The 144179-nt window shown below is 38.3% G+C and overlaps 2 protein-coding genes across 2 annotated transcripts; both read right to left on the minus strand.

Moving 5' to 3' along the window:
* Positions 1 to 8742: 8742 nt before the first annotated feature.
* Positions 8743 to 40223, minus strand: ADAMDEC1 (ADAM like decysin 1; the record flags this gene model as incomplete). Its single annotated transcript, XM_080710209.1, has 16 exons — positions 8743 to 8864; positions 11897 to 11981; positions 14199 to 14376; positions 15358 to 15485; positions 16326 to 16407; positions 16733 to 16902; positions 17426 to 17497; positions 18868 to 18930; positions 19146 to 19332; positions 21190 to 21266; positions 22367 to 22445; positions 23201 to 23277; positions 24120 to 24310; positions 27833 to 27963; positions 30317 to 30393; positions 40038 to 40223. 16 exons carry the CDS (start codon positions 40221 to 40223, stop codon positions 8743 to 8745), a joined length of 1905 nt encoding a protein of 634 aa, XP_080566335.1.
* Positions 40224 to 44112: 3889 nt separating this feature from the next.
* Positions 44113 to 91533, minus strand: ADAM28 (ADAM metallopeptidase domain 28; the record flags this gene model as incomplete). Its single annotated transcript, XM_080710210.1, has 21 exons — positions 44113 to 44232; positions 44943 to 45012; positions 46136 to 46244; positions 51185 to 51263; positions 51570 to 51650; positions 57010 to 57169; positions 58478 to 58580; positions 62646 to 62841; positions 64134 to 64223; positions 66468 to 66645; positions 67654 to 67784; positions 71029 to 71113; positions 72953 to 73122; positions 76656 to 76727; positions 78108 to 78179; positions 81243 to 81435; positions 83579 to 83655; positions 84989 to 85067; positions 86150 to 86226; positions 89241 to 89344; positions 91518 to 91533. The coding sequence occupies 21 exons, from the start codon at positions 91531 to 91533 to the stop codon at positions 44113 to 44115; spliced, it is 2262 nt and encodes a 753-aa protein (XP_080566336.1).
* Between the last annotated feature and the right edge of the window lie 52646 nt (positions 91534 to 144179).

Raw genomic sequence — 144179 nt, forward strand, 5'->3', positions numbered from 1 at the left:
CAAACACTGGACTCAGGTTTACATTAACCCTTCCAGCTAATGATGAAATAGAACCGGTACTCCAAGCATGCTCTCTGTGAAGAGCGTATAATAATTATTAGTTCTTGTTCAGGCATTTTGCAAACACAAGTCCTGGTGCTCAAGATAGAACTCCAAAGGCGCCCAACCAATGGCAGAGCTTCGTGCAAGCCCACGTGTCTCAGACAATTCGTTTATGAGGTTTTTACTATTCCATTCTGCCTCTCAGTTCTCAGGGTCACAGAAAAATCCACTCTCAGAGATCACTTAAAAAGATTATTTTGCCTTTCAAGGTAATGAGAACCTACCAAGGATTGAAACCAAAGAGGGTACCCCTTTTCAATTTCAGTAGCTGGAGCCCGTGTCTTCCTGGGTGCTCTCCCATGACCAGCTGCCTGCCAAGGACAGGAGTTTTCCTCAGGTAGAAATTCAAGTATTTAAATGTTTTCTCCATCAAAGCCTCTTCCTTCAAGAAGCATGATCATTTATACCTAATTATATGGAATAATTCACAGGACAACTGTTTGCCCTCGCTTTTCCTCTAGAGAGTCAGGACGCAGGCCTCGGTCATCTCTGTTCACTTTTATTTCTTCTGTTCAAGAATACTACATTGACTCTATTAAAGGTAAATAATTTTAATTCCAAGCATCTTTCACCTGCCAAGACTTATGATTCAAAGCAGTTAGAAATTTTATTCAAGTATGAGGAAAAATAGAAGGGTAATTGGAAATATATATCTCAGAAGAAACACAAGGCATCGATCTGTGCCTTAGACACGACTTTGTCTAAAATTAGCTCCAAATCCATTAAGGTTGTTAGACACTGAAGGTTTCTTCTGGCTCTGAAACGTTCTGCTCCTAATAAAGAATTCTGAATTCAACCACATACCCCAGGAAAAGCACTTTAAAAGAATAAAATGACTGAAAGAGCATTTTAAAGTCAACCTAATGAGGTTTTCTCCCTACTCTACAACAAAATATGTTGTTTCTCTAATTCTGTAAAGCTAATTTATTTCTTTTTTAAAAGTGTATTTTTATTGATGCATTGTAAGTATTCATCAGAGTGAGTTTATTTTAGTTTCCCAAATGGAAGAAAAACAGAAACAAAAGCAAAAATCAAGGAGTCACTTTTTTTAAGTAAAAATAATAGATTTGCTTTTCCCATTTGCTTTCTGTGTGTGTGTGTGTGTGTGTGTGTGTGTGTGTGTGTACCCTCAGATCTTTATGTAAATATGCTTTATCCTAAAGAGAGATTCAGTTGACTTTACATTAGTTGATTTCTGGGATTAAACAAGAGAATTTCGAAATCTTTACCAGAACTACTTTAGTTTACATTTCTTGTTAATATTCATTTTGCCGTCTCATCATTCAATCCCTGTAGAATGAAGAAAAAAAATGTTTTACTGTTTCTGAAGATTTGGGGCTTTCTGAGTAAAATTTACAGCTATTTCACACCCTGGACTCAGAGCAAGGCTTGGGATGTTAATTTTTTCACAGTATAGTTAGTGGGAGGAATCAGGAGAAATGCATCTAACTCTAAAGTTGTGAGTTTACATTTGAAGGGAAACTGAGTCCCGAGATCTTGGAGTTACATCTAGGTTGTGGAAGTTCCAGACTCAGGGGAGGGAGGCACGCCTGGCTTTCAGAGTGTGTGTTTACATTCCAAAAGCTTAGAGTGAAAACCCAAGGCCTTTTCCAGCCATCTCTATGGAGCAACGGGTTTTCCCCCTTCTTTGGGGAGATGTAAAAGAAACATTGCTGTCTCTCCTAGATAAAAGCAGAAAAAGTCTATATTTTTTTTCATTCTTTGCTTATGGAATGTCTGGCCACGCAAATAGGAGATGTTCCCATCGCCTGCCATTGGGTTGTCCTAGGTAAGGGCTGGAGCCACGGGGAGAGTGGTTATTATCGTGGAAATACTGATGCCTAATCTGAACTTTTAATCGAAAGATTTCTCAGTTTCTCCTAAAAATCTCCATGTTCTAACAATATTTCTGCCTTTTCCTTAAGAAGAGCCTGACTGGAGGAAAAGTTCTTTATTTCTGACACCAGGTGTCACAATTGCCTAATGAAAGAGAAGCATAAGCCATGTTTTCTTAAGGCATTAAAGAAAGGAGCTGATCACTTTAAAATGTGGTTTGAAAATATATTCTGTTGATGGCAGGTATGGTGGTGCACGCCTGCAGTCCAAGTATTTGGGAGGCCGAGACAGAAGAATTGCAGGTCACAGCCAGCCTCAACAACGCAGTGAGATCCTATTTCAAAGTTAAAAATAATAAAACAGGACTGGGGGTGTAGCTCAGAGGTAGGATGGCCCTTGAGTTCCATCCTCAGTAACACACACACACACACACACACACACACACACACACACACACACATCACACCACATACCACACTACATTCTGTTAGAGGAAAATGGATGGAATCAGAATATATTATGCTAAGTGAAGAGAGGCAGTCTCAGAAAGTCAGGGTCATATGTTTTCTCTCGTACGTGTATGGAATCTAGAGACAGCATAGGAAACAAAAGGTACTTCAGACAGAACAGGAGGGAGATCAGTAGAAGGGGACTGGGGGAGGTAGGTGGGGAGGGGTAAAAGAGACTTGGGGAAGAAAGACACTCAAGTAAGATGGTGTCCATATGTGAAGGTACCACCACCAATCATGCTTACATGACTGGGGAGGAAGGATGGGAGAGAACGTGGGATGTGGGGGGAAATTTACCAAGTGCCCTGTGCATGTTAAAATGTACCACCTAGACTCTCGCCATGATGCATGACTACAAAGCACTTTAAATAAAAGCATTTAAACACTACATTCTTTGGGTACCCCTAACAGGTTAGGGTTGCCATGGTAACGCGCACATCTTTTTCCTCCATGCACAGGTAACATGCTGGCCAGCTGTGGCATCAATTTAATAGTTCTTGAAGGTAAAAAAAATGGACATTTCCTGCTTTCTGATGTGGGTTCTATAGTACTGCAAGTAGTACCCCAACTTCATAACGCTAAAAAGCAAAGGAATGAACGATTCTCCCATCAAATAAATGTGGTAACTAACCACCTGCTTTTTGAAAGGTTCTCAGTGAGTCCCACAGGACCTCCTGTGGCTTCCTGGTTTGCCACCATCTCTGTGCCCTGTTCTGCTTTCCTGGCCCCTGCTGGTCGACGCTGTGTGACAGTGAAGCATTGTTTTGAGGCACCAGCCTGCCATGTTGAGGATGGCGTTGAGCAGGTGCTATCTGCTGACGGAGACGGAGTTGGCACTCTTCCTTTAACTTGCAATTTGGGATGGTTTGGAGGAAAATAGGAATTCTCCCTGCTCTCTATCTCAGTGCCTGCTATCCCATAATAGAAAATTAATGAATGCAGGGGAAGCAAGCCAGGTAACAACTTCTGGGTGATGATGATCATTATCCAGCAGGCATGAGAAACTTCACCTCCCAAAGGCTATCTTTACTATTAAATAATGCTTTGCATGGAATTTTCTCTTTTGAAAAGGGTAAATTAGTACTCGGGTTTGCATACACTGTATCTTTGCACTTAATCCTGGGTTTTCTGTTTTAGCTAGACCTATGGAATCTTACTGGTAAATGTTCTTTTGTAGAACAGGAGCTCTATAGTGTGTTGAAAAAGATGTCCTCAGGGTGTCTGAAGTGAGAAAAATGCCTGGGTACACTCCAGACACAAGACTGTCTTCTTCAAATGTAGCCAGGTGCTGTGAAACGCACCTGTAATCCCAGTACTGGGGAGGCTGAGACAGGAGGATTATAAATTCAAGACCAGCCTCAGCAACTTAGTGAGACCTTGTTTCAAAATAAATAAAATAGGGCTGGAGGTATAGCCCAGAGGTAGAATGTCCCTAGGCTCAACCATTAGTAACACACACACACACACACACACACACACACACACACACACACACAATTTCTTCTATTTATCATATGAGGAGAAGAAATATTATGCTAAACAAACAAAAAATAATAAAAATAAAGCAAAAGCATTGATCCTTTAACTTATCAATTACCAATAAATATGGGATATTTCCCCTCAATGAATACAGCTCCCTGGCTCCCAAGTCAAAGTTGAAAGACCCCTTCTCTAAATTTAAATACTGGGCTAAAACAACTGCCTAAGCAACAATATAGATGATGCCACTGACTTGGGGGATGGGCAAGAGAGAAAATGCTCACATCCATCTGTTGCCGGGTAGCAGGTATCATGTGTGGTCCAGAGGGTCGTCGCATAGCAAGGCATGGGTTGTGGGCCAAGCTCAAGGAAAGAAGTTTGGTGGTACCTGAATTGAAGACAAGAGCTGCCTGAGGAATAGTCACTGGTGCCTAAGTAATGCGACAAGTCACTGAAGCCGAACAAGCTAGTAGAACTAATGAGCTAATTTAAGGAGGTCGCGGGATGGGATCTAAGTCAATGGCACAGAATGAAGAAGCCAGGAACTGATCCTTAAACATTTGCTCACTGATTTTGTTTTGTTTTGACAAATGTATCAAGGACACTCGCTACAAACAGAATACTGTTTTTCAACAGATACTTCTAGAACTATATGAAAAAAGTGAACATCTGACTGTACCATTGCTATACTTGAAATATACTTATATATTCACTTGAAATGCACCATGCATCTATGTGTGGAGCTAAAGGAATAGAAGTTCTGGAAGAAAACATGATTTTAAAAATCCTAGCAACTTAATAGGGTGGGTATTGTGTTAGTTCAGAGCCAAAAAAGAAGTATAAATGGGAAAAGATGATAAATAAAATTTTATCAAAATTAAAAAAACATTTAACCTTGGAAAGGAAACATTAAGAAAATAAAAAAGCAAGTCCTGGCCTGAGGTAAAATAGTTATATACATGTAACTGGTTTATCTGATATATTTATAATACATATATGAAAAAAGAGACGTGTGTCTGAAATACTAGTCCTACCCATGACGGCAGGTAGGTAGGCAGTCGGTCTGATTCAAGAAATTGGTTCACGGTGAGAAATGAGACAGGGCTTCAGTTTCCAGAAAAAAATATTAAAGACAAGCAAACCAAGAAGCCGTTCTACATCTTTTGGTTTGAAGCTAAGGTTAATAAAATATGAGGCTGAGAATATATTATGACACTTTTCCCTTTTACGATAAGGAGAAAAAAATGTTAAATGAATTTTAAAGTAGAAAATACTATAGTTAGGTTATTTCAATTCCCAGGAAGAACAGATAATGTGCCATTTAGGCTTCCCTCATATTAAGGGCAGTTCCTGCCTTAATGACTAAACTCAGGAAAGCCTAGTTAGTGAAAGTCCCCGTGTCAGAGCTGAGCAGACGTCTGTCTGTCTAGCTGGGCTGAAGAAAGCTCCAGGCCTAGCTCTTCTGGAAGGGAGTCTAGTTATCCCCATGCTGTGGCAATCTGAAGCAAGAAAACTGCCCCTCCAAATCTCCAACACTTCGGACTCTTTAAAACCTTTGGTTTAAGACCTCTGCTTCTTGCAATTTGCATTCTTCTTCTTTTATACTTGGGCTTTTCTTTCCATGTTCCTCTCCAAGGACAGAAAGCCTTCTCCCTTGTGTGTGTCTTCTGGACAGGGCTCATTCTCCCTTCATCTTGTTGATCCACCACAACAGCTCCTGGGAGAGGGATTTCTTCCCTCTTAAAAACCACCCTAAATCGTGAAAAATAAAAGTTCCTTTCTTGGTTTCCCTTAGCAAAGCGAAGTAAAGAACTTTTTTAGCTAGGCATGATGGCACATGCCTGTACTTTAGAAGCTGAGACAGAGAGATTGCAGGTTTGAGGCCAGCCTCAACAACTTAGTGAGCCCCTCAGCAATCAGCAACATAGACCCCGTTTCAAAAAAAAAAAAAAGAAAGAAAAAAGAAAAAACAGGGCTGAGGATGCAGTTCAGAGGTAGAATGCCCCTGGGTTCAATCTCCAGCACCCAAATCAATCAATCAATCAATTAAAAATAAACAACTATTTCAGAAAATATCTTTACTGTATTACTGAATAACAAAAAGAAATAAATAGTATTATACAACTCAAACAGCATCCTGTATAGATCCTGGGGTGATGGCTCTATGATCACCTGGAGAAGCTATTGGTAACTATTTGAGACAATTCAGGGGACACGGCTTGGTGTGTGTGTGTGTGTGTGTGTGTGTGTGTGTGTGTGTGTGTGTGTGTTAGCAGTGCCTGAAGAATACTATTTCCAGAGAATGCACACTCCTCTTTCTTCTTCCTTTCTTCTTCCTATTTTCAAGACTTTTCTTAAGTGCAAAAACTGGCCAGATCTGAAACAAATACAGGAGAATTTTGCAAACTCTGAGCCTTGAATTCCATTTCCTATTAAGCGTGCAACCAGCACTTTCACTGTATGTTGAAGGCAGATGTTGACTATCTATGCATTCAACCATTAACAAGAGAACTGGGTAAGGCTTGGCCATTGGTACAGCTTTCCACCTAAGAGGACCAACTTTTATTAGGACAACTTGAAGGAAATGCAGATGTGATTGTGGGACAGATCACTCTCTGTGGAACTGGGCTCTTGTCCCTGGCTCCGTCCAGTGCTTGCAGACAGCTTGACCAGCAACACAGATCTCATTCAAGTCATTCTCTGTGGGCTCTAGTATCAGGGAGGATCCAGTGAAGGGTGGAGTCACGGACTCTGCTGCTGTAAACACTGTGGCCACAAGAGGGCGCGCAAACACCTAGATTTTGTCCACAAAGGCCTGCGTTGGATTAGAACCACAAGAGACCATATCTGGCCCCCTAAACTTCCAGGTTTAATAATTAAGACATGCCCACCCCTGGATTCTGGAGTCTTCTATGTTGTTCAATAATGGTGCATTGATTACAGCCCTTCTAATGCTAAAGAAAAGTAGAATGTGTGTGAAAGGAGTGAAACACAAAGTTCTTACCATTCCTGTAGCTGAGCCAGATCAGCCTAGAAAAGCCCTCCCAGCCTGCTCTGCGGGCTGAGGAAACCTGCTTTGCCTGCCCAGTCACTGGCCACTGTGGTTCCTGGTCCAAAGCTTCGGAAGAGACCTGCCTGAAGGGAAGTTGGTAATTTTCCTGCAAACTATGGGGTAGTTTATAAATAGGATTTTTAGAAATGAAAGTGGATCACAGATTGAGGATGAAGAATTGGGGTGTCAGGAGTAAGATGGAATCCCCTGCTTAAAAATGAAGAAGAGAAGAAACAAAGCCAGGCACTGTACCTTAGGACTTACTTAGTCCTTCAGGGGTAAAGTCTGCCCTGAGAGCCGAGAACTGTGCCTTGCAAAGATTTTATTACACTACTGATTTTCATGAAACTTAGAGGAATTCTTTTTCTAGAAAGTCTTTGATTTGACTTGATTTTAGTTTTCATTACTTAAGATGTGTCTGTACGAGGGGAGCATTACCTGTCTCAGGGATCGGCATATTAGAAGCACAGATAGAAAGAGAATGAGCCGTGTCAGTCCACAGAGCCATGCTGGTAAAGACGCTGGAGTGGAGCATGTGTCAGCATGCAGCCAGGCCCCGCTCAACAACCGGGCGCCCTGTGTGCAATGTGTTTGTGGAGTTTTGTCATAGCCAAACATGGTGGAGGGTACTTACTGCCAAGACAGCTGCAAGGTTAATAGTCAGCCTGGTCTTACAGGGCCCCGTCGTCACATGGATGAAAATGTCACCCTGTAGCACATGGCTTTATCTCAAGACTTGTGCATTTTTCTTCCAGCTGTCTTTTTCTCGTGAAATGAATTACTACTGAATTCGAATATTTCGCTTCTCCTTCTCAGCTCTTTTCTGTCTGTTGGTGAACCTTATCACCTACGCTTTGGCTTGATTTCTTCTTCTTTTATTATTTTTTTTAATGGTACTGCAGATTGAACCCAGAGACATTCTGTCTCTAAGTTTATACCCTCAGCGTGATTTTAATTCCTATTTGGAAACAGGGTCTTACTAGGCTGCTGAGAGCCTCGCTGCGTTTCCGAGGGGCTTTTTGAGCCTGCGAGCCTCCTGTCTCACCCTCCCAAGCACTGGGATTACAGGTGTGCACCACCTTGTCTGGCTTGGTCTGATTTCCCATCACATGTCTGTGTGCTATGCTCCTCCCCAAATTGGAATAACAGCAGATTTTTTTCTTTTAACCCTCAGGATGGGTGGGGGACTCTTCTTCCTGAAGCTTCATCTTTTCTTGCTTTTTTTTATCCTATGCCCATGAAGATACCCAAATCCAGATTAATGTGATTTCAGATTGAAAAGTTCTGCCAATTTGGGGTTGCTACCAGGTGGGGGGAAAGATAAAAGCTAAAAAGTTGTAACTTTTCAGTATGATGATATTTTTATGTTCAGTGTTCAAAATGAAGAATGATTTTCTCGTCATCAGGAGCAGAGTGGTAGCTACCTAGAATCTTTTCTGCTTCGTCAGCGGAGGGGAGCAAGTTTCTTTTATTCCTCCCCCCTTTTCTTTCCGGTTGCTTACACTTACTTCCTTTTGTCTAGGGAGCTTTTCCAGACTCTCCGTCTCTGCTTCTCTCTTAGAATGTGTTGACCAAGTGTGTGGTCATAAATAAAAGAGGGTCACGTGAAGGCTGGTTCCGATGTCTCAAAGCTTCCCCAAATATGTACATGTATATCTATAAAGGGCAATCTTTGAGAGAAAAAGTAATAAGACCTAGACTTCCACAGTGAGTTCGAAACGAAAACCAGGCAGCTGGATGGAGATGTCTAAGAGCTTCCTCGCATCACAGAAGAAGGGCTGATTCTGTGAAGGATCTACAAGAGTTCCCAGTGGGGGGAGCGAGGAAAGCAAGACTGGCGGGGTCCTTGGCTCGCAGGGCAGAAAGAATTTCAGCATACACTAACGCTAATAAAAGAAAAATATTTAGGAAAGCAAGAAACACATATTCAAGAGAAAATGTGGCCCATTTCTAGAGAGACACATTTGGAAGACTATGTCTTTTGTGAGAGGTGACTAGAACAAGGTGTATGAGGATGACATGTGTCCGGTAGTCAGAGGATAATTTAGCGTGTTTTGGTCTACAGGGTCCTACCAGGACTTCAGTGTCTTATCCGTAGGTATCTTCTGTTCAGACTATTCACAGATGGGTAACAGTATCCAAGAAGACTGTTCTTTGGTTGACACTGTTCACAGGTGGGATGGCTAATAGGGCCCAAAGAGATTGCTTGCTTATTTATTTACTCATTTATTTATCTATCATCTATTTATTTATGGTACTGGGGATTGAACCCAGGGGTACTTTTCCTCTGAGCTAGACTCCCAGCCCTATTTTACTTTTTAATTTTAAACAGAGTTTCATCTCATTGCTGAGGGTTTCACCAAGTGTCTGAGGCTGGCCTGGAACCTGCAATCCTCCCGTCTCAGCCTCCCACGTACTAGGATTACAGGCACGTGCCACCACGGCCGGCTTCATGTGTACTTTTGAACACCATCCCAGGTTCTCTTAGGAGGCATGACGCAATGGATAAAGTGCTTTCCGAGTGTGTGCAGTATGCGGAGTCGATCCATCTAGAATATGACCCTATCGGGCCCCATGGAAATACATTTAAGATTATGTCTAAATGCACAGATGACTTCTCTAAGTACATCTATCTACCCCTGTTGACAGGACTGGCAAAAAATATACAAAGTAGAATAACAAATGAAAATCAAGCACAGTCATCTTTTGGTATATTTTTGGGGCTGGTTCCAGAACCCCCCAGATAACAAAATCTGCCTGTGCTCAAGTCTCTTATGTAAAATGGCATAGAGTTTGTATATAACCTACACAAATATTCCCATATACTTTAAGTCATCTCTAGATTACATAGTAAATGCTATGTGAGTAGTTATTCTACCGTATTATATAGGAACCAGTGACAAGAAAACAAGTCTATATGTTTACTGTAGATGCAAATATTCTCCAAATATTGGCTGTCGTCGACTGAATTCATGGCGGCAGAACCCAGAATACAGAAAGCTGGCTGTATATCTCAGTGCAAAGAGAGAAATAAAGAAGATTCCTTGAATAGCAGAATTCTTGATTCTTGTCCTGGACAACTAGCTCCTCAATGAAGTGGGGTCCTTGATTCATTCTCTGGTTAAAAGAAAAAAAAGTTTAAAAGCCATTGTTATTATGAATTACAAAACATCATATAACATTAAAATGAAAATTTATAGATAAAGTATAAATATAGATAAATTATATAAATATAAATATTATATATTATATAAATATAAAATATAAATATAGATAAAATTAAATAAAACTCAAATTTTACTGAGACAATATTATTAATGCTATTTAATGGGTAAGAAAAAACTAAGTAAATTGTCTGATAGTTCCAGTTAGTTTTTGACAGAATTAAGGCTTAGATTTAGAATTTAAGTGTCTTGAGTCCAAGTTCAATTTTCCTTCCACAATTCTAAACTGACTGTCGTACAATATGAGGGGTATGCCAACCCATCATTCCAAGTCACTAAAAAGTTGAAAGGATTTTCATTTCTTTTTTTTTTTTCTCTTGTTTCTTTGTTTGTTTCCTTGTTTGATATGCTATACTCCTGGCCTAGAATTCTTTGCAGAGTGAATTCACACCAAGTTTACACAGGCTGTGTTAAATGGCGGTGGGCAAATAAATGCCCTAGTTGTTTCTTTCCTGAGACAGTCATTGTTAACGGTATCCGAGTCAATTATCTTTATATGCTCCCTTCAGCTTTACATATAGATGTCAGCCAGTAAGCCAAGCATGGGAAGGAGGGATGGGGAAGGAATGGGGGAGACTGAGTAAGGGCTAACTGGGCGATGTGTGCATGTATGTCTACACAAGTTTTTGTTTTTGTTTTTGTTTTTTACCCCATTATGATGTATGAGTACAATGCACCAATAAAACAAATTTTAAAAAATATTAATGGATTGATACTAAAAATGCCTTAACACGTTAAGATGAAAACCAAATTAAAAATGTATAAAATGCATAAAACCTAAAAAAAAAAGATTAAGGGCCAGGGGAGGGGCATAAGGAATGTCTCTTTTCATACAACGTGTCCTGAATCTTTCCCAGTTTTAAGATTTTTATTGTTATTGCCATTTTTTATATTCAGAGACCATTTTTCTCTGAAACAAATATCAAGTACCAAATTCCAAACAATTGTCACTCAGGCCTGTGAAGCACAAATATAATGCCTAGATTATGGCTTACTGAAATACTTTAAAAGGAATAAAATTGAGCTGGGCGTGGTGGTGCATGCTTGGAATCCCAGTACTTGGAAGGCAAAGACAAGAGGATCATAGGTTTGAATACAGCCTCTCTACTCAGTGAAACTCTCAGCAACCTTGTGAGACTCTGTTTCCAAACAAAACTAATGAAAGAGCTGTGAGTATAACTTGGAAGTAGAATGATTCTGAGTTCGATCCTTAGTACCACTGAATAAGTAAATACATAAATGGCTTATTTATTTATTACTCATTGCCAAATCTTATACCATGTTCTTATATGCTATGGATTTTCTGACTACCTTACAAATTACAACTGTCATTTCCTAATCGAGAATAAAATGTGCTTACCCATCATCTTTTTTAAAAAAATCTATACTTTTCTTCTCATTTTAGTTTGCATTTAACTTGTCCTCATCTAATAGAAAATAACACAATTTTTAGTGCAGATTTAGTAGCCCTAACGTCACAGATACCAAAGCAGCCCCTTTTCTCATCCCCAACCTAAGCTATTTATGCTTATAATGTTGCTTTACCCCCCTTTCTCTTTCTCTCCAAAATTGAGCCACTTTAACATATTTTAAAAATTGTGCTTTAGTGCACTGTAGAACTCAATGGGACACCTTTCTCAAGTCTAAAATGGAAGTGAGAAAATATATGGGCAGAAAGAAAAAGAAGGTCTCACGTGCTGCAGCAGAGACGTCTTCCCCACACTCAGCGCTGGGTTTCAGTTTACAGGTCGTGGCCTCACAGCAGAGATTGGCGCAGGCCTTCAAACACACAAAACAGGGAGAGAAGGCTCAGAGTTTTCTTCCTACAGACCAGGTGCACAGAATTTAGGTTCAAAATCGCAATGAAATGGAATTTTCCTTTTTATTTTTATTTTTTTTTCAGTACTGGGAATGGAACCCAGGGGCATTCTACCTTTGAGCTAAAATTTTAATTTTTAAGCTAACTTGCTTTGTTGGACAATGAAAACTACCTTTTCAAAGACAAAAAATAGCTAAGAGTTTCTCCCAAATAAATTTGGTCTAGGTGGTATTGCAGGTAAGTTAATTAAATTCTTCAGTGGAGATTATTGTTTACACTATTCAAATGGTATGAAAATAGAGATAAAATGATTGTAAATCTCAAATTAATTTTATCAAACCTTCATAATTTCGACAGACCGATAATGATCACACATGCTGTCTCACTGATGAATCTAAAAATGTTGGATATGATATTAGCAAAACCCCAGTTTATTAGTATTATAACTCTTTATTATAACAATGTGGTTTTTCTTCACCAAAAATGCACGGTGGCTAGATTGTTCGGAATAAAGTAACATAATCCATCATTTTAAGAGACCGAGAGGAGAGAACAACAGACATTGTTGTGATCAAGGGTAAAATTAGTTTATAAGCTTCAGCAGCCATTATTGAGTTAGGTAAGCATTATTTGTCATATATGTAAACTATGAACAGAATCATGCATCTTCATAAAGAAATTCTAAATAAAAAATTGTAAAAAAGAATCCAATAGAATGAAGGATAATAAGGTAGAAATTACTTATGTATGTAAACTATGAACAGAATCATGCATCTTCATAAAGAAATTCTAAATAAAAAATTGTAAAAAAGAATCCAATAGAATGAAGGATAATAAGGTAGAAATTACTTATGTTCTATATTTTGTGGAAATTCTAACAAATTACCATGAGACATGGTAAAGAATAATAATTGAAAATTATATACATCATCTTTTCATTGTGTTTATGGGGTATAATTCTCTATCTGGGAACAAACAGAGGATCAACTCCTAAAAATATTTGATGAGTCACTAAGATAACGGTTTAATAGTAAAATGACACCAAAATTAGTAGTGATGAGCCAAGTGTGGTGGCACAGGTTCGTAACCCCAGCAACTCGGGAGGCTGAAGCAGGAAGTTCATAAGTTTCAGGCCAGCCTGAGAAATTAACCTTATCTCAAGATAAAAAGAAGTAGAGGATGGAGCTAAGTGGTAGTAGAGCACTCCCTGAGCACCATTCTCAGTACTACACACACACACACACACACACACACACACACACACACACACGGAAATTAATTAGAACCTAAATACAAAAGAAAATATTATACATATTCATGGAAAATTGGAAAATGTTTAGAATAAACTTTCAAAATGTACAAACACTATATGAAGAATGTTTTAACTTCCCTGAGAAACTTTAAAGGCAGCCTGTCTTTTAAGACTATACTTAGTATTGTGGAAATATACCTAGATATTAAACTGGTTGTAACAAAGGAGATGGTATATATAAAAACATTTTGTAGATAATCTAATGTATATAAATAGCTTCAAACATTAACTATTATAATTATTAGTGCATATTAATTATACAAAATAATGGGTGGATGTGTGATGTTTTCATACATATATATAATGTATTTTAACTTTTTTTTGTCTTAGAAGTAAGATTACTAAGAAAGCAGAATTCTTTCTCAGAAACCTAGTAAGAGATTGCTAGCGAGCAAACATGCTACGAGGGCTTCATTGGGTTACAGAGAGACCTTGAGATTTCTAATGTCAGCAGAATCGTAGTCCTTATCTTAGATGCTGTAAGTGGGTCTATTAGCATGACAACCCACTCTCTACAAGTATATGTTGTTTTTCTTTTGTTTCTCCTTTGTATTATTTAATTCCTGGTTTGCATGTTGCGTTGACAAGATGCCTGTGACTGTCCAGAAAGATCATAGATGACAAGTTATGGCTAATGGTCTACTTCACATTCAACCTTATGACACCAGAGCATCATTCTTCCTGGGTATTGAAGGGTAACTAAAGCTGAGAGTAAACACAAATGCAGATTTATCTTTTACTGTGATATCCAGTTCATCATTAGAATTTCCAAAAGCACATTAAAAAAAATAGAAGGAAGAAAATTGCATAATCCTTATACCCCAGTGAATCTCTAAAACCTGTTAGCTCACATGTATTTTCATACCTTCGGAGAACCACAGTCACAGTCTTCTCCTACTTCCAGAAGCTGGTTCCCACACACTGGGTTTGTTATTATATTTTTAGGAAGAGGTGCTTGCAGCAGGCATTTTGGTTTCTGAGATAGAAGGTATTTTTGAAAATTTGAGAGGCAAGATGTACTGAAATCCTTAGGGAACTTTGAACTGTAACCGGAAAAGTACAGAGAAATGATGTGATATACAATGTGATGGTATTTTTGTGATAGATAAATAAAAAATCTAACTTTTCTAACTATATTAGCCAGTGAAATGGAAATTCTAAATTCAGTAGCTGTTAAGGACCACACGATGTTATACGTGGTGGGCCGCAGAGCGTGCACATTTTGCTACTGAAAATTGTTTTTTCCTCGAGACCCAGAGGTGGAGATGGAAGAATCTAAATTCCCATGGATCTCAGTGCTGTCCTAAATAACAACGGGGATGAATGTCGTTGTGTTACATCCACTCGCCTCACACAGTGGGACAGACATAAAAGATAATAATAATGACCAGTAAAGGGAAATAGTGCTTCGAGAGTTTCTGGATATATTTCTCTTCCTTTTTGTGAACACCTCAAGGACAAGATATGTTTTATTCATCTTTTTAAACTTATGTTTGTATTTATTTACTTCCAATAAGTAGGATCTTTCTGGGCAAGAGACAAGATCATATAGTTAACAGTAGACTAAAATATTTCCAGGGCAAGGATCCCCTGTTTTATTCATTTTTGTATTCCAAGTCCTTGCAAAGTGACTGACATTAGCAGACAATTAGCAAATATATAAAAATGGATTGATTGCTTAATTGATGATGGGGGATATATAAAGGTATAGATATCTTTTTAGCTATGCTAGCATTTTTAGAAGCCATGATGTCACTTTAAGTTAAAGTAATTTTAAGTTTAAATGATATATGGTCACCATAATTTGGAACTCTATCTTGGCATATTTGAAAATCTTTATGATTAAACCTTGATATTTGGTAAAGCCTCTGCGTTAAGAGCCTACCTGGAGGCTGAAGGATGGGATATATAGCCTTTGTGTGTGTATAAGGGGTAGGGATATCCATCCACCATGTACAGAGTACATCTAACTTCTATAATATTTGGAAAATATTGTTTTTAACTCTCGGGAGACACACTCTTACCTTAGATATTGATTCATCACACAACTTCCCGAGGGGCACTTGGTGGTGTACGGGACATCAGGCATTCCGAGAGCATGGCCCAGCTCATGTGATATCACCCCGACAAGAGCCACATTATTTTTATTGGCCTGTAAAAAATGTTACTCCTTATTTTACTCAACTAGTTCTCTATTGTTGCTATGCATTATTTAAAAGAGAATAACTGAGAGACCAAAACTGAGTCATGGAGCTGCTTGCCTGCTGTGGCTGATGCCTGAGCGAACATTTGAAAGAGTTGGATCAGTGCTCAATAAATGTTTGCTGAACTGGTCGACACAACGCTCTTAGGAAGCAATGGGTGAATTGATTACATTCCTCATAGAAAGTGTTGATAGGCGTCATAACAGGGACTCAAGTCTCTAGAACTATGGCGATGATGCCTATGACATTTTTCACACCCCTTTCTTTCTTGTCTGGCCTCTTTGGCCACAGATGCCAAATTTAAATCAGATGACTGCCGGGCGTGGTGGTGCACGCTTGTAATCCCCGCGCTTGGGAGGCGGAAACAGGAGGATCACGCAGGTTTGAAGCCAGCCTCGCTGGCTTAAGAGACCCTGTTTCCAAATTAAAAAAAAAAAAATAGGTCTGGGAGTGTACCCCGGAGGTAGAAGAGTTTCCAGGAACCCCAGTAACATAAAAAAAAATTAGATGACTAATTTAAAGCTATTGCAGGCAACTGAGGACCCCTGGGCCCTGTTTCTGCCTCAATATTTCTGCTTTATTCTGTAACACCAACAAAATCTTGGGCCCTTTTGGCAGGGCTGATGTTTCCTAAACCAAGGAATCTCTAGCACATGATCTACCAGTAATTTCATTTCTATTTTTATTCATGGATTCAGCAAGTGTTCACTGTGCTTACTCTGAACAAAGCACATACTCCTCGTCCTAGAGATACAGAAATGCGGAAGCCGTGGTATAAGTCTACAGACCTCAATAACAGAAACCGAAGACGGGGAACACAAGGAGTTGGAGGCCGCCATTCCCACACGTCCACTTCCGAAGCCGACCCCACTGCGCGAGAGGGACAGAGACGCTGTCACAGGCTGAGTCTTTGGAACCATTAGATTTTGTTAATGATTTTATAGCCACGCTGCCTAGCCTCTTCATTTGCACTTGACCCCAGAAGAGCTTCTACTATCCCTCAGCTTAATGATGACCAGAGATGGCCACCCCACATCCAAGAGCCCATTTTATTGATCTTACAGGGACCTCCAGAAACCTCACTGGTGAATTGCTAATGGTAGAATATCAGAGCTCTGACTACTGATTTGGGAAATAGGGAATGTCTCTCTAGTCCGCCTACATACCCACCCACCCCCGGCCAGCACATGCTCACCTGAGGAGCTGAGCGTGGTCATGAGCCATCTTTTGCCCCCGCTGAGACCAATGCCATCTCAGGAAGTTGTTAAATGTCGTGCCTATGTTGGGTTCCACCTGTATCTTGTCGGCATCTGACCAGATTTCCATGCCTACCAAGGCTACGTGAATGTCGATGGTGTTGTAAATCTGTGGAAAGAACATTTTTTCTTTGTTTAATGCTTCAGAGCTTTTGGTAACCACAAGTGACAGAAACAGGGATAAACCATAGCTGCGAAATTTCCCTTTTGAAAATAGAAATACTAGGAGTTGCTTTTGCTATGGTGAGTGCTTTTGTTTTTGTTGCTTGTGGTTTGGCACTGGGAATTACACCCAGGGGCATTTTATTTTTCCTCTGAGCTACACCCCAAGCCCTTTTATTTTTTAATTTTAAAAAAGGGTCTTGCTAAGTTACCGAGGGTTTCATTAACTTGCTGAGATTGGCCTCCAATCTTTGATCCTCTTGTCCCAGCTGAAGAATTATAAGTGTGTGCCACCACAGTGGGCTCACTGTATGTGCCTTGATGAGCATCCTTGTTCTGCTAACATTTCCCTGGATGGCTGCCCGGATGGCTGCCCTTCCAACACTGGGGCTCCCTTGGCCCCTTGTATGAAGTCACATGAGCCCCGTGCTCCTATGTGAAAATACACACTTGCGTGGCAAACGTCTTACCACATTGAGGAGATTCATCACATCAAACACAAAGCTTCTAATACGAGTGACATTCTCCTTATGAGCCTTATACTGTAAAATACAAAACACAAAGTATCATTAAAAAAGGAAATTGATGGGGTTCAAGATCTCACATTAGATTAAAAAAACTACCCTTTTAATACCAGTAACACTCATTCCTTCCATGGCTACCTTATGTAAGACTGTTTCAACAAATTCTATGTCATATGCATGAGTTTTTTGATAATATAAACATTAGGCACTCATAAAATTTCAATGTTATTCATCCCTAAGTTGAACTAGTAGAATTAATAATTTAAATATTTTAAACCAATTCAATATCAACTAAAGTTTGATTATGAAGAAATATTGACTAGGTAAGAGCATCAATTTTAGTATTTTTAGTACATAGAAATAAAATTTATAAGTTATGTATAATTATGTCTAATTTATAGAATATTTGTATTAAATATATAATTTATGCTGAAATATAAAAATAACTCATGCTTTAATAACCTATCCTTTTATCTTACTTTTTATTTTCATGGTTGATTGGCTCCAGCTATATGGTATTAAATATATTGCCAATAGCTAAGCAGTTGATGACAGATGGTTATTAAAGGGGAATTTTACTCAGCCATAAAGAAAAACACAATTACATCATTTACAGAGAAATGGATGGTACTGGAGGACATTATGATAAGTGAGATTAGTCAGTCACAAAATAAAAAGAAAACAGATGCTTTCCCTATATGCGAAAGCTAGGGAGAAATGGATAACAGGAGGAACTCCAGATGAAGAAGGAGATTCTATAGATGAGCAAATAAGGTGACCTGAGGGGATAAGAGGGGGGAAGAGGGAAATTCTCTAAAACACATGATGTACTTAAACAAACATATCAAAGCCAATTACTAAGCCAAGCATGGGGAGGAGGAATGGGGAGGGAATGGGGCGGGAATTGGGTAAGGGCTAACTGGGTGATGTGTGCATGTGTGTCTCCACCATCTTTTATCCCATTAAGATGTATGAGTAAAATGCGCCAATAAAAATATTTTTTAAAAAGAGGATGGGGGCTGGGCGTGGTGGCACATGTTTGTAATCCCCACGCTTGGGAGGCTGAGACAGGAGAATCGCACAGGTTCAAAGCCAGCCTCAGCTACTTAGTGAGGCTCTCAGCAACTTAGTGAGACCCTGTTTCCAAATAAAATAGAAAATAGGTCTGGGAGTATAGCCTAGAGGTAGAAAGCCTCTGGGTTCCATCCCCAGTACCACCAAAAAAAAAAAAAGAGGATGGGGATTGAAGACTATTGCTGACAACATAGAGCAGCCAAGAAAAGCAGGTGGACAAAATTTATTATTAACAGAAGGTTACTGCTTTTGCTTGGTATGCAAACTTCAAAGCTGAGTAAACTGTCCAAGGGACACGTGTACTTCATACTTACAAAGGCATTATCCAGGACCAAATAGAGATCAATGTATTTCTGCACCCGAAAAAGGTCTTCTTGCTTTACAAATAATAAAACGAGCATTGTTAATGATTATCTTTATCTGAAGGGATTCAAAATTTACACAATGACTTTTTCCAGTAAGAAATTAAATTGAAGAATAAGTAAATACATTGCAGGCTTTGTACAGGACAGTCACTGCTGAGCAGATCCACAGATCCTGCGTCACTGCTGAGACGGTTGGGATAGATGACGATGTGGAATGCCACGCTCACCTCCTGGCTTTTGAGGGACCTAGAAGTCCGAGGATGGCCTCGTTTCCTGCCAACTGCTCTCACACCACACGCGTGACTTGCAGTGTTTGTTTCCTCCTGGTCACACATGAGGATCGCATGTTCTCTCTGGTCTGTGCTTTCCAGAGGCTTTATCAGGTATCTTTGCTGATGATGTGTGAAGTATCCTCTGTAAGGCAGAGGGCTTAGATTTCAGTATTCCCCGACACGCAGGCCATGCCTGCTGCCCAGGATGGAGCAATGACTCTCGCTCCATCCCGATTCCACACGAGTTTCTGTTCATTTAATTTGTAATCAGTACTTGCCAATATTAAGAGGAAGTCTCTGCTATTTACCTAGAGAATTCTGAAGAATCACTAAAATAAAGCAATCCCAAAGGAATGTGGACTGGACACCATGAGCTTGATAAGTTTTCCCAAGGTTTATTTATCTAACAAATATTTCTTGGCAGAAGCTAGGAATACGGTGGTAAAGTAATGTTTAGATAGTAGAACCCCAGATGAGAGAAAGAAGGGTTAGCAAGTCAACCAGAATACAGATTGGGTCTAATAGTGGCTTAAGGAATCTAGTAGTGGCTTAAGATAATAGTTAAGAAATAAAAAGTGCATCTATGTGATGTAATATTACAAACCTGATGTAAAAGCCACTAAAAACTATGTCTGTGAAGATATTTTATGATATGGAAAAACATATGGTATCTTATTAAGTATAAACTATGTCAGAAGAGAAAGTATGTATTTATTTCATATTTCAGTCATGTATACCAACAAGCATAATAAATGTGAATACTAGTGATCATTCAGAGGTAAAATTTTATGGCATCATTATTCTTTAATTGTCTTTTTTTCTTACTCTGAATTTCCCCTGATTGATAAGAATTATCTGCATGAACATAAATATGCACAGTTGTACTTTAAAAATTAAGTTTAAAAGACAGTTGCAGGTTAGAATTCCTTTCTGATACTGTTACTCTTATGTTTATAGGTTGAGTTTATTTTAGTTGTTAGTTAAGAATGTCTACAACATTAGGGTGAAGTAAAATGTCAACATCACTTAGTAAGTGAAATCTGTATCCTGATTAAGAATATGTGTTCCAAGCAGGGCATGCTGGTACACAATTATAGTACTAATACTTGAAAGGCTGAGACGGGAAGATTGCAGGTCCTCAGCCAACCTTTTCTACATCTACTTAGTGAGGCCTTCTGTAACATAGCAAGACCCTGTTTTAAAATAAAGAATAAATAACGCCAGGCGTGGTGGCGCACGCTTGTTAATCCCCGCGCTTGGGAGGCAGAGACAGGAGGATCGCGCAGGTTCGAAGCCAGCCGCGCTGGCATAAGAGACCCTGTTTCAAAAATATAAAATAGGTCTGGGAGTGTAACCCAGAGGTAGAAGGGCTTCCAGAAACCCCAGTACCACCAAAAAAAAAAAAAAGAATAAATAAAAATAACTCTGGGGTGTAGCTTGGAGGTAGAATGCTCCTGGATTTAATCCCCAGTACCAAGAAAGAAAGGAGATGAAAGAAAGAAAGAGAGAAAGAAAGAAAGAAAGAAAGGAAGGAAGAAAGAAAGGATAAAGAAAGAAAAAGAAAGAGAAAAAAGAAGAAAAAGTTTTATAAAAAAGAATATGTGTTCTGAGTTGCTTTTTTAAGCCAAATGCTCTGGAATCTATCAACATAATGTGGATTACTATGACCTACGATTACTTTGGATGAATGAACAACTCAGCAGTTCAGAAAATCTTTAAAAAATCAGACAGGATGCCTCCAGAAAGTGAGAAAGAAAGATGAACTTGGAAACAGACCCAAATATCTCCACGGTCTCTCACTGAAACTGAGCTGGGCCTGACTTCTAAGGTAGTAGATGAGGAAATGTTTGTAACTAATTCTCCACTTTAGCCATATATATTCAGCAATTTCTGAAGAAGAAAAAATTACCCACATAGTAAGAAGACATAATACTCAGGAAGATAATTGTGGATAGCCAAATGTTGCTTGATATTGAATATTGTTGGTATCAATTCTCACCTCAGTCCGTCACAGGTACTAATTCTGGCAACAGAGTCCTTTTCATTTAGGACATGACCTTCATAGTAACAGTGTTTCTGGAGTAGAAAAACATATATACATATATACCTTAGATACATGTTTATATAGACATACACTGTGAGAGTAAGGGACTCACAATAGTGGGGAAGCCACTATCTTAAATATGGAGGGCAGGTAGAAGGAGTGATCATGCCCCCAACAGTTCCCAGAAGCTAAAGCAGCAAGAACTTCAGAGGTCTGTTGACTTGTACCACGATCGACCTTGGACACCCTCCATGTTCAGCATGTGCAGTGTTTTTCTGTACTGAGGTAAAATCGAGGAGGTTGTACTTAAGTGGGCTCATGTGAACGCAGATGCTTTCTCTGAGGAGCAGCAAACCCCTCAGGTTGTGGGGCTGATCTGCAAGAGTTCAGCTCCCTGTGTTGAGTGCCACAGGCACTGAGCCTCCTCTTCCATGATCATCTATGCCATGATTCATTCTTATTCATAGTCTCTCTCCCTCCCCCCCTCTCTCTCATAAGTGGGGACTGAATCGAGGCGTCACATCCCTAGCTCCTTTCTTCCTTCCATCCTTCCTTCTCTCTTCCTTTCTTATTTTATTTGGAAGTAGGCTCTCACTAAATTGTTGAGCATCTTTCTAAGTTGCTGGGGCTGGCCTTGGACCTGCAATCCTCCTGTCTCAGCCTATCAAATACTGGGATTACAGGCATGTTCTACTGGCTTATCCCATGCTTCTCTAGTCTAAAAACTAGTTCCTAGCATTGCCGTATAGGATGACGATTTTACCAGGTACAAATATATTAATTCAATAATTGATATTCCATTGTTAGCTATAGAATAAATGCATCTATCTTCATCAGTAAATAAGGGCATGGGGTTTCAAATAACCTTAGGAGAGAGTATTTCTAACCTATGAATAAATTGGTCTAGACACAAGTAGGCTTCTTGTAATTTCTAAGAACTCAACACAGATGCCTCCTCTTGCTCCTCCTTCTAAAAGCTGGTTGTGATTTTTTTCCACCTGTTATCTCAGCAGTCACAAATGAATGTTATGGTTTCAGGTCATGTGATTGTTTTCAAAGTTATCTGTGGACCTATGCATTTTACCAAGCAAGGGCAGATCCCAGGAAGAGTTCGGAGAAGCATCGCCCTTACCATGCTCTGAGAGCTTTTGCGGACTTCCTCTCCTCCCGGTGAGTAATATGTTTCAGTGTAGTCTGGTCCCAGGATATGCCTTTAGGGAGCAGAAAACTGCATGATACATTCAGCATGGTGACAAAGGCTGATGTACCTGACATAATCTCCAGCACTAAAGGAATAATAATGTCTAGAATGAGGAAATAGTTGACATTGGGACCATTCATTCTTCTCCAACATGGGAACCCTGCTGCTGGAGTAAATCAAAGCATTAGTCATGCCCAGTAAATCCAAAGGGAGAAATGTCTTCATCTACTTTTGTCTGCAGATTCTTTGCCTTCAAATGTGTCACTTAAGGATTCTTTGCACCAATTATATGACCTTCAGAACTGGGTCACAAGTGTGCACAAGGAACCAGTGCCCTCTGAGGAGGTGGACCGAGTCCTCTAGAGCTCAGAGGAGCCCCATCCCCTCGGATCAGCCCTGGACACACAGTCCTATAAAAATAGTGGAAAGTCACATCTAAGGTTGGAGTTTACCCAAGAAGAAACAGTTTTCAGTACATTATAAACAGTTCAAGGAAGAAAGCTATTTATATAACCAGCTCTTTTACATTTTGCATATAATTTCCTAGGAAAGTATCAACCTTCTTAGGTAACATTAACACAAATTAATATAATCTAAAGCTCAATGTGCTTTGTGTCCTCTATTTTCAACCACACTAGACTGAATATAGTGCCAGGAAGATTCCCCCCACACACACACATTCACACACCACACACACACACACACACACACACACACACACACACACACACTATAATGATTCAGCTTTCAGAAAGAACAACTTACTTGGTTTTTTGTAATTGAAGGATGATCTCTTCTCCATTTAATATAATCTGGTACTGAACTTCAGGTGCGTATCTTTCCTAAAAATAATTAATAATGTAATTGTATCGTATAATTTATATTTGGAGTCCATATAATTATAGTGTAATGATAATATACATGATATATATTAGGAAAACACTTACAAATGCATATAGGCCAAATGCAGTTCTTTTGTGCTTTTAATAAGACAGACATTTTTACTTTTAAATCAATCCAAATGTACTAAGGAAAACCAATAATAATGTACAGCATTAAATAAAATAAAACTAAGCCAGGCGAAGTGACTCATGCTTGTAATCCCAGTACTTGGGAGGCTGAGACAGGAGGCGTGCAAGTTCCGAGCCAGCCTCAACAGCTTAGTAAGGCTCTCAGCAACTTAGTGAGATCCTGTTTTCAAACAAAAATATAAAACAGGTCTGGGGGTGTAGCCCAGAGATAAAAGGCCACTGGGTTCTATCCTCAGTACCGCAACATAGAATTATAAAATAAGGGAGATATTTGTAACAATGTAGAGAGTTAATAACTTTAATAAATGAAAACATTTTAAGCAATTGAAATAAAGTTAAATTCTCCAACATAGACAAAATGGCTAAGAGAAAGGAAGTCGACTAGAGAAAGGTGGGATGTGGGGAAGACTGAGAAGGTTAGTAGTAGGAACAGCTCCTGCTAAGGGTGGCTACCCTTCCTGGAATCTTCTGTTCCCCCTCAAAATGTGTAGAAATCTCAGGCATTTTTACCTTTTCCAAATTATGGAAGCAGTTATTTCCCTGCTACTAAACTGGAAAGGCGTTCTGAGAAATCAGATGCTGTCTTTTGGATGAAGAAGATCTGTGTAAAGAGGCGTCAAGACAAAGCCGTTGGATGCTAACTGTGCCATCACTTCTCTTGGTGGAAGAGACTTGGTCTCTTGAGATTGTAGAATCCGCCACACACTGTCCTCGCCATCGCTTACCTCTTTGCCTCGCCTCCTGGTTTGGTTGCTGTCCATCTCTCCTTTATGTGTAATGTGTAGTTGTTTAGGATAAACGATTCCACGGAGCTTTAATTCAGGAGTTTGCTTCATTGCCATTGCTAGAGAAAGAGAGATACTGTTGATATAAAAGACTTAAAGGTTTTTGCTTTGTTTTGTTTTGGCTTGGTTAGCTGGTTTGTTGAAAGGATGTTTAGAATCTAGAGCATGACATTAATAGATCCAGTTGAAGCTGGACATGGTGGCACACGCTTGTGATCCCAGTGCTTGTAATCCCAGTACTTGAGAGGCTGAGAGAGGGGGATCGCAGGTTCACCATCAGGCTCTGCAATTTAGTGAGACACTCTTTCAAAGTAAAAGAATAAATAGGGCTGTGGTTTTAGCCCAAATGTAGAACGCCCCTGTGTTCTATCCCCAGTAACACACACACACACACACACACACACACACACACACACACACTCACACACACATACACACAACTTGTATTTCCGACATTATCTTTGATTACAATTTCTTTTCTATCTCAGCTCATTCTACAAATACATGCTAAGGATGAAAGAGTTCTTTAGATGATCCACTGTGTATACAAACCCTGGACCACTGAGAGCAGAAATGTTTAGTCTTGATCTAGAAATTGGTGGGCTAGGAAGTCTGGCTGACCTAATCCAGTCCCTTCTTTCCCTACAGTCCCCTTCAAAACTGTGATTTTCCTCTTTTCTCTCAATACTCCCAGGGCCCTCTGCTTTTCCTTTTCTCTGTATCTTTCTCACTGTGGCAAGACACCTGTCTACCCACCCCAAAAGTCAAATTTTTTCTATGAAGCCAAGGATTCATTCTTAGGAGAAACTCTACTCGCAGTGGTTCTATACTCCCCTGTGTGCCAATAGACCACGATGCTCTTTCTCCTACTGATAGTTCCTTCAGGGCTACAGATTCCTCAGGGAATAAAGTTTTTGTTGCCCTCTCTTGGGGAAATTTTAAAGCAACTGAGAGAACGAAAAAACGTTTCTAAATGTGCTTCTTGCTGTACATGAATTTACATCATATAGACAGTTTTTGTTGCTTATAAATAGTAGGAAAAAATACTGGCCAAAGATGTGGTCTTATACCCTAAATGACCTTACAGAAGTCACTTTGTCATCTCATCATTCATTGTCCAAGACAGAGATTTATGTAAAACTTGAGTGAGATAAAATATCTAAAATTATCTTGCACCATTCTAGGAAAAATGGAAGCATGCTTTTTTTTTAAATCCAATTGTTCGTAGAAGGGCGATCTTATTTTTGAAAGCTCACACTTTCACCCATAAATGTCTGGGATTAAAGCCAGTTTCCCATTCACTGTGACAATCTGAGTGATTTGGAGACACCAAGTGATTCTACACTTGCCTGCTATAAGAAACTGAAGTTGTTTTGATGCACTATCCCGTGGTACTTTAATTCAGGAGTTGGTTTTATGGCCATTACTAGAGAAAAAAAGATCATATTGACATGAAACGTTTAAGAGCTGGGCGTGGTGGCACATGCTTGTAATCCCAGCATTTGGGAGGCTGAGTCAGGAGGATCAGAGTTCACAGACAGCCTCAGCTACTTAGGCCCTTTGCAACTCAGTGAGACCCTGTTTCAAAATAAATAATAAAAATAGGGCTGGGTATGTATCTCGGAGGTAGAATGCTCCTAGGTTCCATCCCCAGTACAAAAAAAAAAAAATGATTTAAGGAGACGCGAACTGAAGAGAAACAACAAAAGAAGAATTCTCGGGACTGATTTGTCATGTACTAAAACAAAATCTAAAACTGCATTATTAATGTTCTTTTTGCAAAAGAGAGTATGAATCCATTAATGAGAAAAGCCATGGGCTTGAAATAAAAAATTAGAGTAAAATGAAATTGGTGTGAATTTAATAACATCTAGTCCCAATTCTAGGGCTGACCATCAAATTTTAGGAAAGCCCTCCAAGTATCTGGTTTCGTACCTTATTATTTTCTCTTAACATTATTTGGATTTGGGAGAATTTTATAAGAACAGATTGCAATCTGATTTAGCCAAAGGCCTTTGCAAAACTTGTAAAGTAAAAACTAAATCCAATAGTGTCTTGTTTAATGAATACAAAAATCAATTCACAGTAGAATGGAAAAAGACTATATATTTTATTTCCTTCTCTTTCTTTGCTTACCTGCCTGCCTTCCTCCCTAGTTTCTCTTTCTTTCTTTCTTTCTTTCTTTCTTTCTTTCTTTCTTTCTTTCTTCTAATCTATCCATCCATTATCTACCTACCTACCTACCTACCTACCTACCTACCTACCTACATATCCATCCATCTATATATCATTATCTATACAGAAAGATACATAGATATAATATATTATATATGTTAAATATTTAACTATTTGCATATTGGAACATGATTAATACTACAGAGATGCAACACAGCATAACAAAGTGGATTGTGAGTGAGGAGTGAAGGGGGTATTGTACTTTTAAAAAAGATAATGTCGGTATTTTGAACTGTGTGTTTTAGAAAATACAATGATAAGGGCTGGAGGTGGAGCTCAGTGATGGAGAATGCATGCTCATGCAAGACCCTGGATTCAATCACCAGCAACAACCAACACAACAACCAAAGAATGATAGAATTAGTAGGGTTATTTAATGAAAGATACAATTTCAGAGACATCCTTACTAAATTGCTAGGCAAATCCAGTCCTGACCATGAGAAGACTTTATGGGAATTGAGTCAATGGATTTGAAAAGCCTTCATTGAGCTATCTGTATGCACAGCATAATGATGAGTTTAATAATTATCTTATTTTATCCTTTCTTTTTGTACTGTATTAGGGCACAACAATGCGAGAAACATAAGAAATATAAAGTCTAGCACCATCCCTAAATATACAACTTTTCTTCAGTATCATTAAGCTAGTGATAATTTTGTAATGAGTTTAGGTAAATTCTTAGTTATGTATTTTACCTGACACTAAATGGAATTTACTGAAAATGTGTTTATGCATGGAAATGTGCAGGTTTGCAGCATTTGATGTCTAACATGACTATCATGTGACCAGTAGTAAAATAATCAGCATTCGCATTAATGGGATAGAAAGAGCATATATAAAATTGTTTTATCTATCAATATTTAACCAAAAAAAGAAGTTATATTTCTAGCACTGGTCCTTATGACCTTGTCATTTTACCTTTGAGAATATTACTCAGGGAAATTTCCAAAAATGTAGATTTTTCAAACAGGTCTTGATTCATGAACATATTAATAAAAATTTGTTCCTAATAAAAATATAAATAAAGCAATAAATAAATTTATTTCATCTACTTTGGGAAATATTGTGAAAATGTGAATTTTATATATTAAAATATATAATAAATTTAAAAATTATGACAAACTTAGAATAGATGTTTTATATAAAGTAATTTAAAATATCTTCACTCAAAAAGTGTAGATACGGATATACTGATAGTGTTTTTTAGAGAAAAAGGTAGGAATACTAAAATGTACAGAGTATTGATCTTTGGATCATAGAAGCATATGTCATTTTCTTAAAGTGTACTTTAAATAGCCATCAAGTAACTTGAGTTTTATATAAGATGCTGATATAGATGTGCTTACCTTGAGTTTGAACCATGAGCCAGAGTACAGGAAGCAGGACCCAAGACATGGCTGCTGCAGGTAGCTGGGAAGAGCCAGGCAGCAGGCAGATGTGGTCTCCCCACTGCCTGTTTTTATCTTCCCCTACTTCTCTTTAGAAATTGGAAGAAAAAAAAAAGACCTCAAACTTTTCTTTTGAGATTGGGGAACCTTTCCTAATGGTGTTGGGAAATTGCCAAGAAATTGCAGCGTGGAGGTCATGAGAATGTTCCTCTTTTATGAAAGGTATTTATTTATGTTTGAGTTTCCTGCTCATTAAAATCTTACATCTGGAGAGCTGCCTGTCTTGAGTTCTCCCAGAGTAATAGGAATATACAAATTGAAACTGAGTTGCTTGTATGAATAATTACACATGTATTTGCATATCTACAAATTTAAAAATATACCAGAATTCTGTGCATATTAGAGAAATCAGCACAGAGAACACAGACTCTAAGTAAATGAGAACCAAGCAGTATCTTACAAACCAGGACATTTATTGTAAAACTCTCCGATTCTTATTTTCCTTATGTGTAAAATGGAGATGTTGGCAATATCAACTAGCTTCAGCTCCTTACAAAATTTATCTGATGTTACACCTACACACAAACATAGGTGCCCACAGAGAGAACTGTAGAGAAATGTGCAAAGATAAATTATCCTGAGAACATTAGCCTCCACCAAACTATACTACCTATGAAGTAGTCTGAGGTATACTATGAGTTCTATTTTAAAAAAATTCTTTTCCCGATTAACAAAGGATACGTTTTCATAGACATAAATATTAATCAAGTATATTGAGAGAAAAATATTGGCTACTCAATGGCCCAACATCAATAAATGACTTCTGTTTCTATTTTGAAAATTTATTTTCAACACTTTTTATGCAATAAAAAGAAGGAAAGAAATGGAAGAAATTAATCTTTTTGTACAAAGGGTTTGGAAACATAGTATTTTTGCATAGCACTATAAAATAATAATCTTGAGCCGGGCGTGGTGGCACACGCTTGTAATCCCAGAGCTTGGGAGGCTGAGACAGGAGGATCGAAGCCAGCCTCAGCTACTTAGTGAGGCTCCCAGCAACTTAGTGAGACCCTATTTCCAAATAAAGTATAAAATAGGTCTGGGAATATAGCCCGGAGGTAGAAAGCCTCTGGGTTCCACCCCCAGAACCACCAAAAATAAATAAATAAAATAAAATAATACTATTAATTAATGAATGTTGATGTATTTTAATGACATAAGATATTGTTAAGTGTGGTTATGTATATTTCTTTGATTGATTTTTTTGGATAGATTCCTAGAAGTGGTGTTATGTAATAAAAATGGTAAATCAATTTGAGGTTCTCAGAATACATTGAACCAGTACTTTTTTTAAATGAAATTTGGGATTGAACCCAGGTGATTTCTAGAAACCTTTGAGCTACACACCCCAGCCCTATTTTAATTTTGAAACAATGTCTCACTAGACTGATAAGAGTATTAATACTTGCTGAGGCTGTCCTTGAATCCTCCTGTTTCAGCCTCCCAAGTACTGAAATTGCAGGCTGCCCTACCATTCCTGATTTAAGATACACAGTGAAAGAAGTTTGAAATAACTCTCTCTCTGTGATATTGATGCTGTTTATAAGATAGCTGTATATTAGTCTATAAATTAGAACTGTGGAAATAATAGTGAACAAATTGTTTACTCAGTGCATCTGGAGGAAATAAGAAATGGCACATGTGCAAATCCTTATGAACACAATATTCAAGGATTGACTAAACAGGACTTAAGTTGTGATCATAAAACTAAAAAATTATGACCAACATCCTGATTACAGAGAATTTTGTTCCCATAAAACTTGTAAAATTTTGGCATGTTTCAGAATAATAAAAATAATAAATATTTTTGAAGATCTGGGAAAGTTGTTTAATATTATTGAGCTAGAAATGAAAGTAGGATAGTGGAATCTACAAAAATGTCAACAAGCCCTTCTGCATTCAAAGGCCTTCGCCTGTATTATTTTTATTTGGTCATCATAACAGCAGGTATAGATAGTTAAAAGATACAATTCTCACTTTTTAGATAATCCAGAGAAATTAGATGGTTTACATTGAATTATCTAGACGATCTTTAATGCCTGTCTTCCACATCACTAACGTAGAAGCATTTCTTGTTATCTGCACCAACTAGCTTACGAAGGAAGCTTATTGCAAGACTGAGTCAGTGGGTTGGTGTGAGATGTGACATGGAGAGAAATGTGTTAGTCTTTGCTCTGAAATGCATCAATCAAAATATCCACATAAAACATTATATGTGGTACACTATAAATAAGCACGAATATTATGCTTAAATAAAAACAAATAAAAAATTAAAAGAAAAAAAATACTCTGCTGCCCAGAAAAAACCTGTTGCTTGTGACCAGTGTTGGAGTGGCAGTCATGCTCACAGCACTGTTTAGTATATGAGTACATTGGAATTACCTAACCAGCTTTTTTCCCAGTCTGAGCTTTTCCCGATCCTCTGGAACTCCCTCATGTAGTGAGCTGTGTTTCTGGTGCTATTACCACACAGTGATATAGCCTTATCTGGGCTACAGTGCTGCAATATACATGAACACACAGGTAGTATTTTCATGTGTGTGTATTTGTGGGTCATTTTATTTCTTCTCTGTCAAGTGTCCCTTCAGTTCATTTTTCCATTCTTTAATTGTATTATTATTATTATTATTATGTTAAACTCTTTTGAATTCCTTACATATCCTGGAAACATTTTCATTGTCTCATCCTGAGGTCCTAGAAGGCCTACCTTTTACTTTACACCTTCTAGAATATTTTTGTGTTTATTTAATGTATGAAGATTTTTGTGGGAAAAAATATGTATAGGACATAAGTTCCATTTTCTGGTTACATTTCTAAAGAAACTTTTCTATTTTATCTAAGTCATTACATTTGTTATCATGACATTTTCATATTTCTAGGTTATTATCCTCTCAGTGTCTAAGAATCTGTTGTAATACACTGATTCATTCTTATTTCTGATGTTGGTAACTTCTGCTTTCTCTCCGTAGTCGATGTGTTTGTGTAAAGGCTTGTCAGTTTAACCCTTCAAGTAATCAACTTATGACTTGTTAATTTATTTTATTATTTTATTATACACTAGTTTATTTTACTTAAAAAATTTTTAATTTTCTTTTATTTATTTTAATTTTTATTATTTAAATTACTCTAAACCTCTCATATAGCATAAGCATTAGAATATATATTCCCCAGTACTACCCAACAAAATTATATTTCTTTTATTTTCATTATCATTAATTTAAAAATATCTCCAATTTTTTTTTCATCAACTCATGGGATTTTGGTGTGTTGTTAATTTCTAAATATTTGGGTATTTCCAAGATCCTAGGATGAAGTGGATAAGTTACCTTGTGGGTGAAGAATCCTCTTTACAGGGTTTGAAACTCAGACAACTAGTCAACCACTTCCCACCCTCCTGCAGACAGATCTCAAGCCAGAACTCACCATTTGTCCTCAGAGAAGCTGCATGAGGCGTGTGAGTGCTTAGAGGTCATTTTCACCAATAATGTAGAGGAGCTGGTGGCAGGACAACTTCCAGGAGTTCCTTGGACTCCATTTCCCCAGCTTCACATGCACAAATATCTCTATCATCCTAATTTTATTCCTGAGTCTGCCAGGATCTGTCCTAGATACTGCAGAGATGCACTCAGCCCTATGTTCAAGCCAAAGTTGGGAAGCAGACAGAAGAGCATCACCATCATCACCACCATCATCATCACCATCACCACCACCACCATCATCATCATCATCATCACCATCACCACCACCATCATCGCCATCACCACCACCATCATCACCATCACCACCACCATCATCATCATCATCACCATCATCACCATCACCACCACCATCATCACCATCACCACCACCACCATCATCATCATCACCACCACCATCATCATCATCATCATCACCATCATCATCTGTCAAGCTACCTTTTGCTTCAAACCAAAGCTGCATATGTAGGTCCCATATGAGCCCATATCCATTCCCACATTCTCCAGAAGAATTTTCCAGTTCCTTTAGTTCTTCTGAGGGATAAACAGAGGGGGGTGGGGACCGTGCCTCTTGAAATCTTGACGTTTTAAAAAATGAAGGTGAAGATATACATGTTTTCTTTTCCCATGACATTTACTTAGAACTAGATTGTTCAGTTGAGGGGATCCTTAAAGGCTCCTGTTTCCTATAAAATCTAATTATATCAGCCTAGCTATATTTCTTCCTTTTAACCTCTCTGTGTGTGTGTCTTAAGAAGAAAGCAGAAGTATAAACCAAATAGTTAGTGGTTTCTGTGCTAAGATGCTATTGCACCAAACCCTGTGAACTGTGCGGGTAGGGGCCAAGGTCACTTGAGTCAGCTCAAGGAGATGTAAGGCCTGAGGAGCAATCACAGGACTCCAATACAATTCCTATCTGCAGCGCCATCTCCAGCTGCAGAAGAATAAAAGTGCCTGGATCAACCCAAAGGCTGAGTCTGGCAAAAAGCATATGAAAACTGCTGTACATTATATATTACTAAGAATTTCAAATTGAAACAACAATGAGATACCACCACACAACTCTGAGATAATAGAGAAGAGAGATCTGTGAACTGGTAGAAAGAGATAGGGGAGGAAAGTTGGGAGAGGAAAAGAAAGGACTGATGGAAGAGACAGTTCAAATTATGCTGGGTTCACGTATAAAAGCATCACTGCCATTCTCACTATTTGTACAGGAAGGGTGGGTAGCCAGGAGGAGGCTGATAAGAAACACGCCATGACCTATTGTGTGTGTTTGCTTTTAAGACTTTGCCTACACTATGACCTATAATTATAATGTATCAAAAGGAGTATCTTAAAATTCCAGAATGCTATTCCAATAATAACAATGGATCATATTAGGTGTTGTTCCTCTTAAAATATTGATAATTTCTTATTTTTCATGTCTCATTATTTTATTTTATTTTTTTAATTTTTTTATTGAACATAAATAGTATACATTTAAACTATATTTGGTGCCCTCTCCCCCCCACCCCCGTTTTCCCTTCCCCCCTCCCACCAATGGTTGTCCAAGTTAACCATGTCTTATTCATAATTTTACACATGTTCAGGTGTAGACCCTCATTAATCAAGATCGGCCTTCCTTATTGTTATTATTGGAATAGAAGTAAACACTTCAAAGAAAAAATTGCATGGAAATTGTAGTGCTAACATTTTTAATAACTGAAATGAAAATTCACTTTATGACAGCAATTAGAAGCAGAATAATGTGTGCAAGTGATATTGGTAGAGAAAAAATGAACAAAACTTAATTTATCTATAAGGCAATATCAAATTATAAGTGGTACCTCCCTTTAAAACTTAAGAAAGAATTAAGTAAAAATATTTTAAATTAAAGAGGGCACCAAGCATAGCTTAAATGTAAACCAAATATGTTCAATAAAAAATTTGTAAAAAAAAAATTCCAGAATGCTAACAACACCAAATGTTGGTGTGGGCAAAGTTACACTGTGGATTTTGGAACCATTATTATGGGAAGAACACTTTCAACTTTGATGTCTATTATATGAAGACAATTGTCTATTACTTTACTATTATTTTTTTACTCCAAGGATTATAGATACAACAATTGCAAGGGTAACAGTGCAAATATAACATTCTAAACATACTTAGTAAAAAAAAGCTAATAAGTCTAGAAATTAGTCTATAAAAATAAAAAGATTCAGATTTTTGCAAGTATTTCTTTATATTCATTATTTTTAAATCGACTCTTCTAAATATTTCTATTTTCTGGATTTTAGTAGTTCTGCTGTCCTCCATAACTTTTGGGTATAATCAAATTATTAGCTGAGTTTAAAAAAACATTGTTAATAATGGTTGCGTAGTAATGCAAAATGTAATTAATGTATCTAAAGCTTTTGTGTTTTCAGATATGAATTCCTTGGGTAGAAAATGTATGTACTCCAATATATATTTTTTTAAAACAAGAGAAAATATTTTTTCAGGGTTAATAAGAATAGCCAAGGTATTCCTTTTTTGAAAAAAAAAAAAAAACTTCATGGTGTACAGGTTGGAAGGATGCTCTCATTTGAGGACAGCCTATACCTTGTTCTTTGTCGGGGTTATTCTCTGAATGGGTGTGATCAGAGTGTAAAGTTGGGGCACATAGACAACTTTGTGCATATATTAAGTATATCCAGGGGCTACCGGGGTGAGGAGCAAAGAAAAAGGTTCAAAAATAAGTTCTCTAATTTGATCCAGTAGAAATATCATCCTGAAAATTCTTTCAGGTTCCAGAGTGAGAAGGACTATGCTTCCTCTGGTAAATTGATTTAAATTTTTTGGCTGGTTTGTTTTGTTTGTTTGTGTGGTCTTACTGTCCTTGGTCATGGTATTTTTTTTATGGACACTGTGAATCTGTGTCAATTTTGTTTACTTCTCTCATCTGTTTACTTTTTGTTTTTAAGTAGTTTGGGCATAGAGCTCATACTTTAAACACAAAGGGTTGTATGTTTTCTGACATGTGCTACATCTGGCCCAAGGCTTTATGACTTTTATTATTTTTTAATTTTTCTTAACTGCTTATTTTCTTTTTGCATTACACTTTTATAAAATTACTATATTTTATATACATAAATGTGTTTATGTTTAATTAGGAGTGATATATATGTATAAAAGTATTAAAAATAAATAAAACTTTTTGGTTCATTATAGTCTTATTGGTTTACTTATAGTGCCTTAAGCATGCTGAATCTTTTCTGGAATTATGACTATCTCCACTTTCTCTCTAGAGTGTACTTTTCTTCTTTGTCTTTTATAAGTCTAATAAACCTTCTATAATTTGAGACTTAAATGAAATCTCTCTGACAAACTTTTCATGCCTTATCTTGATAAACATTTTCTCTGTGCCTCTGTATTTTATTTCTATATTTATTTAGTCAGTCTTTAGAACTAGGTCTCAAGCAGAGGAAGAGGTTAAGCTTTTTATCCCCAGTATCAAAAATAAATAGAAAGTTTGTAAATATTTGTATTTAAAAAGAAGAAAACACGGGGAGTGGTGGCGCACGCTTGTAATCCCCGTGCTTGGGAGGCTGAGACAGGAGGATCGCACAGGTTCAAAGCCAGCCTCAGCTACTTAGTGAGGCTCTCGGCAACTTAGTGAGACCCTGTTTCCAAATAAATTATTAAATAGGTCTGGGAGTGTAGCCTAGAGGTAGAAAGCCTCTGGGTTCCACTCCCAGTACCACACACACACAAAAAAAAAAAAAAAACCAGGTATGCATAACATGAACAGTATATGCCCAGAATCTTGATGTAAAATTTTTCATTAAGGGATTTATGGAATATTTATCACTTTCAGGCTGCTGGGATAATCATAAATAACAAAATGGGAGGATATGAAAACAAGGTTTTAAGAGTGGGTGGTCACAGCATCATGAGATGTGACTGCTACATGATATAAACTCTTCTAGTGCATTCTATATAAACAAAATTATTCTTGCAGATAAAATAATTTATTTTATAATTTTATTTTAATACTTTTCATAGTTAATGCTATAGAAATAGCATGTGATCTCAAGGGAAAAAAACACCTATTTTATTATTTATCTCAATTTTCTCAATTTTTTAAAATGGTGACAATGGTTTTTTGTATAGAACTATTAAAAGAAATAAATTTATATCAAATATAAATTATGATATATTTTTTCTTGCTTATACTTTATGTTTTTCATTACCCTATGCTCTTCTGTTTTTTTTTTATCATCAAATTTACAATTCACTGTGATTTCTTTTTCTGTAAGATATTTGTGACTTCAGTGTTTGCTGGTTTTTCCAAAATATAAATTCAGAGTCACTGCATGATGCAGACTCAAATCTAGAACAGCTTTGATTTGACCCAGAAGTTTTAACAGATTTAAGCTTAATGTAAGAGAAAGAAACTATCTAGGGATAGAAATAAAAATTCTAAAAGCTCACCAAAGGTGTAAGAAAGGGTCAAGAAAATAAAAGCTCACCAATAAAATATGTGCAAAAAATAAGTAAGCCTTTCCCAACATCTACTTCCTGTTCAAAGATGCGTGACCCGTGACCCAGGAGCCTGTACAGACAGGTCCTTGTCAATAACAAACTCAACCACAGTTACCCTCCAGATAGGTCACTGGCAAATGCACGTTATCTGCCTTTCTAGACCAACTGCAGGCATGTCCCTTTCTCCTCTTTTTAGCTTTGTATTTTTATACTACTTTATATGTTTCTTAGAAAACCCCCATGTGCTAGTCATTTTTCTGTTACAAAAACAAATATCTGAAATAATCAACTAATAAAAAGAAAAGGATAATTTTGTCTCAGTGTTTTGGAGGTATCAAGTCCATGCTAAGTTGTCCCTGTTGTTTGGGACTGTGGTGAAACAGCACAGGGCAAAGACCACGTGGCAGAGCAAAGCAGCTCGCCTTGTGACTGTGGTACAAAAGACAGAACAAGAGGACCAGGGTCCCACTATCACCTATAAGGGCATCTGACATGAAGGGCTTCCACTGGCTCCTCCTCTCAAAGGTTCCATCACTTCCCAAGCACCATGCTGGGATCAAACCAAACCTTGATTATTGCATTGGCTTTATTGATTGGGACATTCAACATTCATACCAAAGCACCCTCTTTGGAAGTTGAAAAACTCATGAACTCTTAATTCCATTTTATAGACGAAAAATGTAAAAATGTTCAAAGAATAAAAATTTTTTTTGCATAAGATGACAAGAGTCATTATTGGCAGAGCCAGGAAGAGGGCCTACAATTTTATTCCTGTGTATGGTGTATTGTCTTGGAAAACATTCTCATTGCCATTATCCAAAACAACTGACCACATAACCTAGAAGAAGAAAAACTAGTTGCTCACAGTTTTTGGAGATTTAGAGTTTCAGTCCATGTGAGGCCAGGTGTGCGAAGCCAGGCATGGCCGCTTTAAATAAAATGACTAAAAGGTCTGCTCTTCACATTATGGAGGAAAAAAGCAAAAAGAGAGAGCAGGGGAGGAAGAAGAATATATGATCCCCAAGGCTGTACCTCCGGGGACCTGTCCTTAGCAACCAAGCCACTTCCAACATTGCTAATTTTTTTCTCATGAGGGCTAGGGGGATATTCTAAATCTAAACCACTTCCTGTATCCTCTCATAGCCCAAATTAATTTTTCTATGTCTTCTTACATTTTTTATTTTATTTTTGGTGCATTGTAATTAAACATTACAGTGACACTCAGAGTGATGGAACACACAGCATTCATTGTGTGTTTCTCCCACATCCCATCCAACCTCCTCCCCTCTCTTTATATAATATGAACATTGATTCTCATAACTTGATATATGAATATAAGGATTATTTGAACAGTTTCCATCATTCTTCCTTTTACTTCCCTCCCTCCTCCCAACCCTCTCTACTATTCTACTAATATCTCCCCTCATTTATCTGAGGTCCTGTTTCCCTACTAATTTTTTAAAATACTTTTATTAGTGCATTGCAATTAGACATCATAGTGAGGTTCATTGTCACGCAAACATTCATATGTAAGTATCCACAAATCTTTTTGTACGAATACAATGCACCAATAAAAAAATTTAAAAACAACATTGATGCACACAGCTCTTGGTGTATTCCATCTGCATCTCTTCTGCTCCACGTACTCGTTAGTGACATTGATAGTAACACCTTCATATGTCGCCACAGTACTAGTTGAACTGTTTCTCTCTTTCAGTCCTCCTTTTTCTTCTTTCCAACTTCCACCCCCAACCCCCTTCCACTACTCTCTAGGCCTCTTTCCACATTATTTAAAGTTCTTTATGTTTCCTATTTTTTTTTCTCTAGCTTTAACATATGGAAAAAAAACATACAACCCTTGCCTTTCTGAGACTGGCTTAATTTTTCTTCCCATTTTTTCCTTGTTTCTTATCTGAGACTTCAGTGTTTGTGTTAACATGAAAGACTAAAGGGTTTGCCTGGATTATAACCTGAAGACTCTTCATGTCAGTTATAGTTACAGGTCCCAAAGACACACAAGTCTCAGCGAGCTTTATCAGGACAGTTAGAGAGTCCAGAAAGCCAGTTTGGTGACATGCATGGCTTCTATGGAGAAAATGCTGAGACATAAAACTTGGTCTATGAATTGAGGCTTTCTCTATAAAAAATGTGACCAATTTTGTAGTTAAGTGCCTAATATCTTCTTTCTTGAAAATCACTGGACATCAGGAAGAGACTACTAAGTAGTTACATTTTGTTGTCACTTTAGTTTGCATTTAGATAATTTTCTGAACTTCCTTAAACTGTCTTTCTCATCTGAGTTGCACAGCAAAGCTTTCAGCATGGAATTGACACAGCATCTAAGTCAGTTTCTACAAAAGCAACCTTGGGTATGGTTCTCATTCAGAAGAGGTGGAACTGGCTGTGGCGTCACACACCTGTCACCCCAGTACTTGGGAGCCTGAGAGGGGGATCACAGGATCACAGTCAGCCTCATCAACTTAGCAGTGCCCTCCACAACTTAGTCAAAACCTGTTTCACAATAAAAAAGAAAATAAAACAGGACAGGAGGTACATCTCAGAGGCAGAATGTCTCTGCTTAACATTCAGTCCCTAATAACATACGCCACACACACACACACACACACACACACACACACACACACCCCAATGGAAATAATTCTGATTGTGAATGAAGCTTTAAAATACTAGGAATAGAGTAGGTAAAATTATCCACTTAAAAATAGGTTTGTTTAATTTGCAAGAAATGCAAATTAAAATAAAAACTCTATCAAATTATATTATGTGCATGTATAAATATGCCACAGTGAAACCCACTATTCTGTGTAGCTATTATATGCTAATAAAATTTTTAAATAAAAGTGGTAGCATTAATTTGGCCAGAAAGTAAACAAGAATTTAAAACAATACTAATGTATGTAAGGTTGTAGGGCCATAGAAATTGTCTTCAGCTGTCTCAAGCAGAATATATATATATAGTAACTAGGTTATTTTTCTTCAAAAAATAGAGAAAGAATGAAATTCTGCGAGGCATGATGTCGCACACCTGTAATCCCAGTACTTGAGAGGCTGAGACAGGGGGACTGCTTGTTTTAGGCCAGGCTCAGCAATTTACTAAGACCCTTAGCAACTTATTAAGACCCTACTTCAGAATAAAGAGCAAAGAGGTATATATTCAATGTAGAATTTCCCTGGGAAACAGACAAATAAAATCAAGATCATAATAAATAATAAGAGTGGCTTTCAGAGGTCTCAAGCAGACAATTGATTCTCCTCAAAAAAAGAAATTCCATCAAGAGATAAATAGTAAAGTTTTGCAATAGTGGAAGTCTTTTAAATGTAATAGTTAATATTACCTAAACCTAACTGGAGCATTTGAGACATTTGATGTCTCCTGCTTTCTGTCAGTAATCTATTGCTACATGACAAATTTCTCCCAAACCATAGCAACTTAAAAGAACATAGATCTCAGTTTTTGTGGGTGCAGAATCTGGGAAAAATTTTGCTGAAATTTTCTATTTTAAAGTTTTTTTTTTATAGAAATATAGTCTAGATTCCACTAGGAAGGGATCTGCTATTCAGTGATTGGGGGGCAGAATTTATTTTTTCTAGGCTGTTGAACTGAGTAGCTTAGTTTTTTTTTATAGTTGATCCAAGGTAAACTTCAGTTCTTTACCATATCAAGTCATTATTAACAATATAAATATCATTTTAATAATAATAAAAACTCTTTCCATGGTTTCTGGTTGCAACCAACTAAAATTTGTTTTCTTTTTTACATGTACTTCTTTATTTTGTGTAAAGGTAGAAGCATTCCCCAAACTCATAAAAAAAAAAAAAGGAATTATTTGGTAAGCTGCCAAAAAAGTGTTCAGAGAAACCCTATGGTGCCTCAGTTACAGAATACCTGGATAAGATAATGATTTAACCTGTTACAGAAAACAGATGGAGATGGTAAAATAACTGAGGGAACAGGTGTGGTGCAACACTTGAGTTGGTCCAGTGTGAACTGAGCAGAATTTCTACAAAACGAGTCGGTTGCAGATCTAGCTCTAGAAAGAAGATTGTGAAATCGGCACTTGCTCTAAACTGTTTGGACTGCTCATCCTCTAGCTCACAAGAGGGCTGTGCAGAGCAAGCTTATGACAAGAAAATGGCTTTCCTGTTGTCATCTTCAGGTGATTCGTCTCCATAAGGGCCATAGAATGCTCCTGCATCAGGCACACAGTGGCATCCTCAAGGAACCTACAGGAACGTCCAAACACCATCTCCTGTGAATATGTCTTATTTCTAGCTCTGGCCATGGTGGGTGGTCAGGTGAGAAGTCATAATTCAAGATTTTCATTTCATCAGTTTTGAAAGGGATAAAGTTAATCTATGGCTGTATTAAAATAAAGAATCAGCCGGGCATGGTGACGCACGCTTGTAATCCCTGCGCTTGGGAGGCTGAGACAGGAGGATCACACAGGTTCAAAGCCAGCTTCAGCTACTTAGTGAGGCTCTCAGCAACTTAGTGAGACCCTGTTTCCAAAAAAAGTATAAAATAGGTCTGGGAGTATAGTCCGGAGGTAGAAAGCCCCTGGGTTCCACCCCAAGGACAAGAAAGAAAGAAAGAAAGAACAAAAGAAAGAAAGAAAGAATCACTACCACCACCACCACCAAAAACCCAGCAGTGATTTAGAGGTTTCTCACAAATAGGTTATGGCCTCAAAGGAAATAAGGATTTATTTATGGGTTAAGACAGGGTGTTCTGAAACTACTTCACACTGAAGACTGAGCTATGCATCGTAAGCTGTTTTTGTGTTAACTCCCACCTGGAAAGAGAGGCTCCATCAGTAAGAGTCATCTGGCTGGTGGGCTCTGTACTTGCTGGGGATTGAGCTTTAGTCTCAAGGACAGAGTAAGTTTATCTAGATTCCCACATTGCAGGAGTGTAGGGACTTCAGGGACAGAGGTTCTCATGATAGGAGGCAGGTAGGTGATACATGAGTGAGATAGGACAAGTGTAAGAGAAACTTCAGGGTAGTGAAATGGGAAGCAGACCCCATGGTAACGGGAAAGGGACATTATTAATTAGTTAAGGTGACTTCTAGTGCATGTGAGACAAAACCCAACTGAAATGGTTTCGACTATAAGGAACATTTATTGGTCCTATAACAAGAAGCCCCAATAAAGTGTGAGGTGACTCCAGGGGTTATTAATCTGCCAATGTAATGACATCATTAGGAAGGCCAGGTTTTGTTCTTTTAATTGTTCTGCTCTGTCCCATGCAGCGTATCCTTCCTGTCTTCACGTCACAGGATGGCTGCAGCAGCACTGGATGCCAATATCCAGAAAAGAAGATGAGGAAATACTTCCCCAAATATCCTGACCGATCTTCACTCTCATCTCACAGGGAAAAACCAAAGTATTATATTGACTCCCCAATCAAACCGTAGCCAGCAGAATAAAACTATTATGATTGAGTTAGGGTGAGAAGGATTTATCCATGTAAGAGGATTAGGATGATCTTTCCTAAAAATGGACCGCTGGACAAAACTGGGGTTCTGAGAGCAAAAAAGAAATGAGATATCTGGTATTTAACTAACAGAACTTGTTCTACCATCTGGTGACTAAGCTGTGGTTGTTACGGGCAGCGCAATTCCAGCGTTGACAAACTATCTGAGTACGGGAAATCTGGATGTTTATGCAAGCTCTCCCAATTTAAAAAATACTGGCATAAATTTAAAACATTTATAAAAACATGATGTGGCCAGCATCTTTTAGGCCAAATAAAATACATCTATAGACCAAACATGTCCCATAGGTCACCAGTGTGCAACCTCTAGTCTATACTATTAGTTTATTTAACTAAAACTTTCTGTATTTAGAAACAAAGGTTCATTTTAGCCATGCATTTAATTGAGTTATACAAATATCTATAACATTTTTTAATTGAAAAAGCTTCACTGAAATAAAACCTCAAATGACATAGCTAATAAAGATTTCAGAAGACAGTGTCAGGAGGAGATACCTTTACAAAACAATGTTCACATAATTTTATTCTTATCTGAGGGTTTTAATTTGATAAAATAATGACTAAAACAATCAGATTGTCACAATTCATATCATAATGACTATACATTTTTGCTCCCAACCCTTAATTTCCTGTGGAATATTTTTGTTTTATTTTCACTAGAAAGTGCATTAATCCCATCAAGTAAACAAATCAAGCTGCTCAAAATATTTGAGCAATTAGTCTCCATCAGAGAAGAAAAGAAGGTCTAGGGGGGAAAGGCGACTAGTTCAAGATTCAAGGGTCATAGTTATCTCTTTAAAAATCATCTTCCCAGAAATGTGGAGAAAATAAATGTTGAATCAATACAAAGTTTCTCAAGATTAAGTCTCTCCTGAAAAGTTTTGTTTAATCTCCTCAGAGTCTAAAACGAGTCAGGAAATGTTAACCCTTTCGAATTCCAAGAGCCCACAGTAGTGGGAAGTGAGCGCATTCCTTTGCCATCCAGATTGTTAAATTTCCAAGTGTTCACTCGCCCATCAATCTTTGCTTAGCTGTTGCTTCAGGCTTTTGGATTTGAGACCTAAAAAAGACAAAACTCTTAAGTGATCAATGGTTCCTTAAAAATTAAATATAAAAACTTGGAGCTACTACAATATTAAAGCGCTCTTCTGAGGTCTTTCTATTTTTACATATAATTTGATACATGAATAATGATAAAGTGTAAACCCAGGGGGGAAGAAACCGAATGAGAAAATCTCCCCTCGGGGTCCAAATATCCATCTGGGTAATTAACATAAACAAATAGGATGGGGGACCAGAAGAATTATGAAACATGGTTGAGTATTCTCCAGTAGGTCGAATCCATTCCTGCTGCTGTTTTTAAGGGACTATTTCTGAGAAAACAGGGTGTTGGGTAGTGTTGGGGTGGGGAGGAGGGAGTTGACCATAGCTTTCTAGCTGAGACACGCACCTCTCTCTTCTTGATTATTGGCCAAACTCAGAAGCAAGACTTTCATGTTAGCACCCATGCACCTTCTAAGGAGACATGGTTGCAAAACTTGCCCGGTATACACAATTGTAATAATTTGACTCTAGATCTCTTATGTTAGGTGTAGAAATTACAAACAGTAGAGGGAAGTGCTTTTTTGTTTTTATGCTAAATTACATTTAAATATATTGGTAGAAATACTATGCTTTTCAGATCTTGGCAAAATGTATTTGATTCACAAAATCATTCCATACCTCATCTTTACTCATTTAAGTTCTATGCAAATTCAGGGACCAATTTAAATTCCAACTACCCAGTCACTGGATCTTCCTCCCATTTTTACTACTCCACACCCATTTTCTCCTCACTGTATTTTCTCATGAGTATTGATCACTTTGGCACACACACACACACACACACACACACACACACACACGAGGAACTGAGTTCCATGTGTAAGTGACTTGTTCTCTAATTAGAAATATAAGATTTCTTGAAAAAGAAAACCACAAAATTTAGACCTTTTTCATTTATCCAGAGCAGAGTAAAAGAGGATATGCTCAGAAAATATCTAATGAGTGAATACATTATTTTTATTTAAGAAGAACCTTTATTTCAAGTTTGCCTACTTGTGGTTTATTTTTCATATTAATAATTAACTAATCATTCTATGGCTATGGAATTATTCTATAAAAACTAAATAGTAACTAATATTTGTCAATAATTATAGTTATTAATTACTAACTAGAGTAATAACTAATAACTAGAGTGATTGTTATTAATTTTATAGCTAATTTTTCTATCTATAGTGATATTTATTTTTTATTTTGAAACAGGGTCTCACTAAGTTGTGGAGGGCTTCACTAAATAGCTGAGACACAGTATTCTTCTGAATTCAAAGGACACTCAAAAAACCACCTATGAGTATTTCATACTTACAGGGAAAGTAGAGGATACAGAAGTAGGAATCGGTGGTGGTGGAAAATCTGGCTTTGTAGTTAGCTAGCAAGAAGACAAAAGACAAAATTAATCCCAAAATGAGGACCTGAAAACAAACACGCTTAATGAAAAAATTGGAGTTACTTTTCAGGAATGAAGAATTTGCAACCCTGCCCATGAGAATATTCTCATTCGACTGCTTTCATTTAAGTGAACACTTTAATGCAGATAAAGTCCAGTGTCAACAGATATGAGATTGAAATCGTCACTATGGGCTGAATGCTTGTCTCCCCACAAATTCATATGCTGTTGCCCCAATCTCCAGTGTGACGGTAACTGCAGTTGGGGTCTTCTGAAGATTCAGAGCTTTCAGGGTGGAGCTCATCTCCTTGTAACAAGAAAAGACACCATGAGATGATCTCCCTCTTTCTACCATCCAAGAAGACAGTGAGAAGACAGATGTCTACAAACCAGGCAACTGGCCCTGACTGTACACCAGACTTCTTAGCACCTGAATCTTGCACTTCCCACAACAGCAAGAAATGAATATTTGTTGTTTAAGCCCCACAACCAATGCTACTTTTGTTATAGCAGCCCAAACTGACTAAGAATAGAATTCTATGAAGCAGGTCAGCACTCTTTTTGTCGTGAGTGACCGACTTCCCAGCCCCTGGGTTCAGGTGTGGCAGTTCAATTCAGGAGTCCGGTGGAGAGGCATACGTTTTCACACTTTATATTTTTGGAAAGTTTTTCAAAAGAACTTATATTTTATATTATATTCCACATATTTCAACCTTTTCATGAAGAAACAATTGGGCACTGTGGGTTGTATCTTTACTAATATTTCCTTGAAGCGGAACTGGATGATGAGTCACCATGGATCTTTGAGTCCAGCTGTCTTCTGAAGGCAGTTCAGACACAAGGAAGTTCATTGGAATATGTAGTTATAAAGCCCCAAATCCTTGAAATACACTAACTGGCTGGTTAGATTTGTAAAACACTGCTGGACAAAAATGCTAAGTGCATGGTCAGGATACGAGACTGGAAAAATAAGCCACAAGTGGGGCCATAGCAAGCACAGTTCCAACTACAATTCACCTCCTGGGGTTGAGCAGCCTTCACCACCGGGGGTTTATTCTTCTGCATGGTGTCCGCGGTAGATAGTGGCCTGTAAGGGAAAATACATCATATAAATTGACAGCTCTTTCTTCAGCATGCTGGGAAAACTCAATAGAAGATCACACACTTCCTTTTCCCAACAGTGGCATGCTTGGTTATTAACTGAGCTACTATCTGCTCCCCAAAACATTCTTCAGCTTTTAGTTTCCCGTTAGCTACCATCACTGTCCTGTAATTCGTTATCACCATTCAGATTTTTAAAATTCTCTACAGATCTCTAAATACTAATAGTAATGGTGTTAAAGCTAATTTTATCTAAATTAAGGTATTTGCATTTGTTTTTGTTCGTTAAATATTTATTAAAATTTATTAGAGGGGCATTCTAACTTCGAGCTATAACCCAGCCCTATTTTTTATTTATTTTTTAACAGGATCTCAATGAGTTGCAAAGGGCCTTACTAAGTAGCTGAAGCTGTCCTCAAACAGCGATTCTCCTGTCTCAGCCTCCCAAATGCTGGGATTACAAGCATGTGCCACCATGCCTGGCTAGAGATGAATAAATCCATTGTTAAGTATGCTAAAAATATACTGCTTGATCAAGACAATGTTTGTAAGGTGAACAGATCTAGACATAAGTCAAAATTTCATCATTTACTTTGCAAGACTGTAAATTTGTTTGGTAACTTCTCTGAACTTGTCTCCAGATTAGTCAAAAGGAAAGTCCCTAATCTAGAGGGACTGATGTAAAGATGAATAGAAATCACCTCTTCATGTATGAAATGGAAACAATAGCAAAAGCTTTATGAAGTTTTGTGAGGATTAACTGAGATCATGAACATAAAAGTGCTCAGCAAAGTTTGTCCAGTAACTATAGCATTTACTTATTAAATAATCATCAGTGATCAATAATCACTGTGCTTTTAAAAATTATTGCAACAACTTTCAATAATGGGAATTAATATTTCTCATCATTATTGATGTGGTGACTAACAGAAGAAAACGTATCTCTTGTTGTGAAGGATTTCCCACTAAAAGGCATACTCAGCTCCTTAATGAAAAAGAATATCCTTGTTTCTGAATATTTCTAGCAAAAAAATTAAAGTTCAGAATTGAGATCATACCCTTAGAGTAAAGTGGGAGTTAAAGACTCCCACAGCCAGATGAAGGCTTACCTCTGAACCTTCTTTCCTTTTTTCCTCGCACCTTTGTGCCGGATCAATATAGCAACCACCACAAATATGACTGCCACTGGGAAGAGCACTCCCACCACGATGGAGAAATCTGTAACAGAGAGAACGGGAGGCTGCCCAAGATACAAGGACTTGCATCTACACAAGAGGTGATAATAAAGATACACACAATCATTTTATAATAACAAATTTGTTAATTCACCAGGTATTTATGACCAGCATTACAGAGGAACCTTAAGGGAATTCTACACTCAAAAGAGAAAGAGAAACACAATTATGATAACACATTGGAGAATAAAGAGTACACACCCAAATGAGAAATAAGAAAGAATAAAATATTATCATAACAGTAAGACAACAAACTTCAAGATGAATATGACAGGAAAAAATACATAGAATATTCAAACAACCAGAAAAATGATAAAAAAATCACATACCTTTCAATAGTAATTCTGAATGTAAATGATCTTACTTCTCCAGTTTAAAAAAAAAAGACTGGCTGAATGAATTAAAAACAAAACTCAACAATATGCTGTATACCAAAGACTCATCTCACCTATAAAGACTGGAAGTGAAGAATGGAGACAACTTCCAGCATGTGTAATTTGAAAGCAAGACTGAGAAGTTATATTAAAATCAACAATGTATACTTGAAGACCTATCAGTTATAAGCAACAAAGATATTCACCAGTAATAAGGGAACAGCATATCAAGAAGAGATAACAATTATAATTATGTATTCACTAGATTTTTTTTTTTTTTGGTGGTACTGGGGTTCCTGGAAGCCCTTCTACCTCCGGGCTACACTCGCAGACCTATTTTTATACTTTTTATTTGGAAACAAGGTCTCTTAAGCCAGAGAGGCCGGCTTCGAACCTGCGCGATTCTCCTGTCTCCGCCTCCCAAGCGCAGGGATTACAAGCGTGCGCCACCACGCCCGGCTTGTATTTTGAGGCACATGATTTTGTAAAATAAACACAACTGTATATAAAGGGAGAGATAGGTTCCAATACAGTAATAGTGAGTGACTTTAATACTTAACCTTACCAATAGATACTTCACTCATACAAAAAGAAATCAGACAAGAAACATTAGAGTTAAAGCACACTATCAATCAAATGGACATAAAAAATATCTACAGAACTGTCCACATATTTTTTCATCAGCAGATGAAAAAATTTTAAGACCATATATTAGTCCACAAAGCAAATCTTCAAAATTCAAAACAAGTGAAATAATTTCATGCATCTTACCTCATCACAGTGGAATGAAACTTTAAATACACAGCAAGAGAAACGTGCAGAAAATACACAGACACATTGTTGAGTGAGCAGTAGGTTATTGAAAAATTCAGAGGAAAAATTATAATTTTTCTTTTCTGAAAAGCTCAGGAAACAAAAGAATTTAAAACTACAACTATAAAATTAATTTAAATTCAAAAGCTTCTGCACAACAAAGGAAACAATCAATAGAGTGAGGCAACAAGCTATGGAATGGGAGAAATCTTGGCCAGCTATTCACCTATCAGAGGATTAATATCCAGAATATAAAAAGAACTCAACAAACTTAACAAAAGGCATAATAACCCAATGAATAAATTTAAAAAGTATCTGAATAGATGCTTCATATAGAGAAAGTACAAATGGCTAATAAATACATGAACGTGCTCAATATCTTTAGCTCTCAGGAAAGTGAAAATCAAAATTATATTGAGAGTCTAAATCATCCCAGTTACAATGACTGTTACAAAAAATAAATAATAAATAAATAAATTCCAGTGAGGGTGTGGAGAAAAAGAAACCCTGAAATATTACTGGTAAGAGTGTAAATCAGTACAGCCACAATGGAAAACAGTTTGGAGGTTCCTGTAACAGCTAAAATAGAACTACCATATGACTCAGATAAGCTTTCCTTGGTATCTATCTCAAGAAAATTGAGCCAGCATGCAAAAAAATTTTGCATATCCATGTTTATTGTGGCACTATTCACAAAAGTCAAGATATGGACTCAGTCTGCCTCCAACAGATGAATGGATAAAAAGTGTAATCACACACACACACACACACACACACACACACACACATACTCTCTCTCTCTCTCTCTCTCTCTCTCTCTCTCTCTCTCTCTCTCATTATTTCACCATAAAAAAAGAATGAAAGAATGAAATTCGGCCATTTGCAGGACCATACATGAAACTAGAAGATATCATGTGAAGCAAAATAAGCCAGACACAGGAAGAAAAAATCACTACATGTTCTCTTTCATATGTGAAAACTAGAAACAAAGAAACAAATAAAAAGACCATACCATATGATCCAGCAACTTTTGGGTATCTACCCAAAAGAATGGAAACCAAAATACCAAACTAATGCGTGCATATGTATGCTCACTGCTGCCCAATTCACAACTGCCAAACTGAAGGAGTTACAGAACTATGGCCTATGTACACAAGGGAATTTTACTCAGACATAAAGAAGAAAAACATCATATAATTTACAAGGAAATGGATGGAACTGGAGAACACCATGCTAAATGAGATTAGTCAGTCACAAAAAGTAAAAAAATTGGATGATTTCCCTAATGTGTGAAAGCTAGGGCGAAAAAGGGTCATAGGAGGAACTCTAGACAAAGAAAGAGAAAGCACAGATTGGTAAATAAGGCCACCTAACTAAGGGAGATATGAGGGGGGAAGAGAAAAATTCCCTAATGCACATGATGTACATTCATAAACATCACAGTCAATCACTAAGCCAAACATGAGAAGAGGGAAGGGGGAGGGAATGGGGTGGGAATGGGGGAGGGCTAAATGAGTGATGTGTGCATGTGTGCCTCCACCATCTTGTACCCCGTTAAGATATATGACTACAATGCATTAATAAAAAAGAAAAGAAAAAGAAAAAGAACAAGAATAACCTAAGAGTAAAAGAAAGAGAACTATTAGTGACTGGAAAGGAGTTTGTTGGGGATGCAGGAGAAAGGAGGATGGAGATGATTTAAACCCAACTGACACACATATGAGAACACCGTAGCGAAACCCATTAATTTATTCAACTAATATGTGTTAATAATTATACAATTAAAAGAAAACTTTCTTGCTATGGTGGTGCATAACTGTAATTCCAGTACATGAAAGTGAGACAGGAGAAAGGTCATGGGTTTAGGGCCAGACTCAGTAATTTAGCAAGGTCTCCGTAATTTAGTGAGACTCTATTTAAAAAAAAAATAGAAAGGGCTAAAAAAAAAAAAATAGATGTAGCTTGAACTTAGAATGTTCTTGAGTTTAATCCCCAATATCAAGGAAGAGATAAAGGGAAGAAAAAAGGAGGAAGGAAGGGAGGGGGAAGGCAGGCAGGCAGGCTCTCCCCAGCTCTATTTCACTTTTATTTTGAGACAGGGTTTTACCAAGGTGGTGAGGCTGGCCTTGAACCTGTCTTGTCTCAGCTTCCCAAGTACTGGGATTCTAAGTGTATGCCACCGTACCTGGCTGCAAATGCTATTCTTATAGAGACAGAAAATTCCCATCCATATCCCCATTCCCATCCTCTGTGTACATAGAACAAGGCTGGTTCATGTTCCTTAGTCAAAGCCACCGGAATTGCTCCCTAGAGACAGAGTGGAATATATAAACTTGGGTTGCAGGGCAGAGGCTGGCTCTGGACACCCATCCTGGATCAGGTGTAGAGAAATCAAGGAGAAAATGATGAGAATAAAAACAAAACAAAACAACAACAACAACAAAAATAACAACCTTCCCCACAGGAAAACACGCTGATGAGCTCTTTCCTCCAGCTAAAGCCTCCTCGGCATGGCAATAGGGACGGAGTGTCCACCCCAGCTTTTTCCCAGCAGCATGGTGGTCACTCTAGGGTGACCTGTCTACTTACTAACAGAACTCACAACCGTATCTCTTGTCCAGAGTGTCATTTGAAGTTAAAATAAGCACACCAAGATACAGAGATGCCTCACTGGAGAACATTCAAATCAATTCAGCCTCTCACCCAGCAACAGCAAGGATCCGGAAGAGAAAGAACACGATGAAATTCACGTGGCATGGCGGCCTAACGGGACAGCCAGCCTCCAAAGAGCTCGAGGGGATTCAGAGCACAGAACCCGAACCTACGGAAACAACTTAAACTACGTATATTATATCCTGAGAATACGGACCTAGGGAAACAACTTAAACTACGTATATTATATCCTGAGAATACGGACCTACGGAAACAACTTAAACTATGTATATTGTATCCTGAGAATACGGACCTACGGAAACAACTTAAACTACGTATATTATATCCTGAGAATACGGACCTACGAAAACAACTTAAACTATGCATATCATATTCTGAGAATCCCATGGGTTGTTTTGCCATTTAGTAAATCAAGGCTACTGTGGAAATTAAACAAGCAAGACACAAAACACTGGGGAAATGAAAACATGACCAGTGTAGAATCCGAGGCTCTCTTTTTGTGTACGGAACACAAACACAGAGACAGGAAAAATACGATTAAGAAGTTATTCCAGAGACTTCGGAGATTAATGTTGTGGATTCATTAGTGAGATGAGCTAGTCACAGAAAGTGAAGGGTCATGTGTTTTCTCTCATATGTAGAAGCTAGAGAATAATTGGGACATGAGAGGAAATTTAGACAAAGGAGGAGAAACCCCTGTGGCGTGATCTAAAGAGACCTAGGGAAGGGTGGTGGTGGGGAGGGAGAGGCCATGAAGGAAACACTTCCACTGATGTTGTGTGAATATGTAAAATGATCAGTATCGTGTACAGGAAAAGGGGGGGGGTGTTGGGGAAGCTCCCCAAGTGCTGTGTGCATGGACGCCACTATCTCTAAACCAAATTACCATGGGGGATTACAACGCCTTAATAAATATATTAAAAATAAATAGATGAATAACAAAAAAACCAATAGCTACAGAAAAGGAACCCCAAAGGGAAAGAAAAGAGGCAACGAAACTGTACATAATATAAAGTAAAAGTGTGGAAGAAGGCAATGGTTGTCCCAAACTAATGTCACCTACGGAAGATGGCGGAGGAGTCACCGCAGTCCGGAGGGGCCCATCCTTCTTTACACTGACATTGCAGCTCATGGTCACACACCTAGGGGCAAGGATCCAGTGAGTGTCACCCCTGAAATCATAACACACCCCTAGGCCCGACCATCCACAGTGAAGTCCAACCCGAAAGAGAAACAACCCCCTGCTCGGGGGCTCCCGTCCACCTCTTCAAGGCATTTCAGTAACCAGTTTTTAGAAGACACTTCTCATACTCCATGCAACCAAGTGGGGGCTGAATAAACATAATACTTATAAAACGTTGAATGTTGGAAATATCACTTCAACTTCATCGCAGCTGATCTAAAACAACATTGGATCCAGCCTAGGGACACAGGTGTTTTAAACTTACAGCGTGTCCTTTGCACTTGGAGGAGCAATTGGTTGACTTGTAGGTCCTCTCCTTGTCCACGCATTCTGCATTGATGCACACCTGAAAACCGTGTGAAAGACAGAGTGGCAGCAGCTCTGCAAGTGATTTTAGCTTTATATTGTCAGCCAAGACTATTGTTATCAAGCTTATGGTCTTAATAGGAAAATCACAATTTTTTTTTTTGAGAATATAAGATAGGCCCTGACAAATTTTATAATAAAATATTTAGAAAGCATTTTTTTTAAGAAAAAAGACTGTGCAAGCCAGGCACGGTGGTATACACTTGGATTTTGGTTCTCAGACAGCCTCAGCTACTTAGTGAAGTTTTCTGCAGCTTCGTGAGAACTTGTTTCAAAATAATAGAAAAAGTAGGCTACTAAGTGAGATTAGTCAATCTCAAAAAGTAAGAAATCGGATGCTCTTCCTGATATTCAGAAGCTAGGGATAAAAAATGTCATAGAAGAACTCTGGATGAAGGAGGAGAAACCATAGATGAGCAAAGAGGGAGGCCTACGTGAGGGTGGTGGGAAGGGGAGAGAGAAATCCCCTAATGTACATGGTGCCCTTCACAAACGTATCAAAGTCAATCACTAAGCCAAACCAAGAGGGACAGGGGTGGGAACTGAGGAAGGGCTGAATGAGCTGTATGTATGCCTCTACCATCATGTACTCCATTGAGATTTATGACCACAATGCACCAATAAAAAATAATAATAAATAAGGCAGGGAGAGTAGCTTGGAGGTAGAATGCCTCTGTATCCCATTCCCAATACCAGAAGAAAACAATCTATGAAGTCGGGCACAGTGGTGCATGTCTATAATACCAGTACTTGGGATGCTGAGATAGATAGATCACAGGTTCAAGGACAGCCTCAGCCAGCAGTGAGACTCTCATCAACCAAGCAAGACCTTGTTTCAAAATAAAAAGATAAAATAATAATATGTGAAAGCTAGGGCGAAAGGGTTCATAGGAGGAACTCCAGGTGAAAAAGGAGATCCTAGAGAGGAGCAAATAAGGCAACATAACTGTGAGGATGGGGCGGGGGAGAAGGAAACTCTTTAAAGTGCACGATGTACTTATTCATATGGAAGTCAGCCACTAAACCAAGCATGGGAGGGAGGGATGGGGAGGGAGGGAGGGACATGGGGACTGGGTGGGGGCTGGCTGGGTGATGTGTGCATTTATGTCTACACAAGTTTTTTTTTTTTACCCCATTATTATGTATAAATACAATACACTAATAAAAATATATTAAAATAAAATAAAATAGAAATAAACTAGGATTGGAGTATAGCTTGGTCTCATCAGCCTAATGAGACTTTGTTTCAAAATTTTAAAAATGTAAAATAAAAAAGGGCTGGTGGTGTATCTTGAAGGTGGATGCCCCGGGTTCAATCCCCAGTACCACCACAAGGAAAAAAAAAAGACTGCACTCTGCATTCTTCTTTGCTTCTTTGCTTCATTCCTGATGAGTCTTTCTCTTAATGAACAGCTTCAGTCCCACACTTAACACTGGTATTTAGTATGAAACTAAGTATCATACATAATATCAGGTGCCCGTTTTGAATAAAAGTATGATGCCATAGCAGCAAATAAATCCGGGTATCACAGTGCGTGCATTATTACAATAACTCTCACGTATGTAAAATGAATATTGTTTGCGTTTTCCTCTGTATTATTAATATAATTATTAATATCAGAGCGGCTAATATTCATTGAACACCTGCCAGTTTGGGAGCACTAAAATTGACGCCATTTGGCAACCTCGTCCTAAGCACATAATAGGCACTTACTAAGTGCCGCTGGAGCCATGAGTGTGGCCAGGCATGAATACAGGGTGAAACAGTATTTTGAACACTCTGCTCCATGAAACGCTAGTGTACGGCTGTAGGTACTGGGCTTCCCTGGATCAGCTCCGCTCTTGTTAATTTTGTGCATCATATAATTCCACTTGAACAAAATGTTCTATTGTTGAAAACAAGTGTGAACATTTCAACATTAAAGATTCGAATATATCAAAGCTGCTGCTGTTAGCATGAATTGTTTACCGTGAGCATGGCCGATCGTGATATTTGCTACAGGCATCTGACTTTGTTAATATGTTGGGTCCTTATGTGCTTCCTGGAGTGACAGAGGACAGCCTTAGTTCCAAGGGTAAGTTTAAGAAGAGATAGGCCAACCATGGTGATTCGCTGTCCCTTGTCAGGTGTTGGATTACGAATGAGAGGGTACCGAGCCTGGTGGCTTATACCTGCAATCCTAGTATTTGGGAGGCTGAGATAAGATGATCACTGGTTTGAGGCCAGCCTTGGCAATTTAGTGAGACACTCAGCAACTCTGTAAGACGTGTTTTAAAATAAAAAATAAAATAGGGGTGAGGTGTGGCTTAGAGGCAGAATGTTCCTGGGTTTAATCCTCAATGCCAAAATATATTAAAAAATGGGTAAGTCATAAAATTATAAAGTTATGATAGATGATTAAAAGCGATGTCCAGCCGGCCAGGAAAGTGCTTCTAAGAAAAATGTCTCCACTTTTAATAAAAGATGCAGGAGGAAAAAGTGTGCTCTGCATTAGTGCTGGAGACGGAGCAGCCCCCCTGGACTGTGAGTGCGGCAGCCTGGGGAACGAGGGTGTGGGGGAGAATGGCCTTCTGGAGACAGCAAGAACCAGGCTTCTCAATGGCGGCTTTGTACTCCTGAAATAACCACACAGCGTTCCTCTATCTCTGGACTTCGGGATGTGTGAATTAATGACCATCCTAATTGTTGAAGTTAATTTTCATTGGCGACAGCACCCTAATTGATATAGTACATGAACTGTGATTGTACTGCAGCAGGAGTTATAAGAAAAGATATATTTAAGTGAGATTAGCCATTCGCCAAAAATGATGGGGCATATGTTTTCCTTCCTATGCAAAAGCTAGGGAGTCATCAGATACTAGAGGGACTTCAGATAATGGAGAAGAAAGCCCAGGGGAGCGATGGAGGCGATCCAAGAGAAGGCGATGGGAGAAATACTGTAGGAAACACTCGCAATGACACTGTGCACACATATGATATTTCTAATGCCAATCTGACTGTCATATATGGAGACGGAGGGAGAGGAGAGGAAGCCGGGGAAAGCTCCCTAAGCACTATGGGCGTGGATGTTCCTCTGTGGTTTATCATTCCACACTGTGCTATGAAGTGGGGCTACAATCCACTGATAAAACTGCGACCGAGATGGAAAAAGAGACGCCATGTGGCGGGCAGGAAGAATGTCCTACAGCAAAATGCCTAGGTCTAGCGTACAGGTCTCTGAAATCGCATCTCCTCTCTATAATGACGAGAAAGTTAAGGAAAGAGTGAGTGGGCTAAGAGATACTGTGTAAAGTGGTTCTGGCATGCAACTATCATGGGATGAGGACGCAGAATCTCCTTTAGTTTGTAAATGCAGGTGGTACAGATACAGGGAAGGGAAATAGGAAGGAACTCTGCTGCTCATGGTATTCCCCTGGTTAAACCAATCACAAGGGACTGATAAAATCTATCCAAAGAGTTATCTGTTTTAAAAAGTCCAAACCAATTTATATCTCAGATGCAAGGATATATTGTGGTACTGGGGACTGAACCCAGGGACATTCTACCTCCAAGCTACAGCCCCAGCCTTTTATCTGTTTTTTGTTTAGAAACAGGGTCTCACTAGGTTAGTGAAAGTCTCACTAAGTTGCTGAGACTGGTCTTCAACCTGCAATCCTCCTGTCTCAGCCTCCGAAGTACCGAGATTAATTACAGGCGTGTGCCACCACACCCCGCTTACTAAAGTGATCTTAATGTCGGGGGACCTGGGAATATCTAAATTCTGCCTTAGTCCAAGTGCTCCTCCTCCCTTAAGGCCAAGCACTGCACGTCACATGACTGTTTGAGGACATTTGCTGACATTTAATCCCGTTACAAGCTTCCCCAACTAGAAAACATAAGGAGCTGGTACGGGGAAGTAGAAAAATGAATTAAAGACTTTTCCTACTTGCTGTGACATTTCTTATGCAGGGAGGGAGGAAGGTGAGGCACCGCATCGCTTAGAATTTAGAACTAAGATTTTAATTTCAAATTAGCAGCATTTAAAACTTTCTAAGCCTATACTTTGGACCCCAGGGCTCAGAGGCATGCCAATCCCAGTCACTTTTTTATATTTACTTTCTAAAATGTTTATAAGCAATACATACATGGAACGACAAAGGTGATTTTAGACTCAACTGTGAATGAATTCACGTTTAAGTAGCCAAAAGCACTTCAAGTGAATGAGATAATGTTTCCAGAGTTGACTTTACAGGACTGAAAAATCAGTGCAGCCCTTGAATCATGTGGTTGTCTGAGTGCAATAACCAGGTTGATTCTAGTCTCTTACGGGAGATGCTTCTCCTCGTTATCAAAGCTCATATGATACTTCTGCCAGAAATTATGAATGTGTTACGTTTTCTATGGATGTACAAATTTGTTTTAAAAAAGACGGTACTTGCCGGGCGTGGTGGCGCACGCTTGTAATCCCCGCACTTGGGAGGCGGAGACAGGAGGATCACGCAGGTTCGTAGTAAGCCTCGCTGGCTTAAGAGACCCTGTTTCCAAATAAATAAAAAAAGGTCTGGGAGTGTAGCCCAAAGGGAGAAGGGCTTCCAGGAACCCCAGTACCACACACACACAAAAAAAGACGGTACCCTACACCATAGTCATTTTAGTGTGTTTCCAATCTAGTTTAGGAGAAAAAAGCATATGTTGCGTCCTGCAAGCCTGGCATCACCATCCTTCTCTTGAAATCATGTCCATAATAGTCATGATTGCCAGGCATGGTGGCACACGCCTGTAATCCTAGTACTTGGGAGGCTCAGGTAGAGGGACTACAGGTTGAAAGCCAGTCTCGGCAACTCAGCAAGCAATTTAGAGAGGTTCTCAGAAACTTGGTGAGACCCTGTTACAAAGTTAAAAAAAAAATAGGGCTGGAGTTGAAGTTGTTGCTCAGAGATAGAACACCCCTGGGTTTAACCCCCAGTACCAAAAAAAAAAAGAGTAATTATTTCCCAATTTCACTATAAAGCTCTACCATTCTCATTTCTTAAATTGTTCATTGATGCAAATTCAAATCCCTGGCTGTTGTATCAAGGCATGACGAACCTAATGATTGAGGCTCGAAGCCATTGTATAACAGGAGCAAAACAATAAAAGTCAGGCTAAGCACACATAGACACACACACACACACACACTCACATCGACACACATAGACACACATTCACATACACACACACACACACACACACTCACATCGACACACACAGACACACACTCACATACATACACACACACACACACACACACACGCACGCACACGCACGCACGCACACACACATGCACGTCCACTCTGGGTGGGTCCCAGCTCCGACTTGCCTTGTTATGTCCACACTTGGTTCCATTGGCCACCATGCCTGATTCTTGAGCTGGGTCTTCGGTGTCTAAGAGCTTGCATGTGTGTGATGACGCTCTAACTGCTCTCCAGGAGAAATGATCTATCCCGCCCTGACAGAACAACTTCCCACACATGACATCTCTGGGGAAAAAGGCAAAACTCACTGCAGGGTTCAAGTGACAATTTTAAGGAAAGGCAAGTAAACTCCGTGGCTATCAATATCTTATGAGTAAGGCTTATCCCAGGAGCAGAGAACTCGAGTTGTACTGTTTATGCGTATCCCCTTATTACTCAGTAATAGAACCATTGAATATTAGAAAATTACACTGTTATTTGGATTAAACACATTTTCCAGATCCCAGGAAGCTAATTTTTTTTTTGCTGCTTGTGGAAAAGTAGTAAAAATCTTAAGCTCCTTGAGCTTAGAAATGGCCTTAAATAAGAGAGTACGTCCAATTCCTCCCTGATTTCTTCATTTTGCCGATTGGAGTGTGATAGCTGGAGAAGCCATCATGGGCCAAGAAAAATGCTTGGAATTGGAGGTTGTAAGCTTGATGGAGCTAGAAGATACATGGAGGATAAATTCCAAATATCCCGAAAGGCACCTAAGGAAGCGACATATTTGTCTTTATGATTGTCAGTAGAATAATTGTAATAGACAAAAGCCTACTTTCTCAACTATAATTTGGTTCCTACGAAGCTGAGCCTTTCTAGAAACTTCAAGGCCTTAAATGGTATTACTAAAAGAATTATCTCCCTATACCTACATATTGAACAGCTCGTCACTCAGTAAAGCCATTTGTTTACCACTACTATAAGTAAAGTCAAAGGCAATAAAATCAGTCAATTGCTTTAGGTAGAGTTCAGAGGGCTGTGGAAAAGTATTCTGGAATCAGATTTTTACAATGTCACTTGTGGCTGCAAAAAACATAAATAAAAAGTAGAGAAAGGCAGGCACTCTCCCCAAAATTGAGAGGGTGATTTCCTTGAATGGCTTATGTAGAGCCACAGGATGGTGATAGACGCAACCTCAGCAACTTGGAGAGGTTCCTTAGCAACATAGAGAGAACCTGTTTCTAAGTGAAAAATAAAATTAGGCTGTAGCTCAGAGGTGGAATGCCTCTGGGTCCCTCCTCCAATACACCCCCCCCAAAAAAAAGTTACTAGGTGAGAAAACTGTGGGGAAAATACAGTAGCCTGCTTTATCTCAAACATTCTTTTACTTGATTGTGCTTTGTCTCCACCAAGAGGGGCTCGAAGAAAGATCTTTTCAGTCTCAGCACTTAGCCTAAAGCACGGCACATAGTAGTCACTCAATAAATACCTGCTAAGTGCTTGATATCTGAGTTCAATTTTCCTTTAACTGGAATAAATCAGAATATGGGCTGAAAGTATGTCATTGCCCTCATCTGCAGAGCAGGAAGGTTCAAACAGAAAAAGGCCACTTACTTTGCTTTACAGGGCATGCGAGTACCATTCACCATTCGACAGTATCCTTGCTGGGACCCAGCCTCATTCTTGTGATAACACGACTTATCTGCAACCTTGGCTCCTGGGACCAGGCCCAGACCATAGGAACATATTCAAAAAGAAAAGAGAGAGAGATAAGAAATGTAATGCTGTCAAAGATTCATAAAATCTAACACTAGCACAAAAAGTACAGTTTGAGTAGCTCTTGTCCAAAATCGCTGGGACCAGAACTGTTTGGGATTTAAGTTTATTTTATTTGGGAATTTCACATTTGCCTAATGAGATATCTTTGGAATGGGACCCAAGTATAAACATAAGATTCATTTATATTTCATATGCACAGCCGGTACACACAGCCTGAAGGAATTTCATAGGATACTTTTGGTGTATCTACCGTTTGGACATAAGGTTAGGTGTGGAAGTTTCCACTCGCAGTTTTGTGTGTTGGTGCTCAAAATAATTTTGGATCTTGGAGTTCAGATTTTCAGATGAGAGGTGCTTAGCCTGTACTATTTGGGCATAATTCCACTGGCTGTTTTCAGAAATACAAGCTGCAATCACTTACTATCAGAGGAACTGGGTAGAATGTAAAAATAATCTTTTAAAAGTTTTGTTGTCAGATAGTACATAGTTAAATATCTTTTGCATCAAACCTTTGCATGATTTGCTGAAGGTTAAAAATCCATCTAAATGAGAAGTCTTGGCCAGAAGAGCTGCAGTCACTACGTCAACAGCCTGCAGGCATCGATGTTCAAATGCCAGCTTATGGAGATAGGCTGCTCATCCAAGCATTATGTTCAAACTCTCCTGTGCCGAGTGCAGTGACAAATAGTATATATTTTATTTCTCAGATAGCATACACGTAAATCTCCCTCAGATCCTCATGTGATGAGCACAAAACCCAGTGGTTAAGAGCCCCAGCTTTAAGCAAAACTGAGCGGGTGTGTGATCTTAGGTAAAGAGTCTCAGTCTCTCTGGGTTTTCACATCTGTGAAATGAGGGAACATGTACCGGTAGCTCCCTCATGGGGTTGGCCTTAGAACTGCACTGTGGGCCAAGCCAGCCTGCTGCAGTGGTGCAGGGTCTAAAATCTCAGTTTTTGGGAGGGGGAGACAAGAGGATCACAGGTTCCAGGACAGCCTCGGCAACTTAGAGAGATCCTGTTTTAAAATCAAAAATAAAAAGCTCAGAGGTAGAGCACCCTTGGGTTCAATCACCATGTCAAAGAAGGATAAGGAGAGAGGGGGAAAAGGAGTAGAGGAGAGAGGAGAAGGAATAGGAGGATGAAGAGGAAGAGGAAGAGGAGAAGGAGGAAGAGGAAGAGGAGAAGGAGGAAGAGGAGGAGGAGAAGGAGGAGGAGGAGGAGGAGGAGAAGGAGGAGGAGGAGGAGGAGGAGGAGGATAAGCATGTGAGAATAGCCCATGGTTGACAAATATTAGCCATTTCACTGTCTTCATTTTATCAATAAGAAAGCTGATAATCATTTTAAGTCACAGAGAGATGAAAAGGCCCATTCACATGCAGCTCTAAGTTGAAGATCCATATGCTTTTTCTGTGCTGGGCTGTCCTGCAAAAAGATCAACAAACAAACTGGGGAATATCTGAATACATCTTTGGCCATCAACACAAACTAGGTAAAAAAGCAAAAGTCTATAAGGTCATCATATCATTTTCAAAAAAAATATTAAACTTACTCTGTGGATTTATAAACTCAATTTTAAATGAATTTCATGTTTCAGTATTTAAGATTAAATGTTTGTTGATATATTTTATTGATTATGTGAATCTCAGTTACAGTGTTAATTTCTTATTATACTAGTAAAATAGTTATATTTGAAAGAAAAGAATAATTGGGCATAAATAATCAGGGGAAGCCTAAACTCCCAATTCCAAATTTATGAACTCTGTTAATATTGTAGCAAGTGTCATTTATATGCCTAGTATCATGCTGCTTATTAACTAGATTTTCTCTAATTAATAATATGCCTGTCCTTTACCCAGGGGCTAAATATTATACAATATTCTAGATGCTAGACATGCATCAGATTGATACACTCAGATTTCTTTAACCAATTCTTATTTTGGATTTTGAGATGTTTCCCAATTATTCATTACCATTAAAATTCTAGTTAATATTTCTGGGTACAATTGCTAGGAAATACAATATGAATTTGTAAGTTTTTTCATATTCTCTCAGTAAAGATGATAAAAATCCATATTTTCACCAGCAACCTATGAAGTTAGGTGTGTTGTTACATACTGGCCAATACTGAGTACTAACACCTGTGAAAAATTTTTGCCAACACACAAATATAAAAGAATAACTGGCTTCCATACATTATGGTGTTCGTGAGTAAAGTGATTTTCATTTTTATTGGACATTTTTAATTTTTCAACATGATGAATTTCCATCTTAACTGTCTTGACCACACTTTCAAGTACTTAGAATCCCTACTCATTTGTAGGAATGATTTGATACTAAAAAGAATAATTTTATATGTATTTATAGTATTGAACTTTTTAGATTAATTTAAGGTACTTTTATGATCTTTTATAAATTATGAAAGTTTGAATGTTTACACAAATCTTGCTAGTGTCTTATTAATTTTTCTGTTGTCCTAGCAATTGAATCCAATTCATCTACTACTGAGCAACCCCACTCCCAGACTTACTTTCTTTCTTTCTTTATTTATTTATTTATTTATTTATTTATTTATTTATTTATTTATTGGTAGTACTGGAGTTCCTGGAAGCCCTTCTACCCCCGGGTTACACTCCCAGACCTATTTTATACTTTTTTTTAATATTTGGAAACAGGGTCTCTTAAGCCAGCGTGGCTGGCTTCAAAACTGCGCGATCCTCCTGTTTCCGCCTCCCAAGCGTGGGGATTACAAGTGTGTGCCACCGCGCCTGGCAACCTTTTTAATTTTTTTTTAAACAGGGTATTGCTAAATTAATACGTGCTGGCCTCTAATCTGCGGTCTTTTGTCTCAGTCTCCCAAGTACTGGGATTAAAGGGGTGTAAAATGCTGTAATGTTAGCGTTTTATAATAGCTGCCTTTGAATGTACGATATAAATTGTCTTCCCCATTCCTATGTTAAATAAATATGCTCAACAGTAATTCAATGTAATTTTGAACATCTACTAAGGTAAGTACTGGGTAGGAGGCATTAGGAATGCGGACATGGAGGAGATAGTGCTAGAAAGTTGAGACCTTCAGGGAGACATAATAGAGTCAGGCAAAAGAAGGTTATAGTTAACATTTACTGTAGTCACGTATTACCGGGTAGTAAAGGAGATGCTCAGAACTTCACTTCTGTACTAAAGTTTTTCTCACCTTCGTTATTGTCCTAAAATAAAATTAGCCAAGGAAACATGAGGTCCTAACCTGCAACACTAACTTTGTATCCACCCTTTGTCTAGAAGATCCACCAGGTGGGTGAGAAAGGCTACAATGAAATACATGCACACAATATGAATCATGTTCAGGAAGTCTGAGTAACTGCCCTTTAAAAATGTACTGCCAGACATGGTGGTGCACACCTGCAGTGTCAGTTCTTGGGAGGCTGAGACAGAAGGATTGCAGGTTCAAGGGTAGCATCAGCATTAGAGAGACACTTTCAGCAACCTAGTGAGACCCTGTTTCAAACAAAAAGTAAAAAGGGCTGGGGATGTAGCTCAGAGGTAGAATGCCCCTGGGTTCAATCCCCGGTATCACCAAAAATAAAAAAAAAATGAAAAAATATTGGCTGTCCAATTTAATTTCAATGTTAAAGATTTATTTTTGTATCTCAAATACTGCTCGGTACATTCTGATAGTAAAACAAGAAGTCGTTACTCTGGAATTAAAATATTGTGCCATCCCTATCTCTAATAAAAATTAAGCAAATATTTAACAAATATTTTTATTATAATTGCTTAATCTTTAACAAACCTACAATCTTTAATTAAATATTTTATTTTTAATCTTTAATTTAATCTTTAATGAATAAATCTGCAGTCATTTAATGTAGTCATCCACACAAGATTTCCAGTAGTGACACTGTTTCTAAGAAGAAAGGGACGCAGTGGTCCACTGACCATGAGCAAACACTTTCTGGAATGATTTTTCTTTGCGCATGCGTGGAGAGCTGGCGTGGCTCCTACCTGGGCCTAACACCTCAGTACACTGTTGCTGCAGCGTGGGGCACCTCCCCAGCAGACAGTAGCCGTCCCCATTCTGGCAAGGAAAGCCGTTCACTCGGAATCTATCCTCGGGGCACCGGCTGGATTTACCGCTACACATTTCGGGCAAGTCACACTCTCTGCTTGCTGGTCTGCACACGGTCCCAGCCTTCTTAAACTGCGGGGTGGTGGTGGGAGAAATAGAAGAAGAAAGGTTTTTATCCATCTCTTCTACCTTCATATTTCAAATTAACACAAATAATCTTTCCTACTGGGCCTTTTGGGGCATGGTAGTTAGAGGCACGATTTTATTTCAGTTGATTTTGGCACTGTATACGTAAAAGTTATCTCTTGTCGAGCCACTTCTGTCATGGTGGTCAGTGCAGAAGTCTTTAAGCAATCAGTCATCTTAATTTGAAATATAACCACCAAAGACACAGAACACAGAAACGCTCAGAAGAAAACCAAGCGACAAGAAGCAAGTTCCTTCTCCCCTTGTTTAATGCATCTTTGTCGAGGTTTCCAAGAAGATTTAAACTTGTAGCTTCCAAGATTTATTGGCTAAGGGAGTCTTCTGCCTGAGGGAAAATAGGACACCTGAAATCTACTCACATAGCAAATGGCCAGACAGGGCACAGTGTCATTACCTGCAGTTGTCACGCTGCGCCACATCTGGCTGTGTTCATCCTCTGTGACAGACTTTGCATCCTTTGACCAGCATCCCCTCTTCCCCACCTCCCTGCACTTGGTAACCACTGTTCTACTCTCTGTGTCCATCTATTCAGTATTCTTAGACTCCACACGTACATAGATCAAATGGTACTTGTCTTTCTGTGCCTGGCTTATCTCATCTGGCGTAATGTCTTCCAGGGCCATCCAGTTGTCACAGACAGCCTGGACCTCAGCAACAAGTGGCCCTGAATCCAGAGGACATTGGCCAGCTCTGTGACCTCGGGCTGGCAAGCTATTTGTACTACTTGAGCACTGTTACATGCTATGCCTTAACTAATGCCCTATGAATCATGTAAGAAACATGAAGTGTATCAATTAGAGAGGGAGGGATAGGGACACAAATCCCAAGATACGGAGGGATACTTACAAAAAAAAAAGAAGGATGAAAAAAATTTTCAACATCATTAGAAATCAGGAAGATGCAAATGAAAACTACACTGAGATTCCATCTAACTCCAGTTAGAATAACAGTCATCACGAATCACCATCCTCCCCTGCACGCTTTCTGTCCTGTGCCTCCATTCCCTCAAAAGCAAGATGGGAGGCTAATACATACCCACATCGTGGTTAAAAGGTTAAATATTTGGTGCATGTCAAGCCTTTGGTGAGTACTTCATAAATGTCGTTATGCTATGGAAAGAAAACTATTGCTATGCCTATTTCGTTTAATGCGATCATGAGGTCTTATTATGCAGAAAGTGATCATAACTATTAAAATAGAAAAACAGTGAATCTTACTTTGCACTTTTCGCAACACTCTCCTGATAAACACTGAAGACCCGCTTTGACTTTGCAGGTTTTAGCATCGCAGCACACGTCGGTACATTCCTAGGACATATCAGAAATGAATGCAAATGACAGATTACATTGTGGTCTTCTGTTTCAGCAGAATTCATAACATAAATTGTTTATCACATAAACAATACTTTTTAAATACATATTTGGAAAATAAAAGATGAAACTCAACATTCTTTTCAGTGCCTTGCACACGCTAGGCAAACACTCCACCACTGAGCTATACCCCCAGCCCGACACAGAACTCAACGTTAAAAAGCAGATGCTGGAGTGATGGGTGGTTTGTATTCATCAAAACTGCTTGTACCTCTTTTTAAACTTAAATATTTCTTCTGTTTTCTCTTTAACTTAACTTAAATATCTTTTCCCTAGTCTCCCATATCAATACTAAGAGAAAGATCTATTCTTCGTAAAATGTGGAGGAAAATGAAAGAAAAAAAGGACAGTTTTTGAAATAAAATTCATCTAAATATTGATACTATCATTTCAACTTCTCAGTTACGTGCCTACCCCACAGTCAATGCAATCTCTAAAGCGTGTGCTGAAAAGCCAGAGATACAGCTTTTTATCCAGCTCTGGTATCTAAGTCAGCTTTACTTAAAGTACATCAAACACTTTTCTTTTACAGCTGTCTAGATTCCTATAGAAGTATGATACTTTTAGAGTTATAACATTTTAGGGTTAAAACTCTTGCCCTTCGTGAAAATATAAACACTATACGGGAAATACTGTTCTTACTCATTTGAATGAATAAATTCTATTTCAATAAATAAATTCTATTTCAAGATTACTGTAAAGCCAGTCCCTGTGGGCTTGACACTTTATTCCTATTAAGTGTTAGTAAGATGAAAGCAGAGACCCTATTCAGAATCTTGGCAGCCCTGTGAATCCGATGAGATTGGAACAGAACTTCTGATGGCAGCAATGTCTGAACCTGCAGTGATATGGGAAATGCCTGAGTCCTGTGATGCCTGGTGCCTGGACCTCTGCAACAAGTACCCCTGAATCCAGAGGTTGGCTCCTCCATTGGCCAGCTCTGTGACCTCGGGCTGGCAAGCTATTTATACTACTTGAGCCTTGTAGCTTTGTTATCCCTTAACTAATGCTCAACCAGTGACAGTCATTCAAGAAACAGAAATACGAAGTGTTTCAACTAGAAAGGGAGGGATAGGGACATAAATCCCAAGTTACGGAGAGGTATTTAAAAAAAGATGATGGAAACAACTTCAACATCATTAGAAATTAGGGAGATGCAAATCGAAACTACACTGAGATTCCATCTAACTCCAGCTAGAATGGCAATAGCCAATAATACAAACAATAATAGATGCCGGCAAGGATGGGGGAAATAGGAACACTTATACACTGCTGGTGAGTCTGCAAACTAGTACAGCCACTATAGAGATCAGTGTGGAGGTTCCTCAGAAGACTGGGAATGGAACCACCTTATGACCCAGATAATACCGCTCCTGGGAATCTTCTCAAAGGAATTAAGTCAGAATATTCTAGTGATACATGCATATCCGTGTTCATAGAAGCACATTCACAATAGCCAAATTATGGAGTCAACCTAGGTGTCCATACAGATGAATGTACACACGATATTTACTCAGACATAAAGAAGAACAAAATTATGCCGTTCATAGGAAATGGATGGTGAGAATATTATTATTCTAAGCAAGAGTAGCCAATCTCAAAAACTTATTAGTTGTATCTTTCATGTATGAGCACTAGAGAGAAACTAGGTTACAAAGAGACCTCAGATAAAGGTGTAGAGATGCCAGTGGAGCAATGGAGAAGGTTTAGGGGCAGAAGGAGGGAGAATAGAGATGTATAAAGAAAATAGCTTAAATAATGCTATGTACAGATATAAAATTATCAATAACAATCTCAAGGACATGTACAGGAAAGGGCAGAGAGTGGGGTAGGATCTGAGGGGAAATGCACCAAGTTTTGTGTGTTTATATATTCTTACCACTCAATACCTCAGTATAGTGTACTGAGTATAGTGTACATTATAATGCACCAATAAAAGTATAAAGAAAGTTTTTAAAAGAGATGGGAAGAACACTGGAAGGGAAATTAGCAAGATCTAGTCAGCTTTGCAGGCCCCTTGTCAGAGAGACGGCCTTGACAAGTCCCTACCAATGAACATATTCAAAAGTATAAGAAGCATTCAGTTTTATAGTGAGCCGTGAGCCACATGTTCTTTTAGACTATATTTTCTTTAGCCATTGATAAACAAACTGGAGAATTTTAGAAAGGACTTGATAGTACCTCAGGGGTCCCACAATCACAGTCCTCTCCCATTTCTACCAACTGGTTCCCACAAATCGAGGTGGATATGATATCTGTAGGCGACGGGGAATTATAGAGACAATTTGATAATTCATCTTCAAGAAACTTGTCATAGTTGACACGACTGCAGGAACTGAAATCTGTGGGTGTAGAGTATCTGTGACAAAAAAGAGAAAATGGAATTACAATTACATTTAGCATGTAGGGAGCAATGTCTGTCACAGGGTATGATTATACTACAACCTGCCCCAGAAAACTAAATCCAGTACACTGAACAACTGCTAAGTAATAAGCTCATTTGTATTCCTGAATTAACCTACCTGGGTGGACATAAACACCTCAGTTTACCAAGAACATATGGTCATATCTCATATGTAGCACCCAGGCCACTTTTAAAAAAAGACAAAAATGTTTCTGGCTTATCCAGATCATCTTATTCAGCCTTAGATCATTTGGAGCTTGTGAAGTTCTTAAGTTAATTTTAAAAAATCACATTTATTTACATGTCTAAGAATTTTCTTTTCCTTAGATAAATTTCAACTGACAATATTTACATCTCACAAATACAGATGAGGTTTAAAAAATGCAGCAAGAGCTGGGAGAGTTGTCATAAGGTGTGTGACTCGAACGTAGCCCTGTCTTGTGGAAGAATAACCTTAGATTGAGTGGGCTGAGCAGGTGAGAGAAAAAGAAAAGGAGGAAATGAATGCATGAAAGAGATCGTGAAATCATTAAATTAAGATTTTCTAGAAATTTTGCCAAAGGCAAAACAAGAATATATGACCTCTTTTCACAAGCTATGTTCATCTTCTGTAAGAAATTCCTTCTTTAATCAGTTTTTCCTTTAATAATCCTTTCCTTACTACCACCCATTCAGAATTCATAGAAAATTGCATAAACACTAGTGGCTTTTATGAAACCACATGTTGTGTAGAGAAAATTATGTGTTGTCCCAACATCAAAAAGACAATCTATTTCTGTTGTAATTTACAAACTGACTTATAGATGAAGAATAAGGTGATATAGCACATATATACCAGTGAAAATTTTTATTATTAAATTATTAGATTCAAAACCTTCAACATGTTGGTGAAGACCTAAGGAACAGTGTATCCCAGGATGGATCAAAACCAGAAACGCACAGTGTGTTCCCCGAGAGCCTTACCTCATTGTTTTTTCCATCACACACACCGTAGACGGGCACTTGCACTCATGGGAGTCATGAATCATCCCAAGGTTGTGCCCCATCTCATGGGCCATTGTCACTGCAACTCTACGGAGATCGCTACTGTGGTCCTAAGGAGGAGAGTGAGGAAGCAGAGTCTCTGGTTTTCAGATGAAATTATAACTCAAAAAATGTTTTGCTCATAGTTACCTGCTGCCCAGTAGACTAGAATGACTGATTTTAGCTTCAGCCCTCTTCCTGTTCTGTCTCTGTTTTTGTCTCTTTGTCTGTCTGACTCACTCTCTCTCTCTCTCTCTCTCTCTCTCTCTCTCTCTCTCTCTCTCTCTCACACACACACACACACACACACACACACACACACACACACACCTTTGGTACTGAATGCCCATCAGGACACAAAACTGGCTAGTTTCTCTTGCAATTTTATGCCAAGCTCTTTCAAGGTAGAGATGATTACCACAAGATAAGACTCATATATTGTTACTAAAAATATATTAGTTTTATTTCTACCTAGGACATGAAAATCTAGAAGGCGCATTATTCCTTCTCTGAGAAAGATAAGGCATACAAACAACTCTGAGTTCCTTTGAATCTACCAGTAAGTAGGGACTGCAGGAGTCCAAAGAGTCTGTGAAAATGTATTTAAAGTGAAAGCAAGATAAAGTCTTTCACAGACAAATAAGACTGAAAGAATATGTGCTATTATAAGAAACATTTTTAAAAAGATTTTCTGGAAGAAAAAATATGATATGCAATACAAACTTATATCTTTATAAAGAAACAAAGAAGTATTCTGGGAATGCAACAAAATGGTACATAGAACTAATTTTTCTATTTTTAATACGAAATAAAAGATAACTCCATAGCAATACTAGTAAGAAGGTATTATGAGTTTAAGATAAATGTAAACAAATATGTGAGTAGCACAAAAGATGGAAGGAATTAAAGGTATCTTTTATAAAGTTTTTATACTGCACAAAAAGCAATGTGATGTCATTTCAAGACAAACTGATGAGTGGAGATGTCTCAGAAGCATGAGGGCAAATGTCAAAAATGAAGTCAAACTGGAGATGAAATTATTACTAAAATACTCGTTTGAGCTTAAAGAAAACAGTAAAAAATCTAAACAAACTAAAGATTAGATGGAATAAAAAACATTTAGAAAGATGGGAAATTTTAGGCCAAGAATATCAATTATCATCTCACATAAAATAATCTCAATATGCTAAACAAAAGGCAGAGATTTTCATATTAGATTTAAAAAGTAAACTTTCATTCTATCCTGTCTACCAGAAACCTTCCTTAAGTATAAAGAAATATACAGACTGACGATGCAAGTAAGAAAAAGGATTTATCATGCCAACATTAGCCACAAAATGTAGGATTTGCTATATTAATATCAGAGAAAGTAGCCGGGTGTGGTGGAGCACGCTTGTAATCCCCGTGCTTGGGAGGCAGAGACAGGAGGATCGTGCAGGTTCGAAGCCAGCCGCGCTGGCTTAAGAGACCCTGTTTCCAAATAAAACCTATAAAATAGGTCTGAGAGTGTAGCCCGGAGGTAGATGGGCTTCCAGAAACATATATGTGTGTGTGTGTGTGTGTGTGTGTGTGTGTGTGTGTGTGTGTGTGTGTGTATATATATATATATATATATATATATCAGAGAAAGTAGACTCCAAAAGAATTCATATCAAGGATGCATAGTTCAGCATGTCATGATGATCAAAGGAAAAAAATTTAAGAAGATATAACTATAATTATGTATATACCTAACTACAGAGCTTCAAAATCCACAAAGAAAAACTTATAGACTTGAAAGAATAATAGAAAAAAAAAATATATATATATATGTGTGTGTGTGTGTGTGTGTGTGTGTGTGTATGTGTGTGTGTTGATGCTTGAATATTCTCTCTCTTCATTAGCATTTAACAAACCTAAACAACCTCTATAAATCAACTTGACATAACTGACAGCTATAGAACACTCTCTTCAACAACAAAAGACATTTTTTTCAAGTTTATGTGGAGCATTGTACAAGAACAAACCTCAAAAGAATTAAAAATAGTGAAATTCTATAAATTATGTTTCACTTCAGAAAAGAGTAGTGAAATTATTATGATACATATACAAATAATATATGAGTCAATGAAGAGCCCAAATGACAAATTAGAAAATATTTTGAGCTGAAAAAAATTATAAGCTCACATATCCCAATATCTTGGATGCAGGTAAAGCAGGATAATGTAAAAAGTTTATTGCATTAAAAAGGAGCAAATCAAATGCGATGTAAGCAGAACAAAAGAAAAAAAATCAGAACAGGAGCAGAAATAAATGAATAGAAGAGCTTGGAAAGCCACTGAGAACATTAATGAAACCATAAGTTATTTATTTGAGAAGATGAGTAAAATGGATAAATGGGAACATTCCTACCTAGGCTAGCCACAACAACAATAACAACAATCAAAAAACCCCACTATATCAACTGTCATAAAAGAGAGAGAGAGCATTACTTTAAACTATATATTTAAAGAATAATAAAGGGCATTATCAACAAATCTATGCTGACTAAAGATATAGATAGCTTTTGTGTGTGTGTGATACTGGGAATGGAACCCAGGGGCATTCTATGCCTGAGCTACATCCCGAGCCCTATATTTTATTCTTTATTTTGAAACAGGTTCTTACTAAGTTTCAAAGGCCTCACTAAGTAGCTGAGGCTGTCTAAGAATTGCAATCTTCCTGTCTCAGCCTCCCAAATGCTGTGATTACAAATGTGCGCCACCACACCTGGCTAGATAGCTTTATTTTTTTTTTAAGACAAAATTATCACATCTTGCTCAAGTAAAGATAGGTCATCTGAATAGTCCTAATAGTCTTTTGGAGAAGCTAATCCTATAGTCCAAACTCTCTCCGTAAAGAAAAATTCAGTCACACACAGTCTTACTGGTGAATTATATCAAACAATTTGGAAGTATGATAGCAATTCTACTTGAATATTCCTGAAAAATCAAGGAATTGGGGACATATTACAGCTCATTTCACATGACCAACTTGACAATGATAATAAAACCTTAAAAAGTCCACACATTCTAAGAAAAGAGAAGTACAGACTAATATCCCTCATCAAAGCAGATGCAATGACCCTGATGATATATTAGGATTTGAAACAAAATAATACATTATGACTGGATTTGTTTATTCTGCAGTGCAAGAATAAACTGAATCTGTGATCCAGATAGCATTGTGTACCATGTCAATAGACACACTACAATGATCTTCCCCAGAGAATGTGGGTGGGAGGGAAGCATTTGGCCAATGTGAATTATAGAACTAACAGTTCATCTTCATACAGACCTGTACGATGCCAACAGAGTAATAAGGAGAGCACATTGAGGACATGAAAGCAAGGCCCACCATCCCTCCATAAAACCTGGTTGAGCTGCAAGGAAGGGAAAAAAAGACATAAAAATGATGATTCTAAACCATGCTTTTTATATATTATTCATTCAGAGTTCTAAATGATCAGCAGAGAAACTTACATCATGACCTATCACTCTTAGATTTTTTTTCTTCAATATTTGAAATTGCATGAGAAAAGTTTTTTTCTGGAATGTCTTACATATCACTTGATATCCAAGAAATTTAATACAATCACATTTAATTTTGTGTGATTCCTGATTATTATATTTTTCTTTTCTTTTTTTCAGTACTGGGGATGGAACCTAGGGGCATTCTACCTCCGAGCTACTCCTCCTGCCCTATTTTTTATTCTTTATTTGGAAACAGAATCTCACTGAGTTGCAGAGGGCCTCACTAAGTAGCTGAGGCTGTCCGGGAACTGCGATCCTCCTGTCTCAGCCTCCTGAATGCTGGGATTACAAGCATGCACCACTACACCTGGCTCTATACTTTTCCTTTTGAAATTTATTCCTGCTCAAGAAAAAGAAGCTTTTTTTGTCCTAAAAAATAACAAATGTTTTTTCAATATGCATCTTGTTCTGATATTAGTATTGCCACACATGCCTCAATTTATATTTTCTCATACATATATTATATATATTACATATATATTTGGGGGTTAGAGTATTAAATTATTTAAACATTTTTAAACATTTAAAAAATTTACAATCCATTAAAATTTAAATGTTATTACCAAGAATATGATAAAAAAACAAAACTTCTCTTACTAGAAATAAGGCACTTTCCAATTCTTTGTGTAATTGTGTTCCTCCTTACATTGTTAAGAGATATGTTAATTGGATTATCATTGACTTTTCTTCTTCTTTAGTAAAGATTTAGCTACAGTAGGATCTGTAGTTTGGAGACAGGACCAGCCAGTCCCCTAATCCAGTCCTAGCAGACCAGATGTCCAGCATAGAAATAATGAAGACTTATGTTAATCTTAGAAGTTTGTGCTAGTTTCTTATGTAGTAATAGATGACCAGTACAGAAATATGAATTAATTCTGACAAGATTTAGTTCACTGACTTCTGTTACTTTTCACTGTTTACTTAGGAGGTAGACTCTAGTAATTTCAAGTCAATCTTTTCTGCATCCTGTTTGATTCTAACTGAAAACTACTACAGTATCCAACAATATTTTCTTGATTTCTTTTGAAAGACACGTTCACACCTTTTGCAGTTTCCAACCATTAGATTTATCCCCCCCCATTGTTTTCAATCGGTCATTTCACCAGAATATTGGTGTGGGGCTAGAATATGATACTCAATTTTTCTTCAATTATGGAAAAATTTTCAAAGTAGAGACTAAAACAACTTAGTTCTTTTCAAACACTGAGTTTAAATTCTTTTTTTATTATACAAGCTTGTCCTTCTTTTACTTATACCCAATAAAAATAAGCTATTTTAAAATAAATTATTGCCAGCTTATCAGCTTTCCTTTAAAAAAGGAAATGTTTGGATCAAAACTAAAGGTACATCAAGCTGGGCTTGGTGGCATATGCCTATAATCCCAGTACTTGAGAGACTGAGACAGGTAGATCACAGATTTGAGGCTAGCTTCAGCAACTTAGTGACACTCTTTCAAAATATATATATAATATATATTATATATATTTATATATTATATATAAATATATATAAATATTATATATAAATATTATATATATATTTTCAATGAAAAATCTGAGTGTTTTAAAAACTTTTAATTCCCTATGTACAAATCTCTCCTCTTACCTATATAATTTGCTTTTTTGATGCTTTTCAAAACATCTATGTTAAGTACCACATGAAGTGCAAGAAGGAAGATCCATACATACGAGATTAACTGAGCAAGATCATGGCTCTTTCTTTTGAGCAGGTCAGTCGCTCTCCACTTAGAAAAGTTGTTCAAGGTGGAGGTGGCATTTGGGGTTATCTTTATCTTGTCCTTATCTGTCCAGATTTCCAACCCAACTAAGGCCACATGAGCATTGAGCTTCCTATAAAGCTGTCCAAAGAGAACACACGGCAGAGCAATGACTTATATTAGTGACATTATCTTTTGATAGTTCCAATGTAGTTCACTTTAAGACCCTCATAACAGCACTGTAAAAATATTTTATTAATGCATTTGTGTAACGAAAGTTACCATCTCTTTTTCCAGAAAAAAAAAAAAGATACATTCAAAGGAAATGGCAGATATCCTTAGACATTTTAGGCCTGTGAACTCCTTTTTGTGGAGCAAACTATGAGAACAAACATTTCTGGCTTGACCTCAAGAAGACTATGATGTTGTATTAGCATCTCAGTACTATGGCTTTACTTTAAAATTATTTATTTACTTTTCAATGTTCTTAGAATCATAATATTTAGCCGGGCGTGATGGCGCATGCTTGTAATCCCCGTGCTTGGGAGGCGGACACAGGAGGATCACGCACATTCGAAGCCAGCCGCGCTGGCTTAAGAGACCCTGTTTCCAAAAATAAAATAGGTCTGGGAGTGTAGCCCAGAGGTGGAGGGGCCTCCAGGAACCCCAGTACCACCAAAAAAAAAATGCATTTGGAATGCACTAAGACAGTGGCCTTCTCATTACTTTGTATCTGTTGGGGGATATATGTGTGGTACTGGGAATTGAGCTCAGAGGCATTCCACCTCTGAGCTATAGCTCCAACCCTATTTTACTTTTTAATTTTGTTACAGAATGCCTACATTGCTGAGCCTGGCTTTGAACCTGTGATCCTCTGTCTCAGCCTCCCAAGTACTGACATTATAGGATTGTGCCACCATGCCTAGCTAGTGGCCTTCTAATTCTTAAGCCTGGACTGAAACAAATAATCTCCACTGCAGCTGGGATAAACTTCAGAAATGTCAGTTTCGGAAAACATGCTTCCTCTATAAATAAAAACTTTCACAGCAGCTGAACTAGTTTGCACTCCCACCAACAGTGTAGAAGAGCTCCTCTTTCCCCACATCCTCGCCATCATTTGTTGTTATTTGACTTCTTTACGCTTGCCACTCTGATTGGGGTTGGATGGAATCTCAGTGTAGTTTTGGTTTGCATCTTCCTGATGGCTAATGCTGTTGAACATTTTTTCATGTATCTATTGATCATTTATCTATTATTTTATGAAGTATCTATTCAATTCAGTTTCCCATTTTTTATTGGGTTATTTGTTTTGAAAATGTAAAGTCTTTTAAACTCTTTCTATATTCTGGATAGCCCTCCCTCAGAGGGATAGCTGGTAAAGATCTCCCATTCTGTAGGCTTTCTCTTTAGATTCTTGATGATATCATTGTTGACCTGGACACTCAGTATTGGAAGGGAAGAAAATGGGGAGGTGAAGAGGAGCACCAAGTACTGTGTGAATATATGCCATTGTCAACATGATCTACATTATGATGTGAAACTATAATGCACCAATAAAAATATAAAAAATAAAATAAATGGGTGGGGCTGTATTTATGGATACTGAAGTACGTTCCAATAAAGTTTTCTTTCTTTCTTTCTTTTTTTTTTTTTGGTGGTACTGGGGTTCCTGGAAGCCCTTCTACCTCCGGGCTACACTCCCAGACCTATTTTTACATTTTTTTATTTGGAAACAGGGTCTCCTAAGCCAGCGCGCGGGGCTGGCTTCGAACCTACGCGATCCTCCTGTTTCTGCCTCCCAAGCGCGGGGATGACAAGCGAGCGCCACCACGCCCGGCTCAATAAAGTTTTCTTATGGACACCAAAAAAACTTTCATTGTTACTACAGTTTCTAAAAGTGTACAGTGACAGGACTTCTCAGGGGCAACTTCTTGTCAAGAAATCAAAAGGATATTTTGTTTGGTCTCTTCTTTATGAAGTCATTTAGAAATAAATTTAATTTTTAATCTTAAAAATAGTTTAGAAAGCAAGAAGAAAAACATCAAAGATTGTGGTTACCAAAAAGTAAGTAAAAAAAAATCCAAGTTATAATCCTTCCCTTGATCTATATGTGCTAAGCTGTAAATTTCTGTCTTTGCCCAGACTCTGCCTCTGAACTTCAGTCTTGGACATCCAATCTCTGAGCATTTCCATTTACATGTACTAAACTATCTCAAAAGTCACATTTCCATATTAGAATCCCACTCTCTATGTCCACTGTCCACTCCATTTTACTTTTTTATAGCACTAAACACTGTCCAACATACTACTTATTTGACTATTTGCTTCCATTTGTCTCCCTGGCAAGAATATAAATGCCTTGAAGGAGCCCAGGGGCATTCTATCTCTGAGCTACACCTCCAGCGCTATTTTTTATTCTTTATTTTGAAACAGGGTCTCACTGAGTTGCAAAGACTCTCACTAAGTATCTGAGGCTGTCCTTGAACTGCGATCCTCCTTCTCAGCCTCCAAATGCTGGGATTATACTTTTAACCAAGAAAAGTACCTGGTGCAAAATGGTGCTCAGTAGACCCAGCTAGTTCTCTGGGCTCTTTAAGAGGAGTCAGTGTAAACTTTGTGGTGAGAAGAAAGACTAGAAATGACCTTGGTTACTGTACTGAATCTACACTTGTCCGATGTTCTTTCTGTTGTTAGAGGATCTGAGGACACCACTAAGAGATACACTTATTTCAAACTAAGCGTGCCAACTGTATATTCAACTAATAAGAAGCTGACACTATTTAATGAGAAGAAATATACAAGCCAGGCATGGTGGGTGCACATCTGTAATCCTAGTACTTGGACGGCTGAGACGAGACAAACACAAATTCAGGAGCAACCTCGGCAACTTAGTGAGAGCCTCCCCAACTTAGGAAGATGCTGTATCAAGATAAAAAAATAATAGTAAGGTTGAGGGGTGTAGCGAGGAGATAGAATGTCCTGATTTCAATCACCAGTACCCCACACATATGCCAAAAAAGGGAGGTGAATATACAATTAGTTTATGAATTTGGAAACTGGACGCTATAACCATGTCTAAAGAAAATAATCAAAATGTGCATCAAAAATGAGCTTTGTAATCTGAGACATCTATGTTCAAATCTTATCTCTTATCATTTCCTAACTTTGTGACATTAACTGATTTACTGTGCTTTTCAGGTTATAATTCCTTAGCTCTACTTTCAGCGCTAGCGATATCTTATTCAGGGGTATTTTGAAGAGTAAACGAGATATTATGCAAGAAAGTACAAGTCTGTCATATATTTGGGATTTTTTCTTTCTTTTTTCCTCTGAATCAGTGGGATTTGGTCTTCAGCATTTTCTTGGTACACTTCAGAAAAACAAAAAATACCACCACCACCACCACAACCCTCCAAAAAAAAAAAAAAAAAAAGACAGTCTTTATATAAAGCTTGTGGAGCTAAGGGTAATGTGGTAAGTAGGTGAGAAAAGTATCTAACATGAAATATTGGTATTCAGTTAAATAGCAAAAGTTGTAGTCATGCCCCCAGAGCCAGTCAGGAATGTCAGCATCAGGGTTTATCTGTCTTCTCCGGTTCTTGTGTATCTATAGAAAAACACAGTGATAACTCTTAGTAAAATGCTTAACATTCCGCGTAATGATGACATCATACCATGTTGATGTGGTTGGCCATCTCAAACACCCTCTGTCTTATTTCATCTAGACTTCCATTGTACTTCTTAAACTAAAAAAAGACAATCAAAACAGAAAATGGGCATTTATCAGAATTATATAATTAGATGATAAGAAAGACCACCTGACATATTATATGTGATGATAAATAAGAATCAATTGTTGATGTTGACACTTATAAGCTAGAAATTGATAGACTTCTTATTTCCATGGCTACATTAAAACATTTTAGGAGTGGATATTAGTTTCTCTCTCTTAAAGTACTAGCTCAGTATTAGTCTCTTGGGAATTATTCCCAATGTATTTTCAGTGACATTTTATAGATTTGAAGCTGTGAATAATCAGCACAAAAAATAGTTTATACACGTTTTAGAAATATGTGAACAATAAGCTGGGCGTGGTGGTGCACGTTTGTAATCTCAGCATTCATGAGGGGGCTGAGACAGGAGAATTGTGGTTTGCAGCCAGCCTCAGCTACTTTATTTTATGGTACTGGAGGTAAAACCCAGGGGCTTTTCTACCTCTGGGCTATACTCCCAGACCTATTTTATACTTTATTTGGAAACAGGGTCTCACTAAGTTGCTGAGAGCCTCACTCAGTAGCTGAGGCTGGCTTTGAACCTGTGTGATCCTCCTGTCTCGGCCTCCCAAGCTCTTGGATTACAATTACAAGTGTGCATGACCATGCCTGACCAGCCTCAGCTACTTAGTGAGGCTCTTTGCAACTCAGTGAGACCCTGTTTCAAAAAAATAAAGAATAAATAATAGGGCTGGGAATGTAGCTCGGAGGTTGCCCCTGGGTCCCATCCCCAGTACCGCAAAAAAAAAAAATTAAATTTAAAAAAGAAATATGTGAACAGTAAATGAATTCAGTGCAACAAGACAGGCTGAAGCTTTAGGGACTTAACAAAGTAAGTTAGCCACAGTTTTATAACCTGAAATTTTTCTTTTTGGTATTAAACACATGAATCTCTTGTTTAGAAAATGCATTCTTAAAAAAGTAAAAAGACAAACAGTGACTATCACCAAACATTTGTCTTTTTCCAAAAATGCCAATCAATGGCCTCTTATATTTGCTGTTTCTTTGTGCACCAAAATTCTAATTTACAAATGTTAAATTATTTTACAGGAGACAATAGGACAAAATAATCTAATTGGAAACTAAGTTTGGGGTTCTTAAGAGAATAAGAAAGAAGTGTTATAAGACCACCAGTTTAATATATGCATATCATACCAGTTGCCTATTTCTGAAAAAGAGAAAGCTTAGCATCTTAACTGAAATTATAAAATTTCTTCAGATCAAAATAATTTACAACTATAGCTCATGTTTGTGATTTTCCAAAGCTGATACAGGTAGGAACTATCTCTCATAATAAATAAATTTATGTAGAGGAAGATTTAAAAAAAAAACACAGGTATCCGATTTAATTACCTCACCATTATCCAGGACCAAAAAATATTCTATGTATTGCTTACGTTCCTTAGACTTCCGGCCATTAGATGTCTGAAATAGAAGAACAATTAATAAGACAACATATTTCTTTGAATAGCCCTTTTTTATTTGACTTGTGTAATTTTATAAGGGTTTGGATAATATCTGGGAATCAAGGGAGTTAATATTATCATTAAATTCTACCTCAGTGGCCGGATTATCTATAGACAAGATTCCGCACAATAGGAGTGGAAAGGACATTAGTAATATCCCACTGTGATCCCTTCACTGTACCAAATAGTTTAAATGACTGCATAACTATTTTATAAGTGATCTGGAACCAGACCACGGACTTTCTGAACACTGGATTTCCCCTACCAGTCTGCCATGAAATAGAGACACACTGATTCAATGTCTGGGCCATGTTGTTGCTTTTTTTAAAAAAAACCTGCCACCCCTGTTACAGCCTTTAAAACCTGCTCCTTTGCCCAAGGTATAATGCCCAGATGTACCATGGCATGTATTTGCTTTTCTCCCATCATGCATGGCTACCTCTCTGTCCTGTGTTCTAGTTTTCCCTATTCTCTGTTCCTTTCTCACCAGGAAAAATCCCTAATTATTTTACAGTGTATTGTTAACACTGGAAAGCAGCATGGTTCAAATAATATTACGGTAATATGCCAAGGCATTACTATGGATTTCACTAACACAGAGGGCAAGGTTGGAGTGGGGAGCAAGATGGGTTGTAGAAGAAAATGCACCCAGAGCTGTGTGTGTGTGTGTGTGTGTGTGTGTGTGTGTTTCACAATGAACCTCATTATGATGTACAATTGCAAAGCACTCATAAAAGTATTAAAAAAAAGAAAAGTAGCAGATACAAGATTCCTACTAAATAATAAACCGCCAAAGTTTATTGGTTTTTTTTTAAGTGCTTGTTTTTTAGCAGGCTATTAAGTTTCCATTACCAAGAACAAAATGACTGAAGGCAGGCTTTTAGGTATTATGCAATGGAATATGTATTTACCTCCCACTCTCCACAGGAGCAAAACATTTAATAGCACTTACTGGGCACTGACAGTGCTCTAGGAACTAATACAATAGTTCAATAGTCTTGGTCCATCTTCTTAGGGATAGATAGACACACAAGAGATAGACAGACACGTGTATCAGATGGTAACCAGCACTATGGGATGGATTAAATGGGTGACAGGGTGTTGGATGACTAGGTAATTATTTCAGAACAGATGGTGAGAGAAAAGCTTCTTTAAAGAGTTGGCCCAGCATACTTCTAATTCTAGCAGTTAAAAGGCTGAGACAGGAAGAATCCAGGTTCTCAGACAGCCTCAGTAACTTATAGTGAGGCCCTCTGCAACTTGCTGAATCCTTGTTTCAAAATAAAATAGGACTGTGAATGTAGCTTGGGAGGTTGAGACAAGAGGACTACAGATTCTCCACCAGCGTCAGCAATATAGAGAAAGGCCTTAGGTAACTTAATGACACCCTATTTCAACATAAAAAATAAAATAGGGCTGGAGGTGTAGCTCAGAGATAGAATGTCCCTGGATTCAATCCCCAGTAACACACACACACACACACACACACACACACACACACACACACACACACACACCAGTTGGCTAATACAAGACATTAATAAAAACAAAAGCCAGGGAAAGGAAGATAAAACTAGAAGATAATTCCAATAGAGACATAAAAGTTGGTAATAAGACTCTAAGGCAAATTGGTATTGACATGCTTAAAACAGAAGAAATAAGTCTGTTTTTGTAAGAACATGGCTGTTGCCATGGAGATTCTGGGATAGTACCTGCGGGCAGTCAGGAAAGCAGAGTGAAGACCTGGAACATGAGGAGCCACTTGCTGATGGTTCCGTATGAGGACAGATGAAAGGAAGAGGAATGTAGAGTGATTTTCAGAGGTGGACTTGAACAAATGATGGAGAGTGATGGTTTTGAGATGGGAAAAAATGAAAGAGAAGCGGTTTTTGTTCAGGGTTTGGAAATCAGTTCTTCTATTTCACCATAATAAGTGTGTGATGCCAGATATGTAAATGGATACACTAAAGAGCTAGCTCATTATAACAGTGTGATTTGCAGAAGAGAGGCCAAGACTGGAGGCACACGTCTAACAATAATGAGCATATCGCTCCTATCTAAGAAAGCACAGGACAAGATTACCTTAGAATGTGCAGACAAGACAAACACAGAGAGCCAGAGCTGAGATTTCTAAGGTCCTTTACTGTTTGTTCATCAAACAGAGGAGAGTTAACAGATAAGAACTTAGAAGAAGGACAAGTAGGGAGGTAATAGAAAGACTAAACAATGGCAGGTCATGAAAGCAAGACCACCTCCATATCATTACCAAAGAAGTGAGACCAAAACTCAGGAGTCGAGTCGTATCTAGCTAAGTCTAGAGGACAGTGTTCCCAGAACTGGCGGGCAGGACTGGTTCTTCTGGGTGATGACACTGATATGTTGTAAGCCCACAGCAAGTGGAACGATGGGAATTTTACTCAGAACATATCTGCCCAGTGCTTACAGATTCTGTGAACATTTAGAACAGATGAATGCAGTTGTAGATCCTGAAGGAAACAAAAGTCATACCAGCAAAGACATTTTAAGATACACTTTGCAGTTTAAAACACAAAGCTGTATTCATTTCTGAAAGCAGAATTTCATAAAGGACAGAATGTTCTGAGTTCCTCTAGGCAGAGAACCCACATCTCTTTTTTCTCATTGCTATATTCCTAGCACCTACGAAAGTCTTTTAGGAAAGATTTTTTGGATGCGTTCATTAAGACAGCAGGATATTTCATCTCAAAATAATAATTCTTTGCGCTTTTTCAGGTTGTAGTTACAGAGAATATTTTATGATATTTTCGATTTCTATGATGTTTTAGATTTCTTTTCAGCTCTTGCACATTGTTGATGGTAATAGTTGAGCCATAAGTACTTGTTAAATAAATTGTGAATGTACAGCAATGTTTTATAATGAGTGTCTCTATTATCTACTAATTACCACAACGGCTAAAATTTTTAGTCATTTGTACTGTTGTATTGGAACTCAAGGCAGGGATACATCAGAGCATCACTAATAAAAAAGTAGAACAATACGTACGACCAGTCTGGTGCCAGGTAGGACCACATTCTGCTGCGGTCCACGTACCCATAACACCTCATCCGTCCCACAGGTGCTGTTCGCCTCATTTTCATTGGGGTCGTACTTGAAGAGTGCGTGCTCCTGTTGATCATGATTTGTGGGTCCCAAAGGTTCAATGAAGTACTTTTGGTCTCCTTGACTGAAGTAGCCCCTGAAGGACATGAGAATTCAGGCTTCTTAACACAATATTCTTGCATCTGAGCGGCCCCAGAAAAGGAACCTCTAGAAATGCATAGTCAAATTCCCAACAGTTGAACCTCATGGCAATAGGCACAATGAGTACAGTGAAACTTACAGCCGGAGATGCTTTTAAATAGTAGCTCAACTTAGTTTCTCTATATGGAAATGAGACATGTTAGGGAAAAGGAAATCTCTCCCTAATGATGGCCTAAAGCCTATCAAGCCAGTTTCAAGCACTAGAAGAAGCACTGCCTGCCTCTGTGGGGGCATCCTTCCAATTTTCATGCTGTGTCTACTTTAAAGGTAGCATAAAAATGAAAGAGCCTTGGGGGTTCTTTCTGATAAAGGGCTAAAACCCTGAGCCTGTCACAAGGTATCTGTGGTACCATGAAAAATACTTCAATTCATTTAGCCTTCATTTCTCCACCTACAACGTGATAATGATAATACTTACCTAATAGGATTATGGTAAAGATGGAAAGAGATAACACATAAAGCATGTAACCAATGAATATTATCAATTCCTTGTGCTGAGGTCCTGAGCTAAAATGTATTCAACTAACCATCATCGTGATCATCATCATCATCATCATCATCATCATCATCATCATCATCATCTAGTGGTATTGGGGATTAAACCTTGGGGCATTCTACCTCTGAGCTATACCCCAAGCTCTATTCCATATTTATTTTAAAACAGGGTCTTGCTAGGTTTCTGAGGATCTTTCTAAGTTGTGGAGACTGGTCTCAAACATGCAATCTTCCAGTCCACACAGGTATATGCCATCATGCCTAGTTCAACTAATTATTTAGTGAGTACTTATTGTCCATTAGGCATTGGAATAAAAAAAGTAGCCATAATCTCTTTCTTCTTGGAGCATATATTCAAAGGAGAACATGGATGCATAGCAAATAATCAAATACACATATATGTATATAATTATTTGGTAAATACATGACATATATAATTATTATATGTTAGTAATATTATATATTAGTAATCTATTAGTATGAAGAAAAATACAAGAGCATATAGCAAGGAGGCTGGATTAAGTGTACACAGAATTGCGTGTAACCAAGAGTGGATGTGGGGAGATAAATGGTGAGGTTTTGTAGTGATTTGAATAAAGGATAATGATGGCTGAACTGGGTGTTGCAGTAGAGATGAATGTATGAATGATATCTGGGAATGTTTAGAAGATATAATGAGTAAGGTTTACAAGGGATATAAAATAGAATCTTGTGAGGCAAGCTGTCCTAAATGATTTTCTGGATTGGGCAAATGATTATTTGATTATGCCATTGATTGAAATAGAGAACACAGCACAAATATCAGATTTGTAAGACAATTATTAGTTCAATTTAAGACGTATTGAGATTGAGTTTCCTTAAAATAGGCAGCTGGAAATATAGAAGAAATTAGGTTATTAAGTCTGAGCATCAGAAGAGGTATCTTAACTCTAGGAAGATACGTGGGTAGCTATTAACAGAAAAAAAAATGGATGCCTTAATCATTAATAAAACAAGCTAGAGAGAATTTAAAGTGGGGAGCTCAGGTGCAGAGGAGTTCCATTCCCTAAAGATTCTGACTCTAAAACTGAGTCTCAAAAGCCTATATTTTATAAACAAGCCAAAATCTTGGTGTGGCCGTGCACGCCTGTAATCCCAGAATTTGAGACACTGAGACAGTAGGAACACAGGTAGGAAAACAGCCTCAGCAACTTAGCAAGGCTCTCAGCAGCTTTGTGAGACCCTGCTTACAAATTTAAAAAAATTAAAACTTGGGTTGGGGGTAGAGTTTGGGGTTAGAATAACCCTAGTTTCAATCTCTAGCACCACAAAAATAAATAAATGTTTTAAAAAATTAATAGAAGCAAAAATAGGGAAAGCAACTCTGAAAGCAATTCAGATGTGTAGTTTATATACACCACTGTCAAGTTACATGTTCCCTTCAACTCAGATGTGTGATTTGCATTCCACTTTCAAAATTTAAAATCTTGTAAAATTATACTTAGGAGTCTTCAGACACACACACACACACACACACACACACACACACACACACACACCATCATCATCATCACTGGTACATGCAGAATGTTTACAAGTCTTACTTCAGACCCCTACATGTGGTGATGCTGGCGTCAGAAACTTCCTCATTTGCAATGTGTCCTTGGTAGTAACAGTCATCCTAAAAAAAAAAAAGGAAAAGGGGATTTGTTCAAGGGAAGCATACACTGGTTTTGCACTACCTGGTAAATTTGAACTGAAATCTTGAACCAGGACCTATGCTACTTTTCAACTATTTCTTCTGGACAAAAGCCAACGCAAAGATGCTTGGAAACTGATTAAAGATGAGCTTTTTATGTGATAAAATCTTTAGTATTAATTACCCCAAATGCTTACAAGATATTAATACATATTAGTGGTTCTGAGTCAGGAATACATTTAGTCACATTGGGGTACAAAAATAACTTTAGGCAAAGGAGGAGAAACACTCATGGAGTGAGGAAGGGGCCCCCAGGGGGTGAGGCAGATTTGACAAAGGAAAGAGTTCAGTGCTCGTCATGTACATACACAAAATTACCAATGCCAATCTCAATGCCTTGCACAGGGGGGATGAAGGGATAGGTTGAGAGTTGGGAGGAGGATTTACTGAGTGCTATGGGCATGGATGCCTCTTCACTCTAAGTTTCATAATGATATATAATTACAATGCACCAATGAAAATACAGCAGATATTTATTCTTCTCTTTCAAAAGAAGATGACTCATTAACTTTTTTCTATGTCCTACCACTTTTTTCCCAAATGATGGATTATCCAGATTATACTTTTACTTCTTTATTTATCCAAAGAGTTTCACCAGATTAAAATGAACCAGCATGGTAGTTCCTACATCCATTTGGAGTAAAACATCAATCCTAACATTTTTCCTTGTGGGTGTATCCTGAAGGACCTTTCTGTTTGGGGCCAGATGAGATCGCGTGGAAATCCTTGTATCTGTTACAGACGAGAGTATTTGAAAGCTGACAACAGAAAGGAGAGCTCCGAGCAGGAGGCATTGCCACACAGGGCAGCTGCTCAGAGTGGGCAAAGAGGGGCTCTGGAGGGGGATGAGGGACACAATGACTTAAGGAGAGGCTGGAATTCTACAGTCGTCCTTGAGGAAAGACCTGTGGCTGTGAGAGATCACATGACCCGGAGGTGGTAGAAACACTGAATGATGGAGGTGTTTTGCTCACCGCACTCAAAAATAACTCCACAAAACGACTCAAAAGAAAATATCACACTCCTGCCCACCTCCCTGGAAGCTAGAGACCACCAGAGTTGCTAAGGCATGCCTTTATTCTTAATAGAATGAAAAGTAAAAAGAAAAGAAAAATCCATTATGTAATCACCACTTCTGAAAAAAAAACAAACAAGGTTATAAATGTAGTTTCGTTCCTATATTCCTGGTTAGGACACTGTATTTAAACCTATGGGCCACACCCCTAATAAGACAGAATCTAGGCGACTATTGTACCATGATCTGCGGGCTTGTGGTGATCTCCTTTCCCTTGGAATTATAATACGTTTCCGTGTAGTTTGGTGCAAGGAGATTCCTGGGGAAAGAAAAAGTGGCCTGGTTACTGGTGCTGATTATTTAGTCCAGCGATCAGAGAGAGTTTCTCAGGTTGTCCAGAAACGTTTTATCTCCTCAGCTCCTTCTCCAGACTTGTGGAGACAAGTCCAAGCACAAAGGGGCTGCCTAAACCAAGAAGTCAGAGGGACAGGGGCATTCCCGAGCAGTGTAAAATGGCACCTGCTCCCTCGTGAGACTTCATAAGCATGTTTGAGGAGAGAATTCAGGAAGAAGCAAGCAGAACAGAGAAGGCCAAGTTGGTAAAAATGAATGATGTGGGCCAGGCTCTAGTCAGTTTGGGATAACAGTGCCTTCACCCCCCCACCTCATCTCAGTCACCAGCGGCTGAACAACGGTGGCACAGCGGGGCTAGCTGGGAATCCACTTGCACTGAGGAGTTAGGGCCCCCCTGGCATTATTGCTAAGTTTGCACATATGTATATGTATATGTATGTGAGTGTATATGTGTATGTATATGTGTATGTGTATGTATATGTATATGTGTATATGTGTATGTGAGATAAACACACACACATACACACACACTCAGACCTTCTTATACTTGGGTTCTTCATCTATGTTTTCAACCAAATACAGATGAAAAATATTTGTAAAGAAACACTGGTCTCTATACTGATTATGTGGGGTCTTCTTAGAGCCAGTCACTTGAGGATATTAAGTGACGTCTTCCTCTCTCTCTCTCTCTCTCTCTCTCTCTCTCTCTCTCTCTCTCTCTCCCTCTCTCTCCCTCTCTCCCTCTTTCTCTCCCTCTTTCAACATATATTGTTTATATATTAACTTTATTATATATGTATAATATAATATATGTAAAGTATATATTATATGTAATGTAAATATATAACATAAATTTATATAAATACATATATAAATGTGTATAAATTTATTGTGTGTGTATATATATATAAAGAGAGAGAGAGACAGGCAGAGACAGAGTGAGAGTCTTAGTCAAGGCTTGTGTGAGTCATACATTGTAACAGATTCATTTTGTACACTTCCTGATGGCTTTTGATTGAGTACAGTATCAGAGATAAAAATACTTACTCGCTCTTTTTCAAACGAAGTATTGCAATTTTTCCATCAACTGTCATTTTATATTCTAATTCAGTTTTATATTTTTCCTGCAAAAAATGCGAAAACATTTACTGGTGATTAAAAGGTGCGTGTAAGTATTTTCTTGGCGAGTTCTCTCTGTGTACTCATTAGCAAGCATACTTGAATTTCTTTAGAGGTAGACTCTCTGATACCAAGTGCTTTGCTCTTCCACTTTTAGCAGATCAAATAATTCTGGCAATTGAATGGGTAAATGTCCTGAGTTACTTATATCCAAACTTTAAAATATAAAACCAATGTGCTTTGCCAGGATTTATTTGGATCAACAAGTATTTATGAGGCAAACATTGATGTCTCTGGACAGGAGTTGGAAGATGAGATGAAGGCGGGGCAGGGATGTGTCTAAGATATAGAAAATACCTTTATTTAATCTTATTGACAGTGTTAAACCAAAGTAGAAGGTTACAAAGGTTGGGTTCACTATCATAGGTACTCATGAACGTGTGCATGCATGCACACACACACACACACATACACATACACATACACACGCATACACATACACACCATGTGTGGTGTACTATAGATAGAGATAAATGGATATAAATTCAGCATGTTTTTGAAATCAAGAGCTAAATTGCATAACATTGATCATGACTGAAGCAAGCCTTCCGAAAAGGAATATATTGATATGCTCAAGAATATGCAAAACTGGTTTCCCAAAGGCTGCTGACTGATCTTTAAACATTTTGGCTGGTAATGCATGTCTGTAATCTCAGTACTTGGGAAGCTGATACAGGAGGATCACAGGTTTGAGGCCAGCCTCAGCAACTTTGCAAGACTTTTAGCAATTTAGCAAGACCCTATTCCCAAATAAAAACTTTTAAGAAAAAGAGGGCTGGTGGTATAACTCAGAGGTACACTGCCCCTGGGTTTAATGGTTCAGTACTCAGTACCTCAACCAAAAATACACACACACACACACACACACACACACACACACACACACACACATTTTAGTAGCAAGAAATTCATATAAAAGGGTGTTGATATAAAAATAATTATAATGTTGAGAAAAGAGAAAAGAATAAATACCAAGGTGGACTAACGGGTTATGTTGAGAAGCAGAAGTGAAAAAAAGAACTCTTATTAACTTATTTCCAGGGACAGGAAGGCACAAATTGCTGTGAAAATTAGTCACAAGAAGCGTAATATGGCAGGCTCCACAGGGCAACACCCACATAATCTTGGACATGGAGTAACGTGTACATCCCGCCTCAGTTTTCATCCATTCAATCTCAAAACACTCTTAACAAGCATCATCACTCTCTCCACATGAAGACAAAGAAGCCCGGGCTTCTGTGTATCTGAGTTTGAACAAGGAGAATGACTAAGCTGTATTAACAAACTTGGTTCCTGAATTCAGATCCTATACACTTTCGCCATGGATGGAGAGATGGACAGCTGCTGCAGTGATTTATCCTGGTGTTGAACTAGACAAGTACCAATATCTCTACGACAACCATCAACCCCGTTACATCATAATCTTTTGCTTCAAAAATTAATACTGGCCATCCAGGGTGTATCAGTAACTAGCCTATGATTTTGTTTCACAAGACTTTTTTTTCCAAAGAAAAACTTAAATTTATACTTATAGTTGTGAGGAAATTGTATTATAGCTCTGATAAAAAAAAATACTTCTGTCTCCAAATTTTTCTCCAAATATTTAGTGAAAAAACATGTCTGACATTTTTAAGAAACTGAGGGGAAAAAGCATTTGAAGAAAGCCATATTGAAGACACATCAAGGCACATAAATTTCATCAAACTTAGTGGCAATATTTTGCAGATAAATAGTTATTTTGACAAACTGGGTTTAGCTATCATAAGTTTGCTTTGGAAACAATCCTCTGAGACACTTTTTTTTTTTAAGCAGGTGTGTGTTTTCCTGGAGAGTTATTAATGTTATTTACCTACCTCCAAGGTAAAATAGCTGAAAATGTTTCAAAGTTAACATGATATATCTCATATACATAGTATATACACATTTTATATACATTATATATTATATACATTATATATCATGTATATGTATACATACATTACACACATACAGCACAATTCTCTTTGGGGAGGGCACAAAGACAGGCTTATTTAGGAAAATAGGGGATATACATTGAAGGGAGAATGTGAGCCATTTCAAGAGAGAGAGAGAGTGCCTTTGGAATCTCACGGTTCTTCTTTTTATAGGCGACTCTGTGAGGTGGTGGGTAGGGGCACACAGCAAAGGTAGCGGTCAGGACCTCCTCAGAATCCTCACTTTCTTGGCATCGATGGGTAGTGGCCAGGTTGCACTGGAGCTTGATCTCCCTTATAGATCCTCTGTTTACTAAGCATCTCAGGAATCTTAGGTGGGGAGAGGGGCCACTGTGATTAAGGATGTGGGCCTATTGAGGTTTCTGCTGCCCAAGATAGAACAGACACTGAAGTGAGTGAAGCATGATAAAATCTCTAGATTTTAAAAATATATTTCCCCTTTCCTTCCCAGTTTGTCTTCTTTCTACCTAATATTTTATTTTCCTATCCTACCTCATTTCCCACCTCTGAAACTTGGCTCACTTAATCTTAAGGGTTGATGAAGGTCAAATTTTCATCTTCTGTAACTTCCTCAACATTGACAAGGGACGAAGGCCCTGCCTAGTCAAAGATAAGGATGAGAAGTCTCATCCTAACTGACTTAAAGGAGACAGAAACTGGTCTTAGTCTTTAGCTGGGTTCTTTACAATAATATCAGAAGCTAACATCACTGAATGACACAGACTCATGAAGATGAGTAGGTGGGATTTTTCTTCCTATGTGCCTGGAGTCTTTGTTATGCCCATTGTGCCAAACCTGACATCAGAGATGTTGAGTTGACATTCATAAGCCTGGTTATTTGGTCAACAGAGCCATTCATCTGCTTTTTGGTGGTATTTCAATTGCAGCAAGCATCTCCATAAAAAATAGGCATTTTAGTGTATTGTACAATAACCCAGATATTACTATGACTCTAGCCCAAATGATTCCTATTTCAGAAGACATACCTTTTGCTCTGGTTCTTTGACTTCTCTTTTTTGTAGTGGGTGAAGTCTTATGGGGTAAACCACTTGATATTTCTTTGTCTTAGGAAATTCTTTTATAGCACTTACTGGGAAAAAGAGGAAATATGAAAGAGAGATTAGCTAGGTAGACAGAGATAGGCTGGCCAGTAATGGTCATCCTTACAGCATTCCCAGTGAAGGATGCTGCACACAGAAACCTCAAGTGATCTAGGCCAGTTGCACCAAGAAAAGAAAAAAAATCAGAAACCCACACTGTCTCTCAAATCCTTAATCTATGTCTTTAAATGTTTTCCCACTAAAGCTTACAAAAGTCTGCTTAGTTACATTAGGTTTTTATTTTTTATTTTCTCATTTTCTTTGCCATCTTGGATCCCTGCTGTGACTCCCTAACAGCAGCAGTGCAAGCAAAAGGAAAGGAAAGAGGAAGCCAAATAAATCTTCGGAGAAGCTAATTGGTCCCAGAATAATTGAGAAGCACTTTGGAAACCACGCAGTGCTATAAAAGCAAAATAATCAACGTATACCAATTCTGATTCAAATCTATTTTTCTTAGATTTGTTAATAGCCATACTTGAAACTAAGTCATGAGAAGAAAACATTCCAATACTAGGTTCTTAGAATGGGCTGGCATTAACAGTGCAGATAAACTTTCACTTTTTGCATACAGTAATATGAAAATTAGAGAAGCAGACAATTCAAACAGAAACACGGACCTGGAAGGACTTTTTGAATTTGCAGTCACCTTGGGAGACAATCAGAAGGTACATGATACAACCTACTTAAGTCTTAAATGCTCATCTTCGTATAGTTTCTAAGTTATTGTTAAGAAAAATTCAGAGCTGCCTCAAAGCTAACATTGAAGTTTCCTATCTTTTTTTTTTTTTTTCATTTGTCCACATATTCTACTTCTAGCTCTGTGGAAGGTGGGTACGAAGGTGGCTGCATATCCACCTGGGTGTAGACCACATTGGTGTTCAGCTTGGAAGTAGCCCCAACCCTATGATTTACCAAGACTAGAACTGGAAAGCCTTTATGTTCTTCTCTGTGTCATGAGCAGGAAGCTCTCTGAAGGCAGTCCTTGCTCATTAAAGCTCAGGTCTAACTTCTGTGGCAATATAAACTTTTATTACTGAGGTTGACATTTTGTTCGTTTGTTTTTGTGGTACTGGGGATTGAATCCAGGGGCATTCTACTTTTCAGCTACCTACCACCTATCCATTTTTATTTTTTGTTTTGAGACACAGTCTAGATGGGTTTCTGAGAGTCTCACTAAGTGTCCAAGATTGTCCTCCAACCTGAAATCCCCTTGTCTCAGCCTCTGAAGTACTGGGATTGCAGGTGTGTTCCACCAAACCTGGTTCATGGTTGACCTTTTAATAAATACAACTTAGGAATGCACCAGGTATTATCTTCTGCCAGTTCGCTAAGAAGAACTATACTCTTCCAGCTCATTTTGATAATGTATACAAAACAAAAACTCCATTTCTCAATTTTTTTTTAGAAACTAAAGCAGAAACTCAAAAATTCCTAATGATGAAAAACTTTTAGCATTTTTAAGTGGCTTTTGTTTCATCACTCAAGAGCCAATTATAGTTTACTTTGGAAGATTAGAAAAAGTGACTAAATTAGCTAAGAATCCTTTGAGTCAAATATGGGATGAAAATAACAAAAGAGATCTGCTTTCCATAGCTGAGATTTACTCTCGATAAATATTTTAAAAATATCTGAATCCATGATGCTAATACTAGAATATCTTAATAATTGGGGCTTAGTTTCAATTTTTTAAAAAATTGCTTGAAAAAGAGAGCTATATCAAATGGTTTCTAAACATTGTTCAAGTTGTCCATAATTTTATGCAAATCAATACAGAATCCCCTAAAACATCCTTGAAGGGGCCACAAGCATTTGGATAGGTAAGTTCTAATCAGTTGCAAGAAAACAAGCCTTACCATCTCATTTTCATAGTTCAGGGACAACACCACAAGCTTCGTGAAGGTAATCACAGGGCATTTTTAATTTTATTTAATTAATTTTAAAGACGAGTTATAGCATTAGCTATAAAAATTTTTCAGAAAAGACACAGAAGTCCAAAGGAACATTAAATGACCATTTTCTTTCCATCTAGTTAAATTTTCGTAACAATGAAATTTTCAGAACAATAAATTTTCAGAACAATATGATGCCAAAAAGAGCTCATGGTGTGGATACAATTCCCCACTGCCTTGCCTCCCTTAATTCACGGACACAAAACAAGCACACCATAAGGAGGCGGCATGTTGCCTGGCCTATCACAGCACCTAATCAGTGCAATTAGTGCTGTGATACTGACTTCAGGAAGCTATATTTCACCAATGTTGTAGCCTCAATAGCTCTTTGGAAAATGCTGCATTCGGAGTTTTCATCTATAACACACACAATTAAATCAGAAAATATAAGTGTAAGCTTCCTTCATAAAATAATACTGCCCACCTGACCTCCTTTCTAAAAACAGAATGTGACCACACACATTCAGAAGTAGAAAGAAAATAGGTGGAGCTATCCCACACCAATATTCTCTGCTGTATATGCTGCTCTCTGTGCTTTCAGTTAGTCTCTGGATCCTAATGTTTCATGAGGTCAAAAATTCCCAACTGGCTCTTAAATATGCACGCACAATAGGCAAATTAGCTATAACATTTATCTCCAACTCACTGGTGCTAGCACTTCCAAATGGAAACCAAAACAAACAAAACAAAGCATAAACAAAAAAATAATTTAAAAAGGAACCTCTCACTCTTTTTCATAGGAAATGAGTAGATTTCTGGTTCATTCCAAACTCTTGCAACACAGAGAGTTCTCTAAAAGAAACAGATAGAATTTCCCTTAAAGGCTCTTATTTTCCTGAAAGCTAGCAGGCCCTTAGAACGAAAAGATCTGAGATATAACAATATACACAGCAGATACAGAGATATAATTGACCTAAATATTTATCCTCCAGTTTGATAGAGATAGGGCAGCCTCTTCCCAGCTGAGTAATATCAAGTTAATTATTTCAAAGCCAGTGGAACAAACACAGCTAACTGCCATCCAGGGATTAAACAAATCCACAGTGTAACACAATATGCTTCTCCTAATTTATTTTAATACTTGCTTTCTCTCTCCCACAAAACTCATATGTTGGATTCGTTTTGACCAGAAGAACTGGATCAAGAGAAAAAAAAACTGTTAGTTTTATTTGAGTTGAATGATGATGATGACGACGATGATGATGGTTTTACTGGACATTCGCGTTAGAAAAGCGAAAGCTCATTAACAAGAGTTAATATAACAGACTTTGTCCTGGATTGCTTCCTGATTTGTTAAAGTGGGATCATTTTGAAGATTAGAACATTTGTATACATACTATAGATACTTTTATTTTTGTTCCAATCTGTTTTAAGCTGATTGCAGTAGTGTCATTCTAAACTGAATACATGGCACCAAGCACAGAATTCAGGTTTATGCGATGACACAGAGTTCTGAGACTCTGTATCCCCTCAAAATAACTGTGGTTTTTAATTTCATGCATAAAATATTAAGGAAACAAAAATCATTTAATTAAGCCTATTGTTTTTCTCTCCAGATTAAATTGTATATACTATTTGGGGCCTTCTATTCACCTTATGAAGGCAAGAAAGAACTACTAATTTGAAATAAAATAATTTCAGAAAGTACCGTGTCCCTGGGATATCCTGCTAGAATACAAAAGACCTCCTCCCTCGCCAATGTAACTAATTTGTTTTCTCGTCCCTACAAACACTTGTCACATCCTTTTAAATATTTGTTTTTTACTTTTCCTATGATGAAATCCTGCAAGTCATTTTTTCTAAGGGGACTGTGAAACTCGTTACAAGCGTCTGGCCTTATTCTTAAATCTCATTCTTTTATTTCAAGTATATGAATGAGAACCAGGCAAAAGTCATTTTCAGAGAGTCACGTAGGTACGGTGTTGATGATGAAGACAAAGAAACAAAGGGAAAGAAAGAAAGAAATGGGTAGTGGCTTGGCTTGACTTTTTATTGTTCTAGCTGGAAAAATGCACCTCCCTGGGACTAGCACCCCTGCCGCAGGGGGATTCCAGTGACGGGGAGACAGCTTTGCGAACACAAGCTAGACGGTAAAGTGAGGAGGAGCTTTCTATGAAGATGGAACACACAGCCATGCATCTGTCTGTCCCCCACCTCATTCTTAAGAGAGCGACACCGGAACCTCTCTCCCCAACTACATAGTGTTGGGGATACCATGATGCCATGTTTTTAGGAAGGACTTCTAGGGACACTGCCATTGTGAGATGTCAGGCATGTACTTTCAGGGGGAACAGAAACAGTTGGGGTACCTAATTTCACTGAGAGGTTGTAATGCACGTGGGCCCCAGTGCTGGCCATGAGACTCTGTTAATGAGTTTAGTGTGAACTTTTATCTCTGGGACATAGCGAAGACCCCGGCTGCTCTTAGGTTTCCACACGGGGGGGCCTCAGGAGTTGTGGGTGATAATATTTCTGGAAAGTGTAAGGAAAGAAGATTTCTACTAACTTTGACCCCAAAAGTATGGATTTTAAGTCAAGTACTTAAATGCCTGGCACCAGCCCTTTATTTAAAGAGTCTATGCAAAAATTTTACAAGTCTGAAAAAACAAATCAGAAAACAGGTAGAAGGAAAAGCCACTTTTCGTGACAAAGTACAGAGTAGGTTCACAGAGGAGAATATTTTCCTCCCAAACTCCACAGCTTTTGTTGATAATTTATTCTATTCCCAGATCCGAGCAAGCACTCTAAGACTCAAGGATAGGTTCTGTGGCCGGTATACTGACTTGAGCTCGGGAAATAGAAATAAGCTGGAAGAAGGTGTTACCAAGCTTCATGTATCCAAAATCTAACAGAGAATTTATGAGACATGCCAGATAAAATGCATTATCAGGAAGTAGTATTTCTATACCTTTAAATCCTTCCATTTGATATAACCAACAGAATGCAAGTAACTTACATTAATTGCAACCCTTTTTGTGTCAAATAATGTCACAAGACATTTTAAACATAAAACGAGTTAACTTTATTTCCAACTAGCTGTGTTGATTTTTACCAGTAATAAAAGTATTACATATAGAAGTGTGTTAAAGAGACAAGACCCAATAACAAAAGGCACTGTCCAAGCCTTTGCAAAGCCATTACCAGGCAGATCAGCCACATCTTTACTGCCCTGCAGACTACAACGCAAGGTTTTCACTTTTTGACTTGAAGATCCTATTTATGTGTCAAGTGATGTTGTGTGAAACCTTGCCTCTCGCTTCTAAATACTCTCAGATCAGACATGCATGTCGGTTCAAGACCGCTCATTGTTCTCTTTTGCATTCGGCCTTTTAATCAGCCAGTCTCTTTTCATCAACTGGCTAGTCAAAATATTTTATGCACCAAAACTCTTGGGAGTTGATGGAAAGCAGGCAGCTCCGTACTTACCTGGGGCTGGGGAGAGGAGGCAAGAGAGAAGCAGAAGACTCCGCAGCAGCCACATGCCGGCGACTCTGGAGGGAGCACAGCCCGCCCTCTGCTCACACCTGTGCTGCTGGCTCACTCCTGCCTCGTCTGAAGCGAGCCCGAGTGAAAGTCCCCGGGCCACAGTCGCCGCTGCAGGAAGTGCTTACTGAAGGTGTTGCACAACCTGGACGCTGTGGTCATGCAGGGAGCCGCAGCAGACGGAAGTTCTGGCTGCCTCCTGGCTGGTTCTGAGACACGTTCACCACAAACCATTGTTCCCCTCTCTTCTCCACACGTCCCATTCCAAGAGAACATGCATTTCCCGTATATTACTGTTTCCAGTATATTGCTGTAGCCAGATATATCACAAGAGGTTAATGAGGTACCTTGATAATTGTTTTGATGTACCTTGAAAAATGTGCCAGGCATTTATCATATACATATATAATATGTAGTATGTATATAACATACATGCACAAATATGTATTATGTATACAATGCATGTGTTGTATATATAATCCATATATTTAATACTTTTTTAAAAATTTTATTGGCGCACTATAGTCTCACATCATAACTTCGACCTGTTGATAATGGCCTATATTCACACAGTACTTGGTGCCCTCACCCCCCTGCTTTCTCTTTTCATGATATATTATTATATATTATTGTTAACTATGTTAGAAAAAAGTTAATGAGAATTTTATTCTTCCTTTACATACATTTATGGCTCAGTAGAACAGTTTCTAATTCAATTTAATTATTATGTAAAATTTCCATTAGACGTTTCCTAAGTTCTATTCTCAGAGGATGGTGTGGCTGGAGAGCTTAACCATGTGTCCTGAAATAGGATTGCCTGACAGCAGCCAGGCAGGTCTGGTAATGCACAGCTCTCATCCCAGTACTTGGGAGGCTGGAACAAGAGGATTATAGGTACAAGGCCAGTCTTAGCAACTTAGCAAAAACGTGTTTCTAAATAAAAAAAAATTAAATAGGGCTGAGGAGTCTAGCTCAGAGGTGGAACTAACCTGGTTTCAATTCCCAGTACCAAAAAACAAAATGCATAACAACACAAGCAAAAGGTTTTTCATATTCCAAGTATTTGTATTATAACTGATAATCAGGATGAGGCAGGAGACTTTAAGATCCAAAGGCTAAAATTTCTGGGCTTGTGACTGGCGATAGACTAAATTGGTCATGTATAGAAATCATAGCGTATAACTAATAAAACAATTGTTAAGTCCCAGGTTCTCATCCAAATCTATTATACTCTGATTCATCCTAATGACACTCTTGTATTATAAATACTATTTACCTCCATTTCTATGTGAAAAAGTTGGAGTTTAAAAACATAAAAGGTTTCAAAAGATTAGGACTCAGTTGCCTTCATTGTGTAGGTGAATAAGATTAAGCAGCTTGATCAAGTTACTTCTATAGAAAGTGATAGAGGTGGAATTTGGAGGAGATGTTTTCAAGCTCTTAGATATATACTTGCATGTTGCCGATCATTTGTTTAGCTGACTAAAGAGTCTGATTTCTGTGATAAGATTCCTTGGAATAGAAATAACCCTGAGTAAAATTTAAATCTATGCACCAGTTTGTGGATTCTGAAGCATATTATCATACTAGAGGTATTTCAGTGAAAAGGGATTTTTAAACATAATCACAAGCATATCAAAAAACAACCACAATTTTAATCTGGTTACTTGGCACTTCAACCATCAGGACTGAGAATCTCACAGATTTCTTGCCTCTTCAACTCAGTTCTGTGGTTTTGTCAAGGAACAGACAGGATACAAGCACTTTTTAATTTACTATATTTTTCCATCAATTCAATACACATTCACTATATGTAATTTGAATTGGACACTGAAATCACAGCTGAAAAGCTCAATCACTTTTTTGAGATGCTTACAGTCTGGTAACGTAAATGTATCTTCACATAAATGCCCAGAATAATATTTTTTCTTTTTGTGGTACCGGGGATTAAACCCAAGGGCATTCTACCTCCAAGCTACACCCTTAGTTCTCTTTTATTCTTTTATTTTGAAACAGGATCTCTCTAAGTTGGGCAGGGCTTCACTAAGTAACTGAGGCTGGCCACAAATCTGCAATTCTCCTGTCTCAGCCTCCCAAGTACTGGGATTACAAATGTGCACCACCACACCTGGCTTCCAAAATAATATGCAATCAAATATCTGGGCATCATGACTCCATCCAGTTGTCATATTTAATTGACCATCACATATTCATAAGATACATGCCCAACCTTAATTTCTTGGCACTCATCTCTCAGTTCATTAATGTTCAGTTGTATTTGTTTTCTTTCTTCTAAGCCACTTCCAGAAATGACTTTCTTTTTGACATGTTAAACAGATCCCCATTTGCTTAGTGCCAAATTAATAAATCTGTGAATTTTTGAGTGGTCATTCAAAGATGTACATAAGTGATCACATATTGATCAGAATATAGTTAACAACTCTGCTTGGTTGAAAATTGAGAGGCAAACCAGAAAGAATTATATACCCCTGTATTTTATCCTTTTAACTTTATTGATCACCTTTCTCTACCCTAGAAACTCATGGAACACAAGCTGACAAGGATAGAATATAGTAGCTACTATGTTTGCATGCTGAATTTATGATTGAAGGAGGATCACTCTTAAAACACAAGCAGAGGCCTGGGGTGGTGGCTCATGACTGTAATCCTAGTACTCAGAAGATTGAAAAAGGAGGACCATAGGTTCAAGGTCAGCCGTATCAACTTAGCAAAACCCTGCTTCAAAAAAATAAATAAATAAGGCTGAGGGTGGAATTTGGATGTAGAATCTTTCTGAGTTCAATTCCCAGTACCAAAACAAGCAAAAAAAGTCTCTAAGATAAAAATTAAAAAGAGAAAATGTTGTAAATATTTTATCAGTAAAACCAACTTAAAGTATTAAGGTTTCCTATTTGGATTTACTTTGCGGTAAGTAGATAATGTGACCCAAGAAGACAATTTGCTTTCAAGTTTAATAAGTACATTTAAAAATGCCAAATGTTTCCTTCATTAATTCTCTTCCCCCTCCCCAAGTCCACCTCCCTCACTCTATTGGGGTTTCTTCTCCTGATTATTCCCTAGCATTAACATATGAGAGAAAACACATGACCTTCCACTTTCTGCAATTGGCTAAATCTCACTTAACATTATCTTCTTCAGGTCCATCATTGTCCTATAAATGACATTATTTTTTCTTCTTTATTGCTGAATAAAATTTCAATGTGTTTATGTCACATAATTTTATGATCAATTCATCTGTTGAAGGAGATCTGGGTTAGTTCCATAATTTGACTATTATGAATTGTGCTGCTATGAACATGGATATGCATATATTACTGTAATATTCTGAATTCAGTCCCTTAGGGAAGATATCCAGGAGGGGTATAGCTGGATCACCTGGTAGATCTTTTCCCAGTTTTCTGAGGAACCTCCACATTGATCTCCATAGTAGCTGCACTAATTTGCAACCCCACCAGCAGTGTAGAAGTGTTTCTCTTTTCCCACATCCTCACCGGCATTCATTGTTGTTTGATTTCTCAATGATTGTAATTCTAATTGGGGATTTCTAAAGTATTTTTTCTATTGTTTAAATATCTTATTTAGCTTTTGCTCAGGGTAGACTCTCCTAATAGGTTAGAAGAGACTGACCCCCTCAAGGGAAGTCTGAGAATGTGGACATAGATTTCAGTGAGTCACAAGCTGCACAGACTTTGAAGAGACAGACAGTTTAGGGAGACGGTATAGACCCAACAACAAAATCAGTATTCTGGAACATCTGCTGATTTCTGGCATCAAAGGGAAGCTATAACAATGTGACCAGGAGGTGGATCCTACCCGGTTGTATTTGCCAGCATCACCCACTCAAACTGTCTCCAAAGTCCTCCTACATCTGCTTTGTCAGGAAGACCGCTGGGCTTGAGACCTGCTGGTCTTGGAACATTTCACCCATTTCCCAGAACACTATCTTCCTAAACTGCAATTACTTAGTAATTTTTGAAACTGAGAAGTTCACTACAGTGAGGGAGTCAAGAAAGTAGAGTAGATATTAACTTCAAGGTTTGAGTTTTGACCTCAGAGCAACAGGACTGTGTGTCCTTAGGCGATTGACATAACCTCTCTATGTCTTGTTTTGCTCCTCTATAAATTAATACAACCAAATAAAGAGATTTTAAATTCTGCTTCCTGCACTACTTCTGTCTCCAGGAGAAGGTGAGATTAGACTTAGTTCTAGAAGGTCTGATAAGATTAACAACCAGGGGACATAGTCAACTCTACATTTTTTATAAACCCTTATTAAATCCCCAAAGCACTGGAGTCCGCAGCAATCAAAGGAATGAAAAGACAATATGAAATCAACCATAGAATCCACACAAGAATGGTGGCTTGACTGAAAAACAACACGGTTCCAAAATAAGACGTAAAGTACCAAAAATTTATGGAGAATTCTGAAACTTTATGAGGAAATTTACAAAGTTTGAAGTTACTTTCCCCAAGGCTTATGTTTCCAGAATACCAGGCTCCAAATGCTTTCAAGCCTGTACGCTCTCTTCCGTGGCTCTCTGAGCATCACCTCCCATCACTTTCCAGGAAGCAAAGAATGCCATGGAGCTGCATTGTCCTGCATCAGTGTTTCTTTTTATTACATAATGGTTGTTATTACTAGTAATAATCATGATGTAAAATTGCTCAAGTTTCATAAGTGAACTAATCACATGATGTTTTTTGGGAGAAGTCTCAGAATAAACAGTTAAGCTGACTATTGAGGGCTTGCGGATCACAAAGAAAAATCACAGAATATCAGAAATACGTGGTATATATGCTTCTTGTATTAATTTTTTCCTTGCTGAAGATGTTGCAGCTATGTCTGAGCCTAGGAATAAGGCATATGTAAGCAAAGATTGCTTTGTGCAGTCTATGACCTAATAACTATCCATTCTCCAGCCTTGCTATTTCACCCTTCTCATATGATCACTTTAGCCTTCAGAAGGGAAGGAATGAATTTGTTCCAAAAAATTTGCTAATCCATATATAAGAGAGAACATATGCATATTCATTCTTACGGACTGGATATACTCAGTATAATATTTTCACATTCCATTCGTTTTTCTGCAAAAGGTGTTATTTTTCTCTTCTTTATAGCTGAGTAAAATTCCATTGTGTGCAGCCGGGCGTGGTGGCGTATGCTTGTAATCCCCGCACTTGGGAGTTGGAGACAGGAGGACCCTGTCTCCGCTCAAGAGACCCTGTTTCCAAATAAAAATATAAATAGGTCTGGGAGTGTAGCTCAGAGGTAGAAGGGCTTCCAGGAACCCAGTGCCACACACACACACAAAAAAATCCATTGTGTGCATATCCTAACATTTTGTGATCCATTCATCCCTTGATGGACACTTAGACTGGTTCCATAATTTGGCTCCTGAAGATTGTGCTGCTAGATGTATTTTCTCTCTTATAGATTTATATACAGGAGCTAGAGAGCTATTTGGAAATAAGGGCACCATCAGATAGACAAGCAGCGAGTTCAGGGGAGTGACTGCCTGGGATTAGGGAAGAGGGGGATGAAGTCACAGAGAATGAAATAGTAGAAATAATGCTATGAATGCATACAAAGTGGCCAATTCCAGTCTCAAGACTTGCAGGGGAAGGGTGAGGGGGGAAGGACCCAACGGGAAAGGCAACAGAATTGTGTGCATGTATTTTCGGACGCTCTGTGCTCCAATATGATGTAAAATGAACCCCCAAAGAGTAATAATATAAATATATTTCAAAATAATTTGCTCATTCTACCTATAATCCCATGGTTAAGAGCTTTGGTTAAGGTTTACTCTTAGAAGAAGAGCAGTGATTCCAACAATAACTATTATAATCAGTTATTCCTATGTGGGGAATTTGTGGGGAAGGCACTGTGAAAGCTTGAACCTTCTAGGCTACGGAAAAGGTCTGACTCAGCCTGGAGTGTTCGCGTGCCTATGTGTGTTCAGATCATAACCACAATATTTATTGAAGCTGAAAGAAGTTAAACATCAATTAATCTATACTTTTAGCAAAAATACAAATAAAGTCAACATCTGATTACCTTATCTTTGTATTTCATATGGCCAGTTGAGACGGTTTCGGGGATCAGTGGTATTTACCCCTGGGTATACATTAGCCTAGAGAACTATTAAAAAATCAATGCCCAGCCATCTCCCTGGGTCAATTAAATAGTATACTCCAGGGATGAGGCCCAGGCTTTCATACTTGTGGGGGAAAAAAAACTCCACAAATGATCCTAATGCTTAGCCAGGCTTGAGAGCTGTTCATCTCAGTCTCACAGTCCATGAGTTTGCTTGGTTAAAATATCCAGTTTTGGAAACTTTTCCTTTCAGATGGTTGTCTTACTTTTTTGCTTCTTGACCTCGCTTTATGAATATTCCCTTCTCTTAAATAAGCTGCTCTCATCTCTGTTTCTCCACTGTTATTCTCCCTAAGTGTCACGGAAGGTTTTTAGAAGGGGAAGCAACTCATCAGTGCTGAGATTAAATAAAAGCTCAATTGGTGATTATCTTTGATATAACTGTTTACGCACCTCATGAGTTTTAAAGAGATTCCATCCTCCCCCATCCCCTCCCCTCTGATTGGTCACCTTAATTGCTTTTCAATAGGGCCCTTTCTACTACTCGACCTTCTCCTGTTACCCCTTTCCTCCTAGTTCTTGCTAATTAGGGGAAGCATCTGTGCTATTTCTCTGTGCATGCCTCATTGCAAGTTCTCTCTCAAGTCTTGTATTCCAAAGTGATGTATGATTACTAATAATAATAATAAAAATAATAATAAACCACAAAACCTCACTCTTTAACATCATCAGAGAAAGCCACCCACTACAAATCGGAAACTAAAGTGTAAGGACAGATGAGTAGATGAGGTACAAGCTGAGTTACAGGAAGGGTTTAGCAACACTTGGAGAATGACTGGGGAAGATCAACATTGTCTTCTCTGACTCTGTCCAAGCCAGCCGACTTAAGTTCACTGCAGCAAGAGCTGGTGTTACCACCGAGCCAACTAGATAGTATGCATTTATTTCACTCCACAGTTTAAGGAGAAGCTCTCAATCATCGTACAGGGACAGAGGTGAAGTTAGTTTAGATTTGTGTAGAACCTAACAGAAAGTAGAAGAAAAAACTCAACTGATTCTCCTTTTTGGGGAGTACCAGGAATTGAACCCCAAAGCATTCTATATACTCAACCCTTCTTAAGTTTTTTTTTTTTTTTTTTTTTTTTTTTTTTGGTGGTACTGGGGTTCCTGGAAGCCCTTCTACCTCCGGGCTACACTCCCAGACCTATTTTTTATACTTTTTTATTTGGAAACAGGGTCTCATAAGCCAGCGCGCGTGGCTGGCTTCGAACCTGCGCGATCCTCCTGTCTCTGCCTCCCAAGCGCGGGGATTACAAGCGTGCGCCACCACGCCCGGCAAGTTTTTTTTTTTTTTTTTTAAACAGGGTCTCACTTAGTTTCTGATGATTTTACTACTTTATTGCTAAACCTCGAATCTAAGACTCTCCTGTCTCAGACTCCCAAGTACTGGAATTACAGGCACACACCACCACACTGGCTTCAACTGATTCCTACAAACCATTTTCCCATATTCAATTAGAATCTGCTTAAACTTGATTCTTTTATTTGAAGTCATGAAACAAATCATCAAAACCACAGAATAGAGCATTGTCTTTAAGAAAGCATAAGAATAGGCAGGAAGTACAGGCTGTGACCAAGCACTTCTGTCCTCCACCCTCCACCCTGTCCCCTGCCACCACCACCACCCTTGAAATCACACCCCAGAGAATGGTTGGGAAAAAATGTGGAGCTTCACAGTGTCTCATTCAACAATGCTTCAGGAAGTTCCTGTTCCACTTAATAGTCACTGTTGTGTCTCATAAGCTCCCCTGCTGACCAGGGTACAGTCGCTGACCATTCAAAACCCACCTGATTCTTCCTTCTTATGAAAACCCATAGTGGTTACTGCCTCCAACGGCCATGTGGCATTCATAGCAAATTGTCTTAACACCAGTCAACTTTCTGCAGATGGACCTTATTACAGCTGACCACATACTAGTTATCATCCTATAATTTCCTTTGCCTTAATTCCTTATGGAGGCAATAATGACACGTGTCTCATTCATTTATTGTGAAAATTCAACACATTAATATATACATGAGACTCCTAGTAAGAAGAATGTATGATTCATAATGCCCAGAACAAGTTCTAGCAGTAGTAGTAGCATCTCCAATCAGATGCTTTGGGAGCTTTAATTACTCCACAGTGTTTTGTGGATGATTGGCATGTATTTGGTGATATACTCACTGTATGTAAATGGTTAGATCTATTGTGTTAGCTTCTAGGAACCTAAGAATCGATGCCCAGGTGTCTTTTGGCACCTGAATCTTTCTGTAAAGGAAAAGCGCTCCTTTAATCAAGGTAACTTTATGTAGACAACTTTATATAAAGGTAACATATATAGAGAGAGGTATATATAGAGAAAGGTAACACACACATACACCACAAACAAAAGGGTAGTTTCATTTCATCAATATGGTTATAACCACTACATCTGGAAATGTTAAAATTACATACATTAGTCTCTCTGGTTATAATATATGGCTCAGGGTAAGGGTAAAAACAGATGACATGGCAAATTACTAGTTAATACAGATAACTGAAAGGAGAGATCATTTATTGATCTATGGTGTGGCTCTCACTGCTCCAGCGCCTAGTGCCAGTTCAGGAACAAAATAAAACTCAACTAAACTCCTAGGAGAAACCAGATATATATTTTAGAGACCATACCACACAAAATAAAAGCTTTATTTTTGTTTTGGCTTGTAACTATCATAATATACATACAAGTTCTCTGCCTGAGACTGGCCTCTTTGTCCCTTTAGCTTTTGAGGGTATAGTCAATGATATTTTAGAAAGAAAATATTAACTAGAGGAATAATTGAAACAGGAAGAGCATACTGTTAAAAATCTTCATGGAAAATAATCATACATTGGGAGAAATAGGAATTTCTATTCTACTAAGTATGTCCTACACACTTAGTATTTATAAGTTAAACAAGCATCAATCAAAAGATACAAAGACACTCTCTAAATTGAATTGTGAGAAATAGTGTGTTAAAAGGCCACAAAGTCCTCAGGAGCAGTCATAGAATGGAGCAATGGAAAAGAACTTGTGTTGTGATGCTGTGTGTGTGTGTGTGTGTGTGTGTGTGTGTGTGTGTGTGTGTGGCAGAGGTGGGAGAGGTAGCAATCACTAGATAAAAAGTCAGAACACTAGCCGGGCGTGGTGTCGCACGCTTGTAATCCCAGCATTTGGGAGGCTGAAACCAAAGGATCGCCGTTCACCAACAGCCTCAGCTACTTAGTGAGGGCCTCCGCAACTCAGTGAGACACTGTTTCAAAATAAAGAATAAAAATAAGGCAGAGGGTGTAGCTCAGAGGTTAAATGCCCCTGGGTTCCATCCCCAGACCCGAAAAAAAAAAAAAAAAGTCAGAACACTAATCTTGGCATCTTGATGATCAAGGAATTGCCTCTAATTTGCTGGGTAGTTTGGAAAAAAAACCTCCAAGTGGTCCTTCCTTCCATCCTTCCAGCCTTCCTTCCTTCCTTCCTTCCTTCCTTCCTTTTTGCCTTCCTTTCTTTCCTTTCTTCTTTTCTTTCTTCTTTTCTTTCTTTTTTCTTTTTTTCTTTCTTTCTATGCACCAATATTATTATGTTTTAAATTTTATATATTTTTCTTGGTGCATTGTGGTCACATCATAGGTAGTTCAGAGTGACAGTGATACACATGTGCGTCATACAGCGTTTACCCATCTCCCACATAGTAAAGGGAAAGACATATTTTATTTTACATTTATTTATTTATTTATTTATTTATTTGTTTATTTTTGGTGGTACTGGGGTGGAACCCAGAGGCCTTCTACCTCCGGGCTATAGTCCCAGACCTATTTTATACTTTATTTGGAAACTGGGTCTCACTACGTTGCTGAGAGCCTCACTCAGTAGCTGAGGCTGGCTTCGAACCTGCGCGATCCTCCTGTCTCTGCCTCCCAGGCACAGGAATTACAAGCGTGCACCGCCACACCTGGCAGAAAGACATATTTTAAAACACAATGGGGAGATAAAGACAGCCTATAATTTAAGCCCCTGTAAGGTTTTCTTCAGAACAGGAGCAAAAATACCTCATGTGTGGTTTGTGCTCATTGTCATTCCGCTGCCTTTAAGAACAGTGTAATTTCCAACTGACGTTTTGTTTCCTGGAGCAAAGTATTGACTCCTAGATAGTAAAGAAAACCATTTTCAGCACTCTGGTGAACACTTTCAAAATTGTCATTTATAATATACTGTCATAATTAAAATTCAACATAACACCCTGGTTGATCATGCTTCTCCTTTAAATTTTAATTTACCAGGGGCCATGTTTTCATAACTTAATCCTGTGTGCTGAACTCAGTGTCAAGTCTTTTTTTTTTCTTCTATTTTTACAAAGAGTATTGAATGACTCATCGCTGAGTAAATGAATCAATGACAAAAGATTAAGACGTGAGCAATACCGTAGCTTTTATGTGGTAGCTTTCTTAGTTGTTGAGAAAGATACTCGCCTTGTCTGGTAATTGAAAAACAAAACATTTTGCCCATCTTATTTTTATACATCGTGGTAATATGCAAGATATAGAGGTTATATAGGGTTTTCTCAAATGAGTTTTAAGGAAACTAAATGAGATTTTTGTTGTTGCTGTTAGTGGTGGTGGTGGTAGGCCATAAACTATCACTAGCAGTCCAATGTCTCATTGTGAATAAGCCTTTTCAATTGCATGCATAAAACCTGCCTTCCAACATTGGGCATGGTAGAGCACACCTGTAATCCCAGTACTCAGGAGGCTGAGACAGGAAGATCGCAGGTTTGAGGACAGGTTCACCAATTTAGTGAGGACCTCCCCAGGTTAGTGGGACCTTGTTTCCAAATAAAAAATAAAATAAGGCTGGAACTGTAGCTCAGAGATAGAATTCTCTGAGTTAAATCACCAGGAACACACACACACACACACACACAGAGAGAGAGAGAGAGAGAGAGAGAGAGAGAGAGAGAGAGAGAGAGAGAGAGAGAGAGAGTCTGCTCTCCCCTTGAGGGTTGTAATTTGGTAATATTTGTTGATCATTGTTTTTTGAAGCTTCTAGCCAAGTCACTTCTTGTTCTCATTCTCTTTATTGTAAAGCCTACCATTCCTATGACGTCAATATAAAAGTATGTCTCCTAGTCTCTGGACAATTTTCTTTTCTTCTTTTATTTCCTAATATAATTATGGAAGAATACAGAATCACAAAAACATATCTCTGAGCCCTCTTAGCCCCAAACAGAAAAAAAATCTCTAGAAATTTGTAGCTAATGAGAAAATCAACATTAATAAGTTTTTAAATTTTTTAACATCTTTACCTGGGCTGGGAATCTATGTTGGTGATACAGCACTTGCCTAGCATGTACAAGGCTTTGAGTTCAACAGTCCCTAGCACCACATTAAGAGAAAAAAAAGAAAAAAGAATTTTACCTAAACATATATTTTTTTAAAAAGCAACTAAATGTCTTGAGATGAAAACAAGACAGGATTGAAACTAGAAGAAAATTCTAACAAACTGGAATCGATTTATTTTCTTCCATAGGAAGCTTTTGACTGTGAGAGCCATCTGTGATACTGCATTTGTAAGCAGGTTAATAAGAGACCTCAACAAAATCTGCTGATACCGTTAGTAAGATTTAGTGATGGTTATTCTCCCTCTTGGTAACCTCAACGACCTCATCTGTAAATGAACTACATGAAAGGATTAAGCTGGTCAGAGAAGTTGAGCTGAGACATTAATAAATAGCCCTTTATGAAACAGATAAATAAAAAGGCATAGAAGAAAATGTTACCAAATGTTTAATTTCTGTTTATCATGTTATCTAAGAAAATACTACACACATGTTTTTTTTCTGGGAGAGAGGAAATATTAGACCACTCCTATCTGGAAAGAGCAGCTCAAACAAGAAACTCAAGATTACTAGCGATGAAAATAATAATCTTCACTAAGGTGTGTAGGAAGCAGATACTTTAGATGGAATATGAAAGGGAATTGAAAACCAAGCTTGAGAAATTTTTCCATAATTTAGAAGAAATATACGCACAGAATAAAACTAAAGAGGAACAAAGTATGCATTTATCCGACGTTATATGAATATAATAGAAATATATGAATGTAGTAAATACAGAAGAAAAAAGGAATAATTGCATACATTGTGTGTAATAGGAACAGGAGCAAAAACGTTAACTATTAAAATATTAGCTAAAATGAGGAGGAGGGAGACGATGGAATATTTCGTAAATATTTGAGTTTTATTATAGGATGTCACAAGGCATTACTGAACACGTTACAAAATAGTGTGTGTGACCCCCAATTCTATATTAAAAGTATATCATATATTTCAAGACAAATTGGAAACACAATAAAATATTTATTGATAGGGTTCATTACAGATGGAGGGAAATATGAAAGAAGCTTCTTTCCTTGTTCTTTTTTTTGTAGTAATGAAATACAAGGAATGAAAGAACCTCTCACACACTCTACATAAACACGCCACCACTGAGCTGCATTTCCAGGTGCCAGCTTTTATACTGTTTTTGTTGTTGTTAATTTTGGGGGGTTTTTTTGGTTTTGCTTATAAATGATCTTTTGTGAATTCACATTACTTAGTTAAAAATATGCGGGGTTTCCTTTTTATTATTTTAGAAAGTAGAATTCTGAGAGTGAAGAAACTGAAAAATTCTGAAATGTTGAATTACTCTCTGGCAACTCCAATTCGGAAAGCCAAGTATCGATATTTCTTTATGGCTCTCTCTAGATACGTAGGAAAGTTAAAAACAGTTGGGAAATACCACCTCAGTACTTGTCAGGATGTTAAGTTAAAGACGTATATAATAAGCCGGGCGCGGTGGCCCGCGCTTGCAATCCCAGCATTCGGGAGGCTGAGACTGGAGGATCGTGATTCGCGGACAGCCTCAGCTACTTAGTGAGGCCCTCCGCAACTCAGTGAGACTCTGCTTCAAAAATAAAGAATAAAAAATTGGGCAGGGAGCCGGGTGTGGTGGCACACGCTTGTAATCCCAGCATTCGGGAGGCTGAGACCTGGAGGATCGCGGTTCACGGACAGCCTCAGCTACTTAGTGAGGCCCTCTGTAACTCAGTGAGACCGGTTTCAAAATAAAGAATAAAAAATAGGGCAGGGGGTGTAGCTCAGAGGTAGAATGCCCCTGGGTTCCATCCCCAGACCCGCAAAAAAAAAAAAAAAAAAATGGGGGCAGGGGATATAGCTCAGAGGTAGAATGGCTCTGGTTTCCATCCCCATACACACACACACACACACACACACACACACACACACACACACACGACATATATAATGGCTTTAATTGTAATTGATTTCAAAGCAACATGAGCTCACCTGACTGGCTCTAATACAATATGCCATGCAGCAAAACCAGCAATGTGTCCTTTACCACTTTCCAACTGGGTAGTGGGATATGAAAGAGCAGATGTTTGTTATGGGAGAGAAGAACACAATTAATACATTAAGTGTAAGAAATAGAAAAACTTATCACAATTACTGGCTCTGCTCCTTCCTTCAATTCTCTGATCCTGTCCCATCTGTCCAAGAGCCTCCATATTTTGGAAAATTCAGCATGGATGTATCCAGTAGTCATTTAAACCCCATTCCTGACACCTCCCTTACTTAACAAAGATATATTTCTTTGATTCTTTGGCTCCTGGGCAAACAAACATGACTGTGGTATATTTTGCAATTCTGGAAGTATTTATTATACTTTTAACAAGAATCTCTGAAAAATATTGACTTTTTCCTTCCAAAGTCTAGTTGAAGAACTGACACAATCAATAAGGATTTTTTTAGCCAAAATTACTTTTTCACACCTTTTAATATTATGGCTGAACATGGAAAATCAGAGGTTGTTGAAATTAACTGAAACAGTAACCCATGATAAACTAATGAAAAGAAAAAATAATTGATGGAATAAACACCAACATGTGTTTTTTCATAGCACAAAAATGATTTTACAAACAAAAAGAAGCCCTGTTGTATGTACACGTCTGTTGGATGCACTAATGAACTAAATACATCTTTGAATGTGCTCTGAGAGATGCTGGTTCTGATTATGGGAGGGTAAGAAGGGGAAATATCCACGTTTCTAAATTCAGGAATTTTCAACATAGCGGACATAAGAAAATATAGGCATAGAAATAAAGGTGCCTGACAATGCATACTTCAGATGTCAAGAGTCAAAACACTGGTGAGGACCGACAGTTCTGAAGAAGCTTTGGGAAAGCACTCATGGGTCCTGAGAATTCAGAAAAGCTTTGGTTTAGGTCCAAAGTAAAGCGGATGTTAGAAAGGGTATTTGGTTCCCTTTTCTATGGAGTGGAATATGAGCAAAGCTATTTTCCCTCGGAATGAGGAAGTTGTGCCCGTCTGGGTGAGACAGGGTTCACAGAGTGGACTGGCAAAAAAAAAAAAGTGCCTAAATCAAGGTGTCAAACTCATCACTGTAGCCCGTGTCCCATGGAAACCGAGTGCATAAGGATGGAGTCTCGCTCAGCATCATCACTGCTAGAATCCAAAACGACTGACTGCACAAGTTAGAGGAAGAAAGACTTATTTGCTCACAGTTCTTTGGAGATCTGGGGTTCAGTCCATGTGAGGCCAGGGTATGGGGGGGGGTCTCAGGAGAGGGGCACATGTAGCTAAGGGGCAAGATCCTTTTAAAATACCGAGGCCTCATTGTGCATTTCCAGTTTTCTGCAAATCATGCTACCAATGTCTTGTAGCACAAAACTCTCCATCACCAAATGGTGAGATGAGCCAAGCCACTCAGAGAGGCAGTTCAGCATCAAACATACATGTGCCAACAGTTAGAAGCTTTGCAGGCTTGGGAAACACTTCCTACTCGTGGCCTAGATTTTTATGGGGAGAAATATATATATGTCTGTATGTTATGGTGTTAAATTTAAAATATTAATCTCTTTGTTTTTCACTGCTAGAATAAGCCAAGAGAAATATACTAAGGTCAAATACAAATTGGTGGGCTCTGTACATTAGGCCAGCACAACATCTAAATCCAGGAACAGAGGCAATGAGGAACTGGCCCAGGATGGAGGGTGAAGGGCAAAGAGAAACCAATTAGCCTGGGCCCAGCAGAGCTCAAGCACCAGCAATGTGCCTTGAATCTCCCAGGCTCTGAAAGCCTACGCCTAGGCATGGCAGGCCCCATGAGCGTGCCCTCCACTGGGGTGCCCCTCCTTTATCTAACCTGCTTCTTGTATCCTATTACTCCCTCGCTTCCAAAAATTAGAGAAAACTTATAACAAGGAGTGGGGGGGGGTCACTTATAAAATATCTTGTTTATTCAATGATTTCTTTCACTAAAAATCGTTTTAATCCCCAAGGATGTGCTAACACTCCTGTTGAGATGCTTAAGAGAGAATCAGTGCTCAGCTTCATTGGCCCCAGGGACGGAAATGATTCTCAGCAACTGGAGTAACCTGGACCGAAAGCTGCCCCTGGGAAGCTTATGGAGAAGCAATGCTTCTGCCAGCACAGGGCTGATTTCAGGGTCCTTTCTTACACGTTGCTGCCACCTAGTGACTAGACCTTCCATGAAGCACCAAGGAAAGAGAACTCTAAGCACTTCCAAAATTTTATTTAGTTTTATGTTTATGTGAGCGTACTATGCTCGATGAGAATGTAGGGAGAGAATAAGGCTTATTAAACAAGTCTTTTACATTATATATATGTATATATATATGTATATACACATATATATACACATACATATGCAAATTATGCAAGCTATTGGTTCATGCAAATTGAACACAGTACAATATAAGTGGTTTGAGACTTCTTATACTTTCCCCCTTACTTTCATAGTTCTGAAATAAGTACATGTAGCAATAATTCCAGTTTGTGTACATTTTCATTGTGGAAGGCACTGGGCTTTATGCTTTAAGTAAATTATGGTAGTGCATGCCTGTAATCTCAATACTTGGGAGGCTGAGACAGAAGGATTTCAGGTTTGAGGCCAGCCTCAGAAATCTATTGAGACTCTGTTGCTAAATAAATGATAAATAAATAAGTAAATAAATAAATAAATAGAGCCAGGGCATAGCTTGGAAGTAGCATGCCCCGGGGTTCAATCCTCAGTACCACATGCACACGCACACATATATTGTCAATCTGGTTATACTTTTTGGTTATACCATATCTCATAGTTTGGGTTGATGTTTTCCTGGTGACTCATGACGTCAAATACCTATTTATGTTTACTGTAGCCATTCAAGACTTTCTTTAGAAAAGTCTGCAAAAATCTTATGCCATTTTTGTTATTTTTTATCTTATTACCAAATTACAAGCTATAAGGGATATTGAAATACAATAGGGTCATAGGAAGAAGGAAGCTTCGATACTGTTTCTGCACCAATGGGCCTTGAAAATGTTATCCTAAGAAAAAGAAACCAGACGCCAAAATCAATATGTTACATGATACTATTAATGCAAAAAAAACAGAATGGACAATTCAAAGAGAGAATATGGAAGATAAATGTACACCTTTATGACTATGTTAACTGTATTAAATTGTAGACTTTAATGTAGTGACGTTAATATCATGAGAATTAGACCTCAAAAAGGTGATATATATACATACGAACACATATCTCAACCTATATTTTATGTATTATGTATAATTATATTTTATACACAATTTCAGATATTATATAGGCAATTCACATTTGCATACATATGCATATATAAAATTCAAAATGCTGAAAGTCAAAGTTAAAATACATATCTGAATTTATATACATCTTCATTTCAGAGTTCTGACATAAAATTTATATACACAGATATATAGCTATTTCGGACCTAAAGGAAGTCACAGGAATTGAGTTTTACCTTCCTGAAGATCTAAATAATTATTTAAAAAACAGAACAATGATTTTTAAAAATTGGGACCTTTAACAATGCAGAAGAGAGATTTAGAAAAAAACACAGAGGTCGATAGGTCAGAGTGTATATCCTGATTAATCTCCTGCAGACGAGGGGTGTGGACCCGCAGACGCTCCCAGTCCTGGGGGACTGCACATCCCAGCTCACTGGTCCGGCTGGTGGCAGAATGGGACTTTCAAGAGGCCATTGATCTTGGCAGTCGAAATGAACACAGACCTGGGAGAGTGCCACAGAGCTCCATGTATGGTTCCCCCAGGAACGCCAAGCATGTGCGTGACCCCAGTCACTAAGTGACTACAGACTCCATCGGGAATTGGGGTCCAGTGAGCTGCTTGGGACCTTTCTTGAGGTGCAGCTTTTCTTGAAGTTCACACATACAAGCAGCGGTTATAAATTTTGAATAAATACTCTAATGTTGTGCCTCTGGCATTAAACATTAACTTTTGCTTCTTGGCTCGCATGTTAATTATAAAGGTATTGTTCATTTTATGAAAATTTACTGAATTGTGGCACATGATATGAACACTTTTTAAAACATAACAAGTTTATAAATCAAAGGCTTTTCTATATATTGGCAACGGTCAGTTTAAAAATAGCCCTCATTTAGCCAATTAACCCAGTACTTAGGATGCTGAAACAGGACGGTCATAGTTTTGAAGCCAGCAATTTAGGAAAACCATTGGCAACTTAACAAGACCCTGTCTAAAAAAAAAAAAAAGTTAGGGCTGTGGCTCAGAAGTAGAATGTAAGACCCTCTCAGCAACTTAGTGAGACCCTGTTTCAAAATAAAAAGTAAGCCAGACATGGTGGCACATGCTTGTAATCCCAGTACTTAGGAGGCTGAGACAGGAGGATCACAAGTTTGTGGTGAGCCTCAGCTACTTAGTGAGGCCCTCCACAACTTAGTAAAACCTTGTTTCAAAACTAAAGAATAAAATATAAACTAAAAAGGACTTGGAATTTAGCTCACAAGCAGAATACCCCATGGTTCAATCACCAGTACTGCAAAAAATAATAATGATACTAAAATAAAATAGGGTTAGGGGAGTGTGGCTCAAAGGTGGAATGCCACAGAAATAAGCCTGGAGGTTCCAATAGCAAGAGAATGCCCCCCAGTGATGCCCCAGTATTCTCCTGCCACCTCGAGGACTTAGTTGGTGCTTGTGACTGGTGCTGGACACTGATGCTGTCTGTGCAGCTGTTGGAAACTACAAGTAGCTGCTGCTCATCCTATGATGGCCAAACAATATTAACTCTCAGCCGGGTATGGTGGCACACACTTGTAATCCCAACATTTGGGAGGCTGAGATAGGAGGATCACAGTTCACGGACAGCCTCAGCTACTTAGTGAGGCTCTTTGCAACTCAGTAAGACCCTGTTTCAAAATAAAGAATAAAAAATATGGTTAGGGGTGTAGCTTGGAGGTGGAATGCTCCTGGGTTCCATCCCCAGTACCCCCCACACACACACGCGCGCGTGCGCACACACACACACACACACACACACACACACACACACAATATTAACTTCCTATGACAAGCCAAGGAAGGGTGATTCTCATTTGGCACAGCATTCTCCATGTGACCACAACTCCTAAACTCTTCACTCTTGTTTACAATAATGTTTTCTTAGACATTTAATATCGTGAGTCGGACTTTTAAGCTTCCAATTGAGCAGTTAAAAGTTGGCACTGGAAAATGATTGAAATCAACAACCTTTCCGCTAGAAAAGTTGATGAGAATTAGGATTTAGTATTTGACCTTATGGATAATGACAGCAATTTAAAAAAATCATTGGACAGTTAAGGTCGAGAACTCGGCAGCTTAATGGTACGGCGTTGGCTGGCTGTGGTCACCTGTGGTAAGGGTAACCACTAAATAGCTACAACGTTTGGAAGGCTGAGTGACCCATGAAAGGAAGAATATGTAAGTCGTAAGAATTTCAAGAACCTTTAATATACTTTTATTGACGCACTCTACTCCAGTGTCATAATGCAGTTCAGTAGGGGCACACATGCACACAGCATTTCAAATTCTCTGATCTAATTTTCAGGTCTTTGATCCATTTTGAGTTGACTCTTATGCAGAGTAAGAGATTGGGGTTTAATTCTATTTTTCAGTAAAAATGCCTAGGAATAAATCTAACCAAGGAAGTAAAAGATCCCTATAGTGAAAATTATAAACCACCAATGAAAGTAATTGGCCAAGATGTTAGAAGATGGAAAGATCTCCCATGCTCTTGGACGGGGAGAATAAATATTATCAAAATGCCCATCCTACCAAAAGCTATTTAGAGACTCAACGCAATCCCTATTAATACCAGCATTGCCTGAGAATACCAGTGCCCATCTCAGAGTCATGTATGGGGAAGGGGGAGAAGGTGGGAATCTCACAAAATGCTATATCACTGTCACTGTTTTCTACATCACAATGTGAGACTATATGCCTATAATGCACCAATAAAAACATATAAACATAAAATAAAATACCAATGTCACTCTTCACAGAGCTAGAATTTCAAGGATTTTGAGGTAACTATTCACTTCTGGTTGTGATTTACAATCTAAACAGAGTCACATCGTTAAAGTCCAAAATCCTTGCCGGGTGTGGTGGCGCACGCTTGTAATCCCTGCGCTTGGGAGGCAGAGACAGGAGGATCGCGCAGGTTCGAAGCTAGCCCCGCGCGCTGGCTTAGGAGACCCTGTTTCCAAATTTTAAAAAATGCAAAAATAGGTCTGGGAGTGTAGCCCGGAGGTAGAAGGGCTTCCAGGAACCCCAGTACCACCAAAAAAAAAAAAAAAAAAAAAATCCTCAGACAGAAAATGTACAGACAGAGAAGCAGAGAGTTACTTGACAAACGCACTCAAGTAATAGTTTACTGTTTGTAATACCACGGTGGGGACAACCGAGAAAAATAAACTTTCCAATTTTAAGAAACACGTGTTCTCATTACGGCATTTTCTACTATGTCTTCCTAATTTTTTTCTAAAATATTTATTGTTATGTTTTACTCATAGAATTTTCATTTTTTGTATTATGAATAACATTCCCTTTGCATTATAAGCTATTTCTTTTATAGAGAACATACACTAGTTTTTGTATATAAGTATTATAATCACTTAAATTGAATTTCTTGATTCTATTTGTGTGTGTGTGTGCGTGTGTGTGTGTGTGTAACTGGGGATGAAACCCAGGGGCCTTCTACCTCTGTGTTACACTCTCAGACCTATTTTTAATATATTTTATTTGGAAACAGGGTTTCATTAAGTTGCTGAGAACCTCACTAAGCTGCTGAGGCTGGTTTTTGAACCTGCACTATCCTCCTGCCTCAGCCTCCCAAGTACTGGGATTACAAGCGTGTACCACCACGCCCAGCCTAATCTCTTGTTTCTTAATGATTGTCAAAGTAATTTCTTAATTTTCATGGTAGGTATATCAGGTATATCATCTGTATTTAATAATAAGTCACTATTCTTCATTCCAGTACTGATAAACCCTTTTCCTCTAGAGAACACATTTGCTATTTGTTTTAACATATGTTTTTTTTAATTCCAAGTATAATAAAATATTTTTCAGTCATGAGTAGATTTTGAGGTTTTTATTTTCAAATACCTTTCTAGCATATTTGGGATCACTATTTTTTTTTCCCTTTGGCCTGGATTGCTAAATTAAAATGTTCTTTTTATTTTAATAGTAACATTGTATTTTTATGTATTTACTTGTTTCTTAATATACTTTTATTGGTGCATTGAGATCTCACATCATAATGAAGTCCAGAGCAATAGGGACATACCTGCCCACAGCGCTTGGTGAGTGGCCCCCTCCCTCCATCCCACCTCCTGGCCCCCACCCTACCCTCTCCCTCTCCCTGTGCATGATACTGGGATTGGCACTGATCGTTTCATCAACATACAGCGCATCAGTGTTGTTCTTAGTCTTGACCATGACCTTTTATCAGCAGAAATCCTCTTCCTTAGGGGATGAACCGAATTGGTTTAGGCCAATTTCAGGAACAGGCTTAAAAGCACGTCTCCAGGGCTGCAGCATTTGTTAGCACTGAGCCGGCAGGAAACACCAACCTGCAGTGTTTCCTTCTCTCTCTTCACTCACTTCCAAAGCCAGAAAATGCAAAAGCCAGGGCATGAAAGGATAAAGAGCAACAACTGGCCATGGTAGCATACACCTCCAATCCCTGTACTTGGGAGGCTGAGACAGGAGGATCTCGGGTTCGAGGTCAGCCATAGCAACTTATCAAGACCCTCAGCAACCTAGCAAGACCCTGTTTCGAAGTTAAAACAGAGCTGAGGGTATAGCTTAGAGGTAGTATGGCCCTTGGGTTCAGTCTCTATCCATACACACACACACACACACACACACACACACACACACACACACAGCAGTGGAAATTTAAGAGAATAAAAACCATCTAAGTCGACCCAGTTGTGGGATATGGGGTGGGTGAGTTTTAGTGTGCCTTCCCCAAATCAGATCTATGATCTAGTTCATTCCCACGTTCTCTCTGACTTACCAAGCTGAACTTTGTCCCCTACAAACGCACTTGAGTAGTAATACAAGAGGGGGAGACCCTTCACTTTGGCCATGTCCACCTATTATACTAGAAAGGCTAGATTTTCAATATCATGTGCACTCCACCTCCAGAGGGGTGGGCTCTGTGCCGGGTGTTTGATCTCACATACAGAGCCCTCAGCCCTGCTTATCTGACAGTAAGAAGCTTTTCTTATAGCTATATGTGCTCCTGTTTGAGTATATTATAGCAATTCTTAACATCACTTATCTATATACTGAAATAAATTATCTGCCACTGCAAAAACAAACGATCTTTCCCCTCTAAACTGGCACGTTCAGAATAACTGGTCCTGAGCCCAGCGATTTTTACAGAGGGAAGCCACTTGGGGGCACCAAAGGCCTCACTGTCCAATCTGCACACTCCAGTCGTTGTAAAAGGAGAGGAAGTGGGTGGGGAAGCCCAAGGTCTGGGAAGATGACCATGACATCCGCGCCTTGTGTTCCTCTAGCACCTTTCTTCAATTAGCTCAGCATGTTTGGACTTGATTATTCAGCTGGGAGCTTCCGGTTGTGGGAAATGAGGCACAAGGCACACACGGGTCCTCGGTGGGACAGAGGGCGAGCCTTGCTCTTACTCATTTCGAAGCCCTCACTATTTTTACTCTGAAAGGCTGCTGTTTAATCTTTCCTAACCATTTCCCTAGAAACAATAAGCTGGGCAGTCAGTCCTCAACTGAAATCTATTAAGATGGAAAGACTCATGAGTTGTGTTAGAGAAAGAAATCACACTCCTCAGAGCCAAAGAGAGAATCTGATTAGAATTCTTAGGGCTACCAAGTCTGGTTATAGGGTTTCAAGTTCAATGCACCGTTTTCCAAAGCATGTCCTGAACACATAGCTTAAATGATTCTTGCCTATATTTGGCTTTAATTCTTTAAGCAAATCTACTAAAGCCTGGACTAGAAATTATTCATCTTTTATCCATAGTCTTGCAAAAAAAAATTGACAAAAAGTCAAATACACAAACACACACACACACACACACACACACACAAATTGAAGTTATATTAAAAAAAACTAGACCCCTGTTGCACATAAGCAAATATGATTTTAGTGTTTAATGTACTAAGTAAGCGTGCCAACGTGATTTAGTAGAGAAATAGCCAGACCGAGTGTTTGATTAATAGGCAATTAAGTCTGTGGCTTAGTCATCAGTTGATATAATTGCCACAGCAAATGTTTCCAATGAGAGCATTTGCAGAAGCTGGTGTGCAAAGGCCGAGGCATAACTCATAATGAAGAAGCCTTTTCCTCCAGAGTCTTCAGGGTTTCATCCGCAAAGACAGGTCTCAAGCTTTTCCAGTGCACTAAACATGTGATCTCCACCTCTGAATCAGAATGCAGGCATTTCCTCGCACACAGTGATTGAGAATGACTGTTCCTTTACAGGTTTAAACCTAACAGGTCAACCCTCTAGGGTCATCTGTCTTTACCAAACGTGTTTTTCTTGAAATTTCAGAAGGCCCTTGAATTTTTTTTTACAATTAACTGATCTTTGTTTTATGAGCATATACAATTTAGAGGTTCTGCGTATCCTGAAATGGAAAGCATGATTCTTTCTCTCTTACCTCTTTTTCACTTCCACGTTATACAGAATTTGAAAAATGCCATAGATTTACTAGGTCTTATGGGAAAATATTTTTACCTTCTTTATTTGGATATTTAACTTAGATGCCTGCTTCTCTAGGGATGGTAAATATTGACCTCTATAAACTGACTATAACAGCTCTACATCATTTCTCAGTCTCTAACTACTATACACACAAAATTTGGCTCTGGGGTTAGGAGTTTTAAGGTTGTAAAGGTCTCCGCACAACTCAAGTATACTTGAATCTAAAGTTATAAAAAAAAAAAAGGTGTTATTTCCAACTCTTTCTTACTACCATTCAATTATGATTTGAAATCATTGTTTCCTCAAATTTTAATGCTAGAAAACTAAGCCACAGCAAAGTAACTTGGCCATACCCAGCTGTCAAAAGATCCACATCTCTAATGGAGGTCTCTTAAAGTAACTTTTTACTGGCTGGGCGTGATGGTCCACACCTGTAATCTCTGTAGTTAGGAGGCTGAGACGGGAGGATTAGAGGATTGAAACCAGACTCTGGAACTTAGTGAGGCTCTTAACAACTTAATGAGACCCTGTTTCCACATAAAAAATAAAATAGGGCTGGGGTGTTCCTTGGAGGTAGAATAAATACTCCCAGATTCAATCCCCAGAACCACACACAAAAAAATTTGTTAAAAAGTCACTTTTTACATATCAGTTTTATTAATCCTCTTTATGGTCCATATAGACTTCTCTTAATTAAATTTATTTTAACATAAAAACATAAAAATTATACATATTTATGGGTACTTTGTAGTGCTTGGATACATGAATACATCATATAATGTCTAAATCAAGTTAGCATACTGTCTCCTCAAATGCTTACCATTTCTTTTAGTGAAAACATTCAAGATATCTTCTTTTAGCTTTTTTAAATACGCAGTATATCATTGTTATTTGTAGTCTTCCTACCAGGCAGCAGCACATCAGAACCTACTCTTCTCTAACTCCAGCTCAGTATCTGTTCCTCCGCCCTCTGTACTCCTCTCTCCTCTCTCCTTTCCCCAGTCTCTGGTGACCACGAATATTTGTAACTTACAAATAATTACTAGGATAAAAAAGGCAACTCTCTTAAAAACAGTGGGTTTCATGTAATTCCATAAATATTTTTGAAATTATTCTATTTCACTTTATTCCATAAATATTTTTGAAGCATACGTGTTTCTATTTAAAGTAAAGTGTTCTATTTAATGTAGAAATAGAGAGAGAGAGAGAGAGAGAGAGAGAGAGAGAGAGAGAGGGTTTGCATCCAAGAACTTAGAACAAGTTTTTATATTTTCTAATCACTTTAGAAAAAATAAACACAAGACTAAACCTTGGTTTCTATAGTTTCAAATTTCCTGATGAGAAATGTTTTCACAGCCAGAAAATAACCACATGTACTTTTCTTTCTTTCTTTCTTTCTTTCTTTCTTTCTTTCTTTCTTTCTTTCTCTCTCTCCTTCTTCTTCTTCTTCTTCTTCTTCTTCTTCTTCTTCTTCTTCTTCTTCTTCTTCTTCTTCTTCTTCTTCTTCAACTTCTTCTTCTTCTCCTTCTCCTTCTCCTTCTCCTTCTCCTTCTCCTTCTTCTTTTTTTGGAAACTGGGAATGGAACCCACGGTCATTCTATCTCTGAGTTACATCCCAGACTTATTTTTTATTTTTTAATTTTAACACAAGGTCTCACTAAGTAGCTGAGGCTGCCCATGAACCTGTGATCCTCTGGTCTCAGTCTCCCAAGTACTGGAATTAAAAGCGTGTGCTACCATGCCTGGCTCACATGTACTTTTTTTTTCTGGGATGAAACTTAGGGTCACTCTGCCTCCGAGCTACACCTCCAGCTCTATTTTTTATTCTTTATTTTGAAACAGAGTCTCACTGAGCTGCAGAGGGCCTCACTAAGTAGTTGAGGCTGTCTGCGAACTGCGATCCTCCTGTCTCTGCCTCCCAAATGTTGGGATTACAAGCGTGTGCCACCACGCCTGGCTTTTCACATGTACTTTTAAATAAGAAATGGCCACCTCTTTTGGTGCATCTTCTTCAAGAAGCATTTCTTCTAAAGTTCTTACCAGTGAACATTCATAAAGCAAATTTTACCTAAAAGTTATTAAAATGCTTCACTCAAGTTCTGAAAGCTATTGTTATTACTTCCCACATTTTAACCAAGAGACATTGTGTGCATATATGAACATCACTACAATGCATAATTATACTGCACCCACAAACTCTTTTAAAAAGTATAGTTTTGCAAGAAAGACTTTTAGCATTGCCAGATTTCAAATAAATTAATTTGTTATCATATCCATTGAAATGATAAGTTTTAATATAATATATTCCACATATTCCTTAAAATCTCTAGCTCATTTCCTGAAACTGTTTGACCTTTGCCTTTCTGACTAATCTAGGTATATATACATATATATATACTAACCTAGGTGTGTGTGTGTGTGTGTGTGTGTGTGTGTGTGTGTGTGTATATATATATATATATATACCTAATCTAGGTATATATGTATGTGACTAATATATATACAGATATGTATCCATATACATATCCATATACCTATCTATATATATATATCCATATATATTAGCCACATATACATATACACCTAATTAGCCACACATGTGACATGTATATATGTATGTATGTATGTATGTATGTGTATATATATATATATATGGATAGATGGATATTTGAATATAACAGTAGGGTCAGTCAAGGATAAAGAAAGAAGATAAAATGGAAAATGAGAAAGGGTAGAAATTAAAGGATCAATTACACTTAGGTCATCATTGCAAAAAAAAGTTGGAAAAATATGATAAACAATCTAAGAGCTTAAAAGCGAGGCCATTGCTATTATGTGTGATGGAAAACAAAGAGGAAATTTTTAGAAGTTTGAGTTGGCATTACCGTTAAAGGTTAAGCATGATGGGAAATGTGGTAGTTATTAGAATTGTCCATAAATATACCAGCTCACTCTCTCCTCTGTGGTACATTAATGATTGTGTTTTACCCGACTTGTTTAGTCTAATAAAATGTGATTGGAATTCATGCGTGTTATTTTTCCATTGAAACCTTTGAAAGCCAGTGTGACTGTCCCCTTTTTCTTTCTGCCATGGTGACCAAAGGTTTAGACAATCTTCCCTAGCTTAGGACTAAGCATGATGATAAAGTGTGTGTCAGAATCCCTCACTGACCCATAAAGGGGACATGCAGCATGAGTGAAAAATACATTGCAATTGCTTAAAGCCATCTAATATGGGATTGCTTATTATTTCAGCATAAACTAGCCTATACTGACTGACAGAGAGAGTAAGAAGTAATAACTTGCCGGGCGTGGTGGTGCACACTTGTAATCCCCGCGCTTGGGAGGCTGAGACAGGGGGATTGCGCAGGTTTGAAGCCAGCCTCTGCTGGCTTAAGAGACCCTGTTTCCAAATCAAAAATATAAAAATAGGTCTGGGGGTGTAGCCCGGAGGTAGAAGGGCTTCCAGCAACCCCAGTACCACCAAAATAAAAAGTAATAACTTAATTAGATAGGAGCTGATTAAATATCCAGGAATTCAATTTAAAATAATGAGTTATGATAAAGAATTAGGGGAAAGAGCATCAGTATCTATCTTAAAAAACATATTGAAGTCAACCACTTAGCCAAGCATGGGAATGAGAGATGGGGAGGGAATGGAGTGGGAATTGGGTAGGGGCTAAATGGGCGATGTGTACATATATGTCCACACAAGGTTTTTACCCCAATATGATGTATAAATACAATGAAAAAAAGTCAATACAAAAAGAAGAGAACCATTTCTTATCTGCCTCTATCAAAAAGTCTTTTGAAAAAATTCTTAGTAGTAAAACAATGGGACAATGTGTACTGACACTATAAACAAGGACAAGGTTCCATCAACACGCTAACACTTAGAAAAGTAGTGAAGAAGACCATTGGTACCCTACCTGAGGCTGAGACAGGATTGATGGCAGTACCGAGGATCCTTCTGTTCATCACACAGCAGAAAATGTCCATGAGCACATCCTTAAGTAGTAGGCTTCAGTGTCTTTCCAAGCTACAGAATTCTTTGGACAAGCCAATGACACTACTTTTACAGGAACTAGAGTTCACATCCCTTCTTGCCACCAGACTCCCTAGTTATTATGCATCTGAGTGCCACCCTGTAAGACCACACAGGGCGTGTGGCATCCTTCTTCCCTGGGATGTGAATATATGTGATAATAATCCATAATAAGATAATAATAATAAGCCATTGTTGCCCTTATATGTACAGTTTTAGGTATCCTGTGCTCCCACCCCTAGAGCCCTAAGATGAAACCCCCCCCCAGGTAAATAAAAAGATTAAAGGTTGAGGCCAAATAAAAGATTTCTAGAACAAGATCCTATGACAGGGACAAGCTGATGAACTTTAATAAAGAGGCAAATATGCTAATGTTATTATGAAAGAGTACTTTCTCCTATTGAACAAAAAGAAAGAATAATAGAATGGATAATGACCCATCTGCATGTTTGCTAAGTTGGGGTCTCATTATAAAGTGGACGGTGATGTCATCTGCTGGATTCAAGAAGCAGCAATAATAACTGGGACCTCAGAAGTGGCTCCATCAGGGTATTTCTGCCTATAAGTAGCATGATTTTCAACTAACACTAATATAAAGGCAATTAGTTATCCCAAATCATAAGAAGTCTGGTAGTAGGCAATTCCAAGATGGGTTGCTATTTTTGAAACTTTCTCCACCTCTCCCTGAGAGTGGCAGGATGGCACTTGCAGATTCCAGCGTCACAATTTCACATGACTTCCCCAAAGAGGAAAGAAGGGAAGGAGAAAAGAAACTGATTCTTCTGAATATACGTGGGTGCTTGTGCATGCGCATGCATGCAAGCACACACGCACACATAAACACACACATGCAAACATATATACCCACGATCATACGTATAATCTTTTAAGAAGACAGCAGCAAGCAATTTCACTGAAATCTGGCCAGGGGTTATTCCAAGATCAATAGCTAGCGAAGGAAATGGAATTAACATGACCAATCAAGCTTTTTAATCTAGGAATGAGCATGTAGCTGGCTATGTAAGTGGGGTTCTGCTAGCAAATAACCAAGTAGGAATAATTCAAGTAAGCAATTACAGATTAGCCAAGCAAATAGGAAAAAGTCTTGGAACAGCATCTACAGAAAATGCCGTAGGAAGTCAGAAGCCATGAAGGGAAAGATCCCTGGGCAGCTGAAGCTGAAAATGCAGGAATTTGTAAAGAACATGGTACCCTAGATATGAGGCTTACTTTGAGAGGAAAGCAAGCTATGAGTTCCAAGAATTAAAGGAAAATAAAAAGTATGGTTCTGCAAATGTGGAGATCAAGATTTGAAAATAAAAGGGGCAAGGGATTTAAGTAAAGAGGTTGTAGCGAGTAAGTAGAATCCAGGTTCACTAGCATTTTATTTTTTTTTTTATTTTTTTATTTTTTTTATTTTTTTATTTTTTATTTTATTTTATTTTATTTTATTGGTGCACTGTATTCATACATCATAGTGGGATACAAACTTTTGTAGACATACATGCACACATCGCCCAGTCAGCCCCCACCCGATCCCCACCCCATTCCCTCCCCATCCCTCCTTCCCATGCTTGGCTTAGTGATTGACATCTAGTATTATAGCAATTTATCCAAAATTAAAAATGTTAATCTCACATAACAGTTTCATTTGTCTGATACCAAGCTTTTGATAAATTAAAGATAACATTTCAATATTTCTTTTTGCTTTCTTTCTTACCAGAGCATATTTTTTTCTGTTTTTTTAGGTGAAACTATCATATATTCATATATTTATTTTTCAGAAAAAAACTCTATCTAATATGGAATATGAATTCTAGATATCCAAAACGATCTTGAAAAAGAACAAAGCTAGCAGATATATATTTTCTGATTTCAAACCATATAAAGCTACAATAATTGAAACAGTGTAATACTGTTCTAAAGGCAGATATATAAACCATTGGAGTTAAATACAGGCCTAGAGCTAAATTCTTCCCTATATTGTCAAGTTATTTTTGACAAGGTTTCCACGAACATTTGGTGGTGGAAATAATAATCTTTTAACTAAATATTGTTGAAAAATAATAATTACATGGAAAAGAATAAAATTGGACCCTTACCTAATCCCACATACAAGTATTAACTCAAAATAGATAAAAGACCTAAATATAAATCTTAAGACTATAAACTTTTAGAAGAAAATCTGGGTCATAAAACCTCACAACATTGAAATTGGCAGTGATTTCTTGGTTATGATTTCAATGGCACAGGCAACAGAAGAATATACAAACTCCCTAAAAAATAAAAAAAATATTGTATATCCAAAGACAATGTAAACAGAGTTAAAAGTTACTAATAGAATTGGATAAAATATTTCCAAATGCTATATCTGAAGGTATATTAATATTCCAACTAGAAATCCTAAAAATTAACAACAATAAAGGCAAACAATACAATTTAGAGATAGGTAAAGACTAACAAAAATAATGAATCTCCACAGATAACCAATCTTAGTTGTCTGTTGGATGGAAAATCTTGTTTCTCTGGTTCTGGTGAGTGTTACCTATTTCTTCTTTGTAGTTAATCTCTTTGAGTATTTTCTCTAGCGCTGGTTTTGAAGACATAAATTCCTTCAGTTTCTGTTTGTCATGGAAGCTTCTTATTTCTCCATCTAATTTGATAGAAAGTTTTGCTGGATAGGAAATTTTTGGCTGGAAGTTGTTTTCTTTCAGAGTTTGGAATATTTTACTCCAAGCCCTTCTGGCTCTCATGACTTGGTTTGGGAAGTCTGGAGTGATTCTAATTGGTTTGCCTCTGAATGTCACTTGGCCCTTTGTTTTTGTTGCCTTTAAGATTCTCTGGTTGGCTTCCACATTGGTCATTTTGACAATTATGTGGCGTGGGGATCCTCTTCTCCGATCCTGTCTAAAGGGAGTTCTATAAGTTTCCTGGATCTGTGTATCAACCTCTTGCTCTATATTTGGAAAATTTTCTGCTATTACTTCTTTGAAGAGATTGTTGATCCCTTTGGTTTCACTTTCTTTTCCCTCCTCTATTCCAGTTATTCTTAGGTTAGCTCTCTTAAGATGGGCCCATATTTCTTCCATGTCAGATTCCTGCTGTTGGATATTTTTTTCTAGATTAGAAACTATGCGTTCATTTTTGGATTGCTCATCTTCTAAGAGCGAGATTCTGTTCTCCATGTGTTCTAATCGGTTGTTTGTGCTTTGAATTGAGGCCTTTACTTCATTAATTGCATCCTTTATCTCTTTTTGGCTCTCTCTGAGTTCTTTTCGAAGCACCTCTATTATTTCTACAGTTATTTTCCTGATTTGATCTTCTAGAAATCTCTGATTTTCTGTTTTATCGGGTTCTGATGTGGGGTTGTGCGCATTCATTACTCCAGTGTTATTCCTCTTTCCCATGATTTCGGAGGTTTGTGCCTTCTCTGGGTTCTTCCCTTAGGTCACTATGGCTTCACTTAAAGTGCTCTGGATCTCGAGTCTGTATTATCTCAGACCCCACTACTCCTTTACTGGGTTGTATCACAGAGTCTCCGACCCAGGGAGTCGATAGAGGCTGCTTTAAACTATGGGGGGATGCCAGGTTGCACGTTCTCCTATGGTGTGATATCTCTGCCACCACCACTCCCTCACTGGGTCTAGTCCCAGGAGGTACAGTACTGGGATTTCTCCTCTGTGGCCCGCAATTTGACTCACTGTTCTTGAGTACGCAGATGTAGCTGTACTGGACTCGGTGAATTCACTGCTGCTGCCGCCGCCGGTGGCAATATGGCGTCTCTGCCACGCCCTCGGCCGTGAGGCTGGCGTATTTTTTCTTCTCTGGTTTTGATTTCCACTCTGAATCCCTGCAGCGTGTGCTGAGCTCGGCCACTGGGAGCTTTAGACGCTCTCTGCGTGGAGAAATCCCGCCTGGCTGTTCCGCAGTGGCTCACCTCGGCTTGCTGTAGCCGTCCGTTGAGTTCGCCGCTGCCGCCGGCAGTATGGCGCTGCTGCTGCGTCCTCGGGCGCGTGTGTCTCCTCTGTGGCCCTGAGCTCTGTTCTCAGTCTGCTTTCTCTCTGGAGCCTGGTGGGTTTTTTTGTTTTTCTGGTGATGGTGTTTTCTGGCTATGAAAGGCGCTGGTTTTGTGGTAATGGAGATTGGTTGTTAGCGGGGCTCTTAAGCCCCGCTTTTCTTGGTCGCCATCTTCCCGGAAGTCCCTTCACTAGCATTTTAAACCAACTTACTGTGAAATATAGACGTGACAGAAAGAATATAAAAATTGGGATATAAGGACAAGGGATATAAAGAGGTTAAAAACATCAGGAGGATGTCTACTGGTGTAGATAGAGAAGGGTGAAATATGTTTTATTTAAACGGCTTCATAGTTCCAGCTCACTTACCATCCCTTATCTCTTAGTTCCAGTTTGATTCTGCTCTCTTTTAGGTCAAAAACCATAATCTGGGTCTGGTGGCACACACCTGTGGGTTCCAGGGTGTGAGGGGCTGAGTTGGAGGAGCATGGGTTCAAGGCCAGACTCAACAGCAGAGCAAGACCCTCCCCAACATAATGAGATCCTGTTTCAAAACAAATAATAAGGGTGGGGAGTAAAGCTTGGAGGTAGAATGCCCCTGGAGGAGGAAGAAAAGAGCATATTTTGTATTCTTTCCTGTATTTTTTTTTATCTGAATCTAGGAATGGGGTGAGCCATAGACATAGTCCACTAGGATTCTAAGATTTTACAGGCCATGATGCCAATGTACTGAGTTTAAAGCCAGAAAGCTAAAAAAAATAATTCTCAATAATGAAGAAGTTAAATAAATCATGATATTTGTGTTTGTACAAAGTAATATTCTATGGACATAAAATAATTTATAAAAATGTTAACACATAAAGCATATAAAATACTCATAGTATTTGTTTATAAAGTGAATATGGGTTATTTTAAATGAATTTTGAAATTCTATCATCTTTCCAACGCACACAATGCATGATTTAAGTAGTAATTAATTCTAGGACAACTAATAATAATAATAGACTTGGCAAATTTTGCCCTGTAGTAAAAAGGGAGGTGGTGGATCTGGGGGAGGGGGCAAGAAAATGAGAGTATTGTGAAGCTGTACCCTCTGGGAGCAGAGAACTTTTATTCTGGACTATTCCACTCCATTCCTCCCAGTGGTCCAGCTCTCTGACTTTTCTCGCTCTCCCTCTCCCCTCCAACCTCCCTGACTCCTCTCTCCCTCCCTCTGCTTCTTCCTACCAGGTAAGTAGGTAGTAGTGAGACTGGATTCTGAGTCACCTAATTCCCAGAGCTTTGTTTCCTGTTTGGGATTTAGACCACAAGATCCAAACACAGTCTGATTCAGCCACTATTTCATATAAATATCTCCCAAGGCTCTTTCCGGGCCCCTAAGGCGATTCCTTTACCCCTTCAGAAAAGCGTGTGCTTTAGGCTATTGATGTCATCAGGACTGCCTAATGGAGAGCTCTCTCTACTTGTCAGGAAGACTCTGGGCTCTCTGAAAGCTGCCTCCATCCAAACAGGCTGAGCCCATCAGAGGTGGAGCTGCCAGGGTCATTGGTTTTTTTGTGGAGATCCAGTGGAAAGCAGGCAGGTGAGGAGGGACTCCCCCAGGAGCGGCAACTGCTACTCTGTAGGGCTATCTCACCGTGGCTCCTTTAGAATAGCAGTGTGACTTTGTGAAATATCATAAAAGGAAGAACCAAAGGCCACGGAGGAGAATGACACCCTGGGAGTGCCTCTTCTGGTTTCCCCTGGACCTTCCTTGACGGTTTGTTAATTCTCAGCTCTCATCAAAGGTCTTTCTTCCTTCAGTTATCAGAGAGTCTCAAGGACCACCTCTACCTCTTGCACTCCCTGTCTTTAGGAACGCATCTGCTTCTGGTTCTAATATTGGCCAACATGTTAATGTAGTCTAAATCTCCGTCTCTCTCCAGAAGCTTCATATTCTGCCCACCTCCCCCAGCATCACCTTTCTTGCTTCCGTGTGTCCACCCTGAAGTCCTGCGTGCCACGCTCCTATAACCTCCACAAAGAGGCCCGGGCCACTCCGCCTACACAAGCCCAGAGCTTTGAGTCTCTGGAAGTGGCAATCTCGGGCAGACCATAACCAATCACAGCTGCAATGATACAAAAGCCCAGCTGCCTTGATAGGCTTTGTGCTGCAGTACATTCTGCAGTTATCCCCCATGTATAACCCTTGGCCTGAGCCGGCTGTGGTGGCACATGTTTCAAATCCCAGCATTCGGGAGGCTGAGACTGGAGGCTCATGGTTCGCAGACAGCCTCAGCTACTTAGTAAGGCTCTCTGCAACTTAGTGAGACCCTGTGAAGAAGAAGAAGAAGAAGAAGAAGAAGAAGAAGAAGAAGAAGAAGAAGAAGAAGAAGAAGAAGAAGAAGATGAAGAAGAAGAAGAAGAAGAAACCAAGAATACCCTTGGCCTTGGCTCTGGGAGGCACTGGGGTTACCTGAAACTGAACTCTTGCTTGACTTCATCTTTCCTCTACATTTGGTTTCTTCTACAGATTTCTAAGCAATCACCTATCACCTGCAGGAGTATTTTTTGTTTCTGAATCTGCTGCTGAGGAACCTGAGCTAAGACACGACTGTACCTGTCAGTTGTCTCCCCTTATCTGCAGAGAATACCCATCGAGATCCTCAAAGGATGCCCAGTACTGAGGACAATACTGAACTTTATAGCTATTACGCTTACTCCTATACATACATGCCCAAGATTAAGTTTACTATGTGAATGAGGCACAGCAAAAGATAACTAATAATAAAATATAACAATTATAATATCCTATAATAAGCTGGGCATAGTGGCGCATGCTTGTAATCCCAGCATTCGGGAGTCTGAGACTGGAGGATTGCAGTTCGCGGACAGCCTCAGCTACTTAGTGAGGCCCTCTGCAACTCAGTGAGACCCGGTTTCAAAATAAAGAATAAAAAAATAGGGCAGGGGGTGTAGCTCGGAGGTCAAATGCCCCTGGGTTTCATCCCATGACCCGCAAATAATAATAATAATTAATAATAATAATAATAAATTTTATAAAATGTATTAATTGCTTATTTTGGAATGTTCATCTGCAGCTACCACAGGTAACTGGAACCAGAGGAAAGGGAAACCAAGCTACTATCCCAATGTTATTATTATGAATTATCCAGTAATTTTGCAAGACAACTGGTGTTGTTTCCATTAGAAAGCCTTCTTCCCTCTGCAGTTATGCTTCCAAAGTTTTATTATGGTTTCATCACTTGCAATGACATTTGAAACACTGAGATTTGTTCTGGTATAAAGCTAAAGATCGCTATCCATTTTGCTTAAACTGAATCAGTAATCTCATCTCTGTTCAGCTCTCTGTTCAGTCCAGCTTTTCTGTATTTATTCAAACATGCCCCTCTAAGAACACGTCCTAAGGATATGGCTATAGGCTCTGCCTTATGGTGTTGACTGAAGTATCCTTGAGAGCCCCTGTAAAGGACTCAGAAGCCTGTACAGAAAGGAGTATGGACCCAATATATCCAGCAAGGATTAAACATCATGATTTTTAGTTTATCTTAGACTATCTTGTGATAACTTAATATGTCAATTTGTGCACTATACCCCTTTGTTAATGCTTTTTTATATAGATGTTTCCTGGCTATTATTATATGGTTAGTTTGCTATTAAAATAATGTTTTCTTAATAAAACCCAAACAAGAAAATATGTAGCATTTCTGACATATAGATAACTTTAGAAAGATATGAATATTTATAAATTTGAGTTGTAATTTTGAATTTTTATATCAAAAGATATTTAAAATATTTAAATGTCATTCATTACTTTAAATATTCAGCTTTTATATCTAAATAATCATTAACATATTAATATTTTTTGGACTCCATTTTTTTTCTACTGATCTTATTCCTATAACAAAACCATGTCATTTTAATTGTGTTGGCCTCAGGTGCTTTTATGATATCCCACAGGGAAATTTCCTCCCTATTTATCTTCTTCAAAAAATAGTCTGCCTATTTTTAAGCAATTTCCCTTCTAAATAAATGGTAGGCACAGCTTATCAAAATTCATTTAAAATCACTTTGAAATTGGGTTCTTATTACATTATATTTATAGGCCTAGCATCTTTATAGTCTAGTGTTTGTACCTTTAAAATAGAGTATCACGACATGAATCGTGTTCTTTATTTTACTTTTATCATTATATCTTTCAATTTAATTACTAATTCATCAGCAGTCCTATATGTGTCCTGATAAATTTATTTACATGCATCTTAAAGCATTTTTTTCAGTTGACACTGGGAAACAAATGTTTTTCCTAATAGATTTTATGGCATATAGTTTTTATGGTATATAATTAGTAGTTCATATTATGTTTCATTCGTATCCAGTTAAATTATTACTAAACCTTTTTATCATTTATAATAAATGTTAGTTGATTATCATAAGTGCTTGAAAAGAGTGTATACTCTTTTATTATTGGATTTAGTTTTCTGTATATTACATTCAAATTTATGAAGTTAATTGCCATTTAATTTTGTCAAGAGCATTTCAATGATGACAATTCATTATCACACACACACACACACACACACACACACACACAGATGCACGCATGCACTTTTTTTCTTTTTGCTCAATTAATCACTTAGTTGCATACTCTAATTCTATGGTCCCAAAGATATTATTTGTATTTTTATTGCATCTTTTGCCTTACATAATTTGAAACTTTATTATTGTTGAAAACAAATTGTCATCTTCTTAGTAAATTGTTATTTCTTTGGTTATGATTTTATATGAATATTTTCCCTTAAAATATTTTTCCTAATAGTGCTATAGCCTCACTGGCTTTCTATGTGTTTTATGTGGCTCGTTTATTTATTTATTTGTTTATTTATTTATTTATTTATTTATTTTGCAGTACTGGGGATGGAACCCAGGGGCATTCTACCTCCAAGCTACACCCCTAGTCCTATTTTTTATCCTTTATTTTGAAACTGGGTCTCACTGAGTTGCAAAGGGCCTCACCAAGTAGTAGCTGAGGCTGTCCTCGAACCACGATCCTCCTGTCTCAGCCTCCCAAATGCTGGGATTACAAGCGTGTGCCACCATGCCCAGCTCAGTGCAATTTTGTTTTAGTTGTGTTTTTGTACCTGGAACTCTTTCTTTACTTTTCCTTCATTAAATTGAATTAATTCTTTTTTAAAAAAATCAGGTAAGCTTAGCCTTCTAATTAACATATTTATACTTATCATATTATTTTATATTTCCTTTTTAATACAAAGACTGTTTCCACAGTCTTTTTATTATTTCTTTTAACCATTAAGTTTTACATTTATACATTATATTTGTGTTGCTAGCTGCTTGCCCCAAATTTGTACTACATGTATTTCCCAGTGTCTAAAGCTTATCATAATCTCCACCTTTCTCCCAAAATATTTTATTTATTTATATATTTATTTACTTACTTATTTACTTACTTACTCACTTACTTACTTACTTACTTACTTACTTACTTACTTATTTTTATTACTGGAGATGGAACCCAGGGGCATTCTAACTCTGAACTACACCCCCAGACCTATTTTTTGTTGAAGCAGGGTCTCACTAAGTTATGGAAGGCCTCAGTGAATTGTGGAATCTTGCCTTGAACCTGCATTCCTCCTCTCTCAGCCTCCCAAGTACGGCGATTACAAGCATGCACCACCACACATAGCTTTTCTTCCCAAATGTCTAAGAGCCTTAGCATGCTTTGATTAACCACTTTCCATATTATATGATATTTTTGCCAGTATCTTAGCTGCATCTTTATATATGCTTTATTAAATTATTGTTATTGTTGTTTTAACAGTTAATGTTCGTTCTTGCTTTATTGATGTTTACCAATGTCTCTTCTTACCGTTCTGTTTTGTGGATCCTGTCTTCCTATGGCTTCTGTTAATTTCCTCCCAGGAGTGTATTCATCAGCAATTGTATGTTAATGTTAAACATGCTCTTTGTAGGTTCTTCCTCTCTGGTTGTTTAAAGAATCTCTTTGTTCTTTGGTATCTGGAATTTCGCTGAGATATGTTCACCCAAATATCATTTGACTCAGTGCTCCTTAGGCTTCCTGAATTTGAGCTGTTCTTGTCTTCTTTCTGAGAAAAGTCTGTGCTTTATCTCATTAATATGGCTTCTCTACATGCTCTTTGGGCAACACGTCTTGGAGATGTGGGAAAAAGAACTTCCAGTCTTGAATCCTATGTTTCAAAAGGTCCTACATATTCACACACACACACACACACACACACACACACACACACACACACACCATATTTAACATCAATTATCACAGTTGATAGAGTAAAACCTCTAACTTAATATCTGGTCTTATGACTATATATATATATATACATATATATATGTATATATGTTATAGATATAACACATTCAGGGCCCAAGAAAACAACAATAGCAATTATTTGAAATGCCAGGAATATTTGAGCATAGCGTGATAGCTGTTTCAAAGATGGGCAATGCTTCATAGAGGCTCCAAGAAGACGTAACCAATAGAACACTTAGGTAACAGAAAACCTACCAAACTTTCAAACCCTTCTTTTCTGAAAACACAAATGCAGAAGAATCTTGAATAGCATAATACATTTCCAAGCAGTACCTTAATTCCAATTTCCTTTTTCTCTTCTTATTCCAAAGCATGGTTTCAAAATACCTAGCCACTAACCCTAGCTGGCAGCATTGCATGTAGTGGCCAAGGAACTTTCAAAAATGTATGCATGATGGTTAATTGTATGTGTCCGCTTGCCTGGGCTAAGGGATACTTATGCTGCTAAAACATTATTTGGGGATGTATTTGAGAGTTTTTTCAGAAGACACTACCATTCAAATCTATAGATTAAGTAAAGAAGATCTTGCCTCTCTAGTGTGGAGGGGGCATCACCTTATCTGTTGAAGGCCAAGACAGAACCAAAAAGAAGCAAAAATCACTATTTTCTCACTTTTTGAGCTGGAACATCTTGCTCCTGCCCTCACACATCAGAAGTTCTGGTTTTTGGAATTTATATCAGCTCCTTGTGCCCTAGGTCTTGGCTCCCAAGGTTCTCAAGCCTTTGACCTTCAACAGAATTATACCATTGGCATTGGTTTTCTTTATTCTCCAACTAGCTGATAACATACATAGGACTTCTTGACCGCTACGATCCTGTGGGGCAATTCCCATAATAAATCTCCTTTTCTGTATTCATATCTGTATCTATATTTTTATCTATATTCATCATCATCTCCTATTGGCTCTGATTCTCTGGAAAGACCTAATGCATTATGCTATTCTTAAATTTGTATTCATGTAAGTCTGGATATGCCAATCTTTTATATTATTGTATAACCCCAGCTACCACTTTAAGAGATGTGAGACTCACTGTGTGAGAGGAATTTATTTGATTTAATTGCAATGTTTTCCATTTTCTGCAACAACAGTAATTTATTTTATGCATTTTTATTAAAAATTCTGAATGCAATATAAAGTTCTTAGACCCTTTAAAAATCCAATAATCCTTCAAAATGACTACAATAACTCAAGGAGAGTCATCTCCGAGATTTTACTGTCAATGGAAAAAAAAATTTCTATGACAATCTTATTTTATGAATACAGTAGTAACTTTTTGAATTGCAAAGGGAAATCGGTTTTTAAATTTATTATATAATTATGACCTGTGTATATTTTTGTATATTATGTCTCTAAAAATGTTTCATCTGTCAACAGAAAACCAAGACATGCACACTAAATAACTTAATATAGTCATCTCTGATATCCTGTCAGCTTTTAGTCATGAAAGTCATCACCTGACATATTTTTGTATTGTTATAAAAATGTATTTGCCAAGAACAGAAGACATAAATCTGTTACGTTGATTTCTAACTTTTTAATATTTAAAGTTAGGTTTGTTGACCTGCATTCCTTCTAATTTTTGAGCTTCACAAAGGTCTGCTGGACAGGATAACTCTTGAAATTATTCTAAATCTGCATCTTAAACTTCTTTACTTGATGCAAGGAGAAAGCATTTATTTATTTATTTATTTATTTAGTGTGTGTGTGTGTGTGTGTGTGTGTGTGTGTGTGTGTGGTACTGGGGGTGGAACCCAGAGGCTTTTCTACCTCCGGGCTATACTCCCAGACCTATTTTATATTTTATTTGGAAACAGGGTCTCACTAAGTTGCTGAGATCCTCACTAAGTAGCTGAGGCTGGCTTCGAACCTGCGCGATCCTCCTGTCTCAGCCTCCCAAGAGCCGGGATTACAAGCGTGCGCCACCACGCCCGGCAGTAAGAAAGTATTTTTGAAGAGATATGAAATACATTTATGACCTTCTTCCTGACTCTTACCGTCTCTCATATTTCTCTTTCTCTCATTTTTGTTAATTTCAGGAACCACTTATATATCTAGAAGTTCCATTCAATTTCTTTTAACTCTGTTACCAAGTGTGTTTATATCATTTTTATTATGAATCCCATTTATAAATGTAGTTAGCAGTTTTAAGCTTTCTTATTTAATGGCTCCTTACATGAGGCTCTGGAAGGCCGGATTTTATTTCCTCTCGTTCATGGTGATTTCTTCTCTGGGTGCTTTGTTGATTTTAGGTCATATGCTCATTCCTGTAGGGGATTCATTGATGGAGATCTGAGGTTCTTAGACTACGGATGTGTACCCTTAAAGTGCACTGGATTCTGTGTCTCCAGCTCCCACTCCACTCCCTCACCCTCCTCGTGCACAGTACTGATATTGGCATTGATAATGTTGTGTGTGTGCATCATATCCTTCATTGACTCTGTCTCATCCACCCACCTCCCTTAGGCCCCTCCATCACTCCACCAGGGTTTCTTTCCTTTATCTAGAGTCCCTTGTGTATCCCAACTTCTCCCCAGCTTCCACATATGAGGGAAAACATCTGACCTTTACTTTTTGTGACTGACTAATCAATCAATACAGTATTCTCCAGTTCTATCTATTTCCATGGCAATGACATAATTTCATTGCTCTTTATGGCTGAATTGAATTCCATCCACTGTGTGTCTCCCATAATTTTGTAACCCATTCTTCTTTTGATGGACACCTAGGGCTGGTTCTATAATTTGACTATTTTCTTTCTTTAAATTTTTTATTGGTGCATTGTAGCCATACATCTTAATGGGATACAAGATGGTGAAGATATGCATGTACACATCACAACTATTTTCTATTGCAAGTTCAGATCGAGAAAAGATTCCATAACCTTTCTCTAACCCACAGAGTGTCTGAAGCTATGGCACGTACTTTGGGGCTCAGAGTGGGAATGGCTGTCTTGTGTCCTCTGTCTTTTCTTCATATGGATTCTGGGGCTCGTGTCCCAACTTCTTCTGGTGAGCATAAATTTGATCCCCTTAGAGGAAGTAAAATTTTAATTTGTATGTCATTTCTTCAATTTCCTTTCTGTCTTCCTTCATTCCTATTCCTCTCCTGCTTCTTTTCCTTCTTTGACCTAATAATACATGCACACGGCACAATTGTTAAAAATACAAAAAGTTATGCTACAAAAAATAAACCACTTCTATCTCTGAGACCCTACACTATACTTGCCCCTCACCAGAGGCCCTACATATCAATTTCGTAAGCATTCTTCCAGAATGTTTGATGCACATTTATGTATCTTTTCTTCCATCCCTACATCACCACATGATACATAGTCTGGTGTATCACTTCTTTCTTGCAATATGTTTTAGTGGGGGATAGTATTCTACTTCCTGCACACATTATCTGCTAATAATTATCTGTTACTTAATATGTTTTTGACATTGTTCTTTTACAAACAAGATAAACCTTGCATATAATCACTTTCAAGTATATCTGCAAGTATATCATAGGTTAGTTCATAGAAGTTGAATTATGGTTTAGAGTGTATGTGCGCTGCCTCTTCATAGGTCTATGTTTTTCTCTATATAGATTTTACCAATTTAAAATTCAGTCACAAATTTTAAAAGATTCCTATTTTTATATTCTCAAAAATCCCAGAATGTTCATAGATTCTTATCTCTGCCAACAGGGAAAATTAATGACTCACTGGAATTTTTAGTTTCTTTTACCATTTTATGAATGATAGTGAGTTTAGTAAATAAGTTGAAAAATCATTTTGTGTCTTTCTTTTTGTAAATTCTGTGTTCATATACTTTGACACTTTCATAACAATTGTTGAACTTCTGAACTGGAGCAGCTAAGCCCTCCTCCTGTGTAAAAGTGAGATTCAAACATCTTACTTGCATCCATTCTCAACCCTGCTACAGTAGCCATTGATCTAAATAGCAAGTGGTTTGTGCCACTGATATATTAAGTATCTTTGTGGTTCTCTATCAAACAAGGAAAATTCCCCAACACAATGAAACGACAAACAAAGCCCTCTATCATCTCCTCTCTCTCTCTCTCTCTCTCTCTCTCTCTCTCTCTCTCTCTCTCTCTCTCTCTCTCTCTCTCTCTCTCTCTCTCTCTCTCTCTCTCTCTCTCTCTCTCTCTCTCTCTCTCCCTCCCTCCCTCCCTCCCTCCCTCTTTTTTTCTCTCAGTTCCCTGTTCTCTATATCAGCTATGTTATACAACACTTCTGCAACATGGAATGGATTGAGGATTACTTTGTGCAGCATGATATCTGCTCCCTGCTCTATCCCATCCCAAAACACACTCCCCTTGGATCTCCTCTCAGCCACCTCCTCCTAGCCTCAGATCCTCCCATACCCACACCCATAGCCTTTCCAAGTTAACTCTACTCACCCTCTCTGACACAGTTAGACTCTGGCCTTCTCCAGGAGGCACCCTGGCCTCTTAAGATAGAGTTAAGTGCCCATCCTCTGTACACTGAAACCACCTACTGTAACTATTAAAGTTACCTCATGTGCAGCAACCTGTCCATGGGCTGGGAACTTATTTCTAAGGATTCTAACTAATCCTGAATTCCTAGATTCCTGTAAGGTGATGTCTCACACACACACACACACCAGGTACTAAGACTATTTATTAAATAAATGACTATACCTACCACTGGAATGAAGAGAAACCATCCTGGAATCAAGAATCAGAACAAATGGATGCAAGGTTCCTTCATCTCTTCACTTTCCCCCAATCATGGTCAGGTGTGTATGGTTTGAGTGATTGCACTAAGAAACACAGATACCATGGCTGAAAGCAAAATTATATATGAATGTGTCTATGTGCGTGCGTGCGTGTGTGTGTGTGTGTGTGTGTGTGTGTGTGTTTACAGGAGGACTCTGAGATGAAAATGCATACACAAAAGGTAAACATCTGTAATTTAAAAGTAATATAAGTTAGCTATTTTAAAGTGTGACAAATATTATCCTAGAACCTGGAAGGATTCATACTTTTCAAGAAATAAGGAATGTTCTCATCTAATGCAAACCAACCTAAGAAATCTTGACTAGAAATCACTACCATCGCCACAAAGCAATGGCTATTTTGAGCACTGTTTTTAATTTTTTTTTCCAGCATTGAGATGACTCAGCTGTTAAGAAACAAACAAATACAAATGATCACATAAGTGTGACTGGAAACTCTCCTCAGATAACTGAAGTTTAAGATCATCTCATGCACGGCTATATACATGTCCCTTCATATGTTCTCGGTCATCAATAGCCAGCACAATTTCAGAGGTCTTTGGGTCTAGAGATTGGAAAGAATCCTGGGACTTTGTATTATCCTAAGAAAATAGCAGTATGGTTACAGCAAAGTCCTAGGCCTGAACCTTTTCTCTTTAGGTTATCTGATCTTGCCGAACTCTTGTTGGAAGCAGATAAGAAGAGGGAAGAAAAGGGTTCCTAGTTAGCCATGAGTGGTTAGCCTCCTAACCACTGTAGCCTCCTCCACACTGTAGGCTTCTCAATTCTGGCCTGAGAAATCATCTTCTTATTAACATACCTGATCATTGGAGACAAGAATACAATTAAAATAGACGAGAAAAAATTATGGAGAAGGGAGATCATTTTTGTTTGGTTTTGTTTTAAGACCACCGAGGGCTTCCATACTCAGAGTTGAACTTGGATCTTGGAAAATAAGATTCAAAGCTCTTTTGGTACTCAGGAAGCAGGACCAGGGACCCACGGTGGCCAGAACCCTGCCTCTTTCTTCCTCTCTAATCTCTGTTTCTCTTGGCCTGTGAGCTCTATTCCTCCTTAATGATAAGACAGGGCCTTCACACGGGGGCACAGAACCCCAACAGCAGTCAATTTGCAACCTCACAGCTTCAGACAAGAGACATTGGGAATCTCCCTCTGCCTCAGCTCCAATCAGCCACGCTCAGCCTAAGACACTTGTCCTTCATGTAGATGGATCACAGTGACTGAGAGGCAGCTGCCCTGAGGGGCCCAACTTGAACGGAACTTTGGCTAAACAGCCGAGGCCTGGGAGTAAGGAGACAGTCTATGAGAGTCACGGAGAAGAGAGGTAGAGAAGAGTGGGTCCTCTCTGCAGCAGAAAAAAAAGGAGAAGCTGATGCAGAAGAAAAGGTCACCTCGGGAATCATCAGCATAACACTGAATAAATGGGACACGATGTTCTGAGTCCAACAGTTCTCTAAAACAGATGAACTTCAAGAACTTGTGAGTTGGGGACCGCCTATATCTGAATAATTACACCGGGGGGGGGGGGGACAGACAATGGCTGTGGGAGAAAGCCCATCGTGTCTTTCATCATCTGTTTTTCCTTGAAGGACAGGCGTGGCTTTCCTCTGCGTCTCTGGTTGCCCCAACCGAGGCTGCTTCCGTAGTTGATAGGCGAGGGCCACTGCCCTTAAGGTCAAGGCCCAAGTCAGTCTGATTGTCAGCAGCAAAAGGGCATTGGTAGCCCAGTCCCTCCTAGCCTCTGAGGACAGAATGAGGATATCCTTTACTTTAACAGAATGTGAAGCATAGGAGTTATTAAGATAGGTTATTATCTTATTATCTCCCTGGGGGCACACATAGATGCACTCTATGATTTATTCTATTCTAACATACTTGCCTCCAGGTTCACATTAGAATATACCTTAGGATGGGATTTTTTAAAATACATTTTATGTTTATATAGACATTTTCTATTTAGACACTTGCTATATGGAAATGATGTGGTATGTGTTATATTTAGCTTTTTATATCAATTTATTGATGTATTTTAATTGTGCATCCTAATGAAGTTCTGAGTGATAGAAATATAGATGTGCATAGCACTTGGTGTTTTTTACTCCAGATCCCACCCCATTCCCTACCCCTCCGTGGCCGTATTATTGAAACTGGTGTTGAGAGCTTCATATACATGCATAGCATTATTCAAACTGTTTCCTTCATACTCTACCTTTTCCCCTTCTTACGTCCCCTTCCTCTAGTCTATCATTTATCTTAACTCCCTTTTGTTTCTCAATTTATCTCTAGCTTCCAACAATAAATGCTGGTGAGACTATGGGGCAATAGGAACACTTATATACTGTAGGTGGGGTTGCAAATGAGTATGGTCACTATGAAGACCAGTGTTAAAGGTTCCTCAGAAGACTGGGAATGGAACTAGCATATGACCCAGCTATACCACCCTGGCCATCTTTCCAAAGGAACTGAAGTCAGAAGTCATTTATTTAGTTTTATAGAAATGCCATAGTATTGTAAATGATGCATCAGGAGCCACCATATGTTTACCTGGAGGCCTGGCCCCATCATAGGGCAACCCTGGAGCTCCTCAACTCTGAATAAAGACCTATGGGTGGGGGGAGGAGTGGGGAAAATTGCTTAGAGATTCTTGGCAGAGAACTCTGGAAAGATTTTCTGGAGTTCTTTTATGCAATTATTTTACAACTGTTGAAAAAGAAAAAATAAAGAATCTTAATGAGGGTAGTCCCTCAAAATGCAAAACCCAGCAATCACAATGGAAATGCAGTTCTCCAAAACTCCATGTTCTCGGCAACTTCCTAAGGAAACAGTTACAGAAAGGGAAAAAAAAAAAGGTAATTTCTTTTTTGTTTATAAGATAAAAAATTCTCTCTTCCCTTGCTTTATTTTTTCTTCCTCCTCACTGTGGAAGAATGTAGGGTTTCATAACAAACAATCAGCTTGCTTTTGATTGAGTCACTTCATGCAAATAGTTCAATGTGCAGGAAAAAAAAATTGAGAAAGAATATGACCCTCCCTACCCCCGCCATTCCTCATGTGCTCGTTGGAGCATCTGAGACGACAGCATGGGCACCAGAGACTGTCATGTTTCGTGATTCACACACAACCATGCATTTTCAGAGTCACTGAGAGAGAGAGAGAGAGAGAGAGAGAGAGAGAGAGAGAGAGTAAGCTTTGCTTGGGAATGTGTGTATCTTATGCCTAGTATGAAATAGATGAGACTTCTTCAAGTAACCTTCAACTCTTACTGGAACTGATCTCAGATTTGCAGCTTAGAGGAAACAGGTTACAAACCTTGCCCTGTCATCAACCTTTAAAATGCTTCTGTGGGACACAGATGCCTTGTTGTTTTCTTAGCTGATGACAAAAAAAAAAAAGAAAAAAACCACTGAGATTTGCATCTGCTTTGTTGCAAAGCTAAATTTAGTCTCGTTTTGACAGTTTACTTTGGCCCTAAGTCATTTCCGTTAGTCAGATACCTTTAGCTGTCCAACTCATCTCGTGGCATGGATGGGATATTTAATGGAATTAAAAATATTCACAATCTCATGTGACTATCATTTTTATTCCAAAGGGAGATTTGACCTCTGGGATCTGACAACTGACTTAGTTCATAAAGAGACTTATTGGTTACTTTTATGGTTGAACTCAGAATAAATGCCTAAAGCCCAAATATATCTGCCCAAACTTTTAGACATTTTCCTTGAAATTCACAATGTCAAGAAATGATGTTGGGATAAGCTGTAGAAAGTTCCAGAAGACATGAGCATCCTGTAATTCAATTATTTGGGGTTTTGAATGCAGAGAGAAAGTAATGGAATGTAATTCTCTTTTGTTAAACAGCTCAGTGTTTCTAATGTTTAGATGTTTTTATTTTTTATAATAAAGTGAAATTTAATAGCAAGAGAAATGTAATAGAGTAAAAAACATGGACATCAAACTAGGTATCAGAAACTTCCAGTTCCAGTGTTGTGTTAGCACAGAGTCTCATGTGACCTAGAATAAATTATTTCAATTCTCTGAAATTTCATTCTCTCTGTATTATTTAATGATAAATGCTATTTTAAGACTATAAAACCTTAAGAGTTAGAATAATAAAATCTATTTCCTGATCACACACCGTCTACTGAGAATTTTCTGGATTAGGTGACTCTCGGGGACACTCTGCCAAGAAGTAACTGAAAGGCCAGTCTCCTTCCCTTTGTGGCTCGATCTTGCTACAGCCCTTCAGCTTTGAGAACACGAGAGATCTTATAGGGTGACTGAGGAACTACATCTGGAAATGATTGGCATTCTTTGTGATCACATTCAGACATGACTAGAAGTCTATCATATTCAGCCGGTATAACCTCCATTCGCTCTGAGGATTCCCGAGTATATACTGACATCCCCCAGAGGTAATCTGAATTCCCCATGCAACTGACCAGCACTTGTTAACTTTGCTACTGGAAAGCTACAAATGTTTGATGGAATGGATGAGAAGGACACTAAGAACAACTGGATCCATTGAAGTTTTTTTTTTTCCATCTCGTATTTGATCTTAGTCTTGGCATGGACAATAAAAAGTCAGTATGAAACCAATGATCCGTTCAGAACAGAGAGCGCTCCCGTCACTCTTGCATGACATTCCTATTTTTGTTGGGGGACCTGTGTCACATTTTCAGCCATGGCGGTGAAGTTACGTTTATCAGTGAGATGCGTTCTAGGGAGAAGGATGGACCTTCAAAGCGCCTCAAAACTTTTAATTTGGAGTTTTATATTCTTTTTTTTTTTTTTTCTGGTGGTAGTGGTGATTTTTTTTCTTTTGTTTTGTTTTTAAAATGAGAAACAAACACTTGCAGATCAAAGAGTCTTTTTTTATTTTTTTATTTTTTGGTATGGGGAGTTTTCCAGAATCCATAAACTATCCATGAAGATAATTCTTCAAACACACAATAATTTCAACAAAATAAAACAAAGCTGTTGGACCATTTCCCTATGTTGTCAGGACAAAGGCGTGTCTCTCAGTTAGAAAACCCTGTGCTATAGCCTGGCCTCATGACTTGAAATGGCCTGGTGACTTCCTTCAGTTCCAATCTAAGCCTGATCTCTAAGCCTTAAAGAAGCTGTGAGAGCAGAGGGCCTGATGTGATGCTGTGAGGGCCCACGCCTGTGATCTCAGTACTTGGGAAGCTCAGACAGGAGGATCACAGGTTCAAGGCTAGCCATAGCAACTTAGTGAGACCTGTTTCAAAATTAAAAGATCTTGGGGTATAGCTTGGAGGTTAGAACGCCCCTAAGTTCAATCTCCAGTACTAAAGCAATAGAATAAAAAAGGAGAAATGAGGCATCTTAAAAATATTATAATAGATCGGGGCATGGTGGCCCATTAGGAATACATCTGTGAAGGAGATAAGTCAATGTTTCTGTGCGAGGAAGTTTAGAGACCTCAGGGGAGACATAAAAGAGTCAGGCAAAAGAAGGTTATAGTTAATATTTACTGTAGTTATGTATTACCAAGTAATAAAGGAGATGCTCAGAACTTTTTGCTTCTGTGCTAAAGATTTTCTCACCTCAGGTTTTTGTCCAAAAATAAAATTAGCCGAGGAAGCATGAGGTCAGTAACCTGCAGCATTAACTTTGTTTCCAGCTTTTGTTTAGCAGATCCACCAGGTGGATGAGAAAGGCTACCATTAAATACATGTACACAAAGCCAAGTGTGGTGGCTCACACCTGAAGTCCCAGCATTTGGGAGGCTGAGGTTCAAGGACAGCCTCTGCTACTTAGGCCCTTTGCAACTCAGTGAGACCCTGTTTCGAAATAAAGAATAAAAAATAGGAATGGGGGTGTAGTTCAGAGGTAGATTGGCCCTGGGTTCCATCCCCAGTACTCCCAAGTGTGTGTGTATGTGTGTGTGTGTGTGTGTGTGTACATATATATATATTCTAATACTCTCATACCCCACACCTCTGGGAAATTTAATAGTAACTGATATGGTTTGGATTTTGAGTATCTCCCCAAAATTTCATAGGTTGAAGGACTGGTCCCCATTGCAGCAATGTGCAGAGGTGGGGCTCTGGGGAAGTGATTGGATCATTAGGACTTTTACGTCATTAGTGGATCAATCCATTGATAGCTAAATGGACTGCTGAGAGATGGTGGAAATTATAAGTGGTAAGGCACGGTTGGAGGAAATAGGTCACTAGGGCATGACCTAGAAGGGTATTTCTTACCCCATCTCCCTTCCTCCCCTGCCCCTCTGCTTCCTGGGTAACTTTCTTACATCATGCCCTGCTACCATGATATTCTGTCTCACCTCAGGACCAAAGCAATGGAACCAGCTCACCATGGATTCACACCTCTGAAGCCTTGATTCAAAATAAATCCTTCCTCCTTTAGGTTGTGTGCGTCAGGTGATGAAAAACTAACACAATACACAATAGCCAGCAATTCTAAAGTTGTTTTTTTTGGGTACCAAGCATTATTTTAAGGTGTTTGTATGTATCAAGAAAACAAATTTGCTCTTTGAGAGAAAGTAACTATTATGAGCTTATTTACAGATAAAGAAACCAAGGACAGCAAGATGACATCGTTTCCTTAAACACATTTGAAAAAGCGGATCCAGAATTCTCTAGAGTTCTGACACTCTAGACTTCAGAGTCAAGTTCTTAACTGAAGCCCATTTTGCCTGTGGTGCAGGAAATACTGTGTCAGCCACCTTCGAAAATAACCACAACAAAGTTATTTAAGTAGGAGGGGATGATTTTTCAAGAGAATGATGCATCAATGCTAGAAATCAGTAAACAGCTATATTCTGATAGCCAACACTTCAAGATATGCCCTCGAAATTTTCTAACATGAAGAATTTAGAAGTCATCTTTACAACAAGAAAAAGTTGAACTTTGCTTGGAACTATCA

Source organism: Muscardinus avellanarius (genome assembly GCF_963383645.1).
Source record: "Muscardinus avellanarius genome assembly, chromosome: 14".
NCBI lineage: Eukaryota > Metazoa > Chordata > Mammalia > Rodentia > Gliridae > Muscardinus > Muscardinus avellanarius.